We start from the raw sequence: 144,179 nt of genomic DNA, 5'->3' as shown, positions 1-144,179 counted from the left end.
ATCAATTCCTGAGTCTGCCACAGAGTTCCCGGTGAACCTTGGACAAGAACTCCCCAGCTATGGAATGGGGATAATAGCCTTCCTATGCCTGGCTTCTCCATTTAGGCAGTGACTTGTTCAGAGTAGAGACCCTCTCTGAACATGGGTACATGCCGTGCATAGCACGAGGCTCTAATCTTGTCCTGGGAGGTTAGGCTGATGTAATAAATATACCCACAATTAAATACAGGCCAAGATTTTCAAAAGCAGGAGCCTAAAGTTAGGTTCTTAGGGTGGGATTTTCCTAGGTGCTTTCAGGCACAGGTCTCAGAGGAAGTCAATGGAACTTGCATGCCTTAAGCTCTTACATCCTTTTGAAAATCCCACTTCTACGTCAATAGATAAGCCCCCAATCAATCGCCTGGCTTTTAAAAGTACCAAGCACCTAGCTGCTCCCACTGAAGTCAAGCATAGGTCCTGGGGGCTGTGCCCTTTTGAATTAAGGGGACTGATTTACAGTCCTCCATATGAATTTTGGAGCCAGACAGTAGTAATACCTCACCTGATCTAGCACTTTACCTCAATAGATCTCTAGGTGCTTTACTAAGAAGGCCCCGTACTATTATCCCCATATTACAGCAGGGAACACTGAGGCACAGAGCAGTGAAATGACTTGGCAAAGGTCACCCAGGGGATGTCTACACAGCAGGGTTAAAGTCGAATTAAGTTATTCAACTTCAGCTATGTCAATTGCGTTGCTTAAGTCAAAATAACTTACCTTGGCTTTAGGCGTTCTCTACACAGCAGGAAGTTGAAGAAAGAACATTCTTCCTTCGACTTCCCTTACTCCTTGTAAAATGAGAGCTATGGGAGTCAGAGTAAAAAGTCCTCCAGCTCGACTTTATTTCAAAATAAAGGCTAGTAGTGTAGACATGCTCTTGGAATCAGTTATTCCGAAATAACGTTGCTGTGTAGATGTATCCCCAGAAGCCCAGTGGCCAAGCCAAGACCAGGACCCAGGTCTCCTGGGTTTCAGTCCAGTGCTCTAGTCACTAGGCAGCATGGCTTCTTTAGGCACCTCCTTTTTGGAACCTTGGCTGCAGTTGAAACTGTAAAGCCTTCGTCAGGGCAAAGAAGAAAGACCAAGTGACTTGATTCATGCCTGGATTCCAGATTGCCAAATGCATTCGGTGGTCTTGGTTTTTCTCCAGCAGTACAAGTTACAGACACTTGACAGCATGTGTATATATTTTCACACATAGCTCTTTTGGCATTGTAGCTAATTGGCTGTGTTTGCTTAGCAGAAATCTGGACTGCGCTATCACAGCAGAGAGGAATAGGGGTGGTCCCTGCAGGTCAAAGTTTAGGTTAGTGGTGGAGCAGGGTGGGGAAGCATAGATTGCAGCTGGCTACACCGGGCCTGACCCCAGTTTAACCAGATAGCTTCAGTTTCCACTGCTGCTGTTCCCAAAACCTCTAAGAGTGAAAAATAACCAAAGTACAATAAAAGCAAACAGGCTTTTGGAAGCAATGAAAAAAAAGGGGGGGGAGGAGAAAGCGACACATTTATAATGGAAAAAAACGTTAATAGAAATCTGTGGACAGCTTAAAGCAGATGTTCAAAACTCTTCAACGACACTTGACCACAAGTGCACAGATGTAAATCAGTTTTAAACCCATCAGGCCAGATCCTGGGCTGGTGTGAAAGCAGGGCTGATTTTCCCCTATTGAGGATCTGGCCTTGAACATAATCATTGACTGCTTTCTTTTCCTAAAATTTAAAGGCCTGTTCCTTTTAATCTCACTCCTCTGATGGCAGAGCTAGATTGTTAGAAAAGAATCAGTGTATGGGAACAGGATGTTTTTATTAAATATTAAGCACTCAAGGTTTACCTTCACTGAAAATATTGGCTTTGTTTAAGACTTGATTGAAACTGACACTCCTGCATTCCTACATAGCTGAAGAGTGCATGGTATGTTTGCCAGATCCCGATAGCATCGTGCACTGAAGTGTTATATAAAAGGTGGTGAGTCTCTCCTATAAAAATCCTGCCGCTAGATTTTCAAGGACAGATTTTCAGCAGCTCTTTTAGGGCACATCTACACAGCCGGGCAAAAGTCGAATTAGTCTACGCAACTTCAGCTATGTCAATTGCGTAGCTGAAGTCGAGATAGCTGATTTTGGCTTTTGGCACTGCCTGCACAGCAAGAAGTCAAAGGAAGAGCACTCTTCCTTCGACTTCCCTTACTCCTCGTGAAATGGGGGTTACTGGAGTCAAAATAACGGCTTGCTGTGTAGACGTGTTCTTTGCTATTTCAGAATAACATCAGTTATTCCAAAATGACGCTGTTGTGTAGACATGGCCCCTGACACCAAAATAAGGGATCTGAGTTGTAGAAGAGCTTAGCATGTGGGACAGAAAACATCTTCTGAAAATCTGACTTTCTGTGCAACCCTGAGAGCTTCTGAGGGCTTTTGAAAATCTGGCCTCTATTTAGATGCTCAAATGGGAGCTCAGTGCTTCTGACAATCTATCCCTGACCTACCTGGAAAGCCTTTCTCCATATGCGCACATTCTGTAGGTGTTCAGCTAATTTGATTCTTATCTTCTTCACTTACCATAGGACCAAAAATCCTGAACACACAATTCATTTTTATGGAACTGGGGTAGGGGGAAAACCCCTCATAACTAAATCAGATTAAACTTTGATAAGTTTGGAGCAGAGCTCTGTTGAACCTTCTCTTTCTGATTTCTTGCACCTCTATGCTTTCTGTTTGCTGCTGAAAATAGAAGAAGTATCAGATGTTGTGAGGAAAAGGGTGTTCACTGGCAGTATTTCTGGTGAGGTGAGAATTTAGGAAGTAGCAGGTATCTGACCAGAAAACTCAGCGCCCACAAGATGTTCTGAACAAACTTTGCAGTCAGTAGATTTTTGGTCTTTTGGATAAGATTTAACGGGACAGTCACAGTAAGAAGTCCTTAGCTAAACATAGCCCCTGATCCTACAGACTGATCCACACAAAACCTTTCTGTGCCCATTATAGCCCCATTGACTTCATCCATTAGTATTAGACCTTGTCTATACTACCATGGGCCATCAAGCTAAGTTACACAACTTCAGCTATGAGAATAATGTAGCTGAAGTTGACATACTTCACTGTGGTAAGTCGGCAGCTGACACTCTCCCATTGACTCCCCCAACTCTTCTCGTTTTGGTGGAGTACCAGAGTGCATGGGAGAGTGCTCTGCAATCGATTTATCATATCTATATTGACCTCCCCCACTAGATCAATTGCTGATCCAGTGGATAGTGAAGACTTGCTCTTAGAAAGTAGAATCAAAGGCAAGTGATCCATTATGTTGGAAGGACGATACTCCTCTTTGTTCTTGCGTCATCTAACAGAACAGATCCCGTTTTTTCTTTTCCAGTAAACTTTTTCTCTTTTGTTCCTTCCACCACATATAATGTCAATTGTTTTGCTTTGCTGTTTTGTGCAAAGAAAGTATTATTGGCCAGGAAATTGAGAATTATGAGTCATTCCTCAGAGTGTCATAAAGGAGGGAGAGTTTTATGGCTGAAGTACTTTGCTTGACTTTATGGAAATCCATAACTTGTTTTGTTGCAAAAGGTGTACGCCGATGACAGAAACACCGAATGACAGGAAATGTCCAATAGAGGAAATAGCAGTGAGCCAGAACCTAAAATACCCTGAAACATTTTTGCAGTAAGGTTTCCAAAGACACCATCAAGAGTGAAAATCCCGATCCCACTAAAGTCAGTGACAAAACTTCCACTGACTTCAACATAATCAGGATTTGTCCCTCAGGACAATTGTTTTCTCTGTTTTAAACGATATTTAAAATATTCTTGGTCAAAACTTGGTATTTAAATACCAAAGGGGGAGAATTTAAATACCAAAGAAGCTTACTCTAGAAAGCCTTAAGGGGAGCACCCTGAATTACGATTTCCATAATGTCTTTAGGTTTCCCTGATCTATGGGGCTCTGCGTAAAGACTAATTAACCTTTGCCTTACTTTTGTAATAATCTACAGATGGAAGGAGAGCGGAGTTATCCTTCCTTAAAAAAGGATTGTAGGACCATCCTCCTCTGTCTCTAGCCCCAAGTAAGGGCCTCAGTGGACCCAGGGACTTGCTCATAATGTAAGGGTTGAGTCGGTGCTGAGCATGCAGCCCATGTTGACTTTTCTCCCGCCTCACCACAAGGAGGAAAGGGTGATTTGATTGCAAAGTTATGTCCTCTTAGGCTACAGCCCTTTTGCTACTGGGGTTCCACAGAATCCCATTGTGGGCAGGAGAGTCCCTAGCAGAGTAAGTCAATGGAGTTGTAGCCACAGGTGTAGCAAACAGGAGTGGCCTAAGGCCAGCTGTGGCAGCTGGCACCCTAGGAGGAAGGCGCGATCGGTGCCCCCGCCTGCATGGCTGTCAATGGCCGTGACATCATCATCAGGCACCTGGGCACCCTGTGACATCATCATCAGGCACTCTGGGCCGGCAGCACCCTAGGCGACCGCCTAGTCTGCCTAGGCTCACAGGCCGCCCCTGGTAACAAACATGTATATTTTAGTATTGGTTTAGACAGGGCTCGCCGACCGTGGTGAGCCCCGCTCACTAGCCGCGCTGTCCGGCGATCTGCACATGCGCAGATCGTTCTGTGCATGCGCAGATCGCCCAAACCCGGCTCTTCTGGGTTACAATCTACTCGCCACGGTAGTAGATACTGTTTACTGCAAGGCCTTGCTTTCTGATAGCATTACAAATTAAGTTGTACCCCCTGTTTGCATCACAAACTACGTTGTGTCTTCTAGTAAGTATTGATCTTGTCTGAAACTCTGTGCAATTGTGTGGTATCAATGGAGGAGGTGTGAGTGTGAAAGCCATCACAGATGCCCAGGTGGATCAAGAAGACGTGGAAATGTTAAACATAATGAGGAAACATGCATTGTGGCTGGAGGCTGAATTAAATTAGCAGCATTGACAACCTTGGAGACAAGCATAGCCCCTCCAAGATTGAGACAACGCTGGGAAGCCTGACAATCACCATCAAAGAATAACTCTGGAAAACACAGATGAACATCTCTTAAGGGTGGATGACTGCAGCATGACACTGCAAGATCCATAGACCCAAATGGGAATTAACATGTATAAGAAGGGGAGCTCTGGCTATTGGAACTTTGGGCTCAGTCCTGCAAGTCAAGCCTCAGAAGATCCCCGACTCCTCACTCAGTCAGTGTGGTCTGGCCAGTAAGACTGACTTGAGCCATGACAGACTGGAAACTATGCACCATCAGCAGGACCTGTGTGTGTGTGTGTGTGCCTGTGTGTGTGTATATATGTGTGGGCTTGCCTTTATGAAGCATATGCTAACTCAATAAATGTATTCTCAATAAATGCAGCATATTGTCTTTTTCCCTGAAAACGATCCCATGTGCTTCTTACAAGCATAACACAGGAACTGGCTCTTAGAATAGGGGCTTCAGATTCCGTGGAGACCTGACCACCACTCAGTCTCTTAACTGAGTATCGTTTGTGGGGAGGGAACTTCGGGTTTGGAAAATTGAATCCTTTCTTTATTCCACAAGGGGTGAGCCCCCTCCCCCCCCCCCCGAGATGTGGGAGGACCTCTGTGTGAGGAGAATCTCTTGGAACTTGTCCTCCATCTTGCGGTGGTTGCCATGGCAGAGAGGCATTGGCTCACAGCCTAGGCAGGATTAATGGGTGAGCTTGTCAGAATAGCTCAGTTTGGCCTGAGATGACCCTCTGAAACCAGTGATAAAGTTCTCTTTGACTCCAGCAGAAGCAGAGTTAGGCCAATGCAGAGGGGTTTTGCATATCCCATCCTACTTTTCATAAACCATTTATGTTTTTTGTCACCTAAATTGCACTGACCAATTTAACTCTCACTTGGGGTTAATCACTTAATTATACGCAAAATCTGTCTCTTGCTGTATGTTTTAATTACTTGTAACTATTACAATTGATTATTTTTCTGCTCACCTTCTGAAATTGTCTGAATTTGCATTCCTGCCCAGCCTTCAATGAAGGGCACACAAGATCAAAGATGAGTCCGTCTTTACAATTTAATTTCTCAGAGAAGGTGGATTATTAATGAGCACCATGCTGTGTTCCCAGTCTTTAAATAGTGCCATAATTATGTAAAAATTAGGTATCACACATCAGTGAGATTTCATTTGGGGCTCAAGAAGTCAAGCAAAGAAGAGAAGTGCAAGTGATTGTACTTTCACTGGTGTATTTGAATATGAATACATTAGAAAATGCTCCTGAATAATCACAGAAATATAAAATAAGCTACTATGTTTGTAAAGAGTTCTGATGTTATTTTCTGGGTTTGCATCCGGTGACTGAGACAAAACCATATTTTTCCACTATGGCATGAATACATTTCTATTCCCTTCTTCGTATGATGATGGATCACCAGCAAAGATTAAAGGCCAGATTATGCCACCTGTATTTACATCATTTGCATTATACTCCATGGTCTACATTAAAGGGGGATGTCAACTTAAGATATGCAACTCCAGCTACGTTAATTACATAGTTGAGTTTACTTATCTTAAATCGTGTTTTCACGCTGTGCACACAGCAGGAGGTTCAAAGGAGCAAATGCTCTGTTGACTTCCCTTACACCTCATGAAGAACAGGAATACTAGAGCCGACGGGAGTGCCCTCACAGTTCAAATTAGCAGGTGTTCACTAGACCCGCTAATTCAAACCCCAGAAGATCGACTACGACAGCGTCAATCTTCTGCATAGTGTAGATATGCCCACGAGTAGGTCCATTTTCTTCAATGCTACCCAATGAGGGAATGATGGTAGATTCCACCCTTCACTGATACATTAGCTCAAGGAGCTAAAAATCTGTCAGAGGGATTCTCCAAAATTAGGCCCGTGGTTGTACTTTCTCTCCCTATTTTTATTTCTTTCTCTCATATATTTTTCACATTGTCTCCACCTGGCCCCTACTCAGCAAATGGCTTTGCTTCCGACATGTTAAGTCCTATTGACTTCAGTGAGACTTTAGCCCATGTCTGAAGCTAAGCACTTACTTAAACGCGTCACTGAATAGAAACAGATTTAAGCCATTCTTGGCTGATGTGGTGCTGCTAGTTGCTTGTGCTGAAGAGAGAGAAGGTTTATGTGTGAACTTTCCTGAGGAAGGGCCCAGACTTGCAAACGGTCCAAGTTTGTTCAGGTGAGCATTTCACGTGTGAAGTTATTCACACGTGAAAGAAATTGAAGGATCAGGCTTTTCTTGTCCTTTGTTATCATCCACTAATTGCCCTGAAGGCTGCTATTTGGAAGCAATGTCCAGGACAGAGTATCTGACGCGCTGCATCCTTTTTTACTACTGTGATTAACCATTGATGTATGTAAAGCAGTGTTTCTCAACCTTTTTTTATAAAGTACCCCTTTAAAAAAATTATAAGTACTCCCAGTACCTACAGTTTTCTGACCCACAACATTTTTTTCTACCATTGCAACAAATTTGTTTAAACAACTTAATTGTAGCCAGGGAGGCAATGAAATTTTGGGGTGTAAAAAGTATAAAAATAATAAAGCGCTGTAAAACTTAAAACAAAAATTTGGTTTTCTCCAGGTTTCAGTTGTGTTGACGTTCCCCCCCAGACTTCTCTCGAGTACCCCTAAGGGTACTCTTACCACTGGTTGAGAAACGCTGTTGTAAAGTATGCAGAACTTTTAGTGGCATCAAATGAATAACCACTGAACTACAAAAGTCTTAGTACAGTACTTCTGTTTCTGTTACTCTGGATTGTATCTACAGCATTAGCTATGAGGTTTGGCCCATTGCAAAAATCATCTAAACTTACGAAATGAAAGCTTTCTGTATCATTATTATTTCAAACAAACGTAATTCCTCTGAAAACTTATGAGTCTCTTCATGTGCTATTCATGCTGTCCTCTAGGTCTTTGTTTAATGTGTTTAAATGTGATTGAATCATGGTAAATTATGTCCATGCTAAGTGATACATTTATGCAATGCTGAGATGTGCCGAGAACTGAGGTAGTCCCACTAATAATTTACTCTTTTTTGTTTGGCCATACAGCCCATTTCATCTCTCTTATTTATGAAGCTGCTTTTGTCAAGCAGAGGTTTCATAAGAAAGAAAGAAAAACAAAACAAAACAAAACAAAACACAGAGTCTCATTCCCTCTGGACAGATGGCGAGGGCTGAACCTCCATGAATTTGTTATTGACCTAATTGAAATCACATTTGAGGTATTGTTCTCAAGCGCCGCTCGGTGGGGGGAAGGGGGAGAGATGAAATATTCCACTGGAAAAATGCGGGGCTGTAAAAATCCTACAGAAGGTAAAGTGGGACTCCCGAAGCCCTTGGGTCATTGTTGGTAACTGAACAGCCCACTGTTGACCTAGGGTCAGACATGGGCAGACACCTCCCAGCTGTGTCAGTTCTCCTCCCTTTTCCCAGTGGAGATACTCTCAGGGTAGCTAAAGCCTGGGAAAGCTTGTGTAGCTCCCGAGCAATTTACAAGACAGCGATTAAGGGGCAGATCCGGCAGGCACAACTCCTATTGAATGGTGTGAAAGGCGGGTCTGCGCGATTTGGTCCAAAGCGCATTATTATTTCAGTGTTAGGACTCCGTCTAATTGAAACCATACTTGGATCGGGAGAGGGCAGTGGGTGGATGCCTCACTTGGACATCTAGGCTAGAAATTGTCAAGCGAATGCGTGGTGAGAATTTGTCCCCTGATCACACAACTGAGTAGCTATTTATGATGTGGAGATAGCGTGCAAGGCTGTGCCACTGGCAAAGTTCCCAGTGGCTTCAGTGGTGCAAGAGTTTACTTACATCCATTTGTTTCTAGTAAGTTGTAGTAATAATGGCATTGAAAAGAAAACAGACCTGGCTTTCTTAAGATAATAACTTATATGGGATGCCTGTCCAGGTTTACACTTACGCTAAAGAGTGTTACTTTAAAATTGTCTGTGTTATACACAGTCCTGTGCACTTTTGGTCTATATTGCTAAAAGTGTTGGAGGCTGTCCAGGTTTTCACAGGATTGATATAAGGTCAGAACAAGAACTTTTCAAAGGGAATAGAGAGCATCCCTAGCAAACAGAGCTTCTGTTTACCAAGTCCTGTTGATGTCAGTCCCTGGGGACTGCAAATACTTGTGGAGTCCATCTCTGCAGAAGTCAGTGGCCCGGTTTACTTCCTCCCCTCTCCAAAATGTCAGGGAAAAGCTGTTGTATCAGACCACAAACTTAGACTTTGCTCTTAGAAATAGCATTCTTACTGTAGTTAATTATCTCCTCATCTGTTAATCACCAGGAATTGATGCTATTTTTTATTCATACAAAAAAAGTGATCTTAGGTTTAAAAAATGTCACTGATACTGGTATCTCTGATTTCAAAACCTGTAGCTTTATTTAGTCTTCTGGAGTGGAAGCGGTATGCCTGCACAGAGAGCTGTGAAAATAAAACTCTCCCTTAGCTCTACAGAGGAGAACACGATATTTTTTGATTTATTAAAATCCCCAAACAGATTTTTTTTTGCTATACATTATCATTTGTGATACAAAATTAGCACATTTCTATGTGAAACCTTAATCCCCTCCCTCTACTCCCGCATTGTATTTTTCAGAATGCTCTGCTATTAGTGAACATCTGTGGGTATGCCTACACCAAAATAGCTTATTTCGAAATAGCACGTCTACACTACAGAGAAGCCTCAAAATTAGTCCGAGGCAGGCTTCTCTAATGTAGACGCACTATCTCAGTTTAGAGCCCCATGAGGCACTGGGGAGGAATAACTCAGAATGGCTCTGTGAGGAGCTATTTTGAAATAGCTATTTCAGAACAGGCATTATTCCTTGTAGAATGAGGTTTACAGATTTCAGAATAAGCCGCCTGCTATTTCAAAATTATTTCAAAATAACAGAATGGCTGTGTAGATGCTCGCTTTGTTATTTTGAAATAACGCTAATTATCTTGAAATAACAGTGCAGTGTAGACACACCCTGTATTACATGACTTATTATTACATATCAATTGCACTTATAATCTCCTTGAAGAAAGGGCTGCCTTTTTATGTTTTGTGTTTTGGGTGTTATTGTTTTCTTTCTTTCTTTCTTTCTTTCTTTCTTTCTTTCTTTCTTTCTTTCTTTCTTTCTTTCTTTCTTTCTTTCTTTCTTTCTTTCTTTCTTTCTTTCTTTCTTTCTTTCTTTCTTTCTTTCACCATAAAAAGGGGGTGGAAAGGAATAAAACTGAAAACCCTTTGAAAAAGGCTAAACATTTTGTTTTCCAGTTTATTTAAAAAAAGAAAAAGAACAATCTCCTGAAAATGTTTCTGAATTAAGCAAAGAGGCATTTTCAAGAATTATTTTTGCATGAATAATTGTAATCAGCTTTCACTATTGCTACTACTAGCAATAAAGTGATCTAGTGTACTGTTCTGTGGAAATGGCCAGTTATATATTTTATAATCAGAACTTTGAGGCATATACTATGTTCTTTCCTTAGAGCCCCCATCTCTTATTGGTATCAATTAAAATGTTCTCATTGCTTCTGTGATCAAGAGTAGGCATATGGGTGAAATAATTTTTATGTACATCCTCATTAACCTAGCCATAAGAGCGACTGGGAAGTTCTGTGCACTTTAGTACAATGTGTACTGTCACTCCAACTTGCTGAAATATTGCACTATAAAGTGCAGGGATAGCAGACAGGAATCAAACTAATAATGCCCAGATTTAATACGCAAATGCTAATATGGATAAAGAACAACCAGCATTTGAACCTATTATCTTTCCAACTGGTGGATGTGTATGCGAAGACCAGGCAAGTAACAAAATAGTGACACAAAACCCCATCCAACCATCTGTAGGCACTGCGGGGAATTAAGGGTAACAACTCAGAGAAGTTTGTTGGCAGAACTAAATCACAGCTTGAAGCAGCAGCTCACACAACTGGCCTATATAGTATCCATTTTTGAATGTGCAGACACTTTGCACCTCAAGAAAGCCTCTGAGGACACCCTGAGGAATTTTTATTCTGCAGGCTTCAGAAATAGCCCTTCTTACCTAGCTGAAGCCTATTTCAGACACAGGGAATAACATTGCACCTCCTTAGAATGAGGAGACATTGGGCAGAAGCAAGATAAAGAAATGTCTGAGGCCTGTGGAAGGGGAATCGATGGTGAGGTGGCAGGAAACTCTGGGAGCCCTCTAGAGTTCTGCATTGTCTAGGAAGCATTGTAGGAAGGGCTCCGTATGGGAAGGCTGCTAAATTTGCTCACTGTGGGAGCCGAGGCGATAGCTGAAGGAAAGGTGCCTGGTGATAAAGAACATGGCACATGCAGCAAGAGGTTTGAAGTGGAGGCTTGAGCGAGGGCCAGCTGAACAGAGCTGAGGCTCCATTGAGGAATGACTGGTCAGAGCACTAGCCTATGTCTCTTGACAGCTCGTGGAAAGGCAGAGATGCAAGAAGGAGCTGTCTAGCAGGATCAGCGGCGACACTGAGAGAGTGAGGATTTATTGTACCATTGGCTTGTTCTTCCCAGGGCACATTTCATTGCAGATGGTGATGTCATCAGAGCATAGTGTTTGGGCTCTGACAGGATTTCTCTGAAAGTGGCGTGCTGTTCTGGGAAGCACTCATCTGAAGTCTCTGGCTCTGTTTTCTCTTTCCAGCATGCACAGGGGTTTACTGGATTTTCCTGTAGGGGAGACAATTCGCATGACCCTTGGAGAGTCGTAGGAAACTGTCAGTCAGAAGGGTCGTGCTGAGGAGTCATTTACATGCTCAGCTTAACTTTATTATCAGTTTCTGGATATTCGGCATGATGAAGTGAAAGAAGAAACCACGCTTAGCTTGATTTCGTGTGTGTGCATAGTTTGTGCAGAAAGAATCATTCCCTCCTTTGCTGCATAGAACTAACAGCCATAGTAATGGGGAGGTTTTTTTTTTTTTTCTGGAAAACTACTGTTTTTAAAAGAGTTACATGTGATCATGGGTCATATTCTGGCAGGTGCGGTCTACACATCCCAGGCTGCCATCAGACTTGTAATGGGCAGAACTTTGCCCAGAATATTTTGTCCAGCTCAGTTCCCTGCCTCTCCATCTGCTTGCTTGGAAGATCTTGAACGAATCAGTTGATCTCTCTGTGCCTCAGTTCTCTATGCGGTATTATGGACTGTGCCTTTAAGGGCTGAGCTTTCTAGACGGCATGTCAGGTTGGGGTGCTGTGTTGATGCACAGTGAGCAGGAACCTGGCACAGAATAACGGGACTTTGCAAGTATCTTATGCAATGGGCAATCAATGAACACCACACCCCATCTGTAAAAGAGTGGCTAGAATAAAGTCTAGTCTCCACTAGAACATTTCTCCTGGCATAAGTTTCACAGGGGTAGTGCTGTTAGTCTGTAATGGGAATAGTCTTGCAGAACTTTAAAGACTAACAAAAATGGAGATGGTATCGTGAGCTTTCGTGGGCGCAACCCACTTAAGCTGTACCAGCAAACCTTCCTAGTGAGATGCAGCTTATTCCAACATAAAAGTGCTTCTGTTGATATAGTTTGGATCAGTTGCCCAAAAGACAGAAGCAAAGCACTTTAATACTGGTATTAGCACGTCTTCATTAAGGCTTATATAGCTACATCAGTTTAAAAAAAATCACACCGCAGAGCATTTCAGGATGGGTTAAGTGTACACCAGTCCTCATATTTGCTTACTCTGTTTAGTCCTTAGATAGTTAGTTTGGGCAGGGACCTCTCTGAGTGGGAGCAGACATTGTTTGTTTTACAGATTCGTTTCCAGCTGGAGGAGAAATCAATGGGCATTTTTGCAATTTGCTTGTTTAATTTACACACTTGAGAGCAGCCTTGGATCAGAGATGATTATACATCATCACTGTCACCATGGTGGGGGCAGTCACCGGGCCCGTCACCCCAATCTGCAGTTAGATACAACTCTCAGCCAGCCGAAAGTTTATTAGTTGACAGCGGTCCAGCGTAGAACAGACTTGTTTGCACAGAATCCAGAGGCAGCCAGCACAATCCATCTTGGGGAGAGGACGCTCAGAGCTAAGGGCCCTAACCACCATCTCTGCACCCCAAGCCAGTGAAACTGACTCACACACTCTGAAGCCCACCCCAGCCCGGCAGCCAGCCCCAACTCCTGCCTTTGTCCAGCTTCCCAGGCAAAAGGTGTTGCCTAGTTACACCCCCGCTCCCGACTCAAGTTACAGAAAGTATCAGCCATTGCATGCACAAGGGAGACTCTCACCCTGACATTCCCATCACCATCTAGGTATTGGTGTAGTGCCCAGGGAAACTGAGGCACCCACACAGAGTTAATACAGGAGTGTAGACTCACATGCAACATAACAAGCAAGCAGAATGAATACAATCCCCGGCTTTGTCACAATCATGCAGACAATCCCCGCTTTCAGGCATCGCATCCAAAACACCAGTTCCTGCAGGGCAAGTGTTTAGTTAGACAGATTAAGGCAAAGCAAACACCCTTTCCGCTTGCAACAGCTTCCCCCCAAAGAAATTACATCACAAAACTAGCAATAATGCAATATGGCTTCAAAGAAAGAACAATGCTTGCAGGCTAAGAACTTGTAAGATTATGAAAAAAATTCACCATCCATTGAGTCTGGTCTTAATAATATGTACAGAACCTAGCACAATGGAGGCCCAAGCTAGGTTAGGTCTTCTCAGAGCCACTTTAATACAAAAAGTTCAAGACCATTCTTGATTTCCAGAAAAGCCATATTTTCAAAAACAAATATTGTCGGTATATTAATCCCATAATTTAGGCAGCACATTGTACTTTTAGAATTATTCTATTGTTTACAAATTATGGATGCTAAAGGGTTTCTGTCACAAGCGTGCTTAACTCAAGCAAACCTCTCCTTACTGGCAGGAATTTAAACTGTGCTGGTAGTATAAAAAAGGAGATTGTCTATATCAAATATGTTTTGAAAGTACTCTGGTGAAAAAGACAAGAAAATAGTGTATGATGTATAAAGTCAGTGGTAGAGCCAGTTAGGAATTTTTCAACTAAATGTTTTTTATACCAGAAAAATGTGATTGATTGAATTGAAGCCAGCTTTTTGTGGGAAAAGGTCAGTTTCCATAGTTTTCCTATTTCCAAATTTAAAAAAAAGCTTGAAATAATCAAAATATCCCTGTTTTGAAAATGTCAAAACTAAAGAGGTCTGTTTCTAGTTATAAAAAACAACCCTTTTCATTTGGTTAATTTACAGTAAAATGAAGGCCAGTAAAAAAGAAAAAAAATGGTCAAAATACTGATTGAAATGTTTCAATTGACCTGATTGATTTTCTCTTCCTTGAAAATTCTCAGGAGATGGGAAACCAGTTTCCCACCAAGGTCTAGTCAATGGAGTGTTTCCACAGACTTCAGTATGCTTTGCTTTAGGCCCTGAGAGCATCTCAAAGAATTTGTCAGCCTCATTGATTGCACAAACCGGCTTTGTTAGGAGGAAACGTTGCAGAGCCAGACAACATTCTGACAGTTGTCTGTAGCTCTCAAGTTTAGGAGAGATTATTGTCTCCAGAGGGTCATTCTTAATGATTTAGATCTGAGATAGATCATTTTTTCTGGCACTGAGTATGTAATCTAACCCATATATTGCTGAGGATGATTGGAGTGAGCATTAGGTTGCTATATAGCTGTGGTCAGTCTATATAGACTGCTTTGAAACTTGCTGAGTAGGTGGTATAAATGGCAAGAAGTCCTGAAAAAGCAAGGCAAAAGAACACACAAATCAAGACACTGTGGAAGGGGAAATAATTACTGCTAGGATGGCTTTGGAAGAAATCAGCCTGGGCCTCAGAAAATTCACTCTTGATAATTACAAAGTACTGGGTAATGTTACATGGGACACGTGGCCAAGTATATGTAAAACTGTTGTTTATTTCTCTTCACAGAGAGTATGTCTAGACTACATCCCTCTGTTGTCAGAGGGATGTAAATTAGACATACAGAAATTGCTAATGAAGCGGGGATTTAAATATCCCCACTTCATTAGAATAAAAATGGCCACCGCTTTTTGCCAACACGGCAATTTGCCTGCAAAAAGTGGCAGTCTAGATGGGGATAGGTTGACAAGGAAAGCCTTTTCCGACCAATCCTGTAAACCTTGTTGCACGAGGCATAAGGGCTCGGTCAGAGAAGGCTTTCCTTGTCGACCGATCCCCATCTAGACTGCCGCTTTTTGCCAGTAAATTGCAGTGTCGGCAAAAAGCGGCAGCCATTTTTATTCTAATGTGGCGGGGGATATTTAAATCCCCGCTTCATTAGCAATTTCGGTATGTCTAATTTACATCCCTCTGGCAACAGAGGGATGTAGTCTAGACATACTCTCTGTGAAGCGAAATAAACAACAGTTTTACATATACTTGGCCACGTGTCCCATGTAACATTACCCAGTACTTTGTAATTATCAAGAGTGAATTTTCTGAGGCTCAGAAAAAGGGGAGGGAGGAGGCTCCACTTCTATTGTTACCCTGCCCTCCTGTCCTACTGGAAACCGGAGCCTGGCTTGGGACCCTGGGCCCATCCACCTGCCCAGGGTGTGGGGACTCAAGAGCCATCCCTGGCCTATATTCCTGACCTTTGGGCCCTTCACTTGGAGTAGGTGGCAGGTCCACAGCTTCTCACAGTTACCTGGGCTTCCAAGGTCCCTCTTACCCGGGCCAGGCTGTGCTTCTAGCCTGGCCATGAGGCAAGACCTTGGGAGGCAGGAGGAGGTGGAGAGGGCTGATCCCGGGTGGAAAATGTATGGGCCAGTACCATCCACTTTGACAAGGTTCCTTGGGCCCCCTTCCAGTACCTCAAACCCAGGTGTAGCACTGGGCACCAACGTACCTCAGGGACATGTCTGAGACACAGTTCTACCCCTGCTTTCCACTTGCTCTGGTAGTGGGCAGGTAGTTATATGGTGTTGCTATAAACCAGCATTAAATTGTGCTTCTTTAGCTACACAGGCCGTGATTAGGGGGTGGAACTAGGGATACTCCTTCTCCCAGCCCATGTTCTCCATTGAGGGAATATTTAGGAGTGGAGCCCATTTATTCCTACTCATCCACCCCCTAGGTCTGGATAGTCCAGTGTTTCTTAAACTTTTTAAGACAGAGGAACACCAAACAATTTTTTTATGAGGAACACCAAGAATTTTTTGTTGAGTAAAACAAAACAAAAAAAGGGGGGCAGGGCGGGGAAAAGTTATTAAAAAAAAGATTCGGGGGGAAAGATATTGAAAAAAAAGGTTGCCTGCCCCTTTAAGGGCAGCCATTTTGAACTCTATTCTTCTCCACGGCACATCTTCGACAGCCTTATGGCACACCGGTGTGCTGTGGAACACAGTTTAAGAAACACTGGGATAGCTTATGTAGGTGTAGGCTTTCTTACTTCCTCTTAGGGCCCACTTCAGCAAACCATTTAACCACTTCAGCAAACCATTTAAGTACCAGTAATATAAGCAATAAAAGTGATAACGGGTTTAGAAAACCTGATCTATGAGGAAAGATTAAAAAAACCTGGGTGGAAGTCTGAGGGGGAACATGATGACAGCCTTCCAATATGTAAAGAGGATGTTGATTAATTGTTCTCTGTGTCCCCTGGAGGTAGAATAAGACATAATGGGATTGATCTGCAGTAAGGGAGATTTAGGTTAGATATTAGGAAAACCATATAACTCTAATGACAGTTAAGCTTTGGCTCTCCAGGAAAGGTGTGGAATCCCCATCATTCAAGGCTTTTAAGATAGGACACCTGTCAGATATGCTCAGATACTTGGTCCTATCTCAGTGCAGGGAGCATAGCTTGATGTTCTCTTAGAGATCCCTCCAGCCCTGGCCTTGCCGATTCTATGAAAGCTCTTTTTAAAGTCAGTGAGACTTAAGCAAAAGCCTGAAATTAAGCACAAATTGCTTTGACGAAACGGGAACCAGCACTTTACTCCCTTTTATGCGTGCAAGGTCCAAGTCACAATCTAACCTACAATGCCTAATTTATCAGAATTTCTAAAGTGCCCTGTAGTGTCAAAACTTTCGGTTGCTTTTGACTGTAATGAGCAAATATCATACACCGCACTTTTTGCTTCAGGTGCTTATTAGAAAATTATTGAAACGTTTGAAGTTTATCAGGCTGGGACATTCTTTCAGCTTTATTTCTTTATGCAAACTGCAAGCTCTATGAGAAGAAAAATCATGAAATATATGCAACGTAAAACACGGCGAGTAGTCCTGGGGTCCCTTGGAGATTAACCAAAATATATAGATTCATGAGTTTCTGAGGGTAAAACCCACTTCGTCAGATGAGTTGGAGTGGAAATAAATAAATAAATACATAATTTATTTTCACTCCAATTCATCTGACGAAGTGGGCTTTACACTCTAAAGCTCATGATTCGATATGTTTTGGTTAGTCTTGAAGGTGCCCCGGGACTGCACCTTGTTTTTAAAGTTATAGACTAACATGGCTACCTTAACTCACATAATAGAAATCGACAGTTCTGTTTTCCTCATAGAGGTATGGCCCAGTCTGATATATATCTAACATGCGGAACTGATTAAGGAGGTATTTTAATAGGAAAAGAGCCAAATTTTAGCCAACAGGTTGAATTTTATTTCAGCCTCCAGAGTTAATCTTGGAAAAGAAATGAGGCCTCCCATTTCCCATCCCTTGGCACTTACATTTCCTCCTACCCCTCCTCCTTCTCCTATCATTGTGTTAATTGCAAACTGAAAAAAGACATTTGATCCTTAGGATAATTTTTTCAGCATGAGCAGTCTTAAAACACTGATTTTAAAATCTTCCTCTTACAGGTCTCACAGATGTGCTATGCACATTTAGGAATGTGGGTGTGAGTGTGAACATACACACATATATGCATTCAGAAACAGAAGTTATTTTAGCCATGCTGCAATAACCCTCTTACTATATTTCGTAAGTCACATATTTTCTTTTTAATCATATAAGTACGTTACTAAAATAAAGGGCCCAATCCTTTAGTCATCTTCCCTCAAATAGTCTCACTGATTGAATGGGACTCGGAAGTCAGGAGTATTTGGATGAGGTAAGTTTGAAAGACCTGGTGGCAGGAGAACTGCTACAAAACAGACACTCAGGCCAGGTCTACATTAAGATCAGAAAGTTGACTTAAGGTACACAACTTCAGCTACGTAGAATACATAGCTGGAGTTGGCTTACCTTAAACTGAGCTTGGCAGCATCCACTCAGTGAGAGGTCCAACAGGAGCAAAGAATCCTGTCAGCTACCCTTATTCCATGTGACTACGAGGAGTACAGGTGCTGGCTGGACTTGTCCTCCGCATTCGATTTACAGGTCCATGCTAGACCCACTAAATCAAACACCATAACATCAATCTCCAGCACAGTGAATGAAGACATGCTCTTAGTCCTGCAGTTCTTCTGTTTGCAGAGAACCTCCTGTTGCCTTCAGTTGGAATGCCACGTGCCAATGTTATCCAGTTCTACTCATGTGCGTATATCCAAGAGTTGCATAAAAGGCTTTACAAAAGCTGGAACAGAAGTTAAATGCAAATACTGCTTTGCCTGTTTATCGTGGGCCACATTGTAGCTGTGGGGGTGGTGGAGAACTGTATTACTCTAGAAACTGGATGCTGGAAACTACAACACTGGGAGACACAGTTCTTCCACAGTAGCCCAATGGCTCGAGGGAAGATGTGATCTGCACCTCCTGTACTCTAATGCCTACCAGTAGAAGATCACTCACCCTCCTGCACCAACTCAGCTGCACACTGCAGGGTGGAACCAATGCCCATCCGCTGTCTTCTCCTGACTGCAAAACTGCATGCAATGAAGTAGTATTTCTTCTGAAGCTGCTTTGCGACCTGTGCTGGGACCCATCATTCAGGTAGGCAACGCCAGGGAGTCAAGAGAAATCTTTCTCCTCCCTTGCTCTCCTGCTTGTTCTCATCAGGGCAGGTTATAATTCTTGTCCCTTGTTCGTACAATACCAAAATGCATCTTAAAATGCTAATTAAACCAACAGGTTTGCCACTGTAGCCGCATCTCCATCCATTACAGATTATGAGCCAGATTTCCAGCTGGGGTAAATCACTACGGCCTTGTCTACACTAAAGCAGAATATTGTCTTAAGATACATGACTCCAGCTATGTAAATTACGGCTGTCAGTAAGTTTTCCCTCCGTCCATACAGCAGGAGGTCGATGAAAGCAAATGATCCTGTTAGCTTCCCTTACTCCTCATGAAGAGTAGGAGTACTGGCACCAACTGGGGCCCCCTCTGAGTTCAATTGAGTGTGTCTTCACTAGACCCACTAAATCAAACCCTGGAAGATTGACTGTGATTTTCATTGTAATGTAGAAATGGCCAAAATGCGAATACATACCAGCTCAGAAGTTGGCCTCATCTTTAATAATCAATCCTGTAAATTCAAATTCTTTTACTTCTCTGCTATACAATGGCTCAAAGCCACTCCTTGTTTGTATAGTGCCTAACACAATGACGTCCTGGTCCCTCAGTGGGGCTGCTATCATCATACAAATAATTGTTACTAATAACAATCTTGTAATGTTCATGTGGTACCCTGCTAGCTTGCTGTTCCCCTTGTATTTGAAAAAAAGGTCCATGGTCTAAAATGGGAATGAAAATGACAGAATGTTAACTCAAAAGACACAGATGGTGAAAAGATGTAGGATTTGCATGGTAATGGAATAGCCAAAGTGTTGCATGTCTAGGAAGAGGGATTGTGGGATAGCACAGAAAACTCCACTCTCAAATTTACCAAAGAATGGAATTATTCCAAGTAAACAAAGGTAGCCCTTCACTTGTCTGACATAGGTGCCGACTAGCTAGTTAGTGCATTCCACTGGTAGTAGTCACAAGGGGAACTCCAGAGGCAAGCTTCAAGCCCCACCTAAACGGATCCTAGAAATGCTCCTACCGAGTTGGCAAACAATTGGGTTCTGTGTGAGAACAGACTGTTGATTTTGGTTATTTATTCTGGGGACATTCTCTGGCTGTGAAACAAAAGGAGTCTTAATTCAGAATAGTTCACAGAGGATTTCCAGCTCTCACATTTGGCTTAGCTGGCATGATAAGGTGGGTTTTCTTAACATATGCACGGGAATGTGTCAAACACAAAAAAAGATTAACAATTTCATTGAAATTTCAGTTTTGTAAATTTGTCTCCCTCATTTTTTTCATCAATTCCAGGAGGTACCTATTCCTTGAATATCACCTTTCACTAAAAAATGAAATAACCGGTTTTATAATAGAACAAATTCTTCATAGCAATTGCAACTGCTGCTCACGCCTCTAAGTCCAAGATTCTTTTCCCAGTGCAAGATGTTGCATCTAGCATTGAATCTTGTTCATAGCCACATCATAGCAGCCATGTACACAGATCTGAGGTTAGAATTATGGTCCTTAAACTATAACAGAAGTGACAAAGTTGCTGTAAGGAAGGGGAAAGGCTGGAATGAATTAGTCTTGTCTTGACTGAATGATGGGCACCTCTTAGTATGAGGCAACAGAAGAGAGCAATGTTTACTGTTTATTATATAATTGCTTGAAGCTAGTCATGTTTCACTGTTCCATGGTGTCTGTCTTTGAATGCCTTCTGTTTAGACTTTTCTTTTTTGTGACTTGGTATGCATTGATGGAGATTAATGTCATAAAAGTTCTGAGGCCTTTGAAGTTTCTAATATAGGATCTAAATGTTTAGCAGATGAAAATTATCCACTAATGAGAAAATAACGATCAAATGCCGAAATGCAATTAGAAAAACTTGTGTAACAGTTGCTAAAACTCCAGGACACTTATTGTTTAAACAAGGGGCAGGCCTTCCTTTCATGTATGTAAATAACCTCAGAAAGAGGCATCATCCTTTGTTAGGAAATGTAAGTACCCTATCAATTTTCTCTAAGATCTATAATGCAATAGAAAATATGTTCAGCACCAGAGAAAAAATGGGTTCTTTCAAAGATTTGGGGGTTAAGATTATAGTTCTGTTGGAACTATGGTCTTTGTAAAGCTGTCTAAGTGGAGATGTGATAGTGACTGTTCAACTATCCCATGTGAACATACTAGCAGATGGTAACTTAGAAGCTAAGTACTGTTGTGACTAGAAGAGAAGCATTTGTATTAAGGGCAGTGCTGGTGGATTCACCAGCATTCAGTAGTTCTGTGGTGATATCACCAGGTATGAAGGATCTGCCCCAGGTGGGATTTGAACCAAAATCTTTACATCCCCTGCAGCCCTGCCACTTGAAAAGCAAGTCCATTAGTCATTGCACCAATGTCTTCCTTCAGGCCTCTTATCGCCAGAGGCTGAAATCAGTAGAATATGTCAGAAAGAAGGGGGTGGGGAGGAAGAAAAAAACTGCCTCAGAGTCAAGAGTCCTTGAGGGGAGAATAAAGCCTTTAGGAAAGAAGTAAACTGGGTAAGCACAGGCAGAGGATTGGATTAGCAGAGAGAGAGAGAGAGGTGGGATTGATTGCTGGTTGGGAGCAAGTGACAGAGGTATGAAGGGGAGGAGGGTGTAAACAGAGAAGATAAGGCATGGTAACGGAGAAGGAGAAAAAAGGCCTAGCAATAAACAGGGATCTGACTGGAGAAAGTGAGAATAACTGGTAGAATAGAGAAGAATGGGTGGGGCTGCAAAGGAAGGGAAATGATTTAGTGCCAGAATAAAGAAGAGAGGAAATTAGTCCTGGTGACATGGATAAAATAGGTAAATCCAAATGTTGGCCAGACTTTCTGCTTCAGTGGATCCACACCAATTTGTGTCAGGATCTGGCCTATAGTTTTTGTTTGAAAGCCAGGCTATAGGGAGAGATGCTTCTTCCGGATGTACCTGTGCATCTGAAGGTGTCATGGAATGGGTGGCTATTTGCTGAGGTGTTTTTCTTTCCACCCTCTGTCTATCTTTTCTGTTTAGCTTGTCAAGCATCTGAAGCAGAGTTTGTGTTTGTGCAAGATGGGACCCTAAGCTCAGCTGGGACCATTAGAGAGAATAATTTGTACTGCAAATTATAATTAACATTTGTCATTTTAAAGGGGCTACAATAATAATCAGATATGAATCCAAAGGTGAAGGGTAGTAAGTATAAACAGGTAGTATTCCTAAGATTAATTGTGATGATCTGCAGCAAGGCAATAAAATAGACTTAACTCCAAAAGATGTATTAAGACAGATAAGAGAGGTTTTTGCAGAGTCTTGCTTCACAATTCTACATACAAGAGAAGGTGTTTGGTAAATATTATATCTTGATTGTTTTTTGGTGGATCAGCGATTTGGGGGCAAAATTGCTTTGGCCTTCACATTTATCTCCATGCTATACGGCACGGTGGAAATTTTCAAATCCTTAAGTGCATTTCTTCTCAGGGGCATCTTGAGCCAGACACACCTTAAATGAATTACTCAGAAATAGTTTTCTCTTCTTGCTTAATCTGTCTGCCAAGCTCAGTAATGGATGTCTGGATTTATAAATCATACATTAAGAAGAATTGGCCTCAGGACCTCTTAATCCTTTCACTGCCTAATCCTGCACATCCTTTTGTAGTCAAAATCCACAGTGGGAGTTTTGTCTGAGTAAGCACTGCAAGATGGGTTGCTTGAGAAACTTGCAGGTCCTCACACTGGACCAGCCTGCTACAGAAGACTCCATTGCATCAGCTCCCATAATGCTCATGTCTCAGAACACCAGACAGGAGAACAGTTTTTGAAGACGCATTGCCAAATGCTTACCCAAGAGCCCTTCACCACCAGGGTGCTCTCCAGCACCGAAGGGCAGTCCAGCAGTAATTAACAGAGCCTAAAGCTGTATTACTTCTCCATCATCTTTTCTTGGGAGTACGGAGCAGGAATTCCAAGCAGAGACTGATTGAGGAGGAAGGAGTGAGAATGACCCAGGTGGAGTTTTCCCCTCCAGTGAGTGTCAGGACATGGAGAGGAGCATAAAAACTCAGTTATTTTATTTAATTAATTATTAAGTGGTGAACTACTTGAGCAGTTAAAGCAACAATTTGGGGTTTATTCTCTCAAAGGTTCTTTGTTCATACTTTCTCCCCTTTTTCTCCTTTTTTTTTTGTCTTTGAACACTTTGCCACTGAAAAGGGAGTGGGTAGGAAGTGGGAGAATAAATAGCCCAATTTTTTCCAAGGCTGTGTTATGTGTAAAAAAGGAAAAATTTGAAGAAAAAATGATTTTTTCATTAAAACTGTCATTTTTGATAAAACATTTCGTTCAAAAATATCGACCAGATTTATTCTTTTTTTAAGTAGTTGAACATTTAGAAGGTAGAGAGATAAAACTGAAAAGAGACCTTTTTAGGGTCTCTTTCCTACCAACCCTCACAAAATTACCTCAGGGGAGGCAAGTTCTTGTGGGCCCCTTCCTCCCACTCAAAAAAGTTTGTTTTCTTGTTGTTATATGTGTGAGGGCGAGTGACCGACATTTCTAAACCAGGCGAAGACAAATGGAAATCGCATTTCGAAGTACCCCTTTTTAAAAATTTTGTCTAGAAGGTGTATTTTATTTCATAATCACATCAATTAGTGTGGGGACAGAGAATGGCTTGTGATTTTCTTCTGAGTCAGAAGCAAAGTGTAGAGGCTAAAAAGACCTTAGATGTAATGGAAGAGGGGAAATCACAAATGAGAATTTCATTAGACACATGCCATTAGTCACTCCCACGGGTCTTAACAGGTGTAACATCAATCAGATCGTTGGCCGTGTCCTTGGAACCTCAGTGGGACCTGACACCATCTGTGTGGCTGCTGTGTTCAGGGTCACTAACTAAGTATGCAGAAAACAGATCACTTCCTGAAGTATTTCTGCCTTGGGGTGACCCTCTTCCACCTCATGTCAAAAGCCTCAAACAGCCAGTGCCTGATGTGCGGCACTTATCCAGTATTGACACTGATGGATATACCCAAGGCAATTTGCCACACTAGTAACTGAGTCCTAAGTTTTTCCAGGCCTGAATCTCATGCTGCTACATCCTTAGGAGTTATCCGAAACCAGCACATTCACTGCAGTGGCCGAGTGTTGCCCAACCCTTAGCCAAGTGACTGGAATGGGACTGAACAAATCTAAAGAGCCACCATTCCTTTCTGCATCCCCAAAGAACTGCTTTAAGACCATGTTAAAGGATGTTGTAAATCAAATAAGAGATACAGCCCCAGTCCCCAAACATGCTGCATCTAGCAGGGTCAGCCATAAATACCTTTCAACAGGTGGTGTGTTCCTTAGTAGTGGAAAAGTGCCAGAAATCCGATAGTGTCTCAGGATTGGAAGAAGAGAAGGAGAGTAATTGCTTGGCCCAAAGCATGAAATCTGTTGTAAGGTGGGTGCTGTATCCGTCCCATCCTCTCTCTTTCTCTTCTGTGGGTGGTCCACCTCGACAGTTCTGTCTAGTTAGCTGAAGTGTCAAAATCAACACCTGCCTGCCAGACATGAGCAGCACTACACATACAGTAGCACAGCGGGTCTGTCATTCAGAGCATGATACACAGTGAAATCTTTTCTTAGGCTTGAATCCTGCCAAAAAGAGACACATACACCTGAAAGCAGAATATGGCCCTGAAGTTGCATTTGAGAGAGAGATTTATCCAAGAGAAAGGCCACATCACAACTGAGGCCAAGTCTACACGAGGGCGTAGAGTTGAACTAAGGTACGCAACTCCAGATAAGAGACTAGCATAACTGGAGTCGACGTACCATAGTTTGGCTTACCATGGCATCCCTCTACAGAGGAATGATGAGAGAAACTTTACTGTTGACTCCCCTTACTCCTCGTGACCTGCTGGAGTATGTGAGTCGGCGGGGGGCACCCTCAGCGTTTGATTTAGTGGGTCCTTACTAGACCTGCTAAATTAATCCTTGGGAGAGCGATGTCTGCAGCATCGTGTAAAGGAGGCCTAAGAAACAACTTGCTGAACTTAGTTCCCTTCCCTTCAGAAGATTCTTCCTAATGCAGATTTATTTTCATACAGGTCTAGTGACTTCTCTCTCTAATGTAGGCCTTGCTTCCTCTAGCTAGGCTTATAAGTACAGCTACTTGGGAACCATTTCCCCCTCCCTCCCCCCCCCCAAAGGAGTTTGCTTGCTAGAAGGGCTTTCCCAAATTCTCACAGCTCTAATCTGGATACCATTTAGTGTGACAGGCTTCTTCCCGGGTTCCCACAGCTGGTTAGTGTTTTGAATTCCAGCCTCATGAACTCATATCAGACTACATGGGCTAATGCTCTGAGCACAACCTAGAGCTGATAGCTTTGATGACAGAGTAATGGAGAAAACGCTGGTACTTTCGGTGTGTTTATAAATGCACTGTCATTCGTGTTATTCTTCGATTTCTGTGGAGAATAACTGACGACGGTGCCTCATGGAAGCATTTAAGCATTAATAGAGGTGAAAATAAAACCATTAAGTATGTTTGGTGAAAGACCAATAAAACAACCTGCCACTATGGGAAAAGTGCTCCGAATCCCTAGTGTCACAAGTTGGCTAAAAATATCACTTAAAAATAATTGCAGGAGTCTGCAGCTGAACTTTTAAAATAGAAAAGAAAGTAGTAAATGCAGTCCCCTTACATTCACTCTGCTACATCCCTCACATTCTGCTTTGAATAAACAGCCTGTAATAAGTAGCAAACCGTCTCTAGTCATCACCCAGATCATCATGCAGTGCCATGAGCGTAGGGGCCAAATTTGAGCCTTATATGATCAGCCTTCAATTGGCAAGGGTTGAATTTAGCCCTTTGTATTTACAGAGGCATTTTCTGATGCCCTCTGATTGTTGGAATGTTTCTAACCTGAGACACCCAGGATTTTGAGAAGTGCTGAGTGCCTGCAGCTCCCCTTGACTTCAGTTGCAGAGGTGGGTGCTTAGCACTTGATAGTTCCTGAACTGTTATCTCAGATGGAGTGTCCAGAGCTTGAGCCGTTGTAAACCAGGGCCGGTCTACACGAACTCCTGCAGTCAATTTAATCTACACGACTTCAGCCACGCAAATAGTGTCACTGACATCAGCAGACTTACCACAGCATCTTGTGGGCAGTAAGTCAGTAGGGGCTGCTCTCCCGTGAACACCGGCTGCTCTTCTCATCCTGATGGACTACTGGCATTGACAGGAGAGCACTTGGAGATCATTGTATCATGTTTAAGCATTGTTCCCCGACATAGTGGAGATGAGCCCTCACTGGCCACTGTGAAAACATGAGGTTCAAAGTAGAGCCCTAATTATTTTGAGTGCACATAAAATAAACATATAGGACCAGCTTCTCTGCTGGTGTGAATCAACTTGATATAGATGGTACATGGTCATTCACACCATCTGTTTGCATATTTCCTTTGCATTTGGAGTGTCTTAGTATTAGAATTAAGGGCAATAATTCAAACCATCTCTGGCGCAAACTGAAAGAATTCCAAATTATCAAACTATTCTGATTGCAGTTGTCCTGTTTAGGATGAAAATCTGGGAGTGATTTTAGCCAAAATGTTGAGGCTGAAGCACTGCCCAAGAGATACAAGACACAGCATTCCACAGGAGCATTTTCAAACTAGTCTGATGTTTATTTGGGTTTTTTTCCCCTTTGAAGTTGACCTGGCTGAACCTAATGACTTGCACATCCCAAATGGAGGAGTGTCGGTTAGGAAATGTAAGTGCTGCATTGGGGTTTCTGGCTTGCAAAAATGAAATGAGGTAAATTGCATGTTGATCCTGACATTTGTGCTAGAGATGCTGTAGGTCAGTGTTTCTTAAACTATGTTCTGCAGTCAGAGGTGTGCAATGGAATACAACAGAGTTCAAAATGGCCACCCTTAAAGGGGCAAGCAACTTTTTTTTTCGTCAATATCTTTCCCCCCACCCTTTTTCCTCACGACTTTTTTTTTTGGCTTAACAAAAAATCCTTGGTGTACCTCATAAAAAAAATATTGTTTGGTGTTCCTCATTCTTAAAAAGTTTAAGAAACACTGCTGTAGGTTCTCCTTTTGAAACCAGAAAATGCTGCCACAGCTCCAAATCCTTGAAATCCTTTATCCAATTTGCACTCCAGTCTCTCCCAGCTCAGCCAGTCATGGGCCACATGATCAGCTGGTGTAAAGTCAGTCAAGGTTCCCTCTATTTTTTCCATCTGCGTGTGGAATAATTTTTGTTCTGTTCACCGAAGCATGTGCAGCTGTGCACCACCAACCGAAACATGCTGCCGGCTGCGGGTGCTGTGGGTGCTCTGCTAATCAGCTAAGTGGCATTTGAATCTCTCCTGGGACAAGTGCTCAGCTTACAGTGAACACTGAAGGCAGTGGAGGTGAACATGTGGCTCTGCATGAGTGCTGATCCTATAACTTACAATGTGGGGGCATAAATCAATGCGGCTCTGTGACAGAGCAGAAGTTCTCTTTGCAGGATCAGAGACGACTTAGGTGCCTAATTTTAGAGGCCCATGTTTGAAAATTGTGACCTGAATGCTGGTCGTGCTGAAGGTTTTCTGCTTCCCTTCTGGGACGAGGAGTGTATTTAACCTGGCTATCCTCTAAAATGTGATTCCTCTTCTCTGACATTCACTTCAGAGGGAAACAGTTAACCAAGGCTGGTTCCACTGGTGAAATCTAGCCAGGAAGTATTCAGACTTTAGGAAATGTGGGATTGCAAATGTTTACTGACCGTGTAATTAATATGATAATTTGCTCTGTCTATTGGCCCTTAGCACCATATTTCCTGTCTAAGCAGCGGAGAGCAAAAATATTAGTTGTTGTTTTACTAGAGGAACAAGTGTCTTCCAAATGAACAGATGATCTATTAGCAGCCTTACAGACTCTTCCCAGGGGAATAGGCATTTCACTTCTTTTTTACAGCTAATTTCGTTCATACAGCAGGTTCCCAGACACATCAAATGCCTCACATGTTAAGCTGTTAGTAAAGATTTATAGGTCCTGCTAGTGTAACTCAATGTTAAATCACGCTGATAACACAAGGGCTGGCAGTCAAGCTTCTTTCTCATGGACTTTCATATAAAAAAAATTGGAGTTTTGAGTATCTGGTGTGTTTCTGCAACACAAGAAATGCTGGAGTCAGAACTGCTTTTCTCGGGTCTTTCCCCTTCAGGCAATCAAGAGTCACAATATTTTTCCTTTGCTTGACATAAAAATATGCAATATTCATGCAATGTCAGAGGCTATGTACAGAGCATATTATAGAGACCCAGGACTGATTTCAATGCTGGTGTATGTGGGCACAGCTCTGTTGACTTTGCAGGAGTTTATCCCATTTACATGAACAACCATTTCACCCCCCTCCCTCCCATAGTGCTAGGGCCAAACCCGCAGCTGCATTCATCGACTTCAGTGGCGCTATACTGAGACCAGTGTTCCCTCTAAGATTTTCCATCTGTGAGTGGAGTGAGTTTTGCCTTGTGCACCAATACTGAGGTCATGTGCGCTTGTTCGGATGGGTGCCACCATGGTACCCACCAGTCACGCTGCTCCCCGAGAGACTCTCCCAGCACAGAGAGCCCAGCCCGGCCCCCCTTGCTGGGACCCCAAGCCCTGCTCCCATGCAGCCCCCCATGGGGAGAAGGTGAGACCTGCCTCTTGCCCCCCCCCCACAGGGACTGCTGCTCCCAGGGCAGCCTCTGCGAGTCCCCCGCCTGGGGCAGAGGGAAGCAGCTGCCAGTGCCTAAGGTTTGCAGGGAGTGTGGTGCTGGGGGTGGGGCAGCGACATGTGGGGAGCTAGGGGGTCAGTAGTGGACTGAAAGGGCAGGAGGCTCTGAGAGCCAGAGGACTGTGAGGAGGGGAAAGTTGTGGGGGAGGGGAACAGGTATGCAGGGGGCTCTGGCCCCAGGAACACCAGCACCACAGCTCATCTCCAGCTCCAGCTCAAGCTCTGGTAACCACTCGCCATGTGGCCCAGCCTCGAGAGTAGCCAGGCAGACACCACGCGGCCCTGGCCACAGCTCCAGCCCTGGGGAAGGGCTGAACCTAGGGCCATGCTGCATGGTGTCTGCCCCACTGTTTCTGGGGCAGGGCCGCATGGCAGGCGGCTGCCCCGTGTGCCAGGGCTGGAGCCAGGATGCCAGACAACATATAGGCCGTGCTAGCTGCAATACAAATAAATAAACTGACAGAAGAATTTTCCTGAGAGCTGTACATTTTCCCCAGCTTCCAACACCACTCGGGGGAAGCTCAGCCGAGTGTGAGTGGGCCACCAGTGGATAGCAGGTGGATTGTGGGTGCAGCAAATGTCCCAATGCAGTCCTCTTATTTGAGGCCCAAGAGATACAAAGCACCAGGGGGCAATCAGGAAAGGAATTTGAGTGGCAGATGGAAAGAGTGAAGCAAAACAATGGAAAAGTAAGACAAGCCCACAATAGAGACAACATTCTGTAATGCAGAAACGTTTGCGAGTTCCACCATGAGACCGGTGCGGAGTGTGCTCTGTCGTTTAGTTATGAATGAACTGCTATGTTGGGAAGGACCTAGGGAATAGAATCAGTAGCACTAGACTTTTCTTCATAGGCTACTGAATTCCTTCCCAGCTTCTTTCCCACGATGCGATCAACCAGAAAGGACTGTTCTTTATGGAAACAAAGGCCACATTAATCCAGGGTATGTCTTCACTGCGTACTTATTTTGGAATAAGCGACTTCAGAGTAATAACTCCCAAAATAACTATTTTGAAATAGCATGTCCACACTGCAGGGAAGCCTCAAAATTAGTCTGAGGCAGGCTCCCTTAATGTAGACATGCTACCTCAATTTACAGTCCCAGGAGGCACTGAGGAGTCATTACTTTGAATGTCCCTGGGGAGGAGCTATTTCAAAATAGCAGCCATGAAGCGTTCACACTCCTGCTATTTGGAAATAGCAATTGTGAAATAGGCATTATTCCCCGTGAAAGGAGGCCTTATTATTCTGGAATAAGAATCCTGTTAGTTCGAAATAATTTCAAAATAACGGGCTTGCTGCATGGATGCTTACCTTGTTATTTTGAATTCATGAGAGTTATTTTGAAATAATGCTGTAGTGTTGACATGCCCCTAGAGGGCTGTCCTCTTATGGTTTCATCTGGTGCCTTTTCAAATCAATGATAAAGCTCCCTTTGATTTTCGGGACTCAGGGCAAAATCCTTAGCCTTTCTGGGCAATGGTTATTTGCATATTCTGTCCTATACAGGCCATCATCAGCTTTTGGGTGTTGTATATGTATCATACTGACCTTAGTTAGATAGAGTCAATTGTTTGTAACATCGACCTCCAGGTGGGCTAATGACAGCAATAGTTTGTTGAAAAAAATTAAGAAAAAAAATCAAAAGGTTTTAATTGTTTTTTCATGAAGGAGTTAAAATGGATTCAAAAACTTTTTGTTCCTATTTTTATTTTTATATTTTTAAAATTGAAAATGTAATTGAAATAGTTACTGACTTGTTTTTTGTTTTCCAGAACCTTCGTTTTGATCCATGACACAGTTGCTTACTGAAAGCCAGGTTTTTAGCAGACTAAAATACTGATAACTGTTCCAGTAATGTTTTCAATAATAACAATGGTAATCACGTTGATTGAAATGCAGTTTGAGGTCCAGAATTTTCTTTTGCCAAATAAAAGGAAAATGTCAGCAATGTCGATAGTTTTTCATGCGTGCACCAAAAAAATGGCACGGACAAAGCCATTCCCCCCCCCCCAATCACATTCAACACATTTTGACCAGCTCTGATGTACGTCTTAGCTAATAGATGTAGTTTCAGTCATTCAATTTGGAAGCACAAGATCCTTGACTCTATCCCATAGCTGTGCTGTTTAGCTTGTGACCCTGGTGACAGTATGTTGTCATGCACTGCTAGAATCTATTGCCTGCCAAAGAGAGACCACCAGGTCTTTTATGTTCAAAAGTTTCAGAGGGGTAGCCATGTTAGTCTGTAACTGAAAAAAAATGAAAAAATAACAAATTGTCTTGCAGCACCTTAGATATTTTTAGTTAGTCTCTAAGGGTACATCTACACTAGTCCCCTAGTTCAAACTAGGGAGGCTAATGAGGGCGACTGAAGTTGCTAATGAAGTGTGGGATTTAAATATCCCGTGCTTGATTAGCATGATCCCATCTGGTCGCCATTTTGGAAACTGACTAGCCCGAAGTAACTGCCCGTGTCTATACATGGCAGAGAAGCGGGATTCTGAGATAAACCCCTTAGTTCAAATTAACTGTTAAACCTCATTCCACAAGGAATGAGCAACTTCAGTCACCCTCATTAGCCTCCCTAGTTCAAACTAGGGGGCTAGTGTAGACGTACTTTAAGGTGCTGCAAGACTATTCATTATTTTTTAAGTTTTTTTCAGGTCTTTTATCATTCTAAGTTAACCTCGGGCTGGAGTATATCCACAGTGACAAAACTGAAATGCTGACACTTTATCTACTCATCAACTCAGTGACACAATCTATTGCCCTTTTTTAACCCTCGGGGAGATTTTCCATTTGTTTCATTTCCAAGAATGACACTTGTGTATATAGTACATGGCTATTACATAATTAGCTCTATGTATTTTAATTATAATAAGAGTTCAGCGGTGGTTACATAAAATCTTTCCAATTGTAGAGCAATTACTAAGTAATATCCCAACAATTATTATGTTTGCACTTACTGCAGCAATAATTGTTTGAATTGTTACGAATGCATCATCGACATGCTAAAAATGAAGCTTGTTGTCTTTTCGGAGTGGTGCAGTTTAAAACAAGCTCATTTTCATGTCAGGTCTAAGTAGAAACAAACAGACTGTTTTTCATGTTCTCAACATTGCATTTTTCTACTGTAGAAAGAGAACTACAAAGAGCTAATACCATATAGTGGTTTCATGCAATGGCCTTTCATCTCCGCAACCTGAGACTGATTTAAGTCATATGTCAGAATGAGTCATTTTGCCTCATCCTAGTCTTGGATGGATAACCTTCCTCATCCCAAATCCAATTCCCTGTCCCCACACTGGATAATTAATCTAGCACAAGAGCAGGCTAGAACTGGAAGGCCAAAGATATTACAGGCAGTCCCCAGGTTACATGGATCCGACTTACATCGGATCCCTACTTACAAACGGGGTGAGGCAACCCCGCACTAGCTGCTTCCCCCCAGCAGACCAGGGAGACGCGAAGCTAGCGCCCCCCCCCCCTCCAGCAGACCAGGGAGACGCGGAGCAGCTTTTCTCAGCAGACACCTCAGCTTGAGAATAAAGGACTGAGGGAAGTGAGGTGTGGGAGAATAAAACTGAGCTCTGGAGAAATGTTTGTAGAGTTCCCCTACAATATGTACCAGTTCCGACTTACATACAAATTCAACTTAACAAACCTTCCGTTCCTTATCTTGTACGTAACCCGGGGACTGCCTGTATATGGGATGTGTTCTTGATGACATGGCCCACACTCTTAGGTCTTGACCCAGTAAAGTTCTTATGCAAATCACAGTAAAGTTCTTATGCAAATCTTATGCAAATCTCATGCATCACTTTATGCAAGTCCCATTGTTGTCAATTAGCCTGATTCTTAGTGGTGTACATTGGTGTAACACCATTGGCTTGAGTGAAGCTATGCTGATTCACACCAGTGGGGAATTTGGCTAAGTTTGACTCACCAGCTTAAAGTGATTTGTTCATAGTCTTACGTGCTTTGTTGGATCACAGCCTGAGTCTTTAACTAAGTATCAAATTACCACATGTTGTTATAAAGCTAACCTACAGCTGAAGGCATCAAATACGTAAAAAGAAATCAAACGTACCATCATCCCACTTCCTGACATGCGGAAACACTTGTTCTTCCTCCTTCCTCCTTCCTCCTTCCCTCCACCCCAGTCCCGTTTACCAGGTTCACTATAAATGGAAAGCTCCTCTTGTTTGTAGGAGAGCACATGGGACATAATACACTTGGACCTCCACACTTGGACCTCTCCGGGTGTCCTTAATCTGGGAACTCCTGTGGAACAGAGGAGGAAGTGGCCCCTTTGCGCTATCACTCCGCAAAAGGGGAAAACTTCCCCTTTTCCTCTGTCGCACCCCTAGCGGGGGGCAGTACCTGGGAGCATCAGGGAACATAGAGCAGCGCACCAGGTAAGCTCCCCACTCCTACCCCCTCACGCCCAGACCTCATCACATCCTCCCTGGCGTGGCAAAATTTTTAATCCAGCAGGGCCTATTTCTCAGGGTTGCTGGATTGAAGATGTTCAAGTGTATTTCTGTTTCCTACTGATCTTTGGCTGCATGTGTCTTTCCACTTATGTTTCCCCATAGATTATTTTAAAAGTGAAGGGCAACCAATGAGAGAGCTTATCTTTTCCTGGGTTGAAATATTGCGGTCAGGCCCCAATTCAGGAATAAACTTAAACAGAGACTTTTATCTTAAACAAGTGAGCATGCCATCAATGGGCATGTCCTCAAAATTAAGGCTCTGTTATTAATTAAGTGCTTTGCGCATCGCAAGCTAACACTGCATCTCTCACCATTGCAGCCTCTGAGATGACTCTTTGTTGTCTGTTTGAAAACCCCTCCAAACGAAACAGATATTCAGATTAAAATATTTGCATCTGGTTGGGGAAGGGAGGGGTTGGAACGGTGAGATATTTGGGTGTACCACATGGTTTGTGCTCATCCTGGCTTTAGTGGAAATCCAAATTCACAACCTTTCTTCTTTGCCTGCTGACATATTTGGCAGGTCTCTTGCTGGTGGAAATCGGAAATTTATGTACACCTTCCTGCAGGAGTTCTCAACCTTTTTTCTTTCTGACCTCCCCCCATGAATGGCGGGTGAAGGCCCAGGTGGAAAGGCAAGTCCCAGTCCCACCCCTTCTGCTTGAAGGCCCGCCCCTGGAGCCAAGCTCCGCCCACCCCCAACCCGCTCCTATCTGAGCACCTGGAGGACTGGGGCTGCAGTGCAGTGCAGTTTGGGAATGGCTGTTCCTTCCCTTGTCTACATTACCAACTGCCCATGCCTCCCCTCCAACATGTTATAAAAACTCTATGGCCTGCCTATTCCATAAGAACTCTTTTTTGGCATATCCAGAGAACCGAACACTGGTTGAGAACCACTAGCTTATTGCTTCCCTGGGGCCTCAGACCTCACTGTCATGAAGCGCTGATGTGAGCAGAACGCAGACCTGGAGCCCTGCTACGAAAACAATATTACAGTGTCCTAGCGAGTTGGTTCACTGGCAGGAATATTACTGCAGCAATCTGAACCATGGCCCTCTTTCTGGAGAACCTGAGGGCCTGTCAAATGTTTTTGGCTGTAGATACATGACACTTTTTGTGAAACAGGGAAATATTCTTAGCCCCAAATGGGGACTGAGGCACAGTGGGATTAAGTGACTGCCCCAAGGTAGCACAAGCAATCTGTGGCAGAACCAGACATGGACCCTAAATTTTGGCATTCTCAGGCTAGATACTTAACTAACCACTACACCATCCTTTCTCCAGTATACATTCTATCAGGGTCTTACCATGCAAAATGTTAGGCAACTGTAATGAAAGGTATCCCTTGCAGCTTGGCCATAGGGACCCCCTGAGGCCATGCCCCCCCGTTCAACCTCTTTCCTTGACGTCTCTGCCCTCTTTTCGTCCTCTTTCCATTAGCCTCTGCCCCTGCTCTGCCACTTCCCCCCAGATCAGAAGACCCCCAGAGATCAGGACTTGTCAAATGGCACCAGACTCACAACCCAAAACCTAGACTGTCTGGGTGAGATCGGGATGGGTTGCAACCGTAGCTGTACCAGATTGTGCACAACGTAATGTCTCAAAGTATTGCAGCATAAAGGCCACCCAGAAGGGGAATTCCAAACCCACATGGGGCCAGACAGGATGGATGAGAGTCAGTGGGGCCAGTGAGTGGTGCCCTGCTACCAGTAAGTGCCACGCTTTGGGGGAGGGGCAGGATGGACCAGAAGGAGAGCAGAGTGCTGGATATCAGTGAGAAAAGCCTGACAGAAGTCTGCTGGCTGGCAGAGCCTGCGTCGGAGAGCTCAAGGCAGTCAAGCAGGATAGCTGGGGAAAGTGACGGTGCCCAGGATTCTCTGTGCTGGTGGAGGGAGCAGGAAAACTCCTGGTGGGGCAAAGATAGACGTGCCAGGACAGTTGGTGACCTCTCTTGCAGCAGAACCAGTTGGGTGGCGGGAAGTACTACAACGCTCAATAGCGAGCATCTAGTAGAGGCTTAGCAAGGCCTACTGATGTACTGTGAGCCCGGGAAGATGCTGTGACAGAGGCTCAAGACAGGGCCAGGTAGGCAGTGGTCCAGGGAAGCCAGATCTTGACTGCTTAGTACAAGGTCCCAGCCACAACCTAGAGGAGAGGGGAGGCCTGCACTCCCCCTGTGGAAGTGAAAAAGAACAATATCGAAGATGGGGAGAAGGCGTCAGAACAAAACAGAAAATTCCCTATTGTAATTCCAGGAAACAGGGTGCAGGGGAGGGACAGGAACTAAAAGGCAGCCAAAGTCTCTAAAGTGTTTTCGACTGCTGAAAACCAGAGATGCACATTTGGCAGGAGAGAAATTTGCATGGGCGGTCAGTGCAGCTGGGGCTGGGGGAGGCAGGCCTGCAGACCCACCTACAGCCCCGCCCCTCTGCTGAGGGCCCGCCCCCACCATGGGGAGGGGAGGAGGAGCAGTGCGCTGAGCACGAGTGCCCCCTGCTCCCAGTGCATATGTGCCCCAGCATCCCCAGAGCAGCAGGGAAGGAAGTGGCCACTTGTCGTGAGCTTCCATACTCCTGGGAGCAGCAGGAAGGGAGGAGGCCGCGTGGCCTGAGCTGGCCCAAGACTCCTCAGCCTTGGGAGCAGAGGGAAGGGAGGAGGCCACATGGTTCCAGGCTCCAGAGCACTGGGGAGGGAGGCGGCGGCGTGGCCCGAGCCATCCTGGCGCACGGGGAGGGCGGGCACTCTGGGGCAGCAATACTCTGCCCCCGGTCCACCTACAGCAGGCGTTCTGGAGTCTGAGTAGGGTCAGGGCCAGGCTGGCGGATTGGCCAGGCCGAGCCTTCCCCCGTCTAAGCCACCGGATGCCCATGGACATTTGACTCATATGCACACGTCTTTTTCTCATGTCTTAGACTGACTGTCTCTATGACAGGCAAAGGTCAGTATTTGTCTCCGATGCCTGTCGTTTGCTTTCCGGGGAAAACCCAGGAACAATGGAACGACAGTTTGCAAAACGTGACATGTGACCAAACCCCGTGTTCCTCCAGTCTTGCTTCACGGTCAGACACAGTAACCTCAGGGAGAGCGACCAACGGGTGAACCCCACTTGATCTCGTCATGTGACCTCTCCAGTGTGTTCACTGCACTGTGGGATTATTTCTCTTTCCAAACCCTCACAGGCGGCATGTCAGAGCCCTCCCCGGAGGGTGTGAATCTTTCTGTCACTTGTTTGGGGGCTAGGAAGGCAAGGCCCACCATCCAGGGAGCACTTATGCATGTGTAGTCAGTCGGTGGTCTGCCCATGGCTGTGCACATCATTCCAGTGGGTACGCCAGCATGTGTTTTCCATCTCTGATGCGCTCAAAGTCTTTTCATGCTGCCTCACAGGCTTGTTAGCGTAACAATCGTGGGACCCCCCGTCGGTGGGATAGTAGATTTTTCCAGGGAGTCAGTGCTCTGGTATCACTTATTCTCTCTGTTGCCCTCCTCCCTTAAAGAATTAGCAAAATTAACTAAAGGGCAGCAATTTTCAGCAAGGGTTTGGATTAGTTTGCACAAGCTGCGCAAGGTCTTTGGGGCTCCTTTTGTGCATTCCTCCCATAGCACCGACGGTTAGACAAATTGCCTACGTACCATCTGGTCTGCAGCACTCCCGAATGTACTGTACTCAGGATTCTGGCCCTGCATGGATAGGCATTCACTCCCAGGTTTTCTGTTATATGTGGAATTTTCTGCCCCACCTTCATTTTGAGGGAATGGACAATTTGGGATGTAGAGGGGGCCCAGGACATTGTGCTCTGGACTGCCCTGGTCTGTTGCTGACCTGCTACTCTATGTCCCTTTTGCCCTAGTTATCCCTGTCTGTTTAGATGGTAACTCTTCAGGACTGTCTGTGTTCTCACGATGTGTCTAACCAGTGTCCAGCGCAATGGGGCCCTGATCACAGTTGGCGTCTCTGGGAACTACTATCATATTAATAATAACCATTTTGCTTCCACTTTGTTTTCTTCTTGCTGCCATACACAATGAACAGTAAAGCAGGCTAAAAGCAAAGCATGGGACACTTCTAGCCCACTCGATTAGCTTCATTACCACTGGCACTACAATTGACAAGTCATTTTTTTTCTCCCTCTCCCTCCTTATTCTGAGGGTCCCCCTTTATTTCTCCACTCAAGAACATCTCATCTGAAGAAGTGGATTTTTCTACTATTTGTCTATTTATTATTCTCTAAGGCTATGTCTGCACAGCACGATTATTTTGGAATAAGCTATTCCAGAAGAAATACTCTGAAATAGCTTATTTTGAAATAGCGTGTCTACACTACAGGGAAGCCTGAAAATTAGTCCGAGGCAGGCTTCCCACAGGCATGTCTACACAGCAGGGCTAGACTCAAAACAAGCTACGCAACTTGAGCTACACAAATTTCATAGCTTAGGTCGAAATCGCTTATTGACTCTGCCTACGCAGCAGTTATTTTGAGATAGATCACTCTTCCCCCGACTTCCTTTACTTGTAATACAATGAGGGTTACAAGAAACAGAGGAAGAAGTCCTCCAGCTTGACATTAATTTGACATTATGTTGAAATAACTGCTTGTGTGTAGATGCGGACTATGTTGTTTCGGAATAACATCAGTTATTATGAAATAACACCGCTGTGTAGACATAGCCCTAATGAGGACACACTTCCTCAGTTTAGAGCCCCAGGAAGCACTGGGGAGTAATTATTTAGAATGGTTTGAGGGAGGAGCTATTTCAAAATAGCAGCAGTGAAGCATCCACGCTACTGCTATTCCGAAATCGTTATTTTGGAAGAGGTGTTATTCCTCATCGAATGAGGGTTAGAAACACTAAAATAAGTTTCCTGTTATTTCAAAATGATTTTGAAATAACGGTCTAGCTGTGTAGATGTTTGCATAGTTATTTTGGAATAACGGACGTACCTGTTGTATAGACGTACCCTAAGCCCTGGTCTACACTAGGGGTACGTCTAAACTACATGGCTCCGTCGACAGATCCATGTAGATTAGTTTACTCAGCAAAGGGAAATGAAGCAGCGATTTAAATAATCGCCACTTCATTTAAATCAAAATGGCCGCCGCAGTGTGCCAATCAGCTGATTGTCGGCTCAGCGCGGCTGTCTAGATGGGAATATGACTGCACACAATAAAAGGTCAGTGATTTCAGGTCCGAGGATTACGTTCTCTGGGTGTGCTACATGTTTTCAATGAAATCTGAACTGCTAACCCCAAATTGAAGAAGATTGGACTTGTGTTTAAAGAGCCAGAACTCAGTAGCTCCGGGGTCCATTCCTGGTCCTACTATCGTCTTCCTCTTTGATCTTGGGCAGTCATGTAAAATGCCTGTGCTCTAGTTCTCTATGGGTGTGTCTAGACTACAGAGTTTTGTCGACAAAAGTGGACTTTTGTCGACAAAACTATACCTGCGTCTACACTACCACTGAGTTCTGTCGACATAATGTTGACAGAACTCAGCAGTTTTGTCGACGCTGGTAAACCTCATTTTACGAGGCATAACACCTTCTGTCGACAGAGTTTCTGTCGACAGAAAGTGTTATTGAATGTAAACTGTCCTTTGCGTCTACACTACCATGTCGACAAAGCTGCTTGCTTTGTCGACAGAACTCAATGTAGTCTAGACGCTCTTTGTCGACAGAAGTTTTGTCGACAGTATCTGTCGACAAAACTTCTGTCGACAGAAGCCTGTAGTCTAGACGTACCCTATATGTAAGACTGGGGATAATATTTTTTTTCTCCTTCGCTTTGTGATGCCTATTGAGGCTGCAGGTACTTAGCACTAGCTCTTTCTAGGTATATGCATATCACCTAGCACCACGTGGCCTTGGTTGGGATTTCTAGTACCTATTGCATCACAAATAATATTTTTTGGCTGTTCAAGGGTAATATTTGTTTCTGGAGGAAAACATGGTTTTAATCTGCCCACTGGCCCATTATCTTTCAGACGTAGTATTTGCAAATTCAAAACCTGTTCCATCAGGGTGAGAAATTACAGACCGCGAGGCCAGTGTTTTTCATGGAGATCCTAACATTTTGCCATACCCGGATTCACAGAAATGTGTGCATACACCATATTGCCTTCTTTCTGGGTTTCTGAATGGAATGTCATGTTATAAAGGTCCTTTCATGAGATGTACCCTCTGTGTCCTTAAGGCATTTATGGAGGTTAATGTAGGGAAAAAATGCTTTGCAATACATGACATTTTTCCTCCATTATACTTCCACTATTATTATGATAGTACAGATTTATGTGGTAAGTAATATACATAACATCTCATTTCTATGGGTATGTACACTCATCACTCACACAGACATTACAATGTATTCTTTCTACAGGAATGAAATCTGGACAGTCAGAGCAGATTACATCATGGAACTAAGCTGTTATTTTCAAAAGCCCGAAGGACCTTTTCACAAACAAAATTGACATGTAACTAATTTACAGCAGCGACTTTTTATATTCCATACAAATCAACATTTCAAGAAGACCAGATGCTTGTCTATAGCCGTTGCTGACTTTGCCCTTGTCCGCCACTTTTAATTCTATTACAAAGTTTCTGGTAACATAAACAGATGCAGCCCAAACCTAGAAAGTGTTGTGGGAAATGGAATCAGCTTTTTTTTATTTGTCTTTCAGCAGCCGTTTGCTCATCCTTTTTTCTTCCCAACATGCTAACAGATGCAAATATGAATCAGATTTCATTCTCAGACTCCTTACAAAAACACACTCAGAACCCAAGTTTCTGAGTAATAAAAACTCTTGGACACATCTCCAAACCACAACGAAACACCCTATCCCCAAACAAGTCAGGGTCTGGCTGGCTCACCTCTGTCTGAAAAATGAGAGAACCTTTTAAATAGAGTCACTGATTGTTTGGCTGTGTCCATCTCTACAGAAAGGCAGCACTGACAAATGTCTGTACACGTGCTACAGATGTTTTTGGCCCTGCCTTATCTTTCTATTGTATGGGATTGACCTGTAATAGCCCCAATCTCTATGGTTATAATGGCTAAAATCTGCCCTCCTAGTCACTCCTTTAAGTCAGTGCCCATTGACTTTGCGTGGAAGTTAGATGGGGCTAAATTCTGCACCATTGAAGTTGAGTGGCAGGATCCCATCATAAGTAGTTAACTCTTACAGACTCCAATGTATGCTGAGTGCATGATAAAGCTGTAATGGGGCTAGGTCCTAAATCCAAGAGAGCCATAGATAAGTCCTCCAGGAGGCTAGAGAGGCTCTGGAGGACCTGGCCAATCAGGGGCCAGGACAGCCTACAAAAGGAGCTGCAATGCTCAGCAGCAATCAGTGTAGGGCAGAGCTAAAGGTGAGCAGACTTTGAGGCTGTCTGAAAAGTTGCTGTCAGTAGAGGAAGCCCTGGAGGTGCCACTCTCACTGAGTGGGGAAAGAGACTGAGGGGACACAGCCAGCCAGACTTGGAGACATCAGCAGAGGGCACAAGGATGAGCCCCTGTTAGGTGTCCCCCAGAAGGGGTTGTGATTACACATAGTGTGATGTGGTAAGAGGGCTCAGTAGCCAAAAATGCTTTTAAAGACGCAGTGCAGGCAAACATACTCGGTAAGACATTATGAGGGGTGGGGGGTAGAGCTCGCATGAGATGAGAGTCACTCCACTACAGAGGTACAATGGGGCCACTTCTTAGTCAGTAGCAAGAATCGTGTTGACTTGGATTCAGGCTCCTGGAAGTCACCTCACAAGACTGGACCCTCTAGGTCAAAAATGAAAGCAAATCTTTCCATTTTGTACATGATGCTGGGGCTGGTGGAGATTTTTAGCTTAAGTTTATATTGTGAATCCTGTAATTCTGGGATTCAGCCATGTCCCCCTTTCAGAATTAGCATCGCACACCCCGTGGATACCCACGTTTAAGGATTTGGGTTGGATATGATGGGCTGGACAGCTTCAGTCTCACCTGCTGAAAATATCAGCTTTGTTGAGCAGAAAACTTTCAGAGGGGGCTCCATTAAGCATGGGCTGTTTGGCTTAACTGGATTTTGACGGCAATAGGTTATTTTTTCTGGCAGTGGGCCAACCAAGCAAAGTGTGTCCAGTGAGTGTCACAGTTAGACCTACTCCAACAAGGAGGATTCTGGCTCTCTTTGTGGCCTTTACATTGTCTAGCTGTGTAAGCCGGCTTAACGCTACAAGAAACCTTCAGCAGCAGGGTGGGTGATGGTGACAAACAGCAGTGAGAAGCCAAAAGAAGCCTTCATTGACCTGTGGCACAGCCTGTTTCTTTCAGCAGCCCCTTCCCTGACCTAGGCTCCAGGCACTATTTAAAGATAAGCCTTTAAAGGGCTTGGGAGCTAATGAAATATTTTATGGGGAAAAAAGGTACCAGTGCCACGTTGCTACACATGTTCTTCCTTGTTAATGGGGTGTCTGGTGCACATCTCTTTAAAAACGACACAGACAGAAAAGGTAAAGTGCATTCTCTCTGCTGGTGTCACTTTTCTTCCTAGTCCTATGAAAAAACTCCATGTGCCCTTGCAAGACAAAAAGCCAAGAAGGAAAGAAACGATTCATTTTTCCATGGAATGGTTTAAATTGTTTAACATAATTTTTTTTTTTTTTTTTTTTTTTTTTTTTTGCTCATTTAGGGCTAGAGTGTGTCTTGGATGAGAAGCCTGCAAAAAAAGAGTCAGGGAGAGAAAGAACAAAATACAGGACTATGTAGCACTTTAAGAACTCTCCTAACACTCTTGCAGAATCTACCTAGATCTTGGGTCTAGGGGTACAGAGACAAAAAAGTGCTGCTTCCTTGCATGCCGAACCCAGAACAAAGCAACTTTCAGACCTGAATTTACTGACAAAGTCACTGCTTTTCATATCACCATGCAGGGCTCCAGCAATCAGTTAAAGCAGGGCTGGGCAAGATGCGGCCTGGGGGCCGGATTCGGCCCGCCTAACACTTTGATCTGGCCTGCACACTACATCTTGCTGTTTTCTATTTCTGTCCTGCTGCCTGTACCACCGAATTTCCAGGTGGTACGGATCCAATTTAAATGGCTCCCAACTCCGGGTCATAGTGCTACTCCGGTGGGGGCTGGAACCAAGAGCCCTTTAAATAACTGTAGCCACCTGGGCAGCTGCCAGGCAACGTGGTAGCAGCAGGGCTGGGGACTGCAAGCCCTTTTCTGTGTTTTTGATTCAAAGCCTCCAGCCCCAGACAACTCTGGGGGGAGGCTAGTCCCCAACTCCACCCCTTCTGCCCCAGGTCCCGCCCCTTCCAGTGGGGAGGGGAAGCTGGCTCATGACCATGTAGCAAAATTCATTAAGTGACCCGTCTGCAAAAATGATTGCCTACCCCCTGATTTAAAGGATCTACAACTCTGGGCCCTTTTAAAGCACTGCCCTCCTGTATCTACTATTGGCAGCTCTGACCAGCCCTTGTACCTCAGGTAAAAAACCTGCCCCCAATTTTTTTTCTTCATTTGGGGATGTAAGAGAGTTAAAGAAAATGTGTGGGCTTCTCTCTTCGAAACATGCTCCTCCCTTCCATATGCTTCCATATCAAGCTTCTCTTTATTCCAGAGCTCTTCTAGAGGCTGTCTAATGCAGGGCTACTCTACATGTGTCCCGTGGGCCACATGCAGGCCACGGCCTATTTGTTTGTGGCCTGCGGGTGGGAGCCAAAACAAAAAAGCAGTCAATAGAATGGTCTTCTGTTGATATGCGTTTTAATAGTTACATTCCTGAACTGTCATTGCTCATTAAAAGTGCTGTCATATGGGTGAAAATTGGGGGAATATTGAGTTTTATTAATATCAGCAGAACTGACTTAAATGGGGCCTGTGTGTTGTGTAGTCTTGCCTTAATCTGTGTATTCACGCCTGTCAGTGTGAAAGAAGCTATTTGCATATATTTGCATATACGTTTGCATGTCTATGCAACCACACTTAAGTTGCGGCCCTTGGTATGTGCTGTGAGTATCATTGTGGCCCCCTGGGCTTCCAGGGTTGAGTAGCTCTCGTCTAATGTATTGCCTCTCTCTTCAGCTACATGGCTACAAACACACCACCATGCAAGAAATAACGAAAGGGAGTGGAATAATGAGAAGGCCAGTTTTTAGCATGACATGAGTTCTATGACATATTGTAGCAAATAGAGTCATGAATCTCCTGCAAAATAAGCAGTTGTCAAGAAGGCTGGGTTCACAAAACACCATGATGATTTGTTACTTTATACAATGAGCAAGGGGGAAAAAGTACAGTGACTTATTAGCACTTTTAAATATTGGTGTGCAAGCTGTTAAAGGTTCAGACTACGATCCCATTTAATTAATATAATAATCAACACCACATGTCCTCTGAAGAAACCTCCTTCGTTCTCACAGGGAGCTAAGGCTCCAGTCCACGTCAAAAAGCAATTATATTAAATGGAAGCATGCTCATTTAGCTCTCAAAGAGTATGTCTAGACTACAGGCTTTTGGCGACAGAAGTTTTGCAACTTCTGTTGACAAAGAGCGTCTACACTACATTCAGTTCTGTCGACAAAGCAAGCTGCTTTGTCGACATGGTAGTGTAGACGCAAAGGACAGTGTAGATGCAATAACACCTTCTGTCGACAGAAACTCTGTCGACAGAAGGCGTTATGCCTCGTAAAATGAGGTTTACCAGCGTCGACAAAACTGCTGAGTTCTGTCGACATTATGTCGACAGAACTCAGCGGTAGTGTAGATGCAGGTATAGTTTTGTCGACAAAAGTCCACTTTTGTCGACAAAACTCTGTAGTCTAGACACACCCCTAGTGGCACTAAAAAGTCAGACTCTCAGCAAGTGTAAATCGAGATAGTCCCACTGAAATCAGCTGAAGATCTGGACTACAACCTCAAACCAGTTAGCAATGAAAGTGTTCATAGACATATTGGTCCTCAGGTGAAAGGAAACAAGGTAGGTCATGTGATTCTTATTTAGGCTGGAGAGCTTGCCTTGTACTTGCCTTGCCTTGTAAAAGGATCTGATTTCGCTACCAGTATGCATAATCCAAGAGTTTCATAGATTCCTGGGGGCCTTCTCGGAGATCAAGGTGCAACTCAAGCTGATAAAAGGCAGCAGAATCAGCCCCTGAATGTTTCTTTTAATAGCATTTCATCGTGTTCACACAGCTGGTGCGGCCTGAAGCTTCATCAAGAACCCTTTGTTTGTGTGGTGTTAAATCATTGGCTTGTCTTGCAACTAAACAAAGTTTTCCCTTGGACTGGTTTGTTCTAAGCAAATATACCTCTTCCCCCTTCAGACATGATGCAAAACAGGTAAAAAGTATACATTCCTACTGTTTTCAAAGGGCAAATCCTCAAGCGAGCATCCAGGCCAACTAACAGGAATCTTCCCTTCTTCTCCCCTCAGCCCCATCCCAAGTTGCTGAACATCTTTGAAGCTGTTCTGTAGAAGCTGCTGTAGCCAGTGGTGGAACTGGCATTTGCTGACACCACTGTGTTTCCGTGTGGGGGTAAGAAGACACTGTATGAAGTGAGAGATGTTTGGCACTGCTTCTTCCCACCTCTGTTCTCCCCCTTTGTACAGGCCACGAATCTCTGCCTCACATCCTGGCCCTTTGCATCTACCCATTCAGAGGCCAGACTGCCCTCCAGAAGCACAGAAGAAGGAGAAGAATTTGCCCCTCATAGGTTAGCGGAGCGACTTTTCAGCTATTGTTTATGCTCCTAGGAGGAATAAGACAAAATGAATGGGTTAAACTCTGCCCTTAGGGGTCTATGTGTGTGGTTCCCACCACACCTAATGGAATCTGTTTGTACAAATCCTCAGGCAGAATTTGGCTCATTAGCGCTTATTGTTTTTGCCCAGAGATCAAACGTGGCATCTGTTTGGGAGGAACAGGGCTTTACCACCCAGCATGTATGAGTAAAAGAGGCCTTGTGACTCCCTTTTTTTTTAGTGCCCATATCTGCTTTGATCTGACATTGCTTCCTTTCTCAAAGCCATGAGAGATGAACAGTTGGAACCCCTGCCCGTCTGGCCTTCAGACGTTCCCACCCTTTTAGCCTAATAGACCTTCTATGACTGACTTTATCAAATGCTTTAGGCATTACATCATTGCAACATACACCCCTGCAGGGGACTCTTACGCCCCAACTGGTGGGCGGGTCCAGCTGGCAAGAAGTTTTTCACCCTTTCTAGTGTACCTCCATGGTAGACTTCAGCACCTCCTGGAGAACTCAAGCCTTCTCCAAAAAGAACTAACAACTATCCCATAGAGAACAACTCCTCACTGGCCAGGAGACTATATGGCCCAAATGGCCTTTTCCATCCCTAGTTTCTATGATTCTGTTATTTGCAACCACTTATGACAAACAGGCCCTCAGAGTCATGCAAAATCCCCTTTTCATCTTCTGGGCCTGATAATGAACCAGAATCCATCCTTTGTTTTATGAATCCATCCTTTCACTCCCAGATTCAGATGAAATCCAGGTATTTTCATAGGCCAAAAAAGGGCCCAGTCCTTCAGGTAGAACTGTATAATGGGGTTCTGCTGGTTTTCTGCACGCTAACCTTTTCACAGCTCACTGTGATCTTTCGTTTCGACAAGACACAATGCTGTGCCTACAAAAACAACGAGAAGTCCTGTGGCACCTTAGAGACAAACAGATTTATTAGGGCATAAGCTTTGGTGGGTAAAACCCACATCATCTGATGAAGTTGGTTTTATCCATGAAAGCTTATGCCCTAATAGATCTGTCCGACTCTACAGTGTCACAGGACTCCTCGTTGTTTTTGGAGATACAGACTAACATGGCTACCCCATGAGGCTTTTCACAATGCTGTTACTGTCACCCCAACTGTGGCAGTTATTTGAGGGTGCCAGCCATTAATGCAAATCCACTGGCTACGTCTAAACTGGCATGATTTTCAGCAAATGCTTTTAACGGAAAAGTTTTTCCGTTAAAAACATTTGCGGAAAAGAGCGTCGAGATTGGCACGGACGCTTTTCAGCAAAAGCACTTTTTGCGGAAAAGTGTCCGTGTCAATCTAGACGCAGTTTTGCACAAGAACACCCTGATCGCCATTTTCGCGATTGGGGCTTTTTTGCGCAAAACAATACCGTGTTGTCTACACTGGCCCTCTTGTGCAAAAGCATTTGCGCAAGAGGGCTTTTGCCCAAACGGGAGAAGCATAGTATTTCTGCAAGAACACTGACAATCTTACATGAGATCGTCAATGTTCTTGCGGAAATTCAAGTGGCAAGTATAGACAGCTGGCAAGTTTTTCCACAAAAGCAGCTGCTTTTGCGGAAAAACTTGCCAGTCTAAATGCAGCCACTATGTTCACATGAATTTCGGTAGTCTTCAGGAGTACGTTTTATGATCAAAGTAGAAAAAAGTCCCAAATGGCAAAACTTATTGATTAATTTAACACAACCTACTAATTTTCTAATATTCTGTTCACTGTAACTGCAAGTGTCAAAACTTGCACTGTATCATTACAGCCTCATTCTTTTTAGGCACCAAAACTTCAATTACTTGTCGGGGGAATAACAGGTGTGCCACATATCATATCATCAAGTCCCTTATTCTGGTGTGGATGAGCATTTTTTTTCAGTAAAACATTTTTGACGTACAATAGCTTTTTGAACACTCAGAAACATTTTTTCAACAAATTTTCACTGTGGCTTAAATTATCTGTGTTCTTGAAATTCTCATGGAAATCTTTTCAGTGGAAATGTCTGGGCTTTGGGAAACCAAAATAGATTTTTGGTTGGGTTTTGAATCTGACTTTCTCCCCTTTTCATTGTTGAAAACAGCAGATTGAAAGAAAAACAATCTCCCTCTCCAAATTTCTCAGGGAAAATGGCACCTAATATGTCTATCCTCTTTGTTCCACAATAAAAAGTATTATGGCAAAATGAGCTCAAACAATATAGTGAGGGCCTAAATTTTCAGAGGTGTCTAATAATTATAGTAGTAGCGACTGAAAACTGGGCTTTTTTAAGGTGTCTCAAGTTGATCACCTAAGAATGAAGGCATTCAGAATCGGTAGTCACTTTTGAAAGCTCAGGCACATTATTTACAGCGAGAGTGGCATAGTTTTAACTAAAATAGGATGACATGAAAGTAGTAAGACAGTGTGTCTGAGAAATTACAAATATTTGATCAACTGTCTTCCTAGGACTCTGGTATTTTTCCCTTTCTTGGTTGATCTGCAAAGAAACATTGCCCGTGTTATCTCACTCTGGACTTACCTGCTGAAGTGAATGATTGAACTTTGCACAGCTGGATGTGTTTAAAGTAGTTAAAATGTAACGTCGGTTCAAAAGGGTTCTGTACCATCCATTTAGCTCTCCCAGTAAAAATGATTAGTTTGTATAACACATTTAAGGACAGGTCTGTTTTTCGTCAAGGCCAAGTGGAAATAGGAAAACCTAGTGAGGGAGCAGGACAGAGGTCAAGATTCAAGTAAAAAGTGAAAAGGAAAAGTAACCAAATTGCCACTTATTTCAAAAAAGCCTTGTCTTTTTATATGAGTTAAGTTGTGTCTTGTTTGTCTTAAGGAGGGATTGTATTTCTGACTCTCAGTCACAACCATGTTTTCCCCTTACTAAACTGCATATCCTCCATCTCTCGTCATTAAGGTTTATTTAAATCATGTAGACACATTGAGATGATAACCTGCCTCTGACTGAAGCATCCGTGCTAATTCCATTCTGTTTGTCTGTATAGTCTGCCTGTCTACTGTGTCCATTTAGGCTATTCATTTTTCATTCAGTAGCATTGTTTACATGGATAACTGATGTGTGAGCTCCTACCATCTTAGGTAGAGCAAACTTAGGATTGGATTTTGCTCTTAGGAATGAGCCTGAAGTGGAACGGAGCCAAGAAAATCGAAAGTGACTAGTTGAATTTGGATGCCTCTGCTGTTAGCTATCCAACTTGCTTTAACTGTCACATTTTGAAAAGTCCTGATTGGTAGAAAGCAGAGAGCTCCTGCCCTCTGAGAATTGAGCCCTTTTAGGATGTTCTCCTTCTCCACAGTTCTATCCCCTTCTCTTTACACTCACAGCACATAGGAGATAGAGAAGTACTTTCTCGACCCAACTCACAACTCACGAACACGGAGATGTTAAATGATAATGTGGCAAATTCAAAACTTGAGAAAAGGAAATACTTTTTCATACAACGTAAAATTGGACTGTGGAACTCATTGCCACTGGATGTTGTTAGGCCCCCAAAGCCTAGCAAGATTCAAAAGAGGGACCGGGCATTTAAAAAGATAGCAAGATATTCCAGTGTTATGATGGTTAATACCAAATGGAGCTGCCTGGGAAACAATTTCCCCATCCTGTGAGAATTTTCAAGATGTTTAAAGTTTTTCCTATCCTAATTCAAGATGAAAATTGCTCCTGAAAATTTTTATGAGTGAAAAAAACAAACCCAAACCCAGATTATATCCACCAAAATGTTTCATTACAATAATTTTAAAATGTTTGTCTTTTTTTTCAACATGTAAGTTAATTTAAGGTAAAAATGAAAAAAAAGGGTAAAAGTTGAAACCATTTTGGGAAAAAAGGGATCTTACACATTCATAAAATGTCAACACTTTTTTTTCAAATGGGAAATACATAAAAAAAGACCTCTTTCTGTGAATAGTTTTGGTTTCAATTGATCTACCCTTTTCCCAATCAAAAGATGTTGTTAAAAAATTCCCATCAAGCTGTAATACCTACATAAATGGAGGAAATACTATTAAACCTCATGCTTAATGGCTTAAGCAAATCTCTAACTGGGATTGAGTAGTTTCTTGTACTTCTTCTAAAGCATTTGGTTGACTGGTCACTATTAGAGGCAGTAAACTGAACTAGATGGACTTCAAGACCTGACCCAAAATGTGAACTTCTATGTTCTATCCCTTCCCTGCTTAGTTGCTCCCAACTCACTGGCTCCAAGTGAGAAGTAAAGGGCATGGGCATGTGGTCAGTCATAACCAACCCCCTTAGGTGTGAATCAAGATGATGTACCAGACTTTTCTTTAAAAACAATGAGCTGTCCTGTGGCACCTTAGAGACTAACAAAAATGTATAGGAGTATGAAGGGAAAACACACTTCATCAGATGAGTTGGAATACAAATAACACAATCCAAGATATATATAGCAGCAAAAGCAGTTACCTGTCAATGGTAGGACAAGTGTTAATGAAGTTAATTGAGTCAGGCTGGATGTGTCCAATTTATAGCTTTTCATGTGAAAATGTGAATGTCAAAGGCAGGGGCAATTGGTTTTGTAGTGCATTTTTGTTAGTCTCTAACGGTATGTCTAGACTACATGCCTCTGCCGACCGAGGCATATAAATTAGACATACCGACATAGTCAATGAAGCAGGGATTTAAATATCCCCCGCTTCATTAGAATAAAAATGGCCGCCACATTGTGCCGGCTCAGCTGTTTGTCAGCACAAAGCGGCAGTCAAGACAGGGATCGGTCGGCAAGGAAAGCCTTTGTCAACCGATCCCTTATGCCTCATACAATGAGGTTTGCAGGATCAGTCAGCAAAGGTTCCTTGCCGACTGATCCCCATCTTGACTGCCACTTCGTGCCGACAAACAGCTGAGCTGGCACAATGTGGCGGCCATTTTTATTCTAACGAAGCGGGGGATATTTAAATCCCCGCTTCATTGACTATGTCGGTTTGTCTAATTTACATGCCTTGGTTGGCAGAGGCATGTAGTCTAGATATACCCTAAGGGCATGTCTACACTAGGAATTTATTTTGAAATAACTAAATTCAAAATAATAACTCCTGAAATAACAAAATTGAAATAGCATGTCCCCACTATCAGGGAGCCTCAAATTTAATCTGAGGCAGGCTCTGTTAATGAGGATGCACTACCCTGACTTAGACTTAGGAAGCACTGGGGAGTAACTATTTTGAATGACTCTGGGGAGTAGTTATTTTGAAACTAGCCAATTAGCCAGTCATAAGACAGGATTTTCAGGTCTCTCCTCCACGTGTCTTCTCTCCTGAGCCTCTGGTCTCTCGTTCTGTCTCTCTCTCTCTCTTCCTCCTACTGCCTCCCTCTCTCTCTCTTTCAGCTCTCCTCCACCTCCTGCCTCTCTCTCTGTCTCTCTCTTTCTCTTCTTCTCCCCCTCCTGCCTCTCACTCAGGAGACTGTGGAGCCCAAACAGCCGTTTGGGCTCTGCACTCCCCGTGCTGCATGGGGAGCATGGAGCCCAAACTGTCGCTTGCGCCACTTGCTCCCCCGCAGCGGCCTGGCTGAGCGGTGCAGAAGTCAGCCGAGCGCCACGGCAGGAGGCAAAGAGGGGTGGGGCAGTGACGTTCACAGCCAGGGGTGGGGCCTAGAGCGACAGTCACACCGCATGTCACCGCCCCGTCCCCTTTCGCCTCCCGCCATGGCTCTTGGCTGACTTCTGCGCAGCTCAGCTGCGCCGCTGTGGGGGAGCCAGCAGCCGATTGGGCTCCCTCATGGCGACCTGACTGAGCGGCACAGAAGTCAGCCGAGCACCATGGTGGGAGGCGAAAGGGGGGGGGGGCAGCCGTGACGTTCACGGCCAGGGGGCGGGGTCTGGAGCCGCTGTCACACCGCACGTCACTGCCCAGCCTCCCTTCTCCTCCCACCATGGTGCTCGGCTGACTTCTGAGATGCTCAGCCAAGCCACCACGAGGCAACAAGCGGAGCAAGCAGCCGTTTGGGCCCCTTACTCCCCATGCAGCACGGGCCACCCAGAGGGAACAGCCAGCATTTCAGTGTTACAAACTCACAGACATTGGGCTGCTATATATATGATAGCAGCAACGGAGTGTCCACACTAATACTGTTTTGAAATAAGCGTTATTCCCTGAGGAAAGCAGGAGTAGAGATTTCAAAATAACTAGGCCGTTATTTTGAAATAGCGGACTTGGTAGTGTGGACGCTTCTCTTATTATTTCGAAATAAGGGGGGTTATTTTGAAATAACTCCCTAGTGTAGACCAGCTCTGGTGCCACAGAACTACTTATTGTTTTAAAGCTCTGAGGGTATGTCTACACTACAAAGTTAGTTTGAACTAACGGACGTTAGTTTGAACTAACTTTCATAGGCGCTACACTAGCGCTCCGTTAGTTCGAATTTAATTCGAACTAACGGAGCGCTTAGTTCGAACTAGGTAATCCTCATTCCACGAGGATTAAGCCTAGTTCGATCTAGCTAGTTCGAATTAAGGGGTGTGTAGCCCCTTAATTCGAACTAGTGGGAGGCTAGCCCTCCCCAGGTTTCCCTGGTGGCCACTCTGGCCAACACCAGGGAAACTCTACTGCCCCCCTCCCGGCCCCGGACCCCTTAAAGGGGCACGGGCTGGCTACGGTGCCCGTGCCAGGTGCAAGCCTGCCAGCACCCAGCCAGCAGACCCTGTACCTGGCACGGATCGAGCCACCCACCCGATGCCCCCCAGCCCTCCCCCTCTTCCCGGGACCAGGCTGGCGGCTCCCGGGAGCTTGCACGGGACCACAAGAGGCGGTCACCCGCCTGGGCTAGTGCGGACATCGTGGACCTCCTCCACGATCTCCGCACTAGGCACAGGAAAGTGGCCGGCTTGGACAGGAGAGCTGCCAGCCTGGCCACCCAGGAGCAGGTGTGCAAGAGAATCAAGGGGGTCCACTGAGACCCCCGACCCTGAGCCCTGAGCTTACAATGGCCGTCCTGGGTCAGACCAAAGGTCCATCTAGCCCAGTAGCCTGTCTGCCGACAGCGGCCAACCCTAGGAACCCTGGAGGGGATGGACCGAAGACAGTGACCAAGCCATTTGTCTCGTGCCATCCCTCTCCAGCCTTCCACAAACCTTGGGCAGGGACACCACTCCTACCCCTGGCTAATACCACTCCATGGACCCAACCTCCATGACTTGATCTCACTTCCCTTTAAACTCTGTTCCAGTTCTAGCCTTCACAGCCTCCTGCAGCAAGGAGTTCCACAGGTTGACTCTTTGCTTTGTGAAGAACAACTTTCTGTTACTATTTTGAAGTCTGCTACCCATTCCTTTCCTCTGGTGTCCTCTAGTCCTTCTTTATGGGAACTAATGAAGAACTTTTCTGTATGCACCGTCTCCACCCAACTCCTGCTTTTAGAGACCTCTATCCTGTCCCCCCTCCTTCTCCTCTTTTCTAAGCTGAAAAGTCCCAGTCTCTTTAGCCTCTCTTCATATGGGACCTGTTCCCAACCCCTGATCATTTTAGTTGCCCTCCCCTCTCCCAGCCTCTCTCTTCCCCTCTCCCACCTCCTTTTCCCAGTCTCCCCCAGTTTTGTTCAATAAAGACAGATTCCATTTTGTGAGACACATTATCTTTATTTTGTACATCAAGAAGAGGGGCTAGGGAAGGGTAAGTGGAAGGAAGTGAGGGAGGAATGTGGCACGAGCCCCCGATGGGGAGGACTGGGTTGGCTCTGCAGGCTTCTGGGGGTGGAAGCTCTCCTGCAGCCCCCCAATTGCCCCCTCTCCCCAGATGGCAGCCTGCGGCAAGTGCAGCCGGTCTGATGGCCGAGTGCTGTGATGTGCCCAGTGTGGGCACTCAGGGCACTTCAAGCCAGGACTGCTTTGCAAGCGGGGCACCCCTATGAACTGTCTGTCCGGGGTGGGGGTCAGGTCCCTTTAAGCACAGCCCTCGGCTAGCCTGAGGCAGCATCTCCACGCTCTAAGTCCTCCTCTGATGCCCTGCCGGCACTGCTTCCAGCCATCCTTAAGCCCGCTTCAGGGTCCACTTAATGTGGACGTGCTAGTTTGAATTAGCAAAACGCTAATTCGAACTAGTTTTTAGTTCTAGATGCGTTAGTTCGAATTAGCTTAGTTCGAATTAACTAATTCAAACTAATTTAGTTCGAATTAGCGCTGTAGTGTTGACATACCCTGAGACTTTTTAGACTTTCCTTTGTCATTACTATGTCAGTGTTATTTGTTAGTGTAAAATCTTTTCCTTCTTATAAAGCCAGTCCCACATTTATTAGTATAGTTTATATTAAAAATAGTTGCTTAATGGAGTGTCCAAAAGATTATGAGACCAATAAAGGAGAGCTCAGACTGAATTCTGGATCTCTGAATTTAAGATCAGGAAGCTGTTAAAATTTTTGGCACTTGTTTGGTGAAGGTAAACTGCAGCATTTACAAAATAGCATTTTCTTGTTAAAATGGTGCTTTCCCTCTTTTTAAGTGTGAACAAAGCAAAAATTATAATGTTATCTTTGTTCTTTTTAACACACTCAAAGCCAGATTCTGCTCCCAGTTATGCTGGTGTGTCCACAGTAACTCAGAGAAGTTCAGTAGAGTTAGCTTGGATTTACGCAGCTGTAACTCAAGAACAGAATTTGGCCAACAGATCTGTCTCTGTTTTTAGAAGAGATATGATAAGCAGAGAATTGGGAGACCTGCTGATAGCCCGCTGGGACCTTGGGAGACTTGAGTTCAAGTCTCTGCTCTCCCATAGACTTACTGTGTGACCTCAGGCATGTACAGGTACATGAGTTTCTCCGTGCCTCAGTTCCCCATCTGTAAAATGGGATTATAATATTACTTTATCTAATAGAGATGCTATGAGGATAAACTCATTAAAGGCCATAAGGTGCCCAAATGCTTTAGTGATAGGGGCCCATGTAAATACTTCAGGTACATAGACATACAAGACTCTTGTGATTCTGATGTGCTTGTCTGTTCAGAGAAGAAAATTCCAAGGCAATCTTTCATGCAAGGCTGAAAAAAATACATTGCAAGACTGCTGGATTTAATGGGCCTTTCTTGAAGAGTGTTATGAACCCCTGGAGTAAAGAGGAGGGTTTTAAAGCTCTTGCAGGCATGATCTCACTTCTGAGCTGCCATTTTTAATTCTATAATCTCTAAGGAAATGGCATAGAATAAATGAAAATGAAATGGAACCATGAGCTCTTTCTGATGCACAGCCAAAATGAAAATGGAGCTTATCCATAGAACCATATAGGTTATGAGCTGAAGGAAAAACTAAGCCTTCATGTGTACTGAAAACTATTTAAGGTAATACAGGTTTTTCCTTTTGCTTCTTTTATCCTAGAACTTTCAGTACAGTAAAACTCCAATAGTCCAGCATCCAATAGTCCGGCACTCCTGATAGTCTGGCATCAAAATGGCAAGAGCCTAGTGAGTGAGCTTCGGCAAAAAATGAGTCACAAGGTAACAGCGGCAGCAGCTGAACTGAGCAAAAAGGGTAAAAAAGGCTTAAAAAAACGAAAACATTACAGTATACTGTATACAGTATGTACAATAAAAAGGGCTAGGAACACTTTATATACAGTATATAATGTATACAGTATATATATAACCAGCTTATAGTACCTCCTGATAGTCCGGCATATCTGATAATCCGGCACCAGCTAGGTCCCATAGATTCCGGATTATTGGAAGTCTACTGTACTAGCTGATTCCTAAGTTACTTAATTTTAGTAAATTTTATTCACTGGTTCCTAACTATTTAACTGTAGCTAAACTTTGGAGACCTGAAAAAAAAATAGATGTTGGAGATCTTGACTGACCGTGTCTTCCCTTGATCACAAGGCCTTGTCCCTGCCATTCTGAGCAATGAACTGGAAAGTAAACATCTCCTCATGATAAACCTTTCTCCTCCGCAAGTGTAACCATTAACCCCCTGTTCACCATTGATGGAAACTCACCATAACACATCAACAGCCCATCCATCCTGCAGAAGAAATACACAAATAGAGAGCTATAAAAGGAGGATCTTTAAATGGAAAATGTAGTTAACAAGCCAGGTAAAAGTGGAAGTAAGGAGGCCAAACATCCATAAGAGAAGGGAAATGGCCAAGACTCTAGAAGTATAAAAATCTCTGAGCAACAGAAAAAACTATTCATCCAGAAAGAAACTCTGTGGCTACATCTACACTGCAGCATTTTTTTGGGATACCAGAGCTATCCTGTGTCTTAGCAGCAAGCCCGTCATTTCGAAATAGAATGGGTTCGCCATTCTGATGTCCCTGTAAACCTCATTCCACAAGGAGTAAGGGACACTTTGGAATAGTGGGTAATTCCAATATTTGGCTTCGTAGACAGCACCAAATTACAAAGTAAGCTATTTTGAAATTGATGCAAAGTAAGCAATGCAATTTGCATAGCTCAAATTGCGTAGCTTATTTCGTGCTATGGGTGCAGTGTAGATGCACCCACAGTGAATACAATAAGGGTACATCTACACAGCAGCATTATTTCAGAATAACTAATATAATTCTGAAATAACATAGTGCATATCTACTCTCCAAGCCATTATTTCAAAATAATGTTGAGCTGGAGGACTTCTTACTCCAACTTATGGTAACCCTCGTTTCACTAGGAGTAAGGGAAGTCAAAGGAAGCATGTTCTTCCTTCGACTCCCTGCTGCGTAGACCGTGCCAAAAGCTGAGTTAAACTATTTTGACTTTAGCTACGCAATTGACGTAACTGAAATTGCGTAGTTTAATTCGACTTTAGACCTGCTGTGTAGATGTACTCTAAGAGATAAAGTAGGTGGCAGCTAATAAATATTGCCCAAGCTTCCTCATAAAATGGATTAAGGGAAAATGAAAGTGTGAAGGAAAATTGTAGACTCATATTTATTCCTTCTCTCTTTCTCTCTCTCTCTCAATATCTCTCTCAAAAAATCAAATAGAACTTTCCCTTCACATACTTTCTTCTTCTTAAATATACAGAAATATGCAAAAATTAATTATGGATCACACTGCCCAGTCACCTCTCAAACTCCAAACTTCCCTGTAGTCCTAAACCAGGCAGGTTGGTTTAAGGTACACCATCCAGCTATGCAAAACGTGTAACTGGATTTGACTTACTTTAAGCTGAGCCACCGTACCTCTACACTGTGGGAGGCCACTAGGAGCACATGCTTCTGTTGGCTTCCTTTACTCCTCACAAAATGAGGAGTACAGGACAAGGTGGGGGCTGCCCTCAGTATTCGATTTGGGGGTTTACACTAGACCTGCTAAATTGTACGTTAGAAGATTGACCGCTGGAAGGTTGATCTTCTCAATAGTGTAGCCATGCCCCTGAAGTGCAGCACAAAACAGATTCTGAACTGGTGTAAATCAGTGTCGTTCCATTGAAGTCAGTGGCTACAGCATCTAAGGGCTGCCTCTGGGACTAAGACGGTAGAAGACGACAGGCCATTTTTGTTATTTATTTATTATAAGTATTATTGCAGCAACCTAGGTGCCTCAGTATCAAACCACGGCCCTGCTGTACTAGATGCTGCACAAACAAGTTTCTGACTCTTGTACTTTGTAATGCTCCCTTATTCCAATTGTCTAGACAAGTCAGTTCAATACTATTTTATTGGTGTGGCAAACTCTCTAAGAATTGCCAAAGTGTGGGAGAGACTGACTCGTGTGGTATTATCCAGTGGGATACGAGTAGGAAGTACTATTTTCCCAGGGCAGGGTTTCATTCTGCATTGGGAGTTTTATTCCCTATTTGTTGCTAATGCCCATTCACAATCCAGTGGTAGGTAGCTGCCTAGTTTGATATTGTCTGTGATCTCCCTCCCTTTCCCCCAAAATTTCCCCTCCTCAGTTTTTAATAACAAAATGTGTGCAATCTCAGAACAGGTGAGAAAATACCTTTCTCACGCTACTTTGTATTTGGAACCTCCAAGCAGTTCCAATCTCGATGTCTCGGTTTCTCCTCTGTTGGCAGTTCAGTGGTTCCTCTTTAGATTTTGGCTATTACCAGGGGTGCTGGAATTAGAGGTGGTGAGGCTATTCCATGCACCATCTGGCTTGAAGTGGTTTCCATCACGTACAGAACTTATGGTTTATTTCAATGGTTTTCAGACCCCCATTATAAAAACTGTTCCAACATCAATGACAATTGTGGTCTGCGGTCCATGTTCTACCTCTAGAGCAGTGATTTTCAAACTTTTTTTTCTCATGACCCGGCTGAAGAAAATTTTGTGATGCCCATGCCCTAACATAATTTGACTAGAGTGTGAGCTCCGGCGTGGGGACAAGGATGAGAGCTTTGGGGTGCAGAAGGGCAGGGCTGCCCGGGGGGGGGGGCAAGTGGGGCAATTTGCCCCAGGCCCTGGGCCCCACAGGGGCCCCCATGAAAATGTCTGAGGTCTGACACAGGGAGTGCCAGGAAGGGGCCCCTGAAATTGCTTTGCCCCAGGGCCCCTGAATCCTCTGGGTGGCCCTGCAGAAGGGGGCTCTGGCTTTCAGGAGGTTGTCAGGGCTGGGGCAGGAGGAACTTACCTTGAGTGGCTCCCAGTCAGGGGTGCTAAGGCAGCTTCCTGCCTCTCCAGACCCTGCTGCATCCCATTAGCAGCCGGCAGCAGGGTCCCAGCCAATGAGAGTGTGGAACCAGTGCTCAAGGCAGGGGCAGTGCATGGAGTCCTGTGCACTTTGCCCCCACCCCTCAGGAGCTGGGCCTGCTGCCGGCCACTTCTGGGACATGGCGCAGTCTGTGGTGCCAGGACAGGCAGGGAGCTGCCTTAGCTCTCCCACTGTTCGCCTGATACTCCTACAGCAACGAGACCCAGTGCCTGACATTCCACCCCCCAGGACTGGCTTGTGACCCATAATTTGAAAGCCGCTGCTCAAGAGAATAGTCACTCGTCCACCCACAGCTCTTGTAGTTCAGACTGTCGGTGTGGGTGGTGGCTAGTGGTATGGGGGTGGATTGTGATAAGGGCATTGCGATGGACTGGCAATGATAGGGACGTCTCTCCACCATGACGCTGCCATGAGAGCAACCTGCTTAACACAAGCCACCAATGCAGACATGGTGCTGATGAGGAGTTTGAATGCATGTTACAGTTTCCACCTCCCACGAGATGACGTCTGCCATGCCCCGCTCTCCTGAAATGGAGTCGTTTGGATCAGAAGTTTTTCAAAGAAGTATCTGTTTCCTGACTGAATCACGTGTGCATGGAAGACTGTCCTTTTGCCTGGCAAGGACAGGGCATCACATTCTGCCAACTTTCTGTTCTCCATCCATCTCTTGGGTTTCCTGCACTGGGCAGCCAAGGTTATAATTTGGTAACTTGTTGCCAGCAGAGGCTGATCATGGATGGTGCACCAAGCCTGTCCTGCAATGCCATGCATGGATTGATGTGTGGATTGTCTGCTAACCCCTGAAGGTGATTAACTGTCCTCCCAGAATCATCAGTCCCTTTGTCCTCTTAACTTGCAACCACACCCATGTTAGATGGTCTGCTAAAAATGCACCAGGCAACCTTCAGGAGGCTTCAGTGGCTTCTTTTCAATCTATATAATGTCATCAGCAGTTTTCCACACCTGCATTCAAGTATGTGCCAAACCATAGACCTTATTCATTCAAATGCCTCTGTTCAATGCAGGCCACTCGCACGTTTGGACATCTGCATGCCCCAAAGTGCAGGTGTGACAAGCTCTCGGTGCATTTTTGAAGGCCCGAGGGGAAATACTGGTGATACCACATGCCATCAATGTTATTTATCTGCTTCTCATTCCCCACCTCCGTACGATGAATACAGCAAGGGCTGGATTGCACTGGCCCATAGTAGAAGGCTGTGCAGTAGCATTATTCCAAAAGGTCTCCAAAAAGCACAATCCCTCCTGGGGCCCCAAACAAACAGATGAGCTGTAACCAGTGCTACAACCCCCCAGCGAGAGCAGCATGTGCCCTGTTGTTTGCCAGGCAAGAGAGAAGAGCTCTGACTCACAGCAGTGGCTAGCATCCATGGGAGCACAAGCAGGAAACAGTCGCTATACTTGGGAGAATGTGGGGTCTGTGACTGTGTCCAGGAAACACTGTGTGCAGAGGACACTGAGACGAAGAGGCTTGGAGAACCTCCAATCTCCCACACATCAGCAGAGCAGTCTGGCTTTAAGTATATCCAATGGGAAGGGCAAACTTTGTGGATCTTGAGGTTTTCTGCATGACTTGAGCTGTTTGATGGGTCTGTACAACTAGTCTGAAGTCACAGACATTATTTTTCCTGTTACTTAAACCCAAGATTTTTTTTCCTCTAAGGTGATTCAATTTATAAACAAAAGCATTGGTTTTCTAGGCCTTGCTATGTGTTAGGGACCTAAAAATAAAATTTTTTAAAAAATCTACATTATGCTGGAAATATGTAATACACACACACACACATATGCACAATTTATTTTTCACTATAACTTTCTTTCTTCCCTTTGCTCTTCTTTTTTGCACTCCCTTTCTTTTTTACTGTTTCCACTCATCTCTGTTTTTATTGATTTAGCTCAGTCTCTCAAACCCAAAATGGAAGCCCGATTATGTTCAAGTTGAATGCTTGAACCTTCATTGGATTCCAGAATTAGGCCAAAATAAAAGGTTTGCTGTTCCTCCTCCAAATTAGACTCCTGCGCTACCTCAAAGACAACCTTTCTTCACTCTGAAGAGCAGCTTTCCCACACAATAGTTCTGTTGCTTGACCTCTTTTTTTTTTAACCTTTATCCTTTGGGGTATGTCTACACTACCCCGCTAGTTCGAACTAGCGGGGTAATGTATGCATACCGAACTTGCTAATGAAGCCCGGGAAATCATTAGCATAAAGCCGGCGCCGCCATTTTTAAAAGCCGGCTAGTGCGAACTCCGTGCCGCGCGGCTACACGCGGCACGGGCTAGATAGTTCGAACTAGCTAGCTATTCCGAACTATCTGTACGCCTCGTGGAACTTCATTAGCAAGTTCGGTATGCATACATTACCCCGCTAGTTCGAACTAGTGGGGTAGTGTAGACATACCCTTGGTTATTAATTTTCCTCAGTGGGGTCTTATGAAGGACCTGATAAAAGGTGTTTGAAAATCCAAGTAAGTTATGATTACCAGGTCACCTTTATCTATGGTCATTGACTTGCCCAAAGAACTCTTAACACATTAAAGAGGCATAATGCTTCCTTACAGAACCTGTGCTGGCTTTATTAGGTTAGACATTATACTACTGTGCCCTGGATTGGGCTTCTGACTAGCTTTACCTATAGTGAAGGTATATCATTCCTGAGGTCACACTTGGTTCCATGTTTAAAAGTAGGCTCCCACCTTGATGATTTCTCAGTCTTCAGTATTAGAATAGAACCATAGAATAGAATAATAGAATCCCAGGGCTGGAAGGGACCTCAGGAGGTCATCGAGTCTAGCCCTCTGCCCAAGGCAGGGCCAATCCCAACTAAATCATCCCAGCCAGGGCTTTGTCAAGCCAGAACTTCAAACCCTCTAGGGATTGAGATTCCATCATCTCCTTAGGGAACCCATTCCAGTGCTTCACCACCCTCCTAGGGAAATAGTTTTTTCTAATATCCAACCTAGACCTCCCCCACCTTAACTTCAGACCGTTGCTCCTTGTTCTGCCATCTGTCACCACTGAGAACAGTTTCACTCCATCCTCTTTGGAACCTCCCTTCAGGAAGCTGAAGGCTGCTATCAAATCCCCCCTCACTCTTCTCTTCTGCAGGTTGAATAAGCCCAAATCTCTCAGCCTCTCCTCATAGATCATGTGCTCTAGCCCCCTGATCATTTTCGTTGCCCTCCACTGGACCTTCTCCAATGTGTCCACATCCTTCCTATAGTGGGGGGCCCAGAATTGGACGCAATACTCCAGATGTGGCCTCACCAGAGCCGAATAAAGGGGAATAATCACTTCTCTAGATCTGCTGGAAATGTTCCTCCTAATGCACCCTAATATGCCATTTGGCTACAAGGGCACACTATTGACTCATATCCAGCTTGTCATCCACTGTAATCCCCCGATCCTTTTCTGCTAAACTGCTACTTAGCCAGTTGGTCCTCTGCCTGTAACAATGCTTGGGATTCTTCCATCCCAAGTGCTCTCAGATGCTCTTTTTCAGGCCAAGATGCATGTACTCATTTACCTCTGGTTTGCAGACCTTCAGAGGTCCATCTTCCAACCCTAATCAGCCTCAGACTCTCAAGTGGCCTCATCATTTCTTACATAAGATTTCTCAAGGAAAGTGCTCATAGAATAGGAATGTTCTCATCAATAAGTAGTAAAGCCAGCAAAATTAAATGGATAAAACTACTTGACTCTTCAGCCATCATTTTTAATTACTCAGCTCATGATTTGGATTGCAGGGGGGTTTTGGAAGCCTACCCATATGATCAAAAATGTCTCCTCTTTGCTTCTAATGTGTTTGAGATTTGTGTTCCATCTTCATACCTTTGGCTCCTTATCCCTCACTTTGGTTTGTGATGTTTGTGTTGAATGCTGTCTTTTCCCAACAGGATTGCCATTTTGTAAAAGACATGATTAGGATGTGACTATATTTATGTATTTCATTACCCACCCAACTTTGGCTTATGCTTTCTTCTTTCTGTTTTTGGATCATTTGGGTAGATTTTTTGCTCCAAAGTATGCAAATGAGTGCCATCCCCGGATCAGCCACCTCAACGTACGCCTTTGCAAAACTGGGGCTAATCATGTTGATCTGTCTTTGTAAAGACCTTGGAGATTGGTGAATGCAAAGTGCAGTATAAAAGAGCAAAGAATTATTATAGAAGTGCTGGGCATTGTATTTCTTATTGTTCTGAAGGCTGACCTCCATAAAGACCTTCCTGTCGAGGACACGCCTGCATCATGACACTGACTCATTGTTTAAAATGGCTGGAAAATGACTGTAAATTTATTGAATTACAACCCAAATAAACTTCTCTTAACTGCAGGGCTGGAAGCCCTGGCATCAGTGAAGGGGAATGCTTGGCTGGCCTTTACTTTCTTGCACTGATAAAATGTTTTCTGGAGAGATGACTGGTCTCCTGATGTGGTGAAAGCTTGTATGGACCTCACTCGTTCTCTGCCATCCACTGACTGCCTACCCAGAGCCAACAGCAATAATTGCAATGCTTTCTGGAACGTGACACCAGCCTGAGGAACAGAGCTAATGGCTTGGAGGCTGCGTGGAACAGAACATTCCCCTATTACCCAGCTGCTATGGGACTACAGACTACACCTACCCTATTTTTTATATCATTACCACTGTTTCCTGCTCAGTGGGACCCATGGCTCGCTCATCACCTCATGTGCTTGGCAAGAGTCTCCATATGGATCACACTTAGGAAATAATTGGTGTAATGCCTGATGATTCACCAGTTATCAAGGGGATCCATCTCGTTAATTGAGGACAAGGGATAGAGAAGACTAGGATCTCAGGGAGGTGAGAGTTCCCCCCACGGCACCTTTCTCTGTGCCTCAGGAGCAGATCAAGGCCTTATGTAGGCAGGGAGGGAAGACAAGGAATCATACAGCACTTTGCAAATAAAGTGCCTGGAGGAGGGTATGAGAGAGGAATTCCAGGGTGAGAAAGGCCCACCTGCCCTGCCACATGGCCTTGATTCTGATTGGGACCCCTGCATTACACGTGACAATAATCCATTTATCTTCCAACCAGCACTCCAGGGAGACCTGGAGATCCAGGCTAAAGATTTCCAAGTGGGGTCTGAGATATCACCAGTGGAGTGAACCATGTTGAAACCAGCCATGCAAAATACCCCTTTTCCTCATGGCTTAGCTGCCAAAGAAGCCACACAAAACCATTCAACTTTCCATTTCCTTTTTTTCCAGCTGTGTTCACCAGAGCAGGTCAGGACGGGTGACCAGGAAGAAACAGGGGTTTGATCTCTTTCCAGTCATGCCTCAACTATGTCTTAAAACACATTCAAGATACTAAACCATTTCCACTCCTGAGGAGAGCAATTGCTCTCTATTACCGTGCAGTCCTTTACATTTCTGCAGATGGAGATGAATTAGTCCCGTCCAGTGCGTAGGTCTTTGATAGAATCATAAAATCATAAATACTTGAACTGGAAGGGACCTCAAGAGATCATGTCCAGCCCTGCCTTTGCAGCAAGACCAAGCACCATCTAGATCATTCTTGATCGACCATCCCTTTAATTATACCAAGCTAAAATGAGCAGGAGTTCACAGAACTGATTGTGAACGGATGGGACCAATGGAGTATCTAGATTTTGCAAAGTAGAATGTCTAGTAAAGACAGCATATTAACAAGAACTAGATAGTGGGTATCCTTGTCTCCTACAAAGCATGGTGGAGATTTGAAATGGCCATTTGGCACCGCAGCCACAGTCCCCTAAAGTCAGTGGAAAGTCTCCCATTGACTTCAGTGGGCTTTGGATCAGGCCAAAGGTGAGAGCAACCCCTCCTAAATCAATTAAACTTCAGTGAACTCCGTCCTTCTTCCAAAATTGCTTCTATGTCAAGCCTCACTCTTGATTTTCCAAAACTTTATTTAATCTTTCCTGTTTTCTCCCTGAATCACTTTACTTTTGGACTCTCTTTCTTCCAGAAGCCTGACATAAAAGCACCAATAAGTGTGCTCAAAATTAAACAAAATAAACAAAGTACCACCATTTTATAATTCTTCATGGCCTCAATCTTGTCTCCAGCTGGACTGCATCCTCTGACATTCTCAATTTAATCAGATAGTGGTGCAGTGTTTAAAAGAAGCCTGGATTTGTTGCAAGCAAGAAGCAGACTTCTGAAAGGTTCTCTGTTTCTCTTCCCTTCCCCCCCAGATTGATGAAAGTAAAAGCTAATAGTAAATGTAAACTAAATATTTAATATTCTAAATCTGCACATTCCTGACAACAGCTGCTATAAGGCAACAGGTTAATTTAGTGAGTGTGCTCATACATTCTTACAAATGTGTTTTGTATCAGATTGTGAAACTCACATGATAGAGAAAACAGAGAATTTATATACACTGATATATAAATTACTGGTTACACCCATACTGAATTGGAAAAAGCAGTAAAGATTTATCTACATGTTTTCGTCTGTTACTTTAGGTTTCAATAGCTCACCCATCATTTTAATGGTGCCCACTAGCAATGGTTGGCATTTTCCCATTTTTCACAGGGAAAAAAATGCCATTTTGACATAAAACTTGTTAAGAGTGAGAGTTTTTCATTTTTAAAATAATTTTCTGTAACATTTTTATCAACTTTCAAAAGTTTTATTAATTGAATAAAACTTCAGAAACATGGGGCACATTTCATTCACCAAAAATCAAATTTCAACATGCAAAAATGTTCAGGTAAACTTTCAATGTCACAAATAAATAGAGAATTGATTCATTCTGAAACAAAATTGAAACATATTAGAAATTCTGAAATATTTCCCCAATTTTTGACTAGCTCCAGTTGCCATGCAAAGTTCTCTGTTTCTCCCTCTGTGGTCAAATGTAAGCAGACATTTTCAAGCCACTGTCTGGCTATGAGATTCTGTGTTTACAGGTGATCGCAGCTCCCGTTGGCCTCAAATCACCATTCCTGGCCAATAGGTGTTGTGGAAAACAGTGTCCCGACACACACTGCTTCCGCAGCTCCCATTGGCCAGGAACAATGACCCGCAGCCAATAGGAGCTGCGATCACTTGTACCTGTGCAGGCACAGGTAAATAAAGCATCTTGCCCTTACAAGCCACAACCCTGAGTTTCAAAACCACTGCCACCGTATGTAGCTATCCACTAAATTCAATTTCCTTTTGAATAATTTGTGGGTGGCAGGTTTTATCTATTCTGTGCCACCTGGTCCCCCAAGCAACTATTGACGCGGCAGTGGTTCTGCATTAAAACTCTTGTTTTAAAATGAAATTATTGCCTTTTCTCTTTCCTTTCATACTGAGGCTCCAGCTGCCTATCTCCAAACTCTGACAATCATGGCAGGGCAACCAAAGGACCATCCTCTGGACACGGAGAAACTGCTACTGTGTAGGATCTGGATGGAGAACGTAGAGGGTCATTCTTCTCATAGGAAGGCAGGGCTTTGCAGGCTGTTCCAATCAGAGAGCTGCCTGTGGCAGCTATGGAACAATTTGGTTTGTGGTGAATGTGAAGGTAAGAATAAAAGGACTTGTGTGTTTATCACAGGACTCTGAGATGAATGTGCGGAACAGCTCACGACTCCAGTGCTTCTTCCTGAAAATGATAGGCTGATGAATACCTACATGGGAAAACTGGCCTAGAAGTCTAACATAAGCAGGGCCTAGGCCAGCGTCTCAGCTGATACAAAAGACCCAGATGATTAAAGGTTTAGAGAACATGACCTATGAAGCCAGGCTTCATGAACTGGGCTTGTTTAGTTTGGAAAAAAGAAGATTAAGGGGGGACATGATAGCGGTTTTCAAATATCTAAAAGGGTGTCACAAGGAGGAAGGAGAAAATTTGTTCTTCTTGGTTTCTGAGGACAGGACAAGGAGTAATGGGCTTAAAGTGCAGCAGGGGAGGTTTAGATTGGACATTAGGAAAAAATTCCTAACTGTCAGGGTGGTCAAATATTGGAATAAATTGCCAAGGGAGGTGGTGGAATCTCCCTCTATGGAGATATTTAAGAACAGGTTAGATAGACATCTGTCAGGGATGGTGTAGAAGGAGCGTGGACCTGCCTTGAGGGCAGGGGGCTGGACTCGATGACCTTTTGAGGTCCCTTCCAGTCCTATTATTCTATGATTCTATGAGAAGGGGGCCCACAAGAGCAATCTTTTTTTGAAGTGTATGTGCTGCAGCCAAGAAGCATGGAGGGATGTGAACATTATGTGTTAACATTCTAATAATTTCAGCCATCAGAAATTATTCTGGGTTGGCTTGAAGGATTTTTTTCCTTTTAGTTTATTGATTCATAGTAATAACTGATTGAAGACTCAACCACTTGCCTGAGCCAGTCACTCTCTGACTGACAGTGGCCCTAGTTAAAACCATACCTTAATGTTTAAATAAACCACAAATTCTTGCTGCATGAGATAACCACAAATTGACTTGTAAGTCTGTCAGCACAGCAAACACATTTTGCTTTTTTTTCCTGCTCATCTACTCATATCCCTATTATAGCCTCATTAGTCAAGCTGATAAGAGCTTTAAATGTGGACCTGCTCACACCACATTGCAGACTTGCTTATATCCTCAAGGCTCACAGAGGCCAAATCCACGTAGGCAGTCTCTGTAGCTGCTTCCTTCTTGGGTTATTGTTCTGTAAGGTGCTTGGATTTCATGTATCAAATATTGTGAGGCAGATCTTCAGATGCTGCAAATCAGCATTTAACAGTCTGGTCCATTTTCTCTACTTAAATGTTCCTCATGTTTTCTTCTGAATACAGTGTTCTTCAAAAGTGCTCTGAAGTTTTTTGTAGGGTTTCTGGGCACTGTAAAACAGATACTCTGCATCTCAAAGCTGAGCTGGTGGCATTTCAATGGTAGGTGAAGCGATTTTATAATAGGGTTCCATATGTTTTTGATCCTTGACATATGAGGGTAAAAGCACTGATAACTTTCTAGTGAAAACTTGTCGCCTTTTCAGAGATTATAATGCAGCTACACAAGAAGATATTTGCCTCCTAATGTGAAACTGAGGGATCCAGATACAAAACAATGTCCTACAATGGGCGCTTTTCCTCAGCATCTGACTCCTAAAGGACCAAGGCCAACATTTTCAAATTTGGGGTGCCATAGTTAGCCACACAATCCACTCTGGAAGAATCTAATGAGTGGGGTTCCACAGGGATCAGTTCTGGATACAGTTCTGGTTAATATTTCCATCAATGATATAGATAATGGCATAAAGAGGACACTTACAAAGTTTGCAGATGATATCAAGAGGGGAGGAGTGCTGAGTGCTTTAGAGGATAGGGTTATAATTCAAAGTGATCTGGACAAACTGAAGAAATGGTCTGAGGTAAACAGCAAAGTACTCCACTTAAAAAGGAACAAGCAGTTACACACAAAGGCTGCGTCTATATTGGCATGATTTTGCGCAAAAGCAGCCGCTTTTGTGCAAAACCATGCTGCCTGTCTACACTGGTGGGAAGTTCTTGCACAAGAACACTGACATTCTAATGTGTGAAATCAGTGCTTCTTGCGCAAGAACTACGATGCTCCCGCTCAGGAATAAGCCCTCTTGCGCAACTGTTCTTGCACAAGAGGCCAGTGTAGACAGGCAACATGAATTTCTTGCGCAAGAAAACCCTATGGCTAAAATGGCCCTCAGAGCTTTCTTGAGCAAGAGAGCGTCTACACTGGCACGGATGCTTTTGCGCAAAAGCACATCTCTTGCACAAAAGCACATGCCAGTGTAGACACTCTCTTGCGCAAATACTTTAATGTAAAAACTCTTGCGTTAAAAGTATTTGCACAAAATCTTGCCAATGTAGACATAGCCATAGAGAATGGGAAGTGACTGCTTACGAAGGAGTGCTGCAGAAAGGTATCTGGGGATCATAGTGGATCATAACCTAAATTTGAATCAACAGTGGGACTGTTGCAAAAAAAGCACACATCATTCTGGGATATATTAGCAGGAGAGTTATAAGCAAGACACAAGAAGTCATTCTCCTACACTATTCCGCACTGATATGGCCTCAACTAGAGTAATGTGTCTAATTCTGAGTGCCACATTTCAGGAAAGATGTGGGCAAGTTGGAAAACGTTCAAAGAAGAGCCACAAAAATGATTAAAGGCCTAGAAAACATAACCTATGAGGGAAGATTGAAAGAACTGTGGTTTTTTTAGCCTAGAAAAGAGAAGACTAAGAGGGGCATGATAATAGTTTTCAAGTATCTGTGGCAGGGCATTGCCCTGCACTGGCCCTTTAAGAGGCTGAGACCTGGGGTCAGGAGGAAGCCCAGCTGGGGCAGCTAACTAGGGCCCAGCTGGAGGCCATATAGAGCAGCTCCTGGGAGGAGAGGGACCTGGCTGTCTGCCTGCAATGAGAGAGGCTTTGGCCTAGCAAACCCAGGCTACCCGGCCTGAGGCCCAGGGCTGCAAGGAGGCAGTCATGGAGGGCGGGGTTCGCATGGAGGCAGCCCTAAAAGGCCGGGCTGCAAGGAGGCAACTGCGGTTTGCAAGAAGGCAGCTGCAGTAGGCTGTTGGAGTTTGAGCCAGGGAAGCCCCAGGCCATAAGTCCACAAGGCAGGGTTGCTGGAGGCAACCAGGCAGGCAGAATGGGAGAAGAACTGGGGGTCCTAGGGAGTAGGAAGGACCCTGTAGGAGGTGCAGAGGAAGAACAGTGACTCCCCCCCAGACGGGGGCGCAGACCAAGACCGGAGTGGTCACTGCCGGAGGACAGTGCCCTGAAGAGTAACACCTCACCCAAAGGGGGCACATTGGTGTTGGAGCTGCCAGTTCCTTCTCCAAATCCACCCTGAGGGAAGAACCATGCAGAAAGTGAGTCGAACCCGCTACATATCTAAAAGGTTGTTACAAGAAGGAGGGAGAAAAATTATTCTCCTTAACTTCTGATGATAGGACAAGAATCAATGGGCTTAAATTGCAGCAAGGGAGGTTTGGTTGGACATGAGGAAATGCTTTCTAACTGTGATGGTAGTTAATCATTGGAATAAATTACTGAACATCTCTGGGTAAGTCTACACTACAGAGCTATTTCGGGATACTAGAAGTATCCCAAAATAGCTATTCCGTGTCTATCGAAGCAGCCTGTTATTTCGAAATAGATTTCAAAATAAAAGGCAGCTTATTCTGACATCCCAGTAACCCTCGTGGAATGAGGAGAATTTCAGAATTGCGAGTTATTTTGAAATTTGGTGCTGTGTCCTTTCAAAGCGGCAGCGGCATGTGGAACACAGGTCAGCTGGGGCGTCCCCAGTTGACCCCGGGCTACATGCAGCGCTGCCTCTTTGAAGTATCCCCCTCTTCTATCTGATAGAGGCAGCAAGCAGGGGGGCGGGAAGTGACTAGTCGACTATCCTGTCAACTAGTCCTTAACATCACTACTCTGTTCTTTATTTAGTCCCGATCCTATTGAAGCTCTCATTTGGATTTTCATTTTGACTATGTGCTGCAAGTCTCTTCGTATTTGCCTCCTCTCTTTTACTGCATAGAAGGTAACAGCTTTGGCAATCAAGCAACGTGTTGTATTGCGCGTCTGGTTTGAGCAGCCTCGTTACACGTTATCCTTGGCTACTGTGTAATGAGACAAAGATGTTTATAATAAGATATTTAAATAAGGCATTGTCGCTTTGATGCCAGGAAATCCTATCCCATCGCAGAATAAAACCACACTGTAATATTCTGTTGCTACCGGAGATAATTCTTGCTTTTGGGATAGAAGAACTCTATCAAGATTGGGACTGTACTGTGAACATCTGAGTAGGCACCAAACTTGGACTCACTCCAAGTCCGCTATACTCATCAGTGCACTACTATGTCTGTTTTAGTTACCATCCCAACAAACAAAATGTGAGCTCCTCAGATGAGCTTCCTATTTGGTGAGCATGACAGTTATTTCTAGTATACAGCCCCAGAAAATATTTATTAGTGATTTGGAGGTTTAGGGTGATAGGGCCTGACCTTATTCAAGTCAGTAGAAAGATTCTCTGACTTCACTTGACTTTGGACCAGGTCCTGAATAAAGTAAAGGGCAGGGCTGCATCACTGGAGGAAAATATCCCACCCTAGACCTCTGGATAGGTATCGTCTGTCTGTCTGCGTGTCTGTCTGTCTCTGTTTTATTTTGTCAAATCATATTGGTTCAGCTCCACTGAGTTTCCTAGTCTTCACTCTTTGACAGACTGCAGGCCGACAGAAAGACCAGCTTTCGAGCTGACAAGCTTAAAACCATGAAAACGAAGTATGTTTTATTTATTATGCTGTCTAAGATGTTTTCAATATAGCAGACAGAGATAGCGCCTTGCCAAATTGGTGTCATGACTTTCCAAAGGCTTTGGCTAGTTAGCAGACTTCCAGTAAAAATACATGTTGCTGTTCAGACCTCTTGCGGGCGATCCACACCTCTCTTGGAGCCTCCTCTTATTATCTTGTGGCTTCCAATGGAAGAAAATCTGAAGGGCTTTGGACCTGTAGTAACAATTCTGAGGATTATTAATAGCACATTGCATGAGTTTAATATGTTAAATGCTCTGATTGTTTTGCCTGCCTTCCACAGGCAAAAGAGTTAAGAAACAAACAGCAGAGGAGAAAACGCCAGATTGGTTAACCAACTGCTCGGATCCAGGAGTCAGAAATAGGTGAATGCCTGGAAGAGCAAGGTATTTCTGAGGAGAATACGGAGCACATTCCTGAAGCGGTGGGGAAGAGAATGAAGTCCCTTCCAGGATGAGGTGCTACACTTATCAGCATTGTATTCATTTTATTCACACCATGACAGATGATTTCATTCAGAGAAAGTCACTTCTTCATTGCTGTGCTTTGGTGTGTTGCTCTGCCAGAGTGCTCAGGGAATTAAAAGTAGTTTCTCAGCGGTTTCATCATTCTCACACCCTCTACTGTCATGTCTTGATCATTTAGATATTAGCTGTTGGAAGCTTTTCAACAGTAAATTACGTCTATCGATTTTAGGTGCTTGATGATAGAAAGTGCAGTAGTAGTTACTGTAAAATACTCACTTAACTGTATGTTTTTATAACACGCTCACACATTTGTTTCTTTTATACACACACAAATATTATATATCTAACTAGGCAACGGTGAAAGCAAAGAAACACGAGTGTGGAAATATAAAAGCGGACATTCCTAAGTCTAACTGCTTTGCTGGACAGATTTGAAAAAGAATTTTCTACCACCATCCAGGGAATGAGTCTGAAACCTATTAATATTTCTGGCACCACCTTTAACAAATAAGGCAACTGCATTCACTTAGTAGGCACTTTCAGTTCTGCAATAGGATACTCATGGCGTACTTCGGAGACCGCTGTTGCTTTTAGAGACAACCTCCCTGGGAGTGTGGGATACAACCTCTGGAACACATTGTAAGGAAAATAATACTCTTGTGATGCTCATCTTTTGTTTAGTCCCTCCCAAAAACATATCCCCGGATGCTAGGGTTCCGTCGTGAGAGGTTCAGAGTGCCTTCAATCTGACAGCTTTCAGCTGGGTTTAAAGAAGCTCGGGAAAGGAATAGGCCCTTTAATGATGAATAGAGCTGAACAAGTATGGTTTTCATGCACATTATTTTCATTAAGAAAAATGGACACAGAAAAAGAGAATTTGGGGTGACTGTCAGTTAATAGGTGCAAAAATGACAACTGTGAATGTATAACTGCGTATTTGCACAATCAGTCTGATTCTAAGAATTATCTCCCCCCCGCCCCCCACATACACACACACTCAGGGAACAGAATTAGTGCACTTGGCCTCTGTGTCCAACAGAAACTATGGGTATGTCTACACAGCAGGACTTAACTCAAAATAAGCAATGCAAATGGAGCCACGTCAATTACGTAGCTTATTTCGAAATTGGGAGCATCTACAGAGCACTTGTTTCGAAATAGAGCACTCTTCCTCCGACTTCCCTTACTCCTCATACAATGAAGATTATAGGAGTTGGAGTAAGAAGTCCTCCAGTATTTCAACATTATTTTAACATAACTTAGCTCGTGTCTACACAGCAGGTAGTTATTTCAAAATAACTCTAGTTACTTCAAAATGATGTTGCCATGTAGACGTACCCTAACTGATGGAGCTTGCATGTCTGATGTTTAGTATTTGCAATGAACTGCTCAAATAAAATCATCTGACTATACATGGTTTGTCAAAACCATTGAGCAATGATTTTGAATGAGGCCTACTTTGGAGAAAATCAAAATCTACTTGCTTACAGTATGTCACAGTTTGTCATTACAAATTATTGGCCCAGGTCTAATGACCAAACACCATCACAGCCTAAACTGCAGCTCGGAGCTCTAGAACTTTGATACCATGAAAAGATCTGGAGGAACCTGGTTTGGAAAATCACACATTGCCGCACCATTTAGACAAGCCGTTGGTGGAGTATATTCTGACCTCACTACATTTGGACCACATCATGGGATCTACTCCATATTTGGGACTGGTTGAAATATAGAATTCCATTCTTATGAAATGTTTTTAAAAGAGCAATCTTTTCCTCCCTTTGCTTCATTTAAAAATGTTCATTTTTGTGTGTGAAAAATTCAAACAAGGCAAAAACGTATTTAGTTTTGCTTTGCATGGCCAACAGGGGGTGATCAACCTGTTCTATGATGACCAGTGGTGGGCAACCTGTGCCCCACAGGCCAAATGTAGACTATTGGGGTTCTATGTGTTTGGCCATGAGACATTTTGTTTACCATTGTCCATATGCAAAGTTGCCACATTCTCCTGGTTTCCTTCTGCATACCATCTTGGTTATGACAATCTCGTGGTCCACTTGTGCCGCCCACTCATTAGTCTCGGTCACCCATTACTGTGTAGACTCTCCTGCTGTAGCTGAACATGGGACAGTACTCAGAACATCAACACTTCTGCGCTAGCTGATAATCAGAGAGGTTTTAAAATTAACCCGGTGGGAACTTTATGCTGGTTTGGTTCCTCCTCTCCTTCACTCCCACTGGAATTTTTCCACTCTGTACATGTGGGAAGATAAAGGGTTAATTACTCCTTCCTAGATGCAGCTTGTACATCTATACTAGTGTGTGATAGCAGACAGAATACAAAGCTCCAATTCAGCAGCTCAGGGCCAAGTGATGTCACCATAAAAGTTTATGACAACAGCAGCAGTACCAGGCTGAATTACCATCTTTGTCCCCACAGAAGGCCCAGGCCTCACTGTGTATACTTCATTGTGTTAGTGAGAAAGGCAATGTTCTGACATTGCCATGAAGCTGAGAAGGAATGAGGATTTAATCTGCAGCTCAGAGGAGCACTCATCTAATATGAGTGTTGTTCCATAAATCCCAGAACGGTTCTGTTTTACTACTTAGACCTGTGAAATAGACCTCTCCTTAGGTGAGACTTCACTTGATATGAGACTCATCTAGTGGTCATCTTTGAAGAACCATGTAACAAAATTCCATGGTTCTGACACTTCATCATAGCCATTACTTTGGACTATTCTACTACAAGATAATAACACATGATAGTAATTATGCACTGGTTCCTAACATTTTTGTGTGAAACGTGTGCTAAACACAAAGGGGAGTTTATATTTTTTTAATTAACAAAAGGGAGAATGCCCCTTTAAGAAATTCCCTAACACAGTGTCCCATGAGGAATGAAACAACTTATGTTCATCATCAATCACCCTGTGAACTTCCCAGCATGCTGAGAACAGCCCAGCATGCCACGTGCTCGGCAGAGAAGTAAGTTAGCGTGTTGGGAAGTCTGGAACTTTTTCCAAACATGTGGGAAATGATGGTCTTATGAGAATAGATCCAGGGAAAGGATTTTTAATAAGGGCTTGCTGCTTTTTTCATAGACACCTTCAGGAGACTCCCTTTAATTAATGGGATTTTATTTTTCTTGCAATGCTCATGTTACATGTTCTTTTTCAGACCAATTAAATGTACTGTAAACTCCAGGAACTTCTGAGTCATGAATGAGCTGAAGTATTTATCCTCCTTAGGAATAAGCTTAAATGCTTTCTAACAGAACTTATCATTGAGCAAGAACCAGTATGTCAAAAGAAATAAATAGTAAGCATCTAAACATGACTCAGATGAATCTCCTTTTCATTGTTTTATATATTTATCACCAGCTCCATCAAAACTCCAATATAATAATAAAATCTATATGATCACTACTGCTACTAATAGATTTATAGAACACCTTCAGGTATATCTCAGCATGCATTACAATATTGCAATAACAATGACACAAAGCCAAACACAATAAAATGTAATTCAAACAAATAATAAACTGGAAAGAGGCTAGAAAGATTGCATGGGAAATAATTGTAGTTTTACATATCTCTATAATTAGACTGGGACAATAGGCCTTGAATGTACTCATTTTTTATAACTCATATTGATTGATATGCTCACAATCATTAGCTATCCATTTTATGTACTTAATATGATCACAATTGCCCTAGTTTCTTAGCACCACAGAGTCTTTAATGTATTCTCTTCACAACATCCCATGAGGTAGAGAATGATACAGATAGGGGATCCTCATTGGATTTAGGTAGCTAAATACTTTGAGGATGTGGGCTTAAATGATTTGCCCAAGCTCACACTGGAAGTGGGTAACACAGTAGGAAGCGAAATATTCCCAGTCCTAGGGTAGTGTTCAACCACTGGACAATTTTTCCTCTCTCTCTTCACCCCTCCTTACAGCATAGGACTGGCCTTATAAAGTACTGCAGCTGGATCAAAAAGGTTTGTGTTTTCTTCTGACTTCTCATAGAAAAGTGAAAACTTTTTAGATTTTTGGTTTGGGTTTATTTGACAAAACACACACACACACACACACACACACACACACACACACACACACACACACACACACACACCCCCCCCCCCCCCCCCAAAACAACAAAAAATACAACAACGAAGGAAAACCAAACCCTTTCCATGAAAATTCTGGTTCAATCCAAACCTCAAATTTCCATCAACCAAAAAAGATGTGATGGACATTTCTGATCATCCTTAAACAATAAGAAATAGTGTTGTTGATAAGAAGAAACAAAAGAGTCAGTGCAGGAGTCATCCAACCTTCCTAACTTTAAATTAGAGATGGCCTAAAACCAGAACAAGAAATCTTCACTTCACCCAGAGTATGGGAAAGCTGAAATAGACACCCAGACCTGGATCCAAACTTCATGACTTAGATATCTCTCTATAAATAATATTGACACCTGCATCCCAATTTTATGGGGACAGTCTCAGTTTTTCATAGGATAGCCTGAGATCTGCTGGCATGCCATTTAATAGTTTCTGCTGCTTCTCATTATCAGTTATCAATCACATTTTTTTTCATAGCTACAAATGTTTGTTCCTAATGTTTGGGTGGCCGGATGTAAAATGTTTTCGGCTACCCCTCTGAGACGTGTCACTTCTCAAACCAGAAGTGAATGCCATGGAGACTGAAAGCCCAACTGCATAGAGCAGTGATGTGCCCAGCAGTGTTGTGTTGTGTGGTGCAGGTGCATGAATAATAGAGAGACAGTAGGTTGAGAGGTCAGAGCACAATTAAAAAGAGTTCCACCAAAGAGAAATGAAATGAAAGCGTTAGGATGGAATCTAAGTCTTGGACATTGTGGACAAAATCTAGGAAGAGTGATTTCACTCGGTTGTACTCAAGCAGAGGTTGGATAAAGACAACCTGCTGGCGTTAGCATGGGTGAAAACGGTGATAGGAAAGAAACCAGGAGGAAAGCCGAGGAAGCAATAGATGCACAGGCGATGGGTGAAGGCCTAGCTGAGGAAAGCAAGCCCCACCCTCACTTCTTCTACCCGAGGCTCCGCCCCTTCCACACCTTCTCATGGAGCCAAGCTTAGTACCCATCCCAGGTTACTCCTCTTCCTCCAGTCCTCTTCATGTGTGCTATCCCAACAGATGATATAATCCCACTCTTCCCAGGTGGCTTTCCAGATAGCTGGGCTGCCACGCCTTGGCTCCAGTCCTTCTGGGAGGCCAGAGAGCATAGGCAATTTTGGGAAGGCAATGCCTTACCTTGCCTACATTACCTCTCACCCATGAATAGATGCATCAAAGACGATGATAAGCAGGTGGGCCTTCCTGTTGAAGATGGCAGATGCTTGCCCAATATCAGCTAATGGGATAAAGGGAAAAAAATCATGTTCCAGAAGTGTTGGTTTCTTTCTCCAAAAGCTGGAGAATTTGCAAAGATCATTGGAAATGTTAGTGCTGCTGCATTTATTATGTAATTAAATATTACAACAACTTAATTCTCTGCCATAATCACACAACTTCTTCCACCTCTAGCTTAAGCCTCTTGCCCTTCACTTCCACCTCAGACTGCTTTGATCATCGTTGTAATACAAGTTTTATGGCTCTGTTATGAAAATAAAAGGTTCTGTGGCTGCTGGCTGGCTGAAGCACTGTGGGTCTCCCTTGCCTGCCAGCTAAGTCTAAAGCCAGCATATATATAAGAGATCAAGCATCTGATCCAAAGTCTTTGGAAATCTCTGGGAAAATTCCATGGATTTCAAGGGACTTTGGATCAGGCACCAGACCATCTGCTCTTTTCTCTTATTTCTAATACCAGTCCAAAATCCTCAGGTAGATGCCCAAATAAAGCAGTCAAGCAACTGCGAGTGACATCAGAAGAGTATTAGTAAGAGGGTCTACAGCCTAGCTTGAGGTGCTGATGAGAATTGGAGTTCTTTTCTGGATGAGTGACAGCTCTGTCCTTGACATCAGATGGAGCTGAGATATGTCAATAGTTATCACTCTAGGATTCATATCTGTTCTTGGCTAATATCAAAACCTGCCTTGTCTTTCAGCCATGACAGAGATTTATGTTTGATGGTTTTGCCCATACAAGACTTTGAACCTGACAGTGGGTGAAAAAGTACTCCCTCTGCCACAACAAGTACGTATTTCAACAAAAACAACCAAAGACGGCCATTCGTGAGGTAAACTGACATGTTTCACCATCCCATCCCAGAGCTCAAAGGAGTCATAGATGTTAGTCTATGGTACCATCATAGCCTGAAAGATTTAGTCACACACTGTGGAAGTTGGGGGTGGTATGTGGCAAAAGATTTTAGTGGAATCCAAGGTGGGGAGAGAGAATTCAGTGGAATCAAACCTAGCTATTTGCTGACACTATTTATATTACATTATTTTGTTTTGATGACATCAAAATGAAATGTTTTGATATTTCCTAACCAACCATTTTCAGATTTTTTTTCCATTCCAAAGCACATGAAAATTTTAGATTTTTACTTTAATTTAGAATAAAGAACATTTTTTAGATATATTTGTGTCACCATTGTAGGATAACCACTTATTCTACCCCTTTGGGTGCACGCCAGGAGTTCCCAGTCATTTCTCAAATCTTCATCGGTCACCTGAGTACAGATCCTTGTCATGTTCCCTTTGACTGGGCTGGAAGGCTTAGTTAAGTTTGCACAGCTCCTTGTGTAACGTTGTGATATCACTAGCAAGCTAGTTTGCCTGAAGACCAGCACTTCTACTTTGTTTTCTCTCTGAGGGCTCTTGTGAACGGTTACACGTTACCATGGAGCTCGTGAGAAGCAAGCACATTTATTCTTAATGTAAAAGCACTGCAGAAAAAACATAAAAACAAGAAATGTTCCTATACACAAACAAAAGCTTTCCAGAGGTCACCCATCAGTCTTATGAGGCTACTAGGTCAAAGTCCTTTTAACCCTTCTGCGAGAGGTTGGTCCTGCTTTGGACAGAAGGTTCTTTCCATTTGCTGGACCAGGAAGTAGATGTGTCAGTTCAGGGTCATCCTTTTTGTACCCAAAGTCCTTTGTCTCCCAGTCTCTGAAAAGCCCAGTCTGACCCAGTACATGCAAACCACTCCAGGGATTTGTACTTCTCTTAGTCACTTGGTCCACTTTAACTACTTCCTATTGATTTTTGTAGGAGCTGGAGAGCCAACGGACATGCTGGGCCTTAGGCCCCAGTTGCAGAGCAGGCTCTGTGCTCACAGAAGAGTGAGGCCTGGGCAGCCAGCCCTCAGTGCCACCTGGAGTGTGCCATGCCGACCCTTCGTCAGCCCTCAGCACTGCCTGGAGCATGGTGCACCCCCAACAGCTCTTAGAGCCACCTGGAGCGTGCCATGTGGTACTCCAGTGGTGATTTAAAGGGCCCAGGATCTCGTACTGCCACTGGTAGTAGTGGCGGTGGCAACCAGGAGTTCCGGGCCCTTTAGAATCACAGTTGTTCCCTTTGCCACTCCCACCCTGTTTGCAGTCTGTGTAGGAGTTAAGACAACCCTCATAAGTATGTAAAAATGGCCAGACGGGGTCAGACCAAAGCCCAGTGCCCTGTCTGCCAACAGTGGCCAATGCCTGGTGCTCCAGAGGGAGTGAACAGAACAGGGAATCATCAAGCGATCCCACCTCCATTACCCATTCCCAGCCTCTGACAGAGGCTAGGGACATCATCCCTGGCCATCCTGGCTAATAGCCATTCATGGATCAAACCTCCATGAATTTATCTAGTGCTCACTGATGGAGTAGAACATTAACATGCATAAACCATTCCTAGGTTGAATAGAACACAGTTCCCAAAGATATTGCATGTGATACACAACAGACATTCCGCTTTCTAGCCAACTCTACTCCAGAGTGACTCAGATGTATCTTCATTGATTATGACTAGTTACCACAGGGAAGCACCAGCATCAGACCATTGTAACACAGGGATGAATCAGGCCCCGTGATGCTAGGATGGTAGCATCCAGTGTTATGTAGAAAGATTTTACAATATTCATGTTGTTAGGATAATTTATGTGTATTTCCAACCTGGAATTCCAGCCCAGAGCCCTGAACATGTTCAAATCATTGTATCATCTGCTAACTGTGAAGAGGGAAAACCAGCCCAGATTTCTCTTCATGTAGCCATGTGTGCTCAGAACGAGAATCAGATGTTACACCTTCCCTCCAAACTTGTACATCGCACACTTGCAACATAATACTTTGCCCTTTTTACTTCAAGATGTCACATCTCTCTGTATTTTTACTTCCACCTATATGAAAATGTCATCATGGCTAAAACTGAGCTGTTTTTCACACCCCGTGCCCTATAAAAAGTAGAAACATTACACTCATTAAATTTTATTAAAGGAATTCTTTTTTTAGTCCACCACAAGCAATGTTTTGTGGTGTGTGTTTCATGGTTAAAAGGCTAGATCTATCTGAGGATTAGTATCCCATTTTTCTTGTACTATACATGGTATGTTCCACTTATTTAAAACTAGAAGATTTACCTGATATTGCTTGGGTCCTTAACTCAATTAATTTTTGGTTTTCTTCATGTAAATCATTGCTCAGGGGTGGGGCTGGGGATGAGGGGTCCAGTATGCTGACTGCTCCAGGGAGGGGACAACCCCAGCCCGCTCTCACTGCAGCAGCTTGGGGCCAGGTGAGAAGTGTTTCTCTATGGCCGCTGCAGCTCCAGCGTGTACCTTGGCTGGGGCAGGTCCAAGTTCATCTGTCCTCTGTGCCCCCCAGCCAGAGTGAGGTATGCAGCACACTGTGCACTTTCCCCTTGTCCCGTGAAGGGGAACAGCCAGCAGTGTTCCTGTACCAAGTGTGAGTGTGTGGGCGGGGTGGGGGGAAACTTCACCACTCCCACCCTCCCTAAAGGACACCTTCCGGTGTAGTGGGACAATTTCAGGTACAGTGGGGCACCTTCAGGTGCAATGGGGCAGTTTCAGATGCGGGGGGGAGGGACTTGTCCCCAGCTAGCCCTTTCACCTGCCTGGTGGGTGATTCTGTCCTCTTTCTCTATGTTTTATGAGAAGCAATCCCATTCCAGTCACATCCCATTTTCCTGGCACAACCAAACCCTGACCTCGATGTACATTATGAGCAGAGGAAGCTGCATCCTGAATTTGGTGGTCCTAGCTCTTACCATTGAGGAGGGGTTCTTGAACAAACAGACTGATGGACAGACAGACAGACACACTCACAGACAGAATGTGTAGTAGATTACAGCTTGTTCTATACTTTGAACGAGTCACTTCTCTAGAGTACTTTCTTGCCCATAAAGCAAGGGTGGGGAACCTTTTTTTGCTACCGGAGCCAGTGCAGAAAGGGGCTCCGGACTGGTACTAAGGAGTTTGGAGTGTGCAAGTAGGCTCCTGGCTGGGGCAGGGGTCTGGGAGTGCAGGCTTCAAGAAGGTGTTAGGGTGCAGGAGGGGATTCTGGCCGTGGCAAGATTTCAGGGTAGGGGTGTGGGCTATGGAAGGGGGCACAGAGCTGGGCCGGAGGTTCAGGTGTGTGTGGGGCAGTGCTGGTTCCAGATAGCATTGCTTAACTCTGGTAGCTGACATTCGGCAGTGCAGTCGGACTCAGGCAGACAACCCCTTGCCCTGATCTTGCCCTGCTCCCAGAAGCTGCCACAGTGGCACTGCATGCTTCCCACACGGTCCACCCTGCTGAGTTCCCATTGGCCATGGTGGGCGGCGCACACAGCCTCAGAGCGTCCCTGGCTCTCACACTTAGCTTGGGTTGCCACCTCGCATGAGTTTATTGCAGATTCCCTGTTCTCCCCCTCAGCACCTAGTGCCGACAGGGAGCCAACCAAGTTTCCTCCAAGCCTGTGCTCACAGTGCCCTGGGGAAGGGGTGGGGGAGGAAGCACCAAGTCTCAGGGCTTCTAGCCGGCAGCAACTCTCCGCACTGAATCAACTTAAGCAGAGGGCTGGATCCAGTCAGTGGCCCAGAGGTCCTCCACCCCTGCCAAATAGGGGCGTTCATGGCGAATCTACATAGGCATTATCGACGAGGATTCCTGTGGCACCTTATAGACTAACTGAAGTGTAGGAGCATAAGCTTTCGTGGGCAAAGACCCACTTCGTCAGATGCATGTAGTGGAAATTTCCAGAGGCAGGAATAAATATGCAGTCCAGGATCAGGCTGGAGATGACCAGGTGGATCCAATCAAGGAGGATGAGGCCCACTTCTAGCAGCTGATCTGGAGGTGTGAATTCCAAGAGAACAGAAGCTGCTTTTGTAGTTAGCAAGCCATTCACAGTCTTTGTTTAATCCAGAGTTGATTGTGTCAAACTTAAAGATGAACTGTAGCTCAGCAGTTTCTCTTTGAAGTCTGGTCCTGAAGTTTTTTTGCTGCAGGATGGCTACTTTTAGATCTGCAATTGTGTGTCCAGGAAGATTGAAGTGTTCCCCTACAGGTTTTTGTATGTTGCCATTCCTAATATCAGGAATGGCAAAAGGACTCCTCGTCGCTTTTGCAGATTCAGACTAACACGGCTACCCCTCTGATACTTGACATAGGCATTATGGGAACCTAAGTCGATTTGGATAGGGTAATGAAATGAAAAATATGTGGGACATAGTATAAAACCCAACCTTGGCTGCATGGATATTGGAGAACTTTGGAGAACAGAGATCTGGGCACTCAACATTTTGTTTGGTATATATGGGGGAGCAAGGAATATGACAATGTTTCATTGTACAGGTTGGACCTTCTCGAGCTGGCTCCCTCGGGACCTGGCTGGTCCTGGATGAGGGATTTTGCCAGCCCGGAGAAAGACATTTCTGGGCCCAGCTCTGTCACCGACTCCCCCAGCAATGGCCTTGTTTCCAGCCTCCCACCTGACTTCCCCCTGCTGCCGGCCAGTCCTCATGCAAGGCTTCTGGTGCCACCATAGCAACCCTGCCACTGGCATACACCGCCCTGCTGCCGGGTTCTATCCCCCGTGCTGGGGTCCAGCTGTGCCACCGGGCAACAAGCCCCGCTTGGGCTTCAGCTTCGATGGGCTGTCTCTTGGCTTCACCAGGCAGCTCTCCCTCTTCTGGGCTTTTTACTGAGCTGCTGGGCTGCTCCGCTCCCGGGTTCCTGGTCCCACCACTAGGCAGCCTCAGGGTCAGGCTCCTGCCCTGCGGGGCAGTTGTGCTGTCTCCCAGTCTCACTAGACAGCTGAGCTGCTGGAAGGTAGCAAGGCTACCAGGCTCCTGGTTGTGCTGCCGGGCGGCCCCACTGCCTCCCATCTCACAGGGTTTCGCTGCCACAGGGCAGCCCCACTGCAGGGCTCCCAGCCACCAGCCCTCCACCAGGACTCTCTGGTCCTGGGACATCTTTGGTCCTGCCAGACCAGGGATGTTGCTGGACCAGAGAGTCCCGGTTCAGAGAGGTTCAACCTGTATGACAATGCTGCTCACTGAAGTGGATGCATTTCAATGCTTTTTGAGGAGTGCAGTGCTGATCTGGATCCTGGGGAATTGCAAACAACAGGAGTTTGAGTAATGTGCAGTGCTATGTTAATTTAGAAAATGGTTGGTTACACTCACGTCACGCATCTGTTTTAAAGTAAAACTGTCATTACTCCCTCAGTGGGGTCTAAGTTCCTTTCGGAGCAGAAACTATTTGTCTAATTCAGCCCGAATTTGCAAATCACCTCACCCAACCTACACGTGCATTTTTTTTTCAATGACAAATCTATTGGTTGAAAAAAACAAATTCACCCAGCTCTGTTCCTGAATCCTAACCCTGTCTCTGATGCTTAGGCTGGGTTGCCAACTCACATGAGTTTATTGCAAATTCCTTGATGTGTGGTGTTTTCCTTCATGCTCCAGCTTCCGGAGCCTTGAGACTCTCTGCTTTTATATTAGGGCAGTTGTTTCCATGAGTGGTTGGTCTCAGTCGCGATATTGATGGAGTAGTCTGCTGTAGTCGGGCTCTTGAGGAAATCCCGCATTTCTGCTTCGGGCACTATGAGGCCTAAGAACAGTGGAACTACTTGCTGTATCCTGCAGTTGGCTGCTCTAGAATCCAACTCTTCAGCTTGGTGACAGCTTTCTTGTTATAGTTCTGTTCTCCTTGGTTTGTAGTCTCGCAATATTATTAGCAAAGACACCATTGGAAGAGTAAGAAAAAAGTGCTTTAGACTCTCCTATGAATCTGCTTATGTAGGAAAAGAATTATCTCTGGGATTTTAAAACAAATATTAAGGATTTTAATAGTAACTCAATAGCTGAAGAGGATTTTTTTAAGAACAATTATAATGTATTGTGTAAAAAGCTTATTTGCTATTTTGGAACACTTTAAAAAGGCATATTACTGACCTGGGAGAATGTAGTGGGTACCCCTAGTAGACTTTATGTTGCCTCATCAAACTCTTTTTATATAGTGGAAATGTTATTTGCTCACAGCTAAATACCAGAAGCTTGGAAAAATGCCAACTGGAAAACATTAGCTTGCTTTTACTACCACAACAAGAAAGAACCCCTGGCCTTCTCGTGCATCACTAACAAGGACCTTGATGGTGATGCTCAAGAAAGGGCAAAGGATCATAGAGGTTTGCTGAGGTGTGCTGAAAATATCAGCTTAATACTCAGCTGGTGTGGAGAGATGTTAACTCCATTGACTTCCATGGAACCAGGCAGATTTACATCTGCCTGTGTATTATGTAACCATATAACTGTATATGTAAGTGCACACACAAATTATAATATAAGGTCACTAAGTTTGGTTATGACATTTATTTTTATGAGCGGGAAGAAGCAGGATAACCACAAAAGATACTGCATGGCCATAAGTGAATTATTCCATCTCTCCTCCTCGTGAATGAAGATAAATGACAGGAGACCCAGCAGAATGGGTTATATACACTGGATGAATGTAGCACGTTCTGTAAGTTTTTTTTCCCTCCTGGGGGTTATTTTTCAGTTTTGAAATTGCTTTAGAAGACAGTTACTGGAACTGCAAATATACAGGGATGGAACTTGGGTGTTTAAGTGATAATGGAAAACCAGCAGGTACAGAGTGAACTTCTCTAGTCCGGCACTCTCTGATCCGGAAACATCCATGGCATAATTTTAGTTAGCTGGATGTCCACTTTTCATGGGTGTGGTCAAGTTGTCTACAGTCTCATAAAGTTTGTTTACAGCCGCCAGCTCTGGCTCTCCATGTTCTGTTCTGAAAAGTAATAGAGAGGTAGCCGTGTTAGTCTGATCTTGGTAAAACAAAAGGAAAAAATACGTAGCACTTTAAAGACCAACAAGTTAGTTTATTAGGTGATGAGCTTTCGTGGGGCAGACCCACTTCTTCAGATCATATTCTGAAAGTGAATTGGCATGACCATATATAACAAAGGAATACAATGAAGAAAGTAACTAGTGTTTACTGGTGTTCTGTGCTGTTATTTAGCTCTAATTTGCCCCTAAATGTCTTCTAAGAGCTCAGGAAGCAGTGGAATTGTTGGTCATGCTGCTAGACAATATTGACCTACCATGGTCCAGCAAATTCTCTGTTTCGGAACTGATCAGGTCCCGACTGTGCCAGACTAGGGAGGTGTAATCTGTATAGGAAGAGCCACAACAGTGGACATTTTCTGTTAGACTGGATTTGGATTGTAGCTATCTAAGAAACCAAATTGATACATTGTAGCAATAATTGCAATTATCTGAGGAGTATGAGATAAAAAGCCCCTCCTCATACTGGCAGGAGGTGACTGGTGATATGGTATTACTGGCTTAGAAATCTGTTTTCCACTTTTGTCCAAGTCACATGAACTTTCATGCTCTATTGCAGCTGTTCTCTCTCCAGTGATTTCATTGGGCATTGGGTCAGACCTGTGGAGAATGGGGTAGATGTAAATGTTTGCAATATGAATAAGATTGGAGGCCCTGTTTAAAAGATATGCCCTTGTCTAGCCTCAAGTTATGGGTTTGATATATCAATTAAGGGCTGAAACCCTATGGCGTGTGTTGTGCAGGAGATTAGACAATAGGATCACAAAGGTCCTTTCTGGCCTTAAAAATCTATGAATAAGTAAGTATAAATAAAATCATACCCCTTACTTTCCTGTGTTAAGGCTCTGTGTGATATGGCTGAAATCTGACAGAAGGCTGTTCCATTTGAATGAGTCTTCTGATAGTCATAAAGTCAGAAGCTTCCTCTTCCACTATTTTCAATCTGAGATTGTGCATTGTTGCTTTGTTCATTGGGAAGTTTATACAGCTTCCAAATATCTGTGGAAGGTGTTATGTAATCAGCTTAATAATAATAATAATAATAATAATAATTAGACAATTAGCCTGGAGAAAGATTTGAACTGTATAATTGGGGAAGTGCTAAGGAGGGTTATATTTGGTGGGTTTTATTTGTTTTTCCGAGGCATTGACCTAGCAGGGGGCTTTGGTGAGGTAAATGCAGCTGGCGCTTGAAGGGGATATCATGAACTGTCCCTAAACCATTCTGAGTTTTCTCAAAACATACCTTTCTCCATTATGGAATTCTCTGCTTCCCTCTGGTCGTGTGTCTCTGGCATTTGCTTTGGACAAGCCTGGGAAAGTGAAGTGAGTCACGACTGGATTCATTTCAGCTGTGTTTGAGGAAGCAGAGGCAGAAATCACAGCAGGGGTTTCACTTGAGAGCAACTTCGGGTGGTGTATTGATTAGGTCGGTTGATAATACATACTTGAGGTGGGACTGTGATAAGGAGGCAACAGGTTTGAACGTATTAATCTTAAAATGAAAGAGATGAGCTTGTGGCATTAATTTGTACTTTCCAAAGCAGCATTTTTATTTTTGTAATTTGTTTACCCAAGAAAGTGTTGGCTTGAAAGCTGCCGCTGGCTAGCAGTGGCATCCCGCTGAGGTGACGGAGACAAAAGGGGAATCTAGTGAGGAGTAAATTTACATGCTGAGATGGTAGCTTAATTGTGGGTAGAACTCAGGGCTTTTTGATTCACCAGCCTTCTACTTCCAGGACAGTAGAACCGTCTTTGTCTCAGACCTTGTTGTCTCAGGCTTACCAGTCATGAGACTTTCTGGGTGGGAGACAAAGGCTCAGCTTTAAAGAAAATGCCTAATGGATCAGGAGGCTTGTTACGAGTAATCATTCTGAGATGATAAGGCAGGTCTGACAAAGAGGCATGCCCCATAAGGATAGTAAACATGCCTGCATGCCTGGATGAGTGTGAGCAGTGGTGCTGAGGTTAACAGGAGCACTCCTGTGCTTCAAGTTCAAAACGTGCTTCAGCGTTCGTTCGTGAGCGTGGCTCCCATTCAGCAAGTCTTGACGTTGACAGGAGGCATGCCTGAGCAGGCACTGCAGGCGCAGGGCCAAAGACAGTCCTCCCTATTTCGGATACATCATCCTCTTCTCAGACCCACCCATCTATGAGACAGATTGAGGCCTGGCCTCCAGAGAGGTCCCTGTGGCGTGGAACAGTTGTGGTTTTGCTGTGCAACGTGGAAGGCTGCACTGGAAGGGAGAAAAAGAGGCCTGTGTGGAATTAGAACAGCTCTTGCTGCTGCCTAAAATCCCTGTCCCTTCCCATCTATGTGCAATGTGGGCACACTGGGCGCCACAGCTCTTGTGCTGTCGCATTTCTGCTGGGACAAATCAGCGTTCCCCCAAAAGCTCTTTTGACTCATCGAGGAGAGAGGCGCCAGCTGCAAAGGTTGTCTCTGGTTGTGCCTGCTGGATAGGGTGTAGCTGGATCCATTTCTACTTCCTAGGTATCTGTACTAGTGAAAAACACTGCAGCAAAGGAAGCATTTCTGACTGTTGGGAAGGAGCAAGGATCATTAATTCCACACTGACCTTCCGGAGTGAGTCAGCAAGTCTCTTACTCATTGGTGTTCATACTTGCTTTTCTTTTTTTAGTCAATGGGAATGTCATGTTTGCTTCCTTCTCATACCTAGTGATAAAATTCAGGAGTGTAATCCTTTATGCTTGCTAACGAAACCGTGGCTGAGAAAACCTGCTGGGGAGGGAGGGCTCAATTTAAAAATGATTTGAAACCTCTAAACCAGAGCAAAGCAAAATTGCAGGTTACATTTTAGACAAATACATGTTACTGGGCTCAGTATATGGGTAGCTGGGTGAAATGTAATGCCTGTGACATACAGGACACCAGATTAGATAACCTAGTAATCTTTTCCTTTCAAGAATGAATTCTCATGCCCATAAGAAGGATATTTTTTTATTTAGTGTTTCATAGTTCCATGCATCCAGTAATCCTCATTACCTGCTTGAAAGAAGGAGCTCTTCTTTGTACTGTTCCTCTGACTTTTAAAAAAATTATGATTATTCTGACACTTGAGGGTGATTTCCTTCTCCCAGAAACTTTGCTGTAAATTGGATTCGCTCTGTTGATTTCAGTGATCCACAAAGGATCTAACCCATGGAGCCACTTCTTCGGAAAGAACAGCCCATGGACTCTATGGGAAAACGTGCATGCACTTGCACGGCTAAATTTGCAAGTGCCATTTGCAAAATAAACATGCATTTGCATATCTAACAAGCAGTATTAGCATGCAAACACCTGGGTTGCATCTAGACTGGCACTGGCATGATTTTCCGCAAAAGCATTTGCGGAAAAGAGCATCTAGATTGGCACGGATGCTTTTCCGCAAAAGCACTTTTGCACCAAAGCGTCCGTGGCCAATCTCGCCATTTTCATGATCGGGGCTTTTTTGTGCAAAACAAATCTGAGCTGTCTACACTGGCCCTTTTGCGCAAAAGCTTTGCGCAAAAGGACTTTTGCCCGAACGGGAGCGGCATAGTATTTCCGCAAGAAGCACTGATTTCAGGCAGTAGGAAGTCAGTGTTCTTGCGGGAATTCAAGTGGCCAGTGTAGACAGCTGGCAAGTTTTTCCGGAAAAGCAGATGCTTTTGCGGAAAAACTTGCCAGTCTAGACACAGCCCTGATGTGCATCTGTACTCATGGAATGTGTGCCTGGAAATGAAGGCAAGCAACTATATAGGAGCCTGGGGATGCCCAGTTTGAAAATATGGTCACATGTCAAGGCTAGATAGTCAGATAGCATCAAGCCAAAGTACTCTGAAGATAGTCCCCAGGTATGCTGGGCAAAGTGAGCTGTTGCCCCAGGGCCCAGTGATTCAAAGGAGCAACAGCAGTGGGTAGAGTCCCGGGGCTTTTAAATTGCCACCAGCGCACTGCACCACACACTCTGGGCCGTGCTACGAGCTGGGGAGGGGATATGTGTGCTCTGAGTGGTGCTGAGGGCTGGAGGCGGGGGAGGGGAGCACACCACACTCTGGGCACCTCTGAGAGTGCTGGCGGAGTAGGCTCTGGCTGGAGCTCGGGGTGGCTGCCCCGCCCCTGCTCCTTTCGCCTGAGGCCCCACCCTTCTGGGAGCAAGGAGCCAGCCCCTCCCCCACACCTTGCCCAGGGGACCCTGGAGGCTGTCAGCATCCTGACAAACTACTCCCTGGTGAAGATGTGGTCCAGTAACTGTACAAAGACACATTTCTGCTCCAGCTACATGGATTCTCTTTGTCTCCTCATTACACAAGAGCGGCATGTTTTACCACACATGACTGCGAGCTCGGCTCCTCCCAGATGTGTCAGTGATGCACTTGTCTGACCCTGGACAAATCACTTCTTTTTGTAGCTTTCTAAAACAATGGGTGTAATATTGTCCTGCTCTGCCACCCAAGAGTAGAATAAATAATGGATGCTCCTCAAGTTCCTTGGAAGGCCCCAAAGAAAGCCAGAGCATTATTATAATAGTGAGAACCGCTTCAGGAATCACTCTCGGTGAAATCCTGGCTCCATTGAAATCCGTGGGAGTTTTCCCTTCACCTATGACTTCAGAAGGGCCAGGATTTCATTCTCTGAACTTAGTGATCTTGCAGCTTCTCACCCCCAGCCAAAATTGCTGACTACGTACCTGTGCCTGCTTTGGAGGAGAAAGAATATGGGATTCATTCTGGGAGTATGTCACCTTGGATAATTAGATATTAGAATTAGAAATCTCCCTTCTCCTCCAATCTGCCTCCCCTCTCCCTCCCAGAGAGCGGACTATGGTTTGAAGAGAGAAATAACCTCCCCTGTTTCACTGGAGAAAGGGAAGAAGAGGATTCCTCCAAGAAAAACAGACATAAATACAGAAAGTTAATGATTACCCTGATATACAGCACACCGAGAGGGGCATATGGGAAACTCAAACATTCTTGGAGAATGGGATTTCCCTAGTGATGACCACAATAAATATGTTTGTCTAAAAGAAAAAAAAAGAGGAAAGACGACACGCATGCCTGATGCTGAAAAAAAAGCCTATTTGTGCCTAACACACTGGAGAAATTGTTCATGAACAGCTCATCCATGGGAAAATATGATCCTCATAATATTGCCAAGGTCAGTGAAACCTAGAGTGATTTGCCTGAGGAGGGAGTTGGCTGGGCAAAGTAAAGATGCTTGTGATAGGCTATTTTCCCAGTGCCTGGTTTAGATACGAGTTCAAATATAAAAACTATAGAACAGAGAAGACTGTCCTCTTTTGGACAGAACCCTGCCGAGTGCCTAGAGATTTAAAATAAAATCGAAACATTGAAAGAATGAGAATACTGGTTTTGTAGATACTGGACAAAAGGCAGCATTACGTTTTTAACGATGAGAGAAGCAAATGGTCAAGCAACTTTATTTCATTACCAACTAGAACGTAAGATCATTTCCATGAAAAAAAAAGTTTCTTGACTATTTGGAGTTTTCAGGTTTGGAAGGGTCAAATGGGCAAAATAAAAGGAAAAAAGTCTGTTTATCAAGAAAAAAATGGCTTTTTATCAAAAATTCATGATAGCAACCAAGGCATTTCGTTGGAAATGGTGCATAAAATGATATTTAGGATGTGCGTTGTTGCATGAAATCAAATGGCAAAAATAGTTAAAATTGCCCAGCCTTGTAGTAAAGGATGAACTGTAAGAGTCCTGCATAGTAAAGGATAAATTCTGTATTTTTCAAGTGTTTGTGTGGCTGTGGCCACATGACTCACTACAGTACAGCAGTGATTCATGAGAACACCAGAGAGAAATTATCTGGCAGATAAATAGTAATTTTGCCCTGAGCCCCAAGCTCTGAGGCTTGGCCAAGATGTTGCACTATCCAGGCCAAATACACCAAGGGCTTGTCTTCACTATATGGAAGATTGCTGTGATTGATCTTCCAGAGTTTGATTTAGTGAGTCTAGTTAAGACTTGCTAAATTGAACTCAGAGGGCTCCTCCCACTGGCATCCAGTACGTCTCCTTTTGCAAGGAGCAAGGGAAGCCGATGGGAGCATTTACTCCCATTGATCTCCTGCTGTGGGGACGTTGCCCAAGAGGCAGATTGTGTCTCTGAGGGTATGTCTACACTACCCTCCTAGTTCGAACTAGGAGGGTAATGTATGCATACCGCACTTGCTAATGAAGCCCGGGATTTGAATTTCCCGGGCTTCATTAGCATAAGCGGGGAGCCGCCATTTTTAAATCCCCGCTGCTTCGAACCCCGTGTAGCGCGGCTACACGGGGCTCGAACTAGGTAGTTCGGACTAGGGTGCCTATTCCGAACTACCGGTACTCCTCGTTTCACGAGGAGTAACGGTAGTTCGGAATAGGACCCTAGTCCGAACTACCTAGTTCGAGCCCCGTGTAGCCGCGCTACACGGGGTTCGAAGCAGCGGGGATTTAAAAATGGCGGCTCCCCGCTTATGCTAATGAAGCCCGGGAAATTCAAATCCCGGGCTTCATTAGCAAGTGCGGTATGCATACATTACCCCGCTAGTTCGAACTAGCGGGGTAGTGTAGACATACCCTGAGAGTCTGAGTCTCCTTTACAGGTCACTTTACATAGCTCTGGCAAGGCAAAGGGGTGCTAGCAATCAAAACAATTTGCAATTTGCCTCCATCATGTGGACTGGGGGAAAGCACCATCTATGTAACTGAGAATCAGGCTTGAAGAGTCCGGAAATGGCATTTGGAGGGTCTAATTCTGCAAAAGGTACTCACCGGTGCCTGGTTACATGTAGCCTCATACACTCCAAGTGATCCCATTGATGTTGATAGTCTATTTGTTGAGTGAGCAGCTATCCAGTGCTGGTAAGAATACACGATTCTGGAAGTGACGATTAATACTGGCACGAATGGTCCCCTTGATGTCACAGGGGAAGGAGTAGTTGTAAAACTAAGGAGTTTGCAGTATACTCAGTTAAGTGCCTATTTTTTCCCTGTGAGCATATGTTTGTGTGTGTTTAGGACCTCATTCTCCTTTCAATAGCATCAGTGTAATTCTGGAGCCAATTGCTTCATTTCAATAGAGTTTTCCTTGGATTGCTACAGATGTGCCTAGGCATAGAACCTGACCTAGACTCCTGAGCTTGAATTTTGTCTTTGTAATTAAATCTTGAAAAAAAAAAAATCAAGGCTGAGTTTCTGAAGAGGTGAAAATGTTCTTGTTCAGGAGGTGGAAGTAGTAACTACAAATCAAGACTGCATTATCCCAAAGCGCTGTTGCTAAATTCTTTGTACATGCTTCCATTTGGACAGAGGTTTTCCCTGCTCTGCATTATCAGAAAAAGGTCTTGGCTTGAGATCAAGTGGGCCATTTGGGTTTAAAAGTTGACAGGCTTGAAAACCTCGGTTAAAATAAAAAAGATTACAGAGTATTTTGGAGAGTGATTTTTTCCTAGGCTGGTGAAACAGTGGCAATGTATCATGCTGCCATTGATAAAGTAGCTTGAGAATTTGCAATCATAAACCATTCTCCAAGGACCATGATGTAGCTTTAAGGGGTGGGGGAGGGCAACGTTGGTAGGTACTTTTGCCATCCTGGAGTAACAGCTACTAATGTAAAATGCTGGTAACATGAGAATGTTGAAAAAATCTCTCGGCCATTAAAAAGTTTCTTTTGAGACATTGGTATCAGCCCACTGATAAGGTAATCATAAAATAACGGCCATCTCCACCCTTTACATCAGTAGCTCTGGCTTAGTCAGACATGGGAGAATGAAAACAAGGAAGGGTTCATAAAAAGAACTTACAGAAAAGGTGAATTCCAGACTACTCAGGGAAGGGAAAAAAACCATGTAGGGTCAATCTGGTCATCAGATGCCAAGGTTCATAGCTCTGAAATTTATAAAGGCTATAGCTAGGAAATGAATGTTTACTCCTCTCTAATGTTAGAGGAGTGGACGGATAAGATGGCTTCCTTTTGACGTGAAAAAGACTTTAGAAAGAGGTGTTATTTTAAACAATCAACAGCTGTTCATTATGCACCTAGAAAAAAAATAGTGGGGAAGAAAACTTGTAAAGTCATAGGATATGTTGTAGTTTCCCCTGGCTGTTCTGGGTTATTCCTGTATAATTTTATTCTCATTGTGTTGGGTTTTTTTTTTGTTTTTTTTTTTACAAACAGGGATGATGCAAGAATAAAATATTAGCGTGGCCCACTAAATTAGCACACTCAATTGAAGAGTTTCCGTTTCATCATTATGAGCGTCATTTTTCACTGCTTAACTGTTAAGTGTTTTCTTTGTTAATCCAGGCGAGATAGGTGCCTGGAATGCAGATCTTTCCATCTGAGTATTCTTATGGGAGGAAAAGCCCTGGTTCATGGATAATATATTTTAGGCAGGACCAAAGAAATAGGATGCTGTTCCATTAAGGGCCAGGCAATTTCCCCACACAGAGCAACAGCTGTAAAGGGTAGCTTGACTCACAGATTTAAGAGACTTAAATTATGCGATTTATGCCTGAGAATTTTTGAGTATCCGTATTCCCCCACCTCCAAACCCCACCTATTATGTTTGGAATTTTAAAGTTATGGCTACCAAATAGGACATGGGATTCGAATAACACAACCTTGACCTTACAGTGAAACCATGTTGGAAAAGAAATGTGAAGATTTTCTTAGAGAACAAACTAGTCTGTGAGTGGGTAGCAGTATGTTTTCCCCCTGCTGTTTATGGCACAGAAGGAAATACTTCTGTTTCAGAAATATGCCTGTGTGTGGTTCTTATATGAAGACTAAGGGCCAGGTTGTCAAGGAACCAAAATAAATTGGGTGTGGAACACAGGCTGTAAGTATCACAATGGGAACTGCGAGGTGCTAAGAACTGCACAAATCTGGCTCTTATTTAGGTGCCACAAAGTTAGCCTGAAGGTTTTTTTTTTTTTTTAATCTGGCCCTCAGTTCTTTTTATCATCTGGCCACAAGAGCCGGATTCTGCCACTCCCCTTGAGAGGTGACATATGCTCAGAGCAGTTCAAGACTATGAAGTAAGGGTGAGTGTGTAAGGAAACTATATAATATAACAAGAATGACATATTCACCTGGGTGTACTTCTGGTGATATATGTCCATTACTGACAGTTAAAAGTTCTGCAGATTGGAGGCCCAAACCTGCAATTCCACACATGCCACTAAAGGACCATTGCTTTGAATGCATATGGTCAGAGCCCTTGGTACATGTACATAAAGTACCTCATGTCTCCGACCATAGCCCCTCTTAGGCCATGCCTTGAGGACAAGAGTCCGTTCTATCCATGAATTTCTCCTATCTTGTGTGGAAAGATGTCGAGCTGCCTCCTTGGTATTATCCTCCCTTCTTAAGACTCCCTGAAGGGTCTGGCTTTTGGGTTGAGGAATGGTGTTTTGCACCAGGCCTTGAGAGTCTGAGGGTTCACATGTGGGATTGGAGCCAGCCCTCACTGCAGCTTGTAGGAGGGGTAACCTTCTGCCTCCAAAATGATTTGGGGACTAGGAGGGAACTGCAAAGAGGCCCTTAAGCAGATTCACTCCCCTCCTCCTCCTCCCTGGCTATTTCTGCAAGCGAGATCAAACCAGGCCTGTTTGCCATGCCACCTTCTATTGATTGGAATCTTGGAATGCTCCTGACGTGCATGCAATTAGCCAAAATGAGGCTGCTATTAAAGGGTTCCATCCTATTCTCTTTCTTCAGGTGAAACACCCCAGGCTATCAATGGGTTTTTTTTTTTTGCCCAACTATGGAGTACAGGATCAAATGATCAAGGCATTAAAATAAAGCATAGATCAGTATATTAGTAGTGCAGTTCTACATTGCCTACATCTTGGGTCTAATTCTAATTTCATTTACCAGGAGCAAGTCCATTGAATTAGAGCCACATAAGATCAGGATCAAAGCCTTGTTGACTAGGATGGCCTTTCAGGATCCAAATCTAGAGTATTATGTTTACACTCTGAGGGTATGTATACACTACAGACCTAATATGAACTAACTTAATTCGAATTAGCTAATTCGAACTAAGCTAATTCGAACTAGTGCATCTAGACCTAAAAACTAGTTCGAATTAGCATTTTGCTAATTCGAACTAGCATGTCCACACTGAGTGGACCCTGAACCGAGGTTAAGGCTGGCTGGAAGCAGTGCCGGCAGGGCATCAGATTAGGACTTAGAGCGTGGAGCTGCTGTCTCAGGCTAGCCGAGGGCTGTGCTTAAAGTGTCCCGACCCCCACCCAGAACAGACAGTTCTCAGGGTTCCCCACTTGCAAAGCAGTCCTGGCTTGGAGTGCCCTGAGTGCCCACACTCGGCACATCACAGCACTCAGCCATCAGCCCGGCTGCACTTGCCGCAGGCTGCGATCCAGGGGGAGGGGTCAATCGGGAGGCTGCAGGAGAGTTTCCACCCCGAGTAGCCCGCAGAGACACCCCAGTCCTCATCGGGGGCTTGTACCCCATTCCTCCCTCACCTCCTTCCACTTACCCTTCCCTAGCCCCCCTTCCTGATGTACAAAATAAAGGACACGTGTGGTCAAAAATAGAAACTCTCTTTATTGAACAAAACTTGGGGAGACTGGGAAAAGGAGGTGGGAGAGGAGAAGAGAAAGGGTGGAAGAGGGGAGGGCAACTAACATGATGAGGGGTTTGGAACAGGTCCCATATGAAGAGAGGCTAAAGAGACTGGGACTTTTCAGCTTAGAAAAGAGGAGACGGAGGGGGGACAGGATAGAGGTCTCTAAAAGCAGGAGTTGGGTGGAGAGGGTGCATCCAGAAAAGTTCTTCATTAGTTCCTATAATAGAATGACTAGAGGACACCAAATGAAATGAATGGGTAGCAGGCTTCAAACTAAAGGAGGCTGTGAAGGCTAGAACTAAAACAGAGTTTAAAGAGAAGTTAGATCAAGTCATGGAGGTTTGGTCCATGGAGTGCTATTAGCCAGGGGGTAGGAATGGTGTCCCTGCCCTCTGTTTTGGAAGGCTGGAGATGGATGGCACGAGACAAATGGCTTGGTCATTGTCTTCGGTCCATCCCCTCCAGGGTATCTAGTGTTGGCCGCTGTCTGCAGACAGGCTACTGGGCTAGATGGACCTTTGGTCTGACCCAGTACGGCCGTTCTAAGCTCAGGGCTCAGGGTCGGGGGTCTCACTGGACCACCTTGATTTTCATGCAAACCTGCTCCTGGGTGGCCAGGCTGGCAGCTATCCTGCCCGAGACGGCCACTTTCCTGTGTCTAGTGTCTGCACTAGACCAGGCAGGCGCCTGCCTTTTGAAGCCCCGGGCAGGCTCCCGGGAGCCACCAGCCTGGTCCTGGGAAGAGGTGGAGGGCTGGGTGGCAGCGGGTGGCTGGCTCGTGCCGTGCCAGGTGCAGGGTCTGCTGGCTGGGTGCTGGCAGACTTGCACCTGGCACGGGCACCGTAGCCAGCCCGTGCCCCTTTAAGGGCTCCGGGGCCAGGAGGGGGGCAGAAGAGTTTCCCTGGTGGTGCCCAGAGTGGCCACCAGGGAAAGCTGGGGAGGGCTAGCCTCCCACTAGTTTGAATTAAGTGGCTACACAGCCCTTAATTCGAACTAGTTAATTCGAACTAGGCGTTAGTCCTCGTGGAATGAGGTTTACCTAGTTCGAATTAAGTGCTCCGCTAGTTCGAATTAAGTTCGAACTAGCGGTTTGCATGTGTAGCGCCTATCAAAGTTAATTAGAACTAACTGCTGTTAGTTCGAATTAACTTTGTAGTGTAGACATACCCTGAATTTCTTTGATAGTTTTGCTTTCATTTTCTTGTGGAAATACATTGTAGCTCTTTTAAACTTTTTCTGTTCTGATGCCTACTGGGGGAAAAAAAAGGTGCCTTCTCCTAATCCTCCAGGTATATATGTTTTTATAGTGGTTTATTAGGCCGTCTGTGACCTTAGTTAATTGTCACTCTGCCTCGCCTTAAAAGCACAGGAATTTTAATGTAAGGAGCAAGATGGTTTATTCATTCAGAAATATTTTATGGGAGTTTGTGCTGAGCAGAAGGAAGCCATGTAAAATGTGCTCTGGGGGGCCCTGCTTTCTTACAGCCTCACTTTTGAAACAAAGGAAGAATTTCTGTAAACGAAAAGCAGAGAACTGGATCGCATACCAGGATTTCCCTTGCCTTCAGGGGAGCGTGTAGGCTAGCAGTTCAGCAGTCCCCTTCAAGAGGGAAGCTGTGTTGTTTCAAATATCATATCCAGACTTGAACGTATAATAGGCTAATGACTGGTCCTGTCAAATTCCAGGATAGGGATTCAACTCCAATCAACATAAGGGAAGCAAAAGTTTCCTTGCCATGGCAGAATTGACTGTCAGTTGCAGTGAATGCGCAATGTGGGGGGAGAAAGCCCTAGAAGGTGGTCTTGTCTGTAATCACACCCTGCTGATAGGGTTTGGCAGTTCAAACAGATTGGCCATAGCCTGTCATTTCAGCTTTTTAAATGAGTCACTAGTGATTAGAGGTAGCCGATTTGTTTTCATTCCCCTCTGTCCCTCTCCTGTGTTTTTTTTCCCTAAGAGAATATGTCAGGTGGCTCAACCTCAGAGAGTGGGAAAATCCAGTCCTGCTGCTAGGTGCGCGTGGTCCCGCATGACCATTTTTTCTTAAGTCGCTGAAAATAGGTCAGGTTTATATTTAATACGTCCCTTCAGGATAAAATAAAGTGGAATTTCCCAGGAACTTAATGGCACTCTTCCATACAGGAGACCCTTAAAATATAGTACAGATGATCCCTAATTCCCAGGCAGAGTTCTCTGCAGTTTCTTTTGTTTCTACAAGAAACTCAATTATAGACTTGTTTCTAAGTAAATCTTTCATTCATCATTTTCATGGCATATTGGGGCTATTTACACACCTCACTGTAGTTTTGCCCAGCATGTCTCAGAGCCACTAATTGAATTTTACCCTCCCTCCACTCCTCTGAGGTACTAAAAGTATGCTGGGGCTTGCCTAAGTCACATGGGAAGTCTGTGTTTGAGCCAGGAACTAACCCATTCTCCTATGTCCCAGAACAGAGCCTGATATATTAGAATGTCTTTCTGCTTCTCAATCTTTGTCATTTTCTCCCTGACTTTTGCTCAGCTGGCTGCTGACGCCAGCTACTGTTGTTCCTTCCCATTGTATTTTTAATATAAATATAATCATAGGGAAGAAGAAAAGACAGTCCCTGCAGAATTCTCCTGGATTCTCCCCAACATGAAACAAATAAAAAGTTTGTTGGAGCTTTATTTTACATATATATATACATATTATTGAAAGATCTTGGGGATCGCATGCAAGAATACAGAAAGGCTGCATTTTATTCACATGAGTTTTAGTGGCAGCGTCTGACACAGAAGTCAAAGACACTACCTCATTCGGGACCCAATCATCTTCTCATGAATATCAACAGGAGCAAGATCAGGCCAATCGCTGGTGAGTCAGTGACAAGGAGCGTTCCAGAGAACCTTTAAAGGAATTCATTGTGCACAGCAGTTGCTGGTGCACTGAGTCCCGATTGTAAAGACAGTGGGAAAACAAACTTGACAAAGCTGTCATGGGTTGGAGCAAACCTCCAGGGAGGAATGCACCCAGTTCCATGGAAAACTGCTGTGTGTAGAGAAGTAAAACAGTATTAATATGACAAAAGGATGCATTGAGTTCTGTTTGCACCTCTTATTCAGCTTGGCCTCCAAATAAAATAATTTAAAGTGGTCCTATAATGGACTTCATGCAGGTGGGGCCCTGAATCAGTATGGTGCTCCATTGACTTCAAATAGACTCTGCAAGCACATGAAATCTGCCCAAATGGAACTCATAGCAGGACCAAGGCCTACTTTTTTGTTACCTCTTACAGAAGGAAGCCTAGCTGCATGCAAAGTGATTTCTCCTAGCCCTCCTGACAACAAGGGGAAGGGTGGGCTGATCAGAATGAACAGCTTCCGGCTCATCTCACCTTTCCTGCTCTGAAAGTGGAACTCAATCCAGCCTGCAAATGAAAACTATAGGTTGTGGTTTTCAACTGTCTGGGGACTGGAGCATGCTGAGTCCGAACCTCTTCAGCTGGCTTTGAAAGTTTTAGCTGTAATATCAGTCATAGCTGCATTGTTTGCCTCATCCTTGGGGACAGGAGAGGAGGGAGGATATTTTCATGCAAATTTCAATGAGAAAAAAATTCAAAAACTACCTGGAAAAAATCACATTTCTTCTGTCTTTGTGCAGGTGAGTTCCTTTCTCATTCTTCATGCCCTGGTAGCCCATAAGATACTATGGTCTGGTTTACACTACAGCAGAAAGTTGAATTAAGTTACGCTATGTTAATTATGTAGCTGGAGTCGATGTATCATAAATCGTGTTTTTGTGCTGTCCACACAGCGGGAGGTCAATGGAAGCAAACACTCCTATTGGCTTCTCTTACTCCTTGTGAGGAGTCAGAGTACAGGTGCCAACGGCAGCACCCTCGGAGTTTGATTTAGCTTTACTAGACCTGCTTAAACAAACCCCGGAAGATCGACCATGGCAGTGTCAATCTTCTGAGTAGTGAAGACATGGCCTAAGAGTCAAATGTAAGGCACTGTATATATGTGCACAAACATTCACGTTGTCATGAAATGATCAGTTTCCCCATGTGCATGTACAATTCCCAATTTGCACATACAAATGTGATTTTCACCATAATAGCTCCTAAACCAGCTTTGAAATTTTGGAAAATGATGTAATATTTTAGTGTCATAAATACAACTATATTCCATTAAGACATTTTCCCAGATTCTCAGCTGGTGTAAATGAGCACAGTACTTTTGGAGCCAATTTAACTACACAGATTTGTACCAGATCTTAGCCCCTTGTTTTGGATTTTGATTTTTTTCATGCCAATATTTTACATAACTTTTGTTAACTAGTGTTGATCCAATAAAATATACTGTGCTTGCTGCTCTGTAGGGTATAATGAGCAGCGTCTAAATGGAACGGATGTAAAAGAAAAAGACCAAAATTATAATTAGGGCCAAGAAGCAGGAACTTTCCTTCGCACAAAATCAGACTCTCATCATGAAAAATGAGTGAATGTGAGAAAATCATGATTTTTTTTCACATGCAAGAAGTAAAATGAACTGAAAAATTATTTACGATGGATTAATTAGTCCCACCTGCCATATCTCTTTTCTCTCACTCCTGGAGTTATGATATAGTGATTGAAGACTGAATACCTGCAGTATTATGGAAAAGACCTTTTAACAAAAAGGGAGGAATTTGCAAAGGTGCTTTGTGGGGTTAGACACACAACTTCCATTTAAAATCCCATTGAAACTCACTTTAATCCTTTCAGTCCTTTTCAAGATATCTTCTGAAAACTTTAATTGGAGATACTAAATAAAATTACAAGTCAAAGCAGAAATTAATGTCTTTGGAAGTATTTTGAGGCCCTATTTCCTAGATCTCTCTCTCTCTCTCTCTCACACACACACACACACACACACACACACACACACACACACACACACACACACACACACACACACACACACACACACACAGAGAGAGTGTGGTACCTTGCCTTTCCATCATATAAGCAATATAGCTCAAAGATGACATTTGAGAATGATTCCGGTCAGGGTGTATTTTACAACCATTTTCCTATGTGGGTATAGGATAACGCCTACAACTTTACCTGATAAGAGTACAGCCCAAATAACTGTGCACAGCTAAAACAAGCCTTTCTTCAATTTCTGTATAAAATATAAACCAGATGAGAGAAGAAAAACAGAGTTTATACCTTGGGTAGAAAAGTTTTCTTTATGCTGTGTCTTAACGTGTAAGATCTCAGAGTAGAGAACATTTTGTAAAATATGTAATTAATGTTATGGTCATTATTAAACATACTAAAATAGAAGCAAACTCATTTGTGATGCCTTTTGTGCTCCTATTATGCCATTTTTCTGGTGTATGGCTTGTGATGGCAGAAACAATGAATTAGCTGTTGGGTAAGTGGTGTTGCCATTCTATCATTGTAGGGTATGTCTACACTACCCCGCTAGTTCGAACTAGCGGGGTAGTGTAGACATACCCCTGGAGACCCATCAAGCACATCAATTCACCCTCCAGATGATCAAGAGGGTGGTCCATATCCAGATGCCACACTGTTTGTTTTTGACCACAATGTATCCAATTGTAATAAAGAAGGATATTTGGATCCTGATCTCAGTAGATTTGGGGATGCAAATTGAAGTTGTCTGTCTGCCAAGAAATGGGCCATCAGTCCAAAATATAGTCTCACATCACCTATTGCTACTGTGCTATTGGAAGTTTGTGTCTGGTATAATGTGTGAAAGGCTCACATATTTCAGAAAAGTGTCATCTTGATTGCAGCTAGTGTTTTTGGTGTGGTTTTGGGATGAAAATATGAAGTGAGCTGTCTTGGCAGGTGGCTGGACGTAGTAACATCCAGGGACCTGCTTTTACACCTAATCTCTAGGTCCTGGTCTACACTGGAGGGGAAGGTTGACCTAAGATACGCAGCTCCAGCTATGTTAATTGCATAGCTGGAATTGATGTGTCTTAAATCGCGGTCCACACAGCAGAAGACCAGTGGGCACAAACACTCCTGTTGGCTTCCCTGACCCCTCATAAGGAGCAGGAGTACTGGCACCAGTTGGAGCACCCTCTCTGGGTATGTCTACACTACCCCGCTAGTTCGAACTAGCGGGGGTAATGTAGTCATCCGCAGTTGCAAATGAAGCCCAGGATTTGAATTTCCCGGGCTTCATTTGCATGAAGCCGGTCGGCGCCATTTTTAAATGCCGGCTAGTTCGAACCCCGTGCCGCGCGGCTACACACGGCACGGAGTAGCTAGTTCGGATTAGGCTTCCTAATCTGAACTAGCTGTACTCCTCGTTCCACGTGTAGCTGAACTAGCTACTCCGTGCTGCGTGTAGCCGCGCGGCACGGGGTTCGAACTAGCCGGCATTTAAAAATGGCGCCGGCCGGCTTCATGCAAATGAAGCCCGGGAAATTCAAATCCCGGGCTTCATTTGCAACTGCGGATGACTACATTACCCCCGCTAGTTCGAACTAGCGGGGTAGTGTAGACATACCCTCAGTTTGGTTTAGCGGGTCTTCACCAAATTGAACCTTGGAAGATCGACTGCAGCAGCTTTGATCTTCCCCATAGTGTGGACTTGACCCAGGACAGCAAATGCGGGAGGAGACTGGAGATAGGGGTTGTCTGGGTCACACCAGTGAGGATATGAAGAGCAGAGTTGATTGTTGAGTCCCTACTCTTACAACGACAACTGGAGCCTCATGTTGCTGCACATTAATTGGCAGGTGCAATAATTAGGGGTTGGTAGATGTCTATAAGATTGCAACACTCATCCCCCAGGAATTGTTGGCAAGCCTGCAGAGGAGTGCACCTCTTGACTGAACTCGAGCACCTCTTCTCATTCTTAGACACTAATACTGGCTCTCTGTTAGCTTGAGGGTCGAGTGTAGACATTTGTCGTTTATTTCTTGTTGATGTTTCACCATCCATTATATTTTTCTCACCTCTTGACATCTGATCTCTGTCCATATTTTGCATTCATATGAGTAGCAGACAGAAGCCAAACTAAAAAGAAAGTGAAGATGGCATTTCTTCACTAGGCAAAAGCCCAATTTTCAAAAGCGCTGAGCATCCAATAGTGCCCACTGTTTTCAAGCTGGTTGAATAGCTAGTAAAAAAAATCAACGAAACTCAAAAATCGAATTTTGGGGGCATGAATTCGAATGCTGGAAAAACTGGAAAAAACGGCTAAAACTTGGAATTTGAGTTTTTAGAGAGAACTTCCCCTCCTCCACACACTGTTAATTTGATATGTAACAACTTCCACCAGCTGTAGAAACAGGCACTTTTGAAACTGTCTCCAACGTGTAGGTCCTTTGCATGTCAGAAATGCTGCCCCCTACTGCAAGTTGATGAAAGAAGAGTTTATAAGCAACTAGAAGACTTACCTGGTGTTACCCAGGTCCTTTAGGGCAGGGGAGTGGCAGTGTGTGGGGGGGAGAGGTAGTTGTGGGGGTGAAGGAATCAAGGCAGGGGCTTAGGACTGTGGGTGGGGGTTTAGGGAAGATCAGGGTGCTTGAGGATGCAAGAGTTAGGGTTGTGGGGTGAGAAGGGACTCAGGGTAAGGGGTGGGGGGCACAGGAGTCAGGGCAGGAGGCGAAGAGGGTCTCAGGACAGAGGGTGGCCACTGGCTTCTCCCTGGTGATAGGGGACTGGGCACCCCATCCACCAGCTTGTCTTCAGGGCCAGCAGGGGCTCTCTGGCCTGGTTCAGGGGGAAAGGGGATCTTTCTCTTTCCTCGGCTACTCTGAAGCAAGGGGGAGCGTTCTCCTTCTCTACTCCCATCTCCTGCTCCTCATATTGCATCCCTTTGAACAGCAGCCCCTCCCTTTGCATGTTATGGGAAACTGTCCTTTCCCTGGGGCTTCTGGTTATCCTGGCAGAATCAAACCCTGATCTTGTTTTAAGTTAGGAGAAGAGGAAGCTGCCTACCAAATTTGATGGCCTAACTCTTACCGTTTAGGAGGAGTTTTTTTACAAACAGACTCGCAGACAGACAGACAGACTCACATATATATATATATAGAGAGAGAGAGAGAGAGAAAGAGAGAGAGAGAGACAATGCACAATAGCTATGTTAATCCTGACATGCCGTATGCATGTTATGGCAGAAATCAATACATAAACATTTCAGTGATGCAGCTATGTTACATTGTGATACTGAGGGGTTTCTAAATATCAAGATGACCTCTTTCCAGTTACAATGAAAGAAGAAGGAAGACCCTATTTCTGATCATTTTCAAATATTCCTGTCCAGTATTATTTTTTTCGCTTTTTGTGTTCTCATTGCACATTTATTTTACCAGCTTTTGTGGAAAATTATCTTGCTTATGGACTAAGAAATAAGGACAAAGCTTTAAAATTATCCCAATTTTTAGTGCACACATTTGTTGATATTGAATCAGTTCGTTGTATTAATGTGGTCCCATGTGATCTTTAACTTTTTTTTTACATTTTTAAATAATCTTTAAAAAGAAGATTTTTCCTCCTCAGACATATGAATTGTTGGTCTCTAAAGATGGGATACTGGATGAATTCCTAGTCTGACTGAAGTCAATGGCAGTAGAGTTCATCTAATTATCCTTTAGGCCTAAGAGACACTTGAATGTGCTGTAGAAAATGAGATTGTCAGGGCTTTATGCCGTATAATTTATATCAAAAGCTACAATCCTGCACTTAGATCTTCCTGGATGGATTCCTTATATCAGTGAGGAGCACAACGGGGTAGAGGAGATGAAACAATTTGTGTAGGGAGGGTGCTGAGAGCCAAGCTGAAAATCCTGTGTATGATGTAAACCGCTTCAAGCCAGGGTCATGGTAATATCCTCTTTCCCTCTCCTCCCATTTCCACCATGCAATAATGACTCATAATGATGTAACAGCAAATCAAGATTGGGTCCTAAGGCTGGCTAGTTATCATGGCAAAAAATGAGAAAAACCATGGATGTGTCAAAAGAAAATAAAATTACAAGTTTATAAGAGGGAAAAAATAGCACAAGATCCATTATTTTTAGGGAAAATATCCCTTATTTTGCCATCACAATTATTTAAAAAGAACTTTTATAATAACTAACAAGTAATTTAAATCAATTAAAAGTCCAGGTTACTCTTCTCTGCTGCATTATACTAGATCTACATGGAGCACATTTTCAAAAAAAATGTAAGATGTGTACTCAACTGGTTACAATACAATGACTTGTTAGGAAAAGCATGGTTTAGGTCACACATTGTATGACCAGGAGAAACATCAATCTTATGTATAACTAGAAATGATAGAAATGTTAGGGGAGGAGGTTGTTTCTTTTAAATGAATTTTGATTTTTCATTGAAAAACCAAAAGTTTTAGATGAAAACTTTAAATTTTCTGTGGAAAGCAGACATTTTCCATAAATATATCCTCATACGGTTGAAAAACCAATTTTCTATAGAAAAACAGTTTTGATGGAAACATTGTGACCAACACCACGAATAACAATTTCCTATCTGGTTGCTGAAGGAATGTTTTTTTTAGAAAAGGTAACAACAATCCAAGGCACCAGGAACCTCTTTCTGAGTTCTTGGAACTGTTGCTGGCAAGTTCAAACAAGTTTATTTTACCTGAGTCTAATGATTAGCAATAAAACCTAAAGAAAGAGCAAGGCCTAAATAAGGACTCAATAATTAACAAACTCCACATAGATTTTGGCAGATGGAAGCAGTTACAGCTGAACCTGTGGGGCAAGATAAACTTAACAAAAATGACCGCACTTCCAAAAAGACTATTAGATATGAAATGCACTCTATAAAATATACAATAAATTCTTTACAGAATCCAGCAAGATCATTCAGAATGGAATATAAAGAAATGGAACCTCTCCCCCCAACATACCACTTACATCTTGCAAATTCTCTGTCAACAAAAGAAGGGAATTCCATATTCCTAGAAAAGGAATGTGTTCCAACTCATAGTACAGCATAAGGCAAGCCCTGTGCTGGATAAGAGACAAAGAAATTCATAGTATGCACAACACTGCCTGCCAAGAAAGAATCCTACAAGACGCGGGAAATCCTTACCTGGCTGCATATAGAACAATGGTGCATAAAGCTTAATAGATTAACCTGTCTTGAAAGAGTATCAAATCAAATAAATGACAAATGAAATATATTTGAAAGTATGCGGATAGGTAATTAGTGAGCTAAAGGTAGGTAATCATTTCACTTATGCCATACTGAGCATTTCCTATCTGGGAGTGATTAATGGTTAAGTGGTAAATGTTAAATATTAATATCGCCTGTACATGTTGAGCTAAAAACATCCTATGCTGCACCTGAACGAAATGTCCATGTGAGCTGTTTATTTTTTGGCTATGTAGGACGTGATTTTCAAAAGCATCTAAGTGACTTAGGACCACAGTGAGACTTGGTTTAGTATGGAACTTGTGCTCCTCAAGTACCACCCATAGAATACATTCATTCACACTCTTCATAGCATGCCTATACAGGCCATTTTTCAGAGCCCATCATGTTGGTGATGATTTATTCCTACAGATTGTCTCGTGGGACTATCTATGAACATAAGGCTTTCATAGTCAGGACAACTGTAGACACATGCCCTAAAAAGTACGCCCCCTCCCTCTGCCCCACTATGTGTTTATTCTGTCTCATTCAAAGTTCTGCAGACTGCACTTTCTCCAAAGGTATGTCTAGACTGCAAGCTTTTTTCAAAAAAAGCTTTTGTGGAAGAGATCTTGCGAAAAAACTTCTTCTGAAAGAGAGCGTCCACACTTCAAAAGCGTATCGAAAAAGCGATCTGCTTTTTCGAAAGAGAGCGTCCACGCTCATTGGGCTCTCTCTCACATGTAAGCTGTGATTACTATGGACGGAATGGCCACCAGGGCACCTGTGCTTTTTCCTGGAGGCCTCTTCTTTCGAAAAAAGCTCCCTCTTCTGCATCCACCCACGCCTTTTTCCAAAAGAGCTCTTTCAGAAAAGGTGTTCTTCCCTGTAGAATGAGGTTTACCAATGTCGGAAAAACCTCTGCATTCTTTCGATTTTCTTTCGAAAGACCGCAATAGCAGTGTGGATGTAAGTAACTTTTTTTGAAAAAATGGCCATTTTTCTGAATACCCCCCCTGCAGTCTGATGCACCCCAAGAGAGGAGACATGTAGGGGCATGTCTGAGTATGCCCATGGGGAGCAATTGCAAGCACAAGTATCCATGGAAACCAAGCCAAAATTCCTGTGCACCTTTATTCCTATTCTGAGTGCAAACCGAATGTGCAATGCGGGTAGGTAGGGGGCCAAGATCGGCCAAAATGTGAACACATCATAATACTGTTTTTTGGTGTGTTTGTGAAGGGTTGAGCCAGCTTCCCTTAATTGCCAAGAATTTGGGATGAAATCTCAGGACTGCATAGATTTTGTGGGCAAAACTCCCATTGAGTTCAGTCAGACCACAATTTTACCCTTGGCTAGCTGACATTTAAGGACCCAGCCCTCCAAGGAAATGAGGCCCAGAGTCTCAAAGGCGTTAAGGCACTTAAAGTCCATTGATTTTAAGAGGCACCTAAATACCGTTGTGGCTCTGGGGTAGAAAGCAAAGGTGCTGAAGATTATTTTTTTATATATACAAAGGGCAACTGAATGCTTTCAGCCTCACTGACTTTCCTTTTAGATGAAGGAAAGAATGGGAAAGAAGACCAATAAAACCCCAGGAGAGAGCACAGTGTGTGTGTCTCTGTGTGTATATCTCCTCTCTATAATGTTGCACTCGGAAAATGACAGCTGTCTCTCCAGGCACACATGCCATCGTGTAGTACAAGTCAAAATGCCATCACTTGACATTGCTACAACTACCGCACTGAGCACTCTCAGCACCCACTCAGTGGATTTTCAGCCTTGCACAAAACTGGGTAGCATGATGGAATAGTCCATTCAATCTTTGGGTCCAGGCCCACAGTCAATGGGAGTGTTGTCTGTTTTTGGACCGCAGAATCTGGCCAGTAGCCAAGTTTTTACAGGTCAAATAACATAGGGGAATATTTTAGTCTGAACCACTTCCTGTATTCCATATGAAGAATGTCAAGTCAAAATATAATGAATGCTGACTGCATTCTGTTCTAAACAATAGCCCCTATTTACCAAACAGAGTGCAACGTGTCAATTAAATGTGAGATTTCTGCCCAGTCTTTGGATTTCTTAGAATTTTTGCCTTTTTAGCATATGAAATTTGGACTGATTGCAGTGTTTCCTAGAAAAATATGTTGTTAAATCACTCCTGCAAAATTTGAGAGCGATAAGAATACTTTTGAACAAGGGCTTTTCTCTCCAATTTGAACATTCCACATGCAGAGACAGAGAAATCCTCCAGAAAAATTAATCTTTCTTTTTTTTTCCCTGTCTCAGAGTGTGTTTTGAAAGCAAAGCCCAAGTCACAGAGATTGGCCCATTTTTCTATATTCTGCTAAGGAATGTGGTAAGAAATTAAGGATACTAAGGGCCTTCTCAAACAAGACAGGTTAGAAGTGGAAAAGATACAGAGAAGGGCAACAAAAATGATTAGCGGTATGGAACAACTTCCATATGAGAAGAGATTAAAAAGACAGGGATATTCAGCTTACAAAAGAGAGAAGTAATGGGGGGTATAATAGAAATCTGTAAAATCATGATTGGTAAGGAGAAAGTGAATGGGGAACATAGTCAACTTGTGCAACTTGTTGCTGAGAGCGTTGTGCAGGAAAGATAGGGCCTTCAATGGCTATTGTCCCGCATTGTCAGAGATGTATCCCCATACACTGGGGGTGCGTCTAGACTGGCAAGATTTTGCGCAAAAGCGGCCGCTTTTGAGCAAAAACTTGCCAGTTGTCTACACTGGCCGCTTGAATTTGCGCAAGAGCACTGACGTTCTAATGTAAGAATTCAGTGCTTCTTGCGCAAATACCTTGACGCTCCCGCTCAGGGATAAGCCCTCTTGCGCAAGAATACTTGTGCAAGAGGACCAGTGTAGACAAGCACCTTAATTTTTTGTGCAAGAAAGCCTGATGGCTAAAATGGCCATCGGAGCTTTCTTGCGCAAAAGCGCGTCTAGACTGGGCACGGATGCTTTTGCGCAAAAGTACTTTTTGCGCAAAAGCATCCGTGCCAATCTAGACGCTCTTTTGCGGAAATACATTTAACGGAAAAACTTTTCCGTTAAAAGAATTTCCGCAAAATTATGCCAGTCTAGACACAGCCTGGGTGTCTTGAAACCTATAACCGCCAGAAGCTGAGACTGGATGACTGTGGGTGGATCACTCAAAATTGCCCGGTTTAGTTCATTGCCTCTGTAGCATCTGGCACCGGCCACTGTTGGAAGATAGGATTCAGGGCTTGATGGACCTTTGACCTTGACACAAAATGGTCACTTATGTTATCTCTTTGATGTCATTCACGCTCAGGCCCCTTGGCACTACCCTGGCAGTGTAACGGGACCTTTAGGTGGGCATACATGTCATTTACTGACTTTGATGCTGCTCCACAATTGGTAATCTATATATATTTGAGAGAGTTTGTCCTTCCCTTCATCTGCCTGTCCAAGAACACCTCCAAAACTGTAAGAGCTAGGACCACCAAATTCCTCTTATCGTAACTTAAAGCAAGGCAAGGGGTTGGTTGTGCCAGAAAAAGTGGGATGTGCCCAGAATGGGATTGTGTCTCATAAAGCCACATGCTCCCCCCACTGTTTGGGACTGCCCCAGACCTGAGACTCCCACCCCCAAGTGCCCTTTAGGGAGAACAGGGCAGGGCTGAAGCTCCTCCTCAGTGCATACAGAGACACTGCTGGCTGTTCCCCTTCATCAGGGAGAGAGGAGAGAGTGCACGGTTTGCTGCATTTCTCACTCCGGCTGGGGAGAGCCGGGGCCAGACGAACCAGGACCTGCCCCAGCCGGTGGACATGAGCCCCTCCCCAAGCTGCGCCTGCTGAAGCTGTAGCAGCCACAGAGAGGTGCTTCTCACCTGGCCCCAAGCTGCTGAGCTGAGAGAGGGCTGGGGTTGTCCTCTCTTCCTGGAGAGGCCTGCAGACTGATCCCCTCATCCCCAGCCCACCCCGGAGCAATGATTTACATAAAGCATGTACATTTTCAGTTTCTTTTCCAACCCCCCCCCCACAAATTAATTGAGTTAAGGACCCGAGCAACACTGGGTAAATTTTGTAGTGTTTTATATTGCTACATTTCTTTTCAGAAACTACAGAAGAGGTGAACTAAGTAACTTGTACACTCGCCTCATCACCACCTGTTTCAAATCACATCCGTTATGTTCCTGTTTTAAGATGTATTTTCTTTGTTTTGACTTTCAATCAGAAAAACAATCCAGTCATACTTGTGGGCCTAAGCACAGCCCAAGACTTTCTCTGGGGAACTGATTATAAACACAATGTTATTTCGTCTTTCTTCCATTTTCTGAGCAAGTTCAGGATCTTGGGTCCTGCTGCAGAGCAATTTTGGAGGAGACTTCGGTGTGGCTGATTCTATGCTCTGGACTTTAATCTTCAACAGCCTCAGAGCCAGGATGGTACAAATTAAAGCAGCCTTAAGGCTGTTCTAAATCTCTCTCATAGCCAGCATTCCCCCAAACTTTTGAGGAACAAGAATGCCACAGTCGTGCCTTTTGCGCTCAGTTATATCTACTGCACTGTTGGCATAGGTATCACATGGAGGGGAAACTCCACCATTACTCACACTAATGTACAAGTGCTAGTGGGAGTGGGAGTGGGAGTGGGGGTGTGGGGAGGGATTTTAGCATTGGCCTGCTAAATTCAGGGTTGTTAGTTCAATCCTTAAGGGGACCATTTAGGTATCTGAGGCAAATCTGTTAGGGATGGTTCTTGTTCTTGCGGTGAAGGTAGGGGACTGGGCTTGGTCACCTTTCAAAGGACCCTTCCAGCTCTATGAGTTAGGTATATCTCCATTTATTTATGAACCTTTTCCTCTCATTGCTGAGCAGTCATGTACCGGATCAGTCCCAATGTATGAGTATATGCTCATCTGAGTGTGTATGCACTACTCACTATGGCCCAGCCTACTTGAGGCACTACTCTATGTGAGTAAAGGTGGCAGCATATGCTGCCCTGTGAGGTTTGACTCCACAGGAACCAGCGAAGCCCTGCTGCATAACGGACTGTATTTGGAAAGTCTCCCTAGAGGGACTGCAAGTCCCAGCACAGATGAATACTGCTGCACAGGGACCGTGATGAGAAAGAGCTGAGGTCAATGAGTCTCGGACTATGTGGTTCCACCCAGCCATTTCATATTCTTTGTAAAGTCAGAGCAGTGGCACAGCTGCTCCTGTACTGTGCCTAACGGACTCTAAGGCCAGGTTTACGCTGTGGGGGCAGGCGGGGAATTGACACAAGATACACAACTCCAGCTCAGTGGCGTAGTGAGGACGGGGTGGGGAGAGGCAATTGTCCCCCGAGCGCCACGCTAGGGGGGTGCCAATTTAGTCCCCCTCAGCTTCCCCTGTCATCCCTTGGCTTGCCTGCTCCTCCTCCTCCCACCACCGCCGGCCGGAGCCTCCTCCCTGCCTCTCCGCCCTCAGCCCGACCCTCGTCCATCTCCGCCAGCAGGTTAGTGCATACAGGGGCCTGGAAGAAGCAATACAAGCTCCTCCTCCCCGCAGGGTTGGGCTCAGCCGTGCTCCAGGTCCGGCGCCCCACCGCATGGTGGCTGCAAGGCAGGGGGTGCAAATTTTGCTTTTGCTCCCGGGCGCATAACACCCTCACTATGCCTCTGCTCCAGCTTCCATAGCTGGAGTCAACATATCTTGCATCGAATTTATGGGGTGGTCCCACAGTAGGACGTTGAGGGGAGGAAATTCTCCCATCGACTTCCCTTACTCCTTGTGGCAGCAAGGAGTAGTGTGGTTGACAAGGGTTCCCTTAGCATTCGATTTAGTGGGTCTTTACTATAAAAATATATAGGATCATGAACTTTCTACAGTCTCTCAGGTACCACAGGATGACTCATTTTTAAACTTACAGACTAACATGGCTACTCATCTGAGACATATTTAGCTGACTGTCCAGAAAAGAATTATGAGATGAGTTGGAGTGCAAATTACAGAATCCAAGATATATACAACAGCAAAAGCAGTTACCTGTCAATTGCATGACCCATGTTAATAAAGCTAATTAAGTGACCTGGATATGACCCATTTTTGCTTTTGATGTGAAAATGCAAATGTCAAAGGCAGGGGACATTGGCTTTGTAGTGCATAAGCCCAGTCTTGACAGTGTCAAACCGGTTGACAGTGTCAAATTTGTAAATGAATTCCAGTTCAGCAGTCTCCTCCCTGTAATTGGCTGGTGAAATTTCTTTGTAGAAGAATGGCTACTTGAAAATCCATGACCGACTGTCCAGGCAGGTTAAAAAAAATGTGTTTAAATATACATGATTTTGAAAGGTTTTTTTTTCTGTTTGCTTTCATTGGATTTGATGTGTGTATGTACCTACTTTTATTGAAAAGAATTCCTTCCCCCTACATTTTATAAGCCATCTGGTGTAAATTGCTGTCTCAAACATATAACACAAAAGAAACTCTCCTTCTTTTAATCACCTCTTGGGGGTTTGAGATATTTATTTCAATTTCTTCTTGTGCAGAGGATTTATCAGAAAAGAGGGAGCCTTTCATTTTCCGAATGGCAACAAATGCACAGTGGCATGGTCTCCAAATTGATTGCCTGTCTGCTCAACTCAACCGAGTTCCCCCCTTGTTCAGACTTTTCTGAAGTGTCTGTCAAGCTACTTATCCAAAGATCTGAATAGTTGGTACAGGCTACATTACTTAGGGGCTTTGATGCTTAATCATCACAAATAGTTCTAAACCTTTTGGATGATCTTACTTTCTAGGCCCATAATTTTTTGTTAGCAATGGTTTCAATAAGCCTGAAGTCATCCCGTTAATACATCATGTGTCTCTGATTAAATGCAAGCGCGGTTTTCTTTGCTGAAGGCTGTAGTTCATTGTCCCATCCACACAAAGAGCCACACATGGGACCTGGGGATCTTCATGGCGGTTATAGATGGCCTTGATTCTCAGAGTATATCTTCATTGCAGAGTTAATGCAGGCTTTGAGCCAGGCATTTCACAAAAACCACCCGCCAGTTCACACAGAAAACCTTCCCACCCGAGTGCGGTGGTGCTTTTCAGCCAGGCTCGCTGACACAGCTGTGAGTGTGGGTTAATGCTCAGGTTCTGCTTTCACTCAGGACTGGTAACCTGCCAACTTTGTAGCGAGGACGCCGGCTAAACCACACAAGTGCTGATAGCTCTCCCGTGCCTCCCACAGCTCCCCCCATGTGCACCCAGAAGGATCGGCAAAGTCTCCCACAATTCACCGGAAAGAACCATAGAATGCCTTAGCTTATGGTAGCACAAAGAACCAGGTGGTGGTAAGGGTTCCCCCAGCAGACCCTCAGATAGATGAGGGAGCACAGAGGACACAGTCTTAGGGTATGTCTACACTACCCCGCTAGTTCGAACTAGCAGGGTAATGTAGGCATACCGCACTTGCAAATGAAGCCCGGGATTTGAATTTCCTGGGCTTCATTTGCATAAGCGGGGCGCCGCCATTTTTAAAACCCCCCTCATTCGAACCCCGTGCAGCGCGGCTACACGGGGCACGAACTAGGTAGTTCGAACTAGGCTTCCTAGTTCGAACTACCGTTACTCCTCGTGGAATGAGGAGTAACGGTAGTTCGAACTAGGAAGCCTATTTCGAACTACCTAGTTCGTGCCCCGTGTAGCCACGCTGCACGGGGTTCGAACGAGGGGGGTTTTAAAAATGGCGGCGCCCCGCTTATGCAAATGAAGCCCGGGAAATTCAAATCCCGGGCTTCATTTGCAAGTGCGGTATGCCTACATTACCCTCCTAGTTCGAACTAGGAGGGTAGTGTAGACATACCCTTACAGATAAGCCTTGTAGTGTGGTTGCTCACACATGAACTACAAACCCTGGTGCTCAGGTGTGGGTGCCAATCACCTGGGATAGCCAATCACCGGGCACGTCTTGACTTACACTAAAGGCTTCTTTAAATCACTCCATCATTCTTTAGCACTGCTGGAGCACTGTCAGATGGCCATAGAGTAACTGGGACGTTGGCCTGATGTCTTTAAAGAATATGCTCTCTTTCTAGGTATTTTATGACTCCTGTGATTTGACTCTAAGGCTTGTCAATATTCCAGTGATTTGAATGCCAAAGTTGAGTTCAGGTGGTTGTTTGATGTCATACACAAATCACGGTGCCATGTATTTTAAAGGATTGTAGAGTGGGATCTGAGTCATGCTCTCTTTACTTAATGCATTGTCCAGAGACCAATATTGTTCCATACAAGTGTGTAGGTAAGTAAGTTATAAAGATAATAACACTATTTCCTCATCCCTTTGATGTATGTCTGATGGCATCACTATTTCTGCTTTCCTCTCCCCTTTGCTCTCTGGGAAAAATTATAACTTCATAAAAAGTACCCTTTCTGGTAGTGTGCAACATAGAAAAATAATCAGCTATATTAGCATGTGTCTGTTGGACAGGAGAGAGCCTTGGAATTTAGGTTTTTTTAATTCTCAAGGTTTGGGGGATTTGGATTGATGATTCACCCCATTATAAAAAGGGAAGATTTTCAGAAAACCAATCTAGTTCCCCTGTTTGATTTTAAGTCTCTCCAGAGTTTGGCATGGTTTTGGTTTGGGCCCATCTCCCACAGTTTGCCAGAATTAAGAGCTATTTTACAGGGTGGCTGTGGATCTCACTTTTCAAAAAATCCAACTGCGTTAACTATTACACATTGAATGTAGGGATTTGTGAATTCATGTATTCCAATAATTAACTGGAAAAAATATCTGCCTCAACTTTTACCTTTTCCCCCCCTTTCTCACAATTCATCATTTAGCATTTACCCCTGATCTCTGAACTGGATTAGGAGTACACTGCCTTTAGGACTGGAAACATCTGCTGGAATGTATGTCAGTCTGTTTGCAGATTTCAACCAAACCAATCCAACCCCAGTTCAAATGAGAGCAGGGGATTTATTTCTAGTAAGCGGCACATAACACCACTCTCCAGCCAGGGATGGCCTGTAACGAGAAAGGAGTTTTATCTGAATATGTGGGTGGCTTCTTCTGTGTTAAAATAAACAGGCGCCTGAACATTGCTGGCCTACATCTAGCACCAAAAATGCTGTGCAATCACTTGCTAACTCTCAGAATGCTCCTCATGAGAGCACGCCTGGTCTTGGTGAAAACTGAAGGGGAGAGACGGGGTACGTTACCCAATGCTTGTCTGGCAGGCCGCATTTATAGAGGACTATGTGGGAGGGGCCACCAGATGATTGTGGTCCATCTTAAATGCTCAGAGGAACAATGGGCTGTGAGGTGCCACCCATTTCTCTTTTCACCCATTAGCTGTATTGCCAGAGTGTAGGACTAGACTTTGCGCGCACACACACACACACCCACACACACCGGCTCTCTCTCTTTCACATACATGGGTGGGTAGAGTGAGTGAGAACATACGAACAAACACAGGATTGGAAGAAACCCCTCATCCCCTTCTATTGCAGGCATTCCAGTCCTAGGCCTGGTCTACACTATAGAGAAAGGTTGAACTAAGACACGCAACTCCAGCTACATTAATTACTTTAATTATATCTTAAATCAAGTTTCCACACCCTCCACACAGCAGGAAGCCAATGGGATCAAATGCTCCCGTTGGCTTCCCTTACACCTCATAAGGACCTGGAGTACCAATGCAGATGGGGGCGCCCTCTGAGTTCGATTTAGCAGGTCTTCACTAGACCCTCTCACTAGACCCTCTCACTATAATTCCTTTGATTATATTGCATAGCTCTGCTCCCCAAAGACTGACGGACAATCTCTGTGCCAGATAGGACCCTGGCATGAGGTGTATTCACCCTGGAGCCATGGGAGAACCGGGAGGCAGTCACTGATTCTTTGAGTCACTGTCTGCATTCCAGACTGTTCCTGGGGCTGTGGCAAGCCACAAGGTAATGCTATGCATGATATTGTTCCTTATATGCTGAAGCATTATTGTACTAGATGCTACAGTCAGTCTGGGCATGCAGGACATTGCAGCATCAGCTTCCTACCCTCCTCTCCATTGTTTCCAGAACAGTTTGGAATACCTTTGGCCAACTTCTGAACAGCCGCAGTCAATGTTCCCTCTAATCTTTTTCCATCCACGTGTGGAATAATTTTTTTTACATGCACCAAGGCATGTGTGAATGTGCACCCCCAATAGAAACACAAAAGCTAGCTATGAGCTATGTAAGCAGCTGAGCAGCATTTGAATTTCTACTGAGTGGCTCCACAAGCGCACAGCTTAGAGGGAACATTGACCACATGTCTCAGATAGTGTTCTTCTGGATCACCTTTGCACTCCGAACAAGAGAAGGATGGTTCCAAGGCGAAAGAACTGGGATGGCTTCATTCCTGGTTCTGCCAAAGACTTTTTTGTGAACCCTAGGGTGAGCCGTTTGTGTGTGTCTCTGTAGAGGTGAGACAGCGATACTCCTTTACCGGGTTGGAAAGGGACTCTTTCTCCATTAAATTGCAGACAGTGCATGTAGATCCCGGGAGGGCAGATGTTGCAATTATACAAGTGCAAAATAAAATAGGATTGCAGTGGGTGGCAGGTGTCCTTCCTTCCTTCCTCAGAAATGACCCCACTTCATGATCTCAATCCATGTCCTTTCCCAAAGTAATTTTAAAAATTTTGTTTTTGCTGTGACTCAGTTCCCGTACCATCTCCTCCTCCGGGCTGAATTCAAGGTTGCCTTGTTTCTTTCCCCTACATGGCCCGATAGAGCGCATCTGATGTATTCTTGTCGACCGTGTTTTGCAGCAGAATATTTCTGAGATGTTTACAGGTACTTCCTGCCCCACAGGAAGAGCAGAGGATTTCAATCTGCCAGAGAGGCAGAGCTCCTGACTCATCGGAGCCAAAGAACTCAAGCTGTGTGATCTGTCCTTTCCTGTTTCTTTAGCTTGATGCAACGTGGTAGGACTGTTTGATGTCTGGATGGGAGGATGCAGCTATTCCTGCTTGCCAAATTCATCACTTCTTTCCTTTATTATGTTCCTTATTAGGAAATTATGTGGGAATTTATACTATATTTTTCTATTCACAAATTAGAGGAGGGCGGAGGTGCATTTGAGAGAGCAGCCAGCTCTTTAAAGAATCAGAATGTAATTTCACTCTTTCACATCAAGACACCTGAGGCTAACGCGCCTCGAAGGTCAGAATCTCGTTCTCACTTTATCTTGATGTAGCAAATTTGAGATGAATGAACATTTCCAAACACCTCTATACCTTTTAGCTTGGGCAGCTGTTCCTTTCATGTATTCCAGATGTGAGCAGTAAGGGACAGCTGGCATACCACAGAGCACAGACAATTATTGTGTTTAGAAACAATTTCTGCAGATACGTCTCCTTCCTTCCTACCTTCTTCCCTTCCAGCAAGAATTTTGTTTCTCTCTCTATCCTTGGGGTTTCTTCAAACCCCTTTTGGATCCCAGGTGTTCCCCTCTGTTTCTCAGTGAATAGTCTTCTGGATAGACATGGGTTGTCTTTTCTGATCCTACCTATCAGTGCTTCCTCCATTTCACTGATGCTGTCATATGTGCCAAATTTGGCATCTCAGCCAGAATGCCCATGATCTTTAGTCTCAAGACATGACTCTATAGATACTGTGCTTCTTTGTGATAAAATGTTCTGTGTTAACAGATTTTTTTTTTTACAATCTTTATCCCCTGCAATTTGGGGCCTCAATAATCATCTTCACAGCAACTAATTATCATCTCTCAAACAGAAGTTTATGAGTTTAGGTTGAGAATAAGACACAGCGGAAATAGAGCTTTAAAACTGAAACACGCATGTGTGAACTGGTTGGAGCTTTTCCCAACATGTTCTGCAAGCATCAAACACTCAGGCTACGTCTAGACTGGCCACAAATTCCGGAAAAGGGATGCAAATCAGGTAAGTCAGCATAGGGAAATCCGTGGGGGATTTAAATATCCCCCGCGGATTTAAATATACATGTCCGCCGCTTTTTTTCCGGCTTGGGGAAAAGCCGGAAAAAAAGCATCTAGACTGGCGTGATCCTCCGGAATAAAGCCCTTTTCTGGAGGATCCCTTATTCCTACTTTCAAAGCGTCTAGACTGGCGCGATCCTACTTTCAAGTAGGAATAAGAGATCCTCCAGAAAAGGGCTTTATTCCGGAGAATCGCGCCAGTCTAGACGCTTTTTTTCCGGCTTTTCCCCAAGCCGGAAAAAAAGCGGCAGACATGTTTATTTAAATCCGCGGGGGATATTTAAATCCCCTGCGGATTTCCCTATGCTGACTTACCTGATTTGCATCCCTTTTCCAGAATTTGTGGCCAGTCTAGACGTAGCCACTGTCTATTAAGTCCAAACTCACTCCCTTCCTGAGGTAAGACCTTGCTGACAAACACAAACCAAAGAGATCAGCTCAAGCATCCATCCTAGTTTGAAGGTGTCTTGGGCTTTTTTTCAGCTCCTCCCTCCAGACTCCTCAGCCCCCATCCTAGTTCCTCTCCCTCCCAGGTGATGAATCAGGACCCATTATGCTAGGATGGGTTAGCAGAACCCACCTACCCTTTTCATAGCACCAACAGTTCTTGCAGAAAGTGTGGGATGTTTCAGGCAAACATTACTGGCCTGTTATACCAGTTTCATGCTAATATCTCTCAGGATTAGGCAGAAAAATCTAATAATTATGTCATAGTAGCAAGCCTAGCTATAAAAAGGATGTTTCTCAAAGCCTTCCATGAGGTATTACTAGACTTTTTAGCGAGAATAACACATATTCTGTTCTCTTTATTGGCTGTATCAGAAATTACTTTAGCTTATGGCAAGTTCATCTTAAGCCTTAAAATAATGTTTGATGATATGGAGGAGTCTAAACAGGACCTTAAAACATTTTGTACTGCCTGCTTTTAATGATTATTTTTTTCTTATCTCAGATGGACTCACTGGACATTTCTAGAACGCCTCTCTCTTGCTGAAGCCAGATTACAAAAAATAGAGAATATTTGATCCTATTTCTTGGATGGAACTCTCCTGGATGAACTTGAATGCTTATAGGCTTGCGATTTGGGTCCAAATTCTTTTGGCACTTGTGTTGAAATCATTTGGATTGTTCCATTTGCATATTCCCGACAGTGTCTCCATTTTCCAAAAATCTCAGAACATGAATGTTAGACTGTCTCTTTTTGTACTTTGCTAAAGCAGAGTCCAGGCTAATCTGTGGTCTCTGGAGAGAATAAAAGAGGCACTTTACACGTATTTTGTGTGCTCCAGTGAAAAGCATGCAATTGTCGCATTCAGTAGAATGAAATCAATGAATCATTTATTTTACTGTCTGGTGTGCTCATCTACTGTGTGATCCTGAGTAGGCTGAATAATGCTCTCCTTTACCCACACTACAGGCACAACTGCCCTTTACTTCCCTAAAGGGTATGAATTATATTGAGCATCTTTACAGGAATAAATGTCCTTGTAGGAGGGGAGTAAGGAGAACTTGGACAAAGATGCTGACTTTGAGTCTCATCCAAAGTGCATCGCGACATTTCCACTGACTTCAATCAGGGCCTTTACCCAGTTCAGGCAATAGTCGGCGGCAAAACACTCGCTGATTGCAGTAGATGCAAGTCCTTAACTCGTCCACTCGTGAAGCTACGTATATGTGTGCACAGCCACATGACCTAAAATATTCAGCAAGGCTCCCTGCTTTGCACAATGGTGTTGCCTGGAATTATACGGTATTGCTCACAGGGCTGGGGAGTTCTTCATGGCAGCTAAACTTCTCTTAATTTGTTGAGTAGAAGGAAAAACAGGGCTGGGTCCAAGCATTGTCTTGGAGGAAGCAGATATGTAGTAGAAGCATAAGGAAATCTTTACCATCTGACACCCTAAGACACGTCTACACTAGGAAACTATTTTCAAATAACTGAAATCAATTTAATAACACTCAAAATCACAAAATCAAAATAGTGTGTTCTCAGTATGGGGAAGCCTCAAAATTAGTCTGAGGCAGGCTCTGTTATTGTGGATGTGCTACCTTAATTTAGAGCCCCAGGAAGCACCCGGGAGCAATTAGTCTGAATTACCCGGAAGAGTAGTGATTTCGAAATAGTGGCACCAGAGCATCCATACTACCACTATTTCAAAATAACTATTTTGAAATGAGTGTTATTCCCCGAGGAAAGCGGGAGTACAGATTTCAAAATAACTGGCCCGTTATGTTGAAATAACGGTCTTGGTAGTGTGGATGCTCTGCTTATTAATTCAACCTAAGGGGGGATATTGTGAAATAACTTCCTAGTGCAGACCAGGGCCTAGTCAAAGCAGAGCAGATAGATGTTCCATGGGGTTAGGATGGTGCAGGGCAACCGGTGGCCTGCAGTACACGTGACCCATCAGGGTTCTCTGTGTAGCCCACGAGACATTTTGTTTATCGTTGCTCATGCACAGCATTGCCAGATTCCGCCGGTTCCCATCCGCATAGTGTTTTTCTTTCCTACTAAAGCGATATGCACGTAAAGCCAGGGCACATGAAGTGAGGTATGTCCTCATTGCACACATCACTGACTGTGAGAGCCGTGCGTTCCCTCTGCAACCAGTCAATGCGCCCCTACAGTTCAATCAGCTCATCCCGCAAATTCATAGAATCATAGAATCATAGGACTGGAAGGGACCTCGAGAGGTCATCGAGTCCAGCCCCCCTCCCTCAAGGCAGGATCAAGCTCCGTCTACACCATCCCTGACAGATGTCTATCTAACCTGTTCTTAAATATCTCCAGAGAGGGAGATTCCACCACCTCCCTTGGCAATTTATTCCAATATTTGACCACCCTGACAGTTAGGAATTTTTTCCTAATGTCCAATCTAAACCTCCCCTGCTGCACTTTAAGCCCATTACTCCTTGTCCTGTCCTCAGAAACCAAGAGGAACAAATTTTCTCCTTCCTCCTTGTGACACCCTTTTAGATATTTGAAAGCCGCTATCATGTCCCCCCTTAATCTTCTTTTTTCCAAACTAAACAAGCCCAGTTCATGAAGCCTGGCTTCATAGGTCATGTTCTCTAAACCTTTAATCATTCTTGTCGCTCTTCTCTGTACCCTTTCCAATTTCTCCACATCTTTCTTGAAATGTGGCGCCCAGAACTGGACACAGTACTCCAGCTGAGGCCTAACTAGTGCAGAGTAGAGCGGCAGAATGACTTCACGAGTTTTGCTTACAACAATTCTAGGTACGCAAGTGCAGTGAGCAAAACGACCCTGTCCCAGGAGACCTTCTTGGTTACGACAATATTGTGGCCCACTGAGATGAAGGAGGGCCATGCATGCAGCCTACTCACTGGCCGAGGTTGCCCATCGCTGGCTTAGGAGCTCTCTACAAGAGTGGTTCCTTTTTGGATTGCATGGGAGAGTGGAAGCCTGCAGCAGCATGAGGTTGGAAGGGGCAGAATCATTGTCCCTTACGTATCTATTAATGTAATATAGAACAACTAATAATCTACTAATCTACTAATGTAATATAATCAGTCTTTTATTGTGGATAGGAGTGGCATGAGTAGAAATGAGCCAGCAATTCCCCTCTCCATGTATATCTGCCAAACTGGACTGTTTCTGTGCAAAAGAATAAATGGGCACAAATCTAACATCAGGAAGGTCAAAATCCAAAAACCAGTGGGGGAATATTTTAATCTCTCTGGGCATGCTGTCTCAGAATCGCAAGTTGCCGTTCTCAGGCAAAAACACCTACAGAAACAGATGCAAGGGGAAACTGCGAAGCTGGAATTCATATGCATATTTGGCACCTTGAACCAAGGTCTAAACAAACACTTGGAGTGGTTCTCCCTTTACAATAGGTAATTTCGCATTCAGGTATTCTCACCTTCTCATCACTATGGGTACATCTAAACTATGGGTACATCTAGATATTTCGAAATTGTAAATGAAGCCAGGATTTGAATTTACAAATGAGGGTTACATTCGAAAGATCCCTGTCTTGACTGCGGGTTGTTTTTGTTTTTTTTCTAAAAAAAGCCGGGTCCGCCATTATGTAAATGAAGCATGGGAAATTCAAATCCCGGGTTCATTTACAATTTCAATATGTCTAGTTTACATCCCTTTATCGAAAAGGGACGTAGTTTAGATGTATCCTGTTGGAGAAGAGTCGCATCCACTTTGATTTAGTTAGCACTGATGTCGCAGTCCCACCCCAATATCCTTTTCCCCACCCCCTGTCTTTTTTTTTCTCTTCAGCATCTGAGGAAGTGAGTTGTAGCTCACAAAGGTTTATGCCCTAATACCTTAATACATTTGTTAGTATTTACAGTGCCGCTGGACTCCTTGCTGTTTTTACACAAAAGTTAAGCCCTAAACACAGAGGGAGCTGAGTCAAAAAGTTAAGATGTGATCCAAGTACAGACAGAAGCTGCAGTTTTTATATTTGCTATTCTTTACTTTCCCTTCTTGTGCGTGTCTGTCTTGTTCTGTCTTCTAGGACATGGGACTAAACATTAACAATAGACCCATCCCTTCTTAAGTAACTTCTATTTTCTCCAAACGAGACTGTTACTACCACAAACAAGGAGCTTTTCACATTTAAGACTCTCTCCAGCTACAGGGAACAAGAATTATTGTTGAAAACAGTCTTAATATTTTACATTCAAATTCCTTAACCCTTTACCTCATCCCATTTTTATTTTCAATCAAAGGTTATGGCTTTGAAATTAATACAGCTGCTCTGAAGTATTATATCAGCCACCATATGCAATGCAACTGCTTCTGGGGTGTAATGCCACAGTCATTTTGTTCCAACAGCGCTTCACAGTGATTTAGAAGGGAAAGGGAAACCAGACAACACTGAGTGTGTGGATCTCCCGACTTAATAAATATTAGATTAGCTAAGTTGCACGGAATTGTACAGCTAATCTAGAGGGAAACTGCCCAAGGAAATTTAGGTAAAAAGAGTTTAAAAATCTAGCCTGGAATTTAATCTGAGAACATGGCCTAATTTCCTACACCTGCCAAAAGTGCCACAAGATTTTGAAAGATCAGGAGCAATCAGTGTAACCGTAGACACTGAAGTCAATAGACATAAACCCCTCTGATGTGACAGTGACCCATGTCAGTGTCACCCAGATCATGTGTCTGACTGCAGGAGATAAATCTCGGGGTAAAATACAGGCCTTATTGAAGTCAACAGTTTTGCCTTTGACTTCAGTGGTGTTTCTTGCCTGACCTCTTATGTGTCAGACCCTTTACTGTTGTCAGGATCTCATTTCTACACTCATTTAGAGAGAGCCAAGCCTGATTCAGACTCGTTCTGCTGTCATTTCTGTGCTAGGTAGAAATTCATCAGCAGTCCAGTTTCTCAGTTGTGTGTTTCTGGGGCTCACTATGATAAATTCTTTCACTTATGGAACAGGGTGTTTTCTGGTCATGCACGAGTAGGACAGAGCGTACTGCCATTGGATTGGGCATTAGTGCAGTCTTGGCATATCCAATTTAAAAGCCCTCCCTGGAAGACAACCTTTAATTTACAATTGATTTCAACAGAGTGAAGCGGATAATTAAAAGGCACATATCTTAGTAAAAACTGTTAATAATGAATGTGTATTGATCCAGCCCCAAAGGCTAATAATTCCTGTTACTAAGAAGTTCAGTAGTGGAAGAGACAAAATAGTGAATTTCCAAACAAATGGAAAAAATATAATTCTCTCCACAAAATGCTGCATGTCTGTGCGCCTTCAGGAAATTGTAACTTTTGCACCTCCTCTCAGAACCCCTCCAGGCTAGAGTAAAACTTTCAGACTGTGGTCTTCGTGTCCATCCACCAGAAGGCAGGAAAGGTTGCTGGGTTTTCCCTACTCTGGAAGTTGCTGTGTTGGTAAAGCTCAGAGGAGGGGTGGGCAATAATTTTCACAGTGAGGCCACTTAATGAATTTTGGTGCATAGGCATGGGCTGGGGCGATGCCTGAGGAAGAAGGGGCGGGGCTGGGGACTAGATTCCCCCCAGAGCTGTCTGGGACCAGAAGCTGAGTTAAAAACAGAGCAAAGGGCTCGCAGCTTGTGGCTCCTCTGCTACTGCATTGAATGGCAGCCTCCTGGGGTTTCTGTGGCAATTTAAAGGGGCCCATAGCTCTGGTCCTTGCCAAGGTAGCACCACAACTGGGAGCCCTTTAAATAGCTGCAGCCACCCTGGGTGGCTGCCAGGCAGTGTGGTAGTGGCAGGGCCACAATTGATAGCATAACTGTGTTATTTAAAGGCCTTGTGGCTCTGGCCTCTTCTGAGGTATTGCTGTGACCATGAGCCATGAACCATCTAAATAGGATCCTGCTGCCTGAGCCACTGCCTGGAAATTCAGTGCCATGGGCAGCGGGACGTCAATAGGAAGTGGCCAGATGTAGTCCATGGGCCGGATCGAAGTGTTAGGTGGGCCTCATCCACCGCATCTTGCTCAGCCCTGCTCTAGAGGGGGGATCCAAGGGTGCTGGGCAAGGTGTGTGTGGGACCTTGCTTCCCACTCCTGGTAGAGGCGGGGCCTCGGGTGGAAGGGGCAGGGCTGGGGGCGGCCAGCTCTGAGCGCCGCCTGGAGCACACCACGCCGGCCCTCAGGCAGCCTTCAGCATCTCCCAGAGTGCGGCGTGCTCCCCTCAGCACTGCCCGGAGCATGTGTCGTGATGCTCTGGTGGCGATTTAAAGGGCTCAGAGTTCTGGCCACTGTCCCTACCACAGTAGCCATGGTGACAGCTGGGAGCCCCATACCCCTTTGAATTGCTGGGCTCCAAGACAACTGCCCTCTTTACTGCCCCCTATCACAGAGCCTGGGTGGACCTCATTCCCGCCCTTTCTGCTGAGAACATAAGGCCCCAGGCCAGCTTTCTGACAGTGCGGGGGAGAGGGAGGGTCTCCCCCCTTAGCGCTGGTGATCAGTTTACACCCTGAGGCATGAAGCTTGTCCTAGGGCTTGCGGCATATTTATCTGAGATAACCGAACTGCAGACACTGGCCCTGTTTGTTTGCCCAACCCTGCTCATGACGAGCAGCCCTCTCTATGATCCAGACCGCCCCTCCTGGAGCTCTGTTACGTGGGAGAATCACTGGATGGCGGCATAGCACCCCGATCCTCAAACAACATCTTAGTCTCAGACGCATCCGGCAACCGTTAGAACCTCACCTGAGCCATGGGGTTGATCTGCAATGAGTGGCCCCAGGATGGGGGAGCAGAAAGGGCACTTTGGCACCTGTCTTCCAGCCCACGGTTGCTCAGCTGCAGTTGAGGATCTTCGTATGTATTTTGAATCTTGAATCTGATCAAGCTCTTTGCCACTGTGGCAGAGTTAAAAAAACCGAAAAAGCGGCCTCCTCTCCTTTAAAACACACTGATGTCTTCTTGGTTTCCTGAGTGTGCTCCTTTATCTGTTGTTCCTGCAGAGCTCTAATGGGCCCAGGAGCAGGTGTTTGGCCCTGGCTGTTTTTGTTTTAGTAGAGAGGCATTCTCCCCATATACACTTCCTGGGAACTGCAAGGCATTTGCCCTTGAATTTCTGAGTCATGACATTTGGCAGCACCAAAGTGGCCAAGAGTCCATTGACTTTGACCAGCATGGCAGGCTGCCATGTTTGCTTAGAAGCTTGCAATGCTACCTGTCGGACACACTCTCATCATGAAAATCCCGTGTCTCAGGTCGCCTCTGCAAAGAATTTCTTTGTGTACTGAGACTCCTGAAGTCCACCCAGATTTAACCCCGGTTAGGAGAATGAGCTTCCTTTTACTGCCCAGTTACATTTCCTCTGGACTGCATGCAGCCCTTTTCAAAGTCTGCAAGAAGAAACATCAATCACACCCTTGGATTTCCCCAAGGAATTTGGACATGGTTCCTTGGATCATGCAGCCACTCACTGGGAAGGATCAGCAGATGGTTCTGCCCGGGAGATTCTATACGCTGCTTCTGAGCACAGACACAGACATAATTTTTGTGAGGTTCACGGATTCCCTTTCCACTACTTGGCAGTTCCCAAGCAGACGAGGGTCTGGGAAGCACTTGGGCTGGTTATCAGCCTCACGGGTTTAAATAAATATCCCTTTAGCATCTATTTGTGGAAAGATGAACACTTAGCATTTTTCAGCACTGTGTCCTGGGAACTCACAAAAATGTAAGGGATATGTCTCTGCGTGCTCCTCTGCACCATGAACATGGCATGTGTCTGTAGTTTTTGATCACACCTGTGACTGATCTGCACTGTCATTACTGAGGTCCAGGAAGAGAGGCCGACAGACTTGCTGGGCTCCTGGGCAAAGTGTGTGGTGGAGGGCTGCCTCTGTGCTCATGGAAGGGGTGGGGCTTCAGGCAGAAGGGGCGGAGCTAGGGCAGCCAGCCCTTAGTGCTGCCCAGAGTGTCACATGTCACAGCCTCCCATCCTCAGGCAGCCCTCAGAGCCACCCGGAGCGCATGATGTCACACTCCAGATTTGAAGGACCAGGAGCTCCAGCTACTGCAGATGCCCCCTTTGCATCAACCCCATTGACAGACCTTTAAATGACCCTAGACAACAAGTGGAGGGAAAGTTCTTACCGTTTGAAAGATAGGAGGGGTAATACCAGTTTGTTCTGATGATGCTGCGGTACCCTGAAGTTCCCTAATATGTTGCTATATCTTATTTGTCAGGGCATAGGGGAGACTGTGTCTGACAAAAAGAGTTTGTTAGTGAGTTAGTGCTCTTGCGCCATGCTGGAATAAACTGCAGCAAGGTCATTCTGCCTTCATATGGAGAAGTGGAGCTCAAAATCTAGCCATCTGTCTCCAGCTATGACCCAGTGTTGCCTCCACGTTGCAGGTCTATTGGGACACAGGTCAACTGGGTAAGGTTGTCTTGCAACCATGTTTCATAGAATCACAGAATCATGGAACACGAGAACTGGAAGGGACCTCAAGAGGTCATCAAGACTAGTCCCCTGCCCTGATACATGTCAGTCTAATCTGTTCTTAAATATCTCCAGGGATGGAAATTCCACAATCTCCCTACGCAATTTATTCCAGGGCTTAATCACCCTGTTTATGTCTACCCAGGGATAAAAGACCTGTGGTGCAGCTGTGTCTGGCTCACGTCAGCTGAGCTGGGCCCACCAGGTTCGGGAAGTAAGGTTAGGAAAAGCTACATAGACATTTGGGCTCAGGCTGGGTCCTGAGGTTTGGGACATTCCAGTCTCTCATGGTCCCAGTGCTAAACATCTACATGGGGATTTTTCAGCCTAGGAGCCTGAGTCAGCTGATGCAGGCCAGCTGTGGGTGTTTTATCCCTTGGCACACATACCTCGTGAGGCCTTGAAGAACTGCAATAGGCTACGTCCACACTTGCTGGGTTTTTTGCAGACAGTTTTGTTGGTGATAGAAAAGATTTGTGTCCAGATTATTTTTCATGGGCGTCATAGCATGTTTACACACACAGCACTTGCCTCGCCAAGGAGATGAGGGTGCTGCGGTAGCTATCCCAGCATGCACTGCTCTAGGGCTCAAAGCAAATCAGTACTGTGGCCGTGGCGGATATACAGGTGTGACAGCTGCCGGAAACAACCAGTCCTGAGGATGGAGAGAGGCTGTTCTCAGTAGTGACAGATGGCAGAACAAGAAGCAATGGTCTCAAGTTGTGGTGGGAGACGTCCAGGTTGGATATTAGGAAAAACTATTTCACCAGGAGGGTGGTGAAGCACTGAGATGGGTTACCTAGGGAAGTAGTGGAGTCTCCATCCCTAGAGGTGTTTAAGTCTTGGCTTGACAAAGCCCTGGCCGGGTTGATTTAGTTGGAATTGGTCCTGCCTAGAGCAGGGGGCTGGACTTGATGACCTTCTGAAGTCTCTTCCAGTTCTATGATTCTATGATTCTAGGGGGAGCATGCAACTCTGACATCAGACTCTACCTCCCTTGATGTCTCTGCCCAGCACATTCTGTCTGTCTGCTTCTGTGCACAGCATGGGCAACACTTATGATTTGTTTAGTGCCCCGGAGCAGTGGCAGCACAGGTTGTCAGACCAGAGCTAATTGGGGAGGAGGGATTGTATGTACAGGCGAGGCTGCTGAGTTTCAAAGAGCAGCCACTCCTGCTCTGCATGGTGGGGATAGCTCTGGAGGGCAATTAGACCAGTTAAGAGTCTTGATTGGCACATCAGTGCAGAAGCAACAGTGCCAAAAGACTCTCTTTGGGGTGATTTTATTTTTGCACTGAAACCCAGCAGTTTCAACACAAAATGTGGATTTCCAGGGAAGATGCTAGTGTGGTTTTTCCACTAAATCTGGCAAGTATTGACATAACTTGGGAGACTTAAGTGCTAGAGAAATAGACTGTACTGCAGGAAACTTTCTGGTAACTATGGACAGCCAGGCCCTGCTTAAAGGGGGAAGGGCTAACTCACTCCCATTCTGCTTCCACTCCCCATCTCACATATTGTTGGCTTGCTGTGTGGCCATTCTCACAACCTCTGCTGTGTCCTTTCTACGCCAGCACTTTGTTTCGTTCGAACACCATCATCAATAACTGGTGCTTATCGCTGTGAAATATGCAGCTGAGCCTATCCCCGAACAGGCCCATAGCCTGTGCCCTCTATGGAAAAAATCACAGCCCGAGGCAGATAACAGGGAAACTACCCTAGTGTGGGAAAGAGAGCTTGTCCTATCAAGTATTCAGAAAGGAACAGCCAGTTCTGGGGGTCATACAGAAGAGCTGCATGCTCTGAGACGCACACGATGGCAGCTGGCTCCTGTTCATACTTGAAGAAGGACGGCTCAAATCCATTTACATCCATGGACTTATTCCAGGATGGAATTTGGCCCTTCCAGGCATGGGTGGGAATGAATTTCCAGCTGATCTACCCAGTTTACAAGAATTTGGCTTGCAATGAAGCAGAAGCAGTGCAAGCTTTGGAGCAGGCTATACCTACCTGCCAACAATCCTGGGCAATTATTGGCAGAGTGTCCCAGTGTTGGGGCAAGTTAGCCACCTGGCTGAGGTAGGTCGACTCAAGCTGCAATCACAGCCGGTGCTTGACAGACCTAAGTGAGTGCCAATGTAACATATGTCTACGTAGGGCCCCTATGACCATGGCTGACTTATCAGTAGGCACAGTGCCTCGGGCCCACGATACCTTTAGGGGCCCACGAAAATGTTTTAATTTCTTTTAAAATCAGAAGAAAAAAAATGAACTTTTAGGGTTGAAGAAAATGTTTAAATTTTTTTCTCACATCAGAAAAAAATGAAACTTTTAGGGCCCACGAAAATCTATTAAATTTTGCCTAAAACAGAAAAAAAATAAAATGTTGAAGTATTTAAAGTTATATCAAAAATAATTTTTTATATTTTTTTTATGGAGGAAGGGGCCCACAAAGGCAAAAGTGCCTAGGGCCCACAAAAGTCATAATGCGGCCCTGCCTACGGCATTGCCAGAGCAGTGGGAAGTGCCCTTACAGAAAATAAGACACGGGCCCTCTGTCACCAGTTTTCAGTTGTTTCCAAAGACAAATTAAATATAGACTCTCTGCATCCGCAAAGAACATTTCACTATAAAGCCATCGTCCTATTTTGATGTATTACTTTGTGAGGAACCGTGTGGGGGCTGGTCAGCTTCTATTGTACAGCTTCCCTGGACATTTCAAATGGGGCATGAAGGACGGATTGCAAAAATGCATTCTGAACGTTGGCTTTCCTTCTGAAGGAGAACAAAAATAGCTGGCAGTGGGAGGTAGAAGGGAGGGTTTCTCCTGCAAGTGTTGAGCCCTGGCACAGATGTTACTAAGCGTGTTTAGTTTGTGGAGAATAGCACCAAAACCGTTTGCACGGATGGCACCTCCTCACCCTGTATTACTTCAGAATGGAGTTCCGCGTGCAGCATTTATATAGGGAAAAAGGGAACTATGGCAAGACACAGACATAGGCCGTTCCTCTTCAATGTGACTGGCTTTGTTTCAAAACCTTGAGACGAAATCATGTCTATCCTTCTTAATCAATGTAAATTCATACCATTTTTTCTGGTCCATGTTTTCCTTTAGTTTACACTGGTGCCGATTTGCAGTGTCCACTCCAGTAGCTTGTATGGCGGTGCACCGGAACATTCTATTAGGGGCCAGGAGCTATAAGAAGTGGCCCACAAAGTGGGTAGAGGTGGAAACAGGCTAATCAGGAGATTCAATGATGCAGCATGTCTCCCAAAGGAGCCTCAGCTGGCAAGGCCATAAAATATAGCTTCTGTCTCTTGATGGAAGCTGGAGGAAGGGACTCATGATATCACTATCTGCAGTCCATTGGAGTTCCCTCTGTGGATGCCTGGAGCATGCTAGAATCATAGAATCATAGAACTGGAAGAGACCTCAGAAGGTCATCAAGTCCAGCCCCCTGCTCTAGGCAGGACCAATTCCAACTAAATCAACCCGGCCAGGGCTTTGTCAAGCCGAGACTTAAACACCTCTAGGGATGAAGACTCCACTACTTCCCTAGGTAACCCATCTCAGTGCTTCACCACCCTCCTAGTGAAATAGTTTTTCCTAATATCCAACCTGGACGTCTCCCACCACAACTTGAGACCATTGCTCCTTGTTCTGCCATCTGTCACTACTGAGAACAGCCTCTCTCCATCCTCTTTGGAACCTCCCTTCAGGAAGTTGAAGGCTGCTATCAAATCCCCCCTCACTCTTCGCTTCTGCAGACTAAACAGACCCAAGTCCCTCAGCCTCTCCTCATAAGTCATATGCTCCAGCCCCCTAATCATTTTGGTTGCCCTCCGCTGGACCCTCTCCAATGCATCCACATCCTTTCTATAGTGGGGGGCCCAGTTACTATGGCTCATCGAGGTTAACTGGATGCTGTACAATGATGAATAAGAAAGGAAGGTGCTTAATTATCTTAACATCAAGTTTATCTCACCTCTTTGGGCATCCAGAGTAGATAAGCTGATCTCTATAATGGATGAGCTTTTCAGGGTTTGCAGATGAAACTTATTTGCTTAGCCTGGATATTAAAGTTCTTATGACACTCTTCACCTCTCTGATCCTGCGCCGTTAAAATTAATGGGAGGTTTGCCATTGACTTCAATGAGAAAAAGATGAACCCCCATAAGAAAGAGGGCTTGTTTCACTATCTTGCACCATAATTTGTTTGATACACCAGCTATTTTCTGTTCCTTTGCTGCTTTTCACAACAATGGTACAGAGAGAGAAAACCAGGAGCAGCTATTTTGTGATGCAAGATCAAGGAGACACTGAAAGAAATGGAAAGGCAACACAATAACAACTGATTTTTTTAACACCATGCATAATTAACACATGGAACTCTTTGCCACAAGATATGCAACTGGGGCCAAGAGCTTAGGTGGATTCCAAAAAGGATTAGACATGTAGAAGGATAATAAGAATACCCATGATTGTGGAAGGCAGGATAAAACACATTCAAAGGTACATACCTCTATACGCTTCAGGGCATCCACCAAACATTTACTGGTACAGGTTAGGAAGAAAAAAAAAAATCTGAGCAGCTCATTCAATGATTGCCCATTTTCAGATGTCTTGAACTTTCAGGTTTCTTGCTGGATATTACATTAGGTAGAACATTGGTCTGATCTGTTTCCTATTTCTTGTTGTTTATTTGTATTCCCAAATTGTCCTATTCATGGATCATTACCCCATTGTGCAAGACACTGTACAAATACGTGTGCTCCGACAAATCTGTGTAGCGGGATCGCCAGGCATACAGATTTGATTTTAAATTAAATTGTTCATGGCAAAATGAATGATTTTAGTTTCATAAACTGTATGACATTAAATTATAAAACTGCTCTGTCTAATCTCAGTTAATCTTTCTGATTGCCCATCACCAGACATGCTTAAGTGGCTCTAGGATCAGAGAAAGAACAAAGGTACCTAAAGCGACAAGTAGTCCTATGGCACATGCATCTGACGAAGTGGGTCTTTGCTCATGAAAGCTTATGCTCCAATACATCTGTTAGTCTATAAGGTGCCACAGGATTCCTTGTTGCTTTTGCAGATCCAGGCTAATACAGCTACCCCTCTGATAAAAGGTACCTCAGGGTGGCTGATGTAGTAATTCGAACTAGGGTGGCTAATGTAGTAATTCGAACTTGCAAATGAAGCTCGGGATTTAAATATCCCGGGCTTTATTTGCATGTTCCTGGGCGCCGCCATTTTTAAATGCTCAGTAGTTCAAACTACTTGCCTGTGGCTACACGTGGCACGGGCTAGGTAGTTCGAATTAAAGCTCCTAATTCGAACTACCATTACTCATCCTTGCAGAGGGGATTAGGAGCTTTAATTAGGAAGCTTTAATTCGAACTACCTTGCCCGTGCCATGTGCAGCCACGGGCAGGTAGTTCGAACTACAGGGCATTTAAAAATGGCAGCGCCTGGGAACATGTAAATAAAGCCCGGGATATTTAAATCCTGGGCTTCATTTGCAAGTTCGAATGACTACATTAGTCACCCTAGTTCGAACTAGGGTGGCAGTGTAGACATATCCTCAGTTACGTCTATCTTTTTGGATGGGGGAAATCCCCTAGAAAGACTTATATTCTAGCAGGCAAACCAAAAGAAGGTGGAAGTAGAAGATTTGGGCTCACTCCTGTGTGTATGCAATTCATTTTACTGGGTATGTATTCTGCTTCTATCCAGGAAACAACTGTGGAGACTGAGCAAGGCTAGGCAACTCAGGAGATCTTGCCACATTAATTTCTGATACTGCTATTTTCCACTGCAACATAGTCCCAAGTGTCAGAAGGATAGCTATTTTAGTCTGTATCCGCATTAACAATGAGGAGTCCTGTGGCACATTAAGACTAAGCTTCTTTGGGCATAAGCTTCCATGGGGAAAAGCCATACCTGTAATTTCCACTCCGTGCATATGACAAAGTGGGGTTTTGCCCATGGAAACTTATGCCCAAATAACTCTGTCCATCTTCAATGTGCCACAGGATTCCTCATTGTTTTAACATAGTCCCAGTTCTTCTTGCCAGGATTTTAAGTCATCAGCTGATTGATTTAGTGCATTTATTCTTCTGCGATCTACCCCACTGTCAGGAACAGCTTAAAATAAAAAGCAAAGGGTTATAAATAAGGGTAACATTTTGTTCATTAATAGCATCTTCCATCAAACCATTTTGCAGCCATTAATGAGTTCAGATTTGCACCAGCCTCTGGGGTGGAGAAATGTTATTGTAAAGCAGAATTTCAATGGTTAGTTGCAATCTGGAGATAAGCTCCATATTATTTTGGGTGTAAAAGAAAAACAAGTCGAGTATACTGTTTATACAGGCGAGCTCATTTAAAATATCCCTAAGGCTGAATTAAACTGGTATATGTTAGAGCAGAATCAGGTCCCCTGCGTGTGTATACTGTGACAAAGAGATTCAGTAAGCTAATGAGCACAAAGACGTCTGGGTAAATCGATAGGAAGGAAGTGTGCAGGCAGGAAGGACGGGTGTGGATGGGAGAAGCTATCCTGTGCCGGGCTGCATTAAATGCGTGTTAAATCACAGCCCAGGGATAAGAAAAAAATTAGAAATTAATGTATGATCTTGAGAATTCAATTCTCTATCAAACAACCGTAAAGTCTGGCAGCTGGTTTGAAGCTGATAAGGAGGGGATTGGCTAAAATGTTCCCAGGGAAAGTTCTCATGCTTGCCTGGCACTACAGTGAGCTACAGAGCATGAATCAGAATCTAATTCTGTCAGCCAGTGGCTGGGTTTTCAGGGGCACTGGTCTGTGTGTTAGCCTAGCACTATGCTCAACTAAGTTATGGGAATTATAGAGGTCTCCCCTCCCCCTGTACCCACATTTGCCTATTTTTTCCCACACTGCTGCGTGTCCTTTTCATTCCAAAGCTTACAGTGCATAAATACATATGTGCGTTAGCTCATGTGTCTAGTATATCAAAGTGCAGTTTAAAATGACTTAGCATAACACTGTTATCATGTGGAGTAGATGCAGGCCAATACCACATAACATAGTGACTGTGTTTTGACAGCCAAGTGCCAAGTATAACAAAATCACGTGTCTTATTTTATGGGTGGGCAAACCTTAAAAAAAAAATAAGGCTCCGCTTGCAGAAAGGGGAGAGTTAAAAGTGAATCTGGTCCATGCGCCCTCTTTTCTTAATTGTTCAATGTGCTCATGCATGATGGCACGTGTAGCCTAGTAAACATCAGCCTCGTGGCATGGAATAAAAACACCATGGTAGAAACCATCGGGTTTACTTTAATTGCACAGAAATGAAACTGTACGAAAACGGAAAATGTGGAGTTCGCTCTGCCTCCAGCCAAATGCCAGAGAGACATCACAATATCTGATTGTATTTAGGGAGCTTGCGAGATTGCCATTGATAAAATGGTTGTTAATTTGCTAATTCGTGTGCCCAAAAAGGTGGCATTAAATCAACTGAGGTTGTGCTTCAGGTCCCTGTTCACATTGGGCCTGATCCAAAGCCCACAGAAAACAAAAGGTGTCTTTCCATTGACTTCAGTGGGATTTGGATGAGGTGCATTAGCAGGCGTATACAGCTAAAGTTACATTAATCTCAGTAGTTTTGCTTAGTTAGGGGTTCATGGTTAGCTCCCTACAGTTATCATTTACAATGGGGTGCATGCCTTTTGTTGCACCTTCGGTTTTGATTGAACCCAAAAATTCATGACAAAACGCGAGAATGATGCCTGGTCTCTACCTGAAACCATAAATTGGTGCCCAAAACTCACCTCTGGTTTGCTCAAAACTTGTCCAGGGTCCAAAAATGGGTTTGCAGCTCTCAAGCTAACTTGGTGTTGCCATCACATTCATAGTGAGATTTAAATCAGGGGCATTTGGACTCTTTCTCTTTTGTTATGTAAGCTTCATATGCTGATAATAAATGTATCTAGTAGTAGTAGTAGTATAAAGCCGAAAGACTCCAATCAAATATCAGGGTCCCATTGTAATAGGCGCTATACAAACACCTACTAAGAGATAGTCCCTGCTCCAAATGGCTTATATTTTAAAAGTAATGGTTCATGCTCTCTGGTATGGTAATTTTTATCTTCAAAGTATTGCTTAAGTTACTCCTTTTCAGACTGCCAATTCTTCAGGGCTGAGATTTTATCTGGTGTATTTTTACCTGCTAACACCATTGTGTGCTGCTTCTCCAAAACATTTCTAAAGCTCTCAGTCTAGGCACCTACGGTGTGTTCTGGCTGCCTAATCTATAAATTTACATAAATAAAGGGCTTCCCAGAAATATGTTCATCTCCACTCTCCCCCCTTCTCAATAGCATTCCAGAAGTAAGGGCGGTACCTTCTAAATAATAGATCTGACTAAATAATCTGTAGCATATCATTCATCCACCAATGAAGCAAAATGCAGGACGATGTAGCACTTTAAAGACTAACAAGATGGTTTATTAGATGATGAGCTTTCGTGGGCCAGACCCACTTCCTCAGATCAAATAGTGGAAGAAAGTAGTCACAACCATATATACCAAAGGATACAATTAAAAAAATGAACAAATATGAAAAGGACAAATCACATTGCAGAACAGAAGGGGGATGCGGGGGGGGGGGGGGGTGGGAAGGGGGAGGAAGGAAGGTAAGTGTCTGTGAATTGCTGATATTAAAGGTAGGGAGAGTGGGATGTTTGTGAGTTAATGGTATTACAGGTGATAATTGGGGAAACTGTCTTGGTAATGGGTGAGAAAGTTCAAAGTCTTGTTAAGTCCTTGTTGGCAAGTGTCGAATTTTAACATGAATGACAGTTCAGAGGATTCCCTTTCAAGTGCAGATGTAAAAGGTCTTTGTAGCAGAATGCAGGTGGCTAAGTCATTTAGAGAGTGTCCTTTCTGGTTAAAGTGGCAAGAAACTGTTTTCTCTTTGTGATCTTGTCTGATATCTGTTTTGTGGGCATTAATCCTTTGGCGAAGTGTCTGAGATGTTTGTCCAATGTACATAGCAGACGGACACTTTCGGCACATGATAGCATAGATTATATTTCTGGATGCGCAGGAATATGTGTTCTTGATCTTTCTACCACCCATGAAGGCATTCTGGGTTTGCAGCTAAATGCAATTTTAACTTTAGGTATTAAAATGAGACTACATCCCTATTATTAGGCTTTCTTTGCATACCAAGTGATCTGATAATAATAATATTTCTTTGTTGGTGTCTGTACAGTGCCTAGCACAAAGAGATGCTGACCATAAATGAGGTCACAAATGCTGTTTTAGTACAAATAATAATTAATAATAGTTGAAGGCTCAACTGGTAATAAATGTACTCTATTGTTCTTGTTCTAGGGAGGTTTCTCACAAAGATTTAATGGGAAGACTCCCGTATAGAATTGTTCTTTCCACCCAGTTACATCACCTCACCCAGTAAACACAGGACCCACTGCATATTGCATAAGAACATGAGACTAGCCATACTGGGTCACACCAATAGTCCTTCTAGTTCAATATCCTGTCTGCCAACAGTGGTTCATGCTAGACTCTACAGACAGAATTAACTGAATAGGGCCATGTCCTGTCATCTAATCCAGCTTCTGGCAGTTAGAGGTTTAGGGATCCCCAGACCATGGGGTTGCATCCCTTCCCATCCTAGCTAATAACCTTTGTTGGACCTGTCCTCTACAAACGTATCTAATCCTTTTTGGAATCCAGTTGTACTTTTGAGCTTCACAGCATCTGCTGTCAACAAGTTCCACAATTGGACTGCATGTTGTATGAAGAAGTACTTTCCTGCCTTTCTCTTAAACTTGCTGCCTGTTGATTTCATTGGGTGACCCGTGGTTTTTGTTATAACAAAAGGGTAAATAACATTTCCATATTCACTTTCTCTGCATCGTTCCTTCTATAGACATCTATCATCTTCGCACTGAGATATCTCTTTTCCAAGCTGAGCACCCCACCCTTTTTCACCTTGTCATACAGAAACGGTTCCATACCCCTAAACATTTTTATTGCTTTTCTGTGAACTTTTTCCCATTATAATATTTCTCTTTTGAGATGGGGCAACCAGCACTGCAACAAACAAGTTTCCGTATGCCGTGGGTAGATAGAAAGGCATTATATTTTCTGTCTTACTCCAAGCTTTGATTTAATGGTTCCTAATATTTGATTAGGTTTTTGATCGCTCCTCCTCACTGAGCAGATCTTTTCAGAGAGCTACTCGGAGGCTGCGTCTAGACTGGCATGATTTTGCGGAAATACTTTTAACAGAAAAGTTTTTCGGTTAAAAGTATTTCTGCAAAAGTGTGTCTAGATTGGCACGGATGCTTTTGCGCAAAAAGTGCTTTTGCGCAAAAGCATCCATGGCCAGTCTAGACGTGATTTTGCGCAAGAAAGCTCCGATCGCCATTTTAGCCATCAGGGCTTTTTTGCGCAAAACAGTTCTTCCCTGTCTACACTGGCCCTCTTGAGCGCTTTTTCCCGAGCGGGAGCGTGCAAGTATTTGCGCAAGAAGCACTGATTTTGTACATTACAAAGTCAGTGCTCTTGCACAAATTCAAGCGGCCAGTGTAGACAGCTGGCAAGTTTGCGCAGCTGCTTTTGCGCAAAATCTTGCCAGTCTAGACACACCCAGAGTGACTCCAAGATCTTCTTGAGTGGTACCAGTTAATTTAGACACCCATTTTGTGCAGGTATAGTTGGGATTATGTGTTCCAATGTACTTTACTTTACATTTATCAGTGCTGACTCATCTGCCATTTTGTTGCCCAATTTGTTGTAAGATTCCTTTATACCTTTTTGCAGTCTGCTTTGCACTTACTTACCTATCTTGAGTAAGTTTGTATCTGAAAACTTTACCATTTACCAATTTTTCCAGATCATTTATGGCACTGACCCCATTTAGATGCTTGAAGGACCCCACTACTTGCCTTTCTCTTCACTGTGAGAACTGACTATTTATTCCTGTCCTTTGTTTCCTATCTTCTAACCTGTTACTGTTCCAAGAGAGGACCTTCTCTATTATCCCACCACTGCTTACGTAGTCTAGGAGCCTTTGGTAAGGAACCAAGTCAAAAGCTTTCCAAAAGTCCAAGTATATTATATCCACTATATCCCCTTTGCCCACACATTTGTTGACCATTCAAAGAATTCTAATAGATTGGAGAGGCATGATTTCACTTTTGCAAAAGCCATGCTGACTGTTCCCCAAACATCAATACATGAGTTTGTATCATGTTTATCTGTGTGTCTGATAATTATGTACTTTACTGTAGTTCCAACCACTTTGCCTGGTTCTAAAGTTGGGTTTGCCAGCCTATAACCACAGTGACCACTTTTGGATTCTTTTTTTAAAATTGGCATTATATTAACTACCTGCCTGTCATCTGCTACAGAGGCTGATTAAAGCAATATGTTGCAGACCACAATCAGTAGTTCTGTAATTTCATATTTTAGTTCCTACAAAACTCTTGGGCTGTGTCTACACGGGCCACTTATTCCGGAAAATCAGCCACTTTTCCGGAATAACTTGCCAGCTGTCTACACTGGCCCTTGAATTTCCGGAAAAGCACTGACGATCTAATATAAAATCATCAGTGCTTTTCCGGAAAAACTATGCTTCTCCCGTTTGGGCAAAAGTCCTTTTCCGGAAAACTGTTCCGGAAAAGGGCCAGTGTAGACAGCAGAGATTTCTTTTCCGCAAAAAAGCCCCAATCGCGAAAATGACGATCGGGGCTTTTTTGTGGAAAAGCGCGTCTAGATTGGTACGGATGCTTTTCCACAAAAAGTGCTTTTCCAGAAAAGCATCCTGCTAATCTAGACGCACTTTTTCCAAAGATACTTTTAACAGAAAGCTTTTCCGTTAAAAGCATTTCCGGAAAATCATGCCAGTGTAGACGTAGCCCTGGATTGATAACCTTTGGTTTTAGTGACTTATCACTGTTTATCAATTTTCTCCAAAACCTCCTGTATTGACACTGTTGTCTGGGGCAGGTCCTCAGATGTGTTGCCTACAAACAGTGGCTCAGGTGTGGGAATATCCCTCACATCCTCGGCAGTGAAAGCTAATGCAAAGAATCCATTTAGCTTCTCCACAGTGGTCTTGTCTTCCTCGAGTCATGCTATAGCATCTCTATTGTCTGGTGGCTCCTCTGATTGTTTGATAGGCTTCCTGCTTCTGATGTACTTCAAAACATTGCTGTTAGTTTTTGAGTCTTTTGCTTTCAAATTCTTTTTTTGGCATGCCTAAGTATACTTTTACACGTGACTTGCCAGGTTTATGTTCCTTTCCATTTCCCTCCGTAGGAGTTGACTTGAAATTTTTAAAAGACGCCTTTAACTCTAACCTCCTCTTTCTCTCTGCTGTTCAGCCATGGTGGCATTTTTGGTCCTCTTATTTTATTTTTTTAAATTTAGAGTATACAAATAACCTGAGCCTCTGCTGTGGTATTTTTACAAAGTTTCTATGCAGCTTGCAGATATTTAGCTTTGCTCATCTATTTTTAGAAGGCACCAGTAAGATCATCGAGTCTGAACTCCTGTTTAACACAGGCCCTAAAACTTCATTAAGTGACTCCTGTCCCCAGCCCATAACTTCTGGTTGAGCTACAGCGGAACTTTTAGAAAGCCATCCAGTGTTCATGTAAAGACGTCAAATGATGGCGAATTGCCCACATTCCTAAGTACATTGTTCTAGTAGTTAATTACCCGCACTGTTATAAAATGTGTGCCTTATTTTGATGCCTGTCTCCTGGCTGTGTTGCATGGATGCAGTGTTGTTGTAGCCACATCACTCCAAGAGACAAGGTAGTAAAGCTCATATCATTTATTGGACCACTTTCTATTGAGGGAGAGAGATAAGCTTTTGAGCTTATTCAGAGCTGTTCTTCATGTCATGGCTGTGTTGTCTGTATCTGTGCAATGCTGCAGAGTCATTTTTATTAACTAATAGAACTGGTTGGACTATTTGTTGCAAATAAATAATCATTTGACTGCCTCCCTTTTTTCCTTCTGTTTGTGAATCATTCATAAACGAATCCTGGTCTATACAAATATATTGGTTATGCCTATATATTCATGGACTAGTTCGTGACTATTCTTTAGGGAATGAGGAATTTAGTCTGCAGAAGAGAAGAGTGAGGGGGGATTTCATCTCAGCCTTCAACTACCTTGTGACAGGGTTCTTGCCCTGCATCGGCCCTTTAAGGGCAAAACCCCAGCCCTGAGTAAGGGCTGGTAGTGAAGCCCCATCTGAGGCAGTTCTGGCTAATGAGGGCCTAGCTGGGGGCTATATAAAGAAGGACTCCTGGAGGGAGAGGGAGATCTGACTGCTGCTCTTGAGAGAGAGCAGTAGGGACTTGACTGCCAGGCAAGCAGGAGGCATCCTGGAGGTAGAGCAGTGCTGGGGAAGGCAGGCAGGGCTGGGGAAGCTCTGGCCAAGCCAGCTCCCAGGCGTCAGGGCCTGAAGCAGACAGGTTAGGCAAAGGCAGCAGGTCCACACCCCTTTGCCTGTGACGAGTGGCCATTCCAGACTGCAGCTTGCCCCTGAGGAAGGGGCTAGATGAAGACTGGCAGTGGGTCAATGAGGCAAGGTGGGTACAGGGGAACTGGGTGTATCCTGGGAGGGGAGCAGGGTACCCCTAGGGAGCGGAGGACCCGGGTGTGCAAAACAGAATAAACACCAACCCCGGAAGGGGGGCTCAGACACTGGAATGGGCACTGCCAGAGGGTAGTGTCCTGAAGAGGACACAGTGGTCAAAGAGGAACACGGGGGGACACCAGATAGAGGGAGGCAACCAGCGAAACAACAAGCTAATTCCCAGAGCAACCAGCTGGAGGCGTCATGGTGGTCAGTCTGCCCTGGGACATACCTGAAGGGAGGTTCCAAAGAGGATGGAGAGAGGCTGTTCTCAGTAGTGACAGATGGCAGAACAAGGAGCAATGGTCTCAGGTTGTAGTGGGGGAGGTCTAGGTTGGCTATTAGGAAAAACTATTTCACTAGGAAGGTGGTGAAGCACTGGAATGGGTTCCCTAGGGAGGTGGTGGAATCTCCATCCCTGGAGATTTTTAAGTCTCAGCTTGACAAAGCCTTGGCTGGGTTCATTTATTTGGGATTGGTCCTGCTTTGGGCAGGGGGCTGGACTCGATGACCTTCTGAGGTCTCTTCCAGCCCTGGGATTCTATGATTCGAATTTGCACCCCCTTCACTTTGACTACTCACAGTGTTGATTTGGTCCCCTGTGTCACAGGGTGGTGTTAGTTCTCTCTGACTGGGCCAATGGGAAATGACTGTTGAATACCGAATGAAGGAGAAAAAAGACTGGTAACCAAAGAACAACTGCAGCTTTACGTTCAGTAAGAAGTTCAGGATGTTTAATTATTTGCACTATGTAGTTTGTGAAACAGTTGAGACTTATTGTCACAAATAAAAGGGATGTTCAGATAGGGGCCTGATATAAACTGAACTGAAGTCAATTGGAGACTTTCTACTGACTGCAGTGGGTTTTGGGTCAGCCCTATAAAGACTCACAAATCATAAATGATATGACCCCACAAATACAGCAGAGCAAATTCCTCAAACTCATTCACCGATAGATTTGCGTATCTCATGTGTGCTGCTTAGCTAGCTCTAAAAACCAACACCCCCAGTCTGTGTGAGCAGAGAGAGATGGAGTCAGCCTGACATCAACACATGGGCCATTTTCCATCCAGGACATGTGGACAAGTTTCATGCCTAGTCAAGGAGTGTTGGCAAGGCCCCTAGTCTGAATTTAGCAGGACCACTGCCAAGCAGCTTTGGGTGTGTGAAATTGGATTAAGTTCTACAGAAGCTGAGCTGGGGAAGCCCCGTTCACACTCTGAAGCCAAAACCACAGAAATCAGTTTTTGATCAGAATAAAACTTTGAAAGAGACTCATCGAGACATAAAGTTTGTTGTTTGGGGTTGGTGTTTTTTTTAAAAGAAGTTTCCCTTTCCCCACATATTTTCAGAGGCAAATATCTCCAGTAAGCAATTACAGTATTTTCTCCAGCATACAAGGATTTTGTCGTGTGATGTTTTTCATCTGGCATGTCTTTGTTACTTTCATCGTGGGCTGCACTGCTGAATAGAAGGCAGACATTACTCAGAATGAGAACGGAGACTGTCTGTGTTTGAGGACTGAAGCTTTATTTAAAATGCATGCCTTGCCAGTGAAGTTTGCATGTGCCTTTCTTTTATACTACAATCCCAGCCCTTCAGATGTGTGTTGCAAGTCTGTAATGTTCCACAGATCTGTTGCTTTCCACCAGGCATTAATGTTGCATTTTTCACAAACTACGCAATGCACAGTGCGATGCTCACATTTGAATCCACTTACCTGTTGATTGTGTGTTAACTCAATTTAAGTTTTCCCACAAAATCTAGCTCTTCCGACAGATTAAAAATAGATTGTGCACATTTGCAGCATTTATTTTTTCAAATAAAAGTAAGCAGAGAAAAGTTGATGTAGGAGCCTTTGAAGCAAAGCAAGATTACTCCCTCCTTAAGGCTTTTTCTACACTGCAAGTTTTTGCAGCAGAAAATATGCTAATGAGGGACTCATTAGCATGAGTTGTGATATCATTAGCATATTTTCTGCTGATTCTTTTTGCGCAAGGATTTTTTGGGCAAAAAGAAGCAGTGCCCCCCGGAGGATCTTGAGCAAAAAAGCCCTTGCTCAAAAAGAATCGGCAGGAAATATGCAAATGATGTCTCAATTCATGCTAATGAGTCCCTCATTAGCATATTTTCTGCTGCAAAAACTTGCAGTGTAGACAAAGCCTAAGTAGAAAGTCAATATTAGTGCAAAACTCACGGGTGCTTGATTCGCATTTACAGGATGGCACCTTTATATAGCTGGGGCAGTGTAAGGAGCCTTAAACTGGATCGAAATTACATTTATAATGTACTCCAGGATTTGTCTGGTGTTACTCTGGTCCTTATCTCAATGAATATTTGGTTTTTTATTTACATCGTTGCTCTGGGGTGGGGCTGGGGATGAGGGGCTCAGTCTGCAGATTTCCCCAGGGAGAGAGAACTACCCCAGCCCTCTCTTACGACAAAAGCTTGGGGGTCAACTGAGAAATGTCTCTCCATGTGACTGAAGCACTAATGAGCATGGCTGGGGGAAAGGTTCATATCCACCGGCTGGGCAGGTCCATATTTGTCTCCCCTCTTCGCTCCCCAGCCAGATCGAGGAATGCGGAAAACTGCACTTTCCTCCCTCTCTCTGATGAAGGGGAACATTCAACAATGATCCCATGTGAAGGGTGGAGTTGCAGCTTCCTCCCCCCCCACACACACATCCTCCCTAAAGGGCATCTGGGGGGTGGGAGGCTTAGGGCTGGGGCAGTCCCAGACAGGGGGCGCACCCCCAACCCACTTCTTTCACCTGCCTGGCGACTGTCTCTTTTCTGTATTGTTTTATGCGCCTCTGCAACCCCTTAGCTTGCTTTACGTGATGATAAGAGGACGCTGTATATCCAGTTTGGTGGTCCCAGCTCCTACTGTTGAGGAGGAGTTCTTGAAAAAAACAGACGGTCGGACAGACTCACATACTCGCTCACAGACAAACTCTCTCAAATATAGAGTAGAAAAATGTCTCAATGCCTGCACTGGTTTGTGTAATTCAAATGTTTTTGGGCTTGATTCCCATGCATATGAAAGCTGTTTTACACTCTACTGCCCATATAAAGGGGCTTTAATGTAAGAGTACCTATAATGGGTTCTCATCTCAGGGACCCTTTATATCACTAGAGGTGTGTAAAAGAAATGAGGCCCAGGTACTTCACCTATACTGATAACTTAGCTTTAAGGACCTGGAGTGAATTCTGGGTCCCAGTGGCAAAACTCCCAGTGACTTCAATACGGCCAGAATTTCATCTTGAGTGTCATCTACACAGAAGCCATTTTACACCATTGTGGCAGAATAAAGGAGGCCTTTAAGTGCATGGTAATATAATTATCAGAGTAGCGTACGATGGCCTTAGTATCAATGAGAATTAGGCCCCACATAGACTTTTTTCCTCACCTTTTTTGGGGGGGGGAGGGGGCGGCACTAAAATAAATATTTGATGAAACTTTGAAATATTCTCAGATCCAGCTTCGGTTGTTACCTGGTTTCACTTGGGTGGTCTAAGTGTATATTGCGCCTTTGATTTGTCAATGGCCAGCCCCTTTGAGTGCAAGCTGAGTTTGCAATGGGTAAATGTGACTGAGAGGGAGTGCACAGGGCAGGAAAGCATTGGGCAGACGACTCTTTGGAGTAAAGGTTCATCTTTGTCCACAGAACAGGTATAGCCCAAGCACTGGCAGTGCAAGCTTCCCTAAGGACCTCACTCCTGTACCTCACGCACCTGGAAGGACCACTTTTGCCATAATTATGATGTCAGTTTCCAAATCCATTGAGTGCTTGGCCTCTCTCTTAAGATGGCCCCAAAGGCAGATGAAGCACATGCCACATGGACCAAACATCTCCCTCCCCCTGTCTTCAGTCTTTCCTTAAAACCCTCTTCTTTCATCAAACCTTCCATGCCTGACCAAGAAACATATAACTCTGTTTTCAGCCTCATCTCCATAGCGTTCCCAATACTTCATCTGTCCATTTCAAACCACACGCATTAGATTTTCAAAACCGACTAAGAGATTTGGATGCCCAGATGAAATGGATGGGAGTCCAGCATCTAAATCCCCTAACTGTGTGGACTACTGAACAGTTTACTAGTCTGGGATGTGAGAAATGTTCCCTGTAACCTAAGCGCTTGGGCAGCCACCAAGGAGAGATTCAGGTGCCACCCAGCTGACTAGCAGAGCGTCCACCATGGCTCAAAGCCAGTAGCTTGTGTTTCTACTTTTGGTGCAAATCTGCGCATGCCTTGGGGCACATGACAAAATTTATTCTACACATGAATGGAAAAAATTAGAAGGAACATTGGATGTGAGAGACCTGAATTTTATTCCTGGCTCTGCCACCAGCCTGCTGGGTGATCTTGAGCATATTACTTAACAGATCTCTGGGCCTCAGTTTTCCCATCTGTAAAGTGGGAAATAATACAGACTTCCTTTGGCTAGAGCTTTGAGATTCACTGATGAAAAGGGCTGTGTAAGAGCCACATATTATCAGGCAGGTTTGAGACTCTCATCCTTAGCCCATTGGGCAAGAGACCTCCCTAAAATAAGTTGTGTACACCTCAAAGCACATGAACCTTATGGCCCTATAGTAGCCCACTGCATCTTCCTCTGTTACACTTCCCAGCTATGGAGCATGGCTGTCACCCAACTTTAGTGACTTATGTTTTTATCTCTGGAGGTTCACAGTCCAATCCCCTGTGCATTGGTCTTGGTTGTAACCACCACGCTGTGTAATTAGTAACACAGGTTGAACCTCTCTAGTCCAGCACTCTCTGGTCCGGCAACATCTGTGGTCCAGCATGATTTTAGTTAGCCAGATGCCCACTTATCATGGGTGTCGCCAACTTTACCACGGTCCTATAAAGTTTGTTTACAACCACCAGTCCTGGCTCTCAGTATTCTGTGCTGTTGTTTATCTCTAATTTACCTCTGTCTTAGACCGCAGTAAGCAGTGGAAGTGCTGGTAATGCTGCTAGACTGTACTGACCTCCTGTGGTCTGGCAAATTCTCTGGTTTGGCACCAGTCAGGTCCCAAGGGTGGTGGACTAGAGAGGTTCAACCTGTACTACAAATGAGCTTGATTTCTCTGTAAAAAAATAAAGTACGCAGAAGACCTTTTACTTCCATGTGCCCGCATTGCTAACGATCATACAGCTAAATTATCTGTAAAGATTTAGTGAAAGTGGCTCGCCTTGGCGGGAAATGACCAACCAGAGCCAATGGGAGCTATGAGGCTCTG

The sequence above is a fragment of the Pelodiscus sinensis genome, chromosome 3 (assembly GCF_049634645.1).
Source record: "Pelodiscus sinensis isolate JC-2024 chromosome 3, ASM4963464v1, whole genome shotgun sequence".
Classification (NCBI taxonomy): domain Eukaryota; kingdom Metazoa; phylum Chordata; order Testudines; family Trionychidae; genus Pelodiscus; species Pelodiscus sinensis.
The sequence above is the reverse complement of the archived record's forward strand: the minus strand, read 5'-3'. Positions refer to the sequence as shown.